Source organism: Pelmatolapia mariae, linkage group LG16_19, assembly GCF_036321145.2.
Source record: "Pelmatolapia mariae isolate MD_Pm_ZW linkage group LG16_19, Pm_UMD_F_2, whole genome shotgun sequence".
NCBI lineage: Eukaryota > Metazoa > Chordata > Actinopteri > Cichliformes > Cichlidae > Pelmatolapia > Pelmatolapia mariae.
Window position 1 is genome coordinate 43,992,810 of NC_086241.1, and position 144,179 is coordinate 44,136,988.

At 40.1% G+C, this 144,179-nt stretch overlaps 1 protein-coding gene across 2 annotated transcripts; it reads right to left on the reverse strand.

The window, feature by feature from the left end:
* Positions 1–8,648: 8,648 nt before the first annotated feature.
* Positions 8,649–58,826, reverse strand: LOC134645149 (protein jagged-2-like). Of its 2 annotated transcripts, XM_063498471.1 has the most exons (26): positions 58,513–58,826; positions 57,237–57,560; positions 40,969–41,026; positions 34,010–34,264; positions 33,182–33,242; positions 27,639–27,769; positions 26,728–26,847; positions 26,488–26,601; positions 26,235–26,348; positions 24,162–24,275; positions 22,831–22,877; positions 22,091–22,264; positions 21,841–21,991; positions 21,565–21,729; positions 21,176–21,289; positions 20,542–20,655; positions 20,338–20,451; positions 20,123–20,239; positions 19,879–19,906; positions 19,003–19,088; positions 18,289–18,402; positions 17,515–17,630; positions 17,148–17,408; positions 16,042–16,173; positions 12,312–12,471; positions 8,649–11,988 (listed from the first exon to the last, which is right to left on the reverse strand). In XM_063498471.1, the coding sequence occupies exons 1-26, from the start codon at positions 58,582–58,584 to the stop codon at positions 11,483–11,485; spliced, it is 3,762 nt and encodes a 1,253-aa protein (XP_063354541.1). In that variant the 5' UTR covers positions 58,585–58,826; the 3' UTR covers positions 8,649–11,482. The 2 variants fall into 2 exon arrangements, with proteins under 2 accessions (XP_063354541.1, XP_063354542.1); XM_063498472.1 differs by lacking the exon at positions 24,162–24,275.
* Positions 58,827–144,179: the final 85,353 nt, after the last annotated feature.

Here is a 144,179-nt window from a genome sequence, read left to right on the forward strand (position 1 = left end):
ACAATAATAAACTAACACTTTTTTTTACGGAGTCAGATTCAGTTATTCAGTTCCAACCTTTCATATGTTGTATTTGTTGAAAATACAACAGATTTGAAAATATCTTTGGTACTGTTATGTTTCTCTTACACACTTGATCACTTTGTTAGGTATTCCAGTTCAACTGCTCGTCAACTTAAATACCTAATCAGCCAATCAGATGGCAGCAACTCATTGTGTTTTCACATGTAAACAGGGCATCAGAATGGGCAATTAAAGTGATTTAAGTGGCTTTGTTGGTGCCAGACGAGCTAGTCTGAGTATCTGAGAAATTATTATGACCAAATGTTTTGTTGATGCTACAGGTGAGAGGAGAATAGGAAGACTGCTTTGAGCTGACTAAGATGTACAGAAGAGCATCTCTGAACGTGCAATAAGTCAAACCTTAAGGCAGATGAGCGACAGCAGCAGAAGACCACACTGGGTGTCACTCGTGTAAGTTAAGAATAGATTTTGGGGCATCTTAGTACCAACTGAGCGTCATTTCAACACAAGACCACCTACCTGAGCATTGCTGTAGACCATGTGATCATAAAGGCATGACCAATATTTATGACCATCTGTTTATCACCACAGTTTACCCTGTGGTTAAAGAAGGCTGGAAGAGTGTTCCTGCACCCTGAGTTAATGAGTAATTAGATCTGACAAGCAGGTTAATGCATATTACTGTTGAGTGGGTTCATTTTTCATTTGCTACATCCTAGCTAGTGATGATATGTGATGTATTTTTGGTGAAGATGGAAATCTAACTAAGAGCATTCATAGACAGAATGATGTCTGTGAATGCTGTGCACCAAATATCACCAAACACACAAACTGTTTCTACATAATGCGTCTACTAGCAATTGTACGGTTGTTGTATTTTCCAGGGATGGATAAAAAAAAAATGCAGCATTTTCAAAGGTAAGGACAGCTCAGAAGTTACAGTCTATAAACTGGAAATGTTCTAATTTTTATTAGAGTTCACAAAAGAAGTTATTATGTGACTTCAGAAATTACTCTATGCATTTCTTTATCCCATGCTTGATTACACCCGATTTTAGGGTCCCAGCACTTGCAAAATCGTCTCACCATGTGATGGTTGCTTCCAGCAGGATTACTGGCAGAGTCACAAAGCTCAAATCATCTCAAACTGTCCTCAAAGATAAAACAGAGTTTAACCTTGTACTAGGAAGGTATACTCAATAAAGTGCCCAATGGGTGTTATTTTACTGATTGCAGCGTGTTGAAAGTTTTCTTAGGATACAAGGTTGTTGGAAGGTTTTAGGTGCAGGATTTTTGGGAGCTAGAGAAGAAAACAAAAGCACACTGACAATGGTGCGCGACAGTTTGTTTTTGTGAATTTAATGCAGAGTGTTCTTTTTTGTGTAGTTCATTGTTTAAATTCTATTTCTGTGATAACATCCCAGTGAACAAAGATCAGGAAATTATACTCACCAAAGTTCCTTTTAAATTGTGTCACCTTTAAAAATATTAAATGTTTGATGTTGAGAAAAACTTTCTTTGCTTGGAACTATTTGGAATTATTTGACTTCTGACACTTTCACTTATTTCTGATATCACAATGATGCCAGGTAAGTCTTCCTGAAAAACTGAGGCACAGTCACAGGCGTGTATAAAAGGTGAACAATGGATGCAAGTTGATTTACTAGAAAACGCCTCAGATGACTCAAACATCCGCCTAAGTTTTTTCTAAACTGAAGGAAAAAAAGACTAGAAAAAAAGCATAATCATCAAGCTAATATTGCAGAAAGTGAAAGTAAATAATAACATTTCTTTTGATTTGTGTGCAGCATCCAGACTGACCAGACATTTTGAACCACTTCAAACGGTCAAACTACGCATCCATGCACCCTTAACAGCATCCAGGAAACCAACTGGCCGACCTGCAACACAGTTTATCAATCATTACACATTGCACGCATCATTCTTTTCAGCCGCTTATCTGCCACATTGAGTCATCCTTCTAGGTACAGAGGATGATAAATTTTCAGTTAAGCATAAAGCAACGTCTTGATGTTATCACCATAGAAACGATTTTGAGTTGGTAGTTTAAATTATCCAGGATGACAAGCATCAAATGGTCCGTGAATCCACGACACATCTCCCATCAGTTAGAGTTCTTCAAGCATGACAGGGACAAACTTGGAAGAGTTGGTTAGTTAGCCATCCTGGTTACAACATGGCTATTTAAGTTGTTGTTATGTTAAAAAGAATAGAAAAGGAGGTTAATTATGTTTACTTGCACTTTGTATGTAGGTACATATTTCTAAACAGTACTCTATATATGAGACATGCTTCTATTGTTCAGTGTGTTGGAAAATTTCTTATTTTTTATACTTACTAAATAGACTGTCAAGCCTACTGTACCCAGTCTTGGATTGTATGTAAGCAATTTGTGTTTCCCTTAAACATGACTAAAACAATATAATTTTCTTTTTTATTTTGTCAAAAACTGATGGAAAGCAACTTTGGATCTTTGATTTTCTTAATACCTAAATGTCTGCCTGCCTGTTGGGCTTTGTCTTATTGTAAAATGTGTTATTGCACAAAAGGAAGCTTGTGGATTTTGATATATTTGCTACCCCCCCAAAAACCCATCTCCATTGAGACGGTGTCAGCTCCCAAACAGACAAAAAACAAACTAAAAACCAGCAATAAACAACTTAAACATAAAAAATCACAAAGAAAGAACAATACAGTATCCACATCTGAACCAAAGAGTAAAACAGTGAAATGTGGATTATTAAATATTAGGTCTCTCTCCTCCAAGTCTCTGTTAGTACATGACTTAATAATTGATCAACAAATCGATTTACTCTGCCTTACAGAAACCTGGTTGCAGCCGGATGACTATGTTAGTTTAAATGAATCAACACCCCCGAGTCATTCTAACTACCAGAAATCTCGAAGCACAGGCCGAGGGGGCGGTGTGGCAGCAATTTTTCACACCAGTCTATTAATTAACGAAAGACCAAGACAGACTTTTAATTCATGTGAAAGCCTGATGCTTAGCCTTGTCCACCCCAGCTGTAAAACTCAGAAACCAGTCTTACTTGTTATCATCTTTCGTCCACCTGGGCCTTACACAGAGTTTCTGTCTGATTTCTCAGACTTTTTATTTGATTTAGTGCTCAGCTCAGATAAAATAATTATTGTGAGTGATTTTAACATCCATGTAGATGCTAAAAATGACAGCCTCAACATGGCATTTAATCTGTTATTAGACTCAATTGGCTTCTCTCAAAATGTAAAAGAATCCACCCACCACTTTAATCACACTCTAGATCTTGTTTTAACATATGGCATAGAAACTGAACATTTAACAGTGTTTCCTGAAAACCCTCTGATGTCTGATCATTTCCTGATAACATTTACATTTACAATAAATGATTACACAGCAGTGGGGAGTAGACTTTATCACAGTAGATGTCTTTCTGAAAGTACTGTAACTAAGTTTAAGAATATAATCCACCCACTGTTATCATCTTCAATGCCCTGTACCAACATAGAGCAGAGCAGCTACCTGAACGCTACTCCAACAGAGGTCGATTATCTTGTTAATAATTTTACCTCCTCACTACGTACGACTCTGGATACTGTAGCTCCTGTGAAAACTAAGGTCTCAAATCAGAAGTACCTGACTCCATGGTATAATTCTCAAACACGTAGCCTAAAGCAGATAACTCGTATGCTGGAGAGTAAATGGCGTGTCACAAATTTAGAGGATCATCATTTAGTCTGGAGAAATAGTTTGCTGCTTTATAAGAAAGCCCTCCGCAAAGCCAGAACATCTTACTATTCATCACTGATTGAAGAAAATAAGAACAACCCCAGGTTTCTCTTCAGCACTGTAGCCAGGCTGACAAAAAGTCAGGGCTCTTTTGAGCCAACCATCCCTTTAACGCTAACTAGTAATGACTTCATGAATTTCTTCACAAATAAAATTCTTATCATTAGAGAAAAAATTACCAATAATCATCCCACAGATGTAATATCGTCTACAGCTACTTTTAGTACCATTGATGTTAAGTTAGACTCTTTTTCTCCAATTGATCTTTCTGAGTTAACTTCAATAATTACTTCCTCCAAACCATCAACGTGTCTTTTAGACCCCATTCCTACAAAACTGCTCAAAGAAGTCCTGCCATTAATTAATTCTTCGATCTTAAATATGATCAACCTATCTCTAACAATCGGCTATGTACCACAGGCCTTCAAGGTGGCTGTAGTTAAACCTTTACTCAAAAAGCCATCTCTTGACCCAGCAGTCATAGCTAATTATAGGCCAATCTCCAACCTTCCTTTCATATCAAAAATCCTTGAAAGAGTAGTTGTCAAACAGCTAACAGATCATCTGCAGAGGAATGGCTTATTTGAAGAGTTTCAGTCAGGTTTCAGAGCTCATCACAGCACAGAAACAGCTTTAGTGAAGGTTACAAATGATCTTCTTATGGCCTCTGACAGTGGACTCATCTCTGTGCTTGTCCTGCTAGACCTTAGTGCAGCGTTCGATACTGTTGACCATAATATCCTATTAGAGCGATTAGAACATGCTGTAGGTATTAAAGGTACTGCACTGCAGTGGTTTGTATCATATCTATCTAATAGACTCCAATTTGTACATGTAAATGGAGAGTCCTCTTCACACACTAAGGTCAATTATGGTGTTCCACAGGGTTCGGTGCTAGGACCAATTCTATTTACATTATACATGCTTCCCCTAGGCAGCATCATTAGAAGACATAGCATAAATTTTCACTGCTATGCAGATGACACGCAGCTCTATCTATCCATGAAGCCAGGTAACACACACCAATTAGTTAAACTGCAGGAATGTCTTAAAGACATAAAGACCTGGATGGCCGCTAACTTTCTGCTTCTTAATTCAGATAAAACTGAGGTTATTGTACTCGGCCCTGAAAATCTTAGAAATATGGTATCTAACCAGATTCTTACTCTGGATGGCATTACTTTGGCCTCCAGTAATGCTGTGAGGAACCTTGGAGTCATTTTTGACCAGGACATGTCCTTCAACGCACATATTAAACAAATATGTAAGACCGCTTTCTTCCATTTGCGCAACATCTCTAAAATTAGAAATATCCTGTCTCTTAGTGACGCTGAAAAACTAGTTCATGCATTTATTACTTCCAGGCTGGACTACTGTAATTCATTATTATCAGGAAGTCCTAAAAACTCCCTGAAAAGCCTTCAGCTGATCCAAAATGCTGCAGCAAGAGTACTGACAGGGACTAGAAAGAGAGACCATATTTCTCCTGTTTTGGCTTCCCTTCATTGGCTTCCTGTTAAATCCAGAATTGAATTCAAAATCCTGCTCCTCACATACAAGGTCTTAAATAATCAGGCCCCATCTTATTTTAATGACCTTGTAGTACCATATCACCCTATTAGAGCACTTCGCTCTCGCACTGCAGGCCTGCTTGTTGTTCCTAAAGTATTTAAAAGTAGAATGGGAGGGAGAGCCTTCAGTTTTCAGGCCCCTCTTCTGTGGAACCAGCTTCCAGTTTGGATTCGGGAGACAGACACTATCTCTACTTTCAAGATTAGGCTTAAAACTTTCCTTTTTGCTAAAGCATATAGTTAGGGCTGGACCAGGTGACCCTGAATCCTCCCTTAGTTATGCTGCAATAGACGTAGGCTGCCGGGGATTCCCATGATGCATTGAGTTTTTCCTTTCCAGTCACCTTTCTCACTCAGTATGTGTTAATAGACCTCTCTGCATCAAATCATATCTGTTATTAACCTCTGGCTCTCTTCCACAGCACGTCTTTCATCCTGTTTTCCTTCTCTCACCCCAACCGGTCGCAGCAGATGGCCGCCCCTCCCTGAGCCTGGTTCTGCCGGAGGTTTCTTCCTGTTAAAAGGGAGTTTTTCCTTCCCACTGTCGCCAAAGTGCTTGCTCACAGGGGGTCATATGATTGTTGGGTTTTTCTCTGTACCTATGAAGCGCCTTGAGGCGACTTTTGTTGTAATTTGGCGCTATATAAATAAAATTGAATTGAATTCAATTGAATGCTGTACAGTGTAGCGAGGAATGCTCAGACCTCTACATTGGAGAGACCAAACAGCCACTTCATAAACGCATGGCACAACATAGAAGAGCCACCTCGGCAGGACAAGACTCAGCGGTTCATCTGCATCTAAAGGACAAAGGTCACTCCTTTGAGGATTGACATTTTGGACAGAGAAGACAGATGGTTTGAAAGAGGAGTGAAAGAAGCCATCTATGCCCACTGTGAGCGACCATCTTTGAACAGAGGCGGTGGCTTACGACACCAACTGTCTGCCATCTATAATCCAGTTCTGAGATCCCTTCCCAGACGCCTTAATGCCCACTCACATCCTGGGCCATCTGACCTCAGGAAATCGCATGATAGGGTGGGGCTAGGTTTCACAATGAGCTCACCCGAAACCTTGGCTGACCTACACCCGTTTTCACACCTTGGCTCCTGTGATTAGGTAGTGGATCATTAGGGGGTCCATTGTCCCTCTTGGGGGGACCCTCTCATAGGGCTTAAATCTGGGACTCTCCACCGTTTGACCCTAGAACTGAAGAAGCTTCTCGGATGAGAGGTGAAAACAACTTAAAGAAGTCCAGACGTTTTTCTTTCCAAGCTCCTTAGACGACATATTTGGAGCTGTTCATGTTTTCCCTCTTAACTTTTTGCCTCCATATGTGCTTAAAAAGCTGAGCTAAAAACAAAACACATCACAAGTAGATGTTCTTGACTTCCTTGTAGACAGTTATTTAGCTCTTTTCACCCCTGGAGGGACATAAGGCACTTCCACTTGTATCTTTTCTGAGATCATTTGAGATCCATGAGGAATCCATTGTGGAAGGTGTTGATCTTGTTCATTAGGAAGGACATTGCTGTTATAAAGTGAGACCTTAGTTCTTAAGCTTTATTGCTCTGACTTTCTAGATGGGCTGGAGTTACAGATGCTTTGCGTGGCTTCCCAAGCCTTGGACTTCTTTATCACCAGATGGAATTTGCTGATGCCATTAAATTACTGATTCCCAATGTGGACAATGTGATTTTAACAGGCCTCTTAGGTAAATCTTAGGTCAAGTTTGTCTGAGGATTATGTGTATTACTGGCAGCTCCTGTAAATGGTTCAATAATTATACCAATCCTCTCTTTTCTCATGCAGCTGGGCTCTCACTGTGATATTCAGCTCTGATACAAGGAGTTTAATTCTGTTTACATGCTACATTGTGGGACGACACCAGTTGCTAATGCTATCACTTGTTCCTGCTGTTTGTACTGTGCCGTCATTTTTCATTCTTCCATTGTGCTCCACTCCAAGCAGGTCAGCAAATGTGCGCTGAACGTGCATGTGACCTGAAAGCTATGCCATCCAGGATTCCAGACACATTTCCCATTCTTCCCAAAACAACTGATGGGTTAATGAACACATAGCATAGCACATAACGTCCCACTAAGCATTAAGGATATCCAACACAGCTGCTGGAAGGCTTTCATGCAGAGCGGGCTACTGTTAATCATTTCCCACCATGTCATTAAAGGGGCAGATGTAGTCATGCAAAGGACTTATCTTATTGGCTTGGCGCTAAATGAAGCGGGAGCTGGATGCTGGGCGATTGTCTCCATGGCTAAAGAAATGTTTTGGGTGTCAAGCTACATACAAAAATAAGATAGGATAGAAAATATTGCAGAAAAAATGTACTTTTTTCTTCTTCTTTTTTAGAAATGTAGAAAGTAAAAAAGGTAAAACAACTCATATTGTGAATTCCTGAAATTTAAACCTATTTTGTAACCCTTTACAAATGAAACATAAGCAAAAATTCAGTTTATGGAACAAACTTCATTTAGGAGAGTTTAATCACACTCCCTGTAAACATTTTGCAAAGCTAATACTGACCCAATATAGCAGTTCTGTGTAACCTAAAGTGGACAGACTTTTAGTTTGAAAAGGAAGGAAGTGTCAGCTGATTGACACTTCCTTGATTACAGCGCCTTTTCTCAAAACTAGTGAAAATTAGGTTAGCACCAAAAACATGCAGTAGGTTTAAATTTAGGTCTGCAAATGAAAAACTGCAAACTGTAAAATACAATTGCTGAATGAAAATTGAAGTTCCAGTGACAATTTGAGTCAAGGAGGGAATGAAGTTCTAGAATGGAAAGTGACATTCTAAAATAAAAAAAAATGTAGAAGTTCTAATTTGGAAAAAATGTAAAAAAAAAAAAAAAAGGTTTTAAAAAAGGGGGAAAAAAAGGTAATTGTGTGGGATTTAAAATTGAATGAATATAACTTTACTGGAAAGTGACGCTCGAGAATTGAGGTTGGAATTTTTAAGTAGGAAGTAAAATTCTAGAATACAAATGTAAAATGTTCCCTTTCAAAGTGTTGATTTGAACTAAATGGAACCTGGAATTTTACAATGAATACATAGGAACACTTTACAACTTTAGGATGAATTCGAAGGTCTAGAATGAACAAGTTACAGAATGGAAGGTGAATGAAAGCTTCAAGAGTACCTTAGTGAAGGGTCCAGTTATAAGGGCATTTGCAGTAGCCAATGACAGCTTTTTAACAAATGACAACACAAAACAGACTTTGGTATAAAATACTTTAATAAATAATAGTATTGTTCTAAGAACAAACAAAAAAAATTCCACTAACAAACCAAGACTTTTACCAAATATTGTACAAAATAATTACAATGTTCTGCACATTCAGCCCTCCGTGTGGGGCTAACAGAAAGTAAAAATTTACTGAGAGAAAAATTATTTGGGTTTTCTATGAATGCATCTGCATTAACAAAAAATATTGAAAAAAAATCATCATATTCATCTGCAAACAGTGACGATAACTGACCCCCAACCCCCTCCTGCAACTGCTGTGGAGGTAACACTAAACATTTCTCTTCCTGTGTGTTCTTAGTGCAGAAACAGACTGGACAACATCCACAACAGTCAAACAACATCAACAGTAATACAACTTGTTCCCTTCATTAGACCAGAGCAGATACACACAGGGAGAGGCGGTACTTAAACAGAAAAAACATTAGGATACAGACACATCTATTGCAAGCAGGTTCCCATTCACACAACACACTGTCTGTGATGAGGTTTCAGTGTCTTGCTAAACAGCACTTCCCCTGGGTGGATGATTACCGTGGAGTTGTTTGAAGCTAACACCATGCTGCTCTGTGCAGCATCTCTGCTGTCAGCAGACTGTAGAACTATAAATTTGTAACTCACGTACTAAGAGGCTAATGTGAGACTGGCAGCGGGGCTTTTAAGTTGTTTGGACCCTGTGTCCTCTACATACTGAAAATAGAAATCAGATGCATCAGTGCTGATTAAAGATTCACCAAAGTTTTCCTTTTTGCCATTTGGTGTCCAATAATCTCGTAAGCAGCATGTGGCAGAGCACCTCAGAACGTCAGTCAAAAACTTTGCATTTTTAACTGTCGTCATATTTATTTTCTTAACTTGAAATTATATTTCCATTCTGCCAGACATGAACAGAAACCACCCAAAATGAACCGCAAAAACAGTTATCTGAATCATTTATAGCATACAGCGCTTCGCCTTTGCTTTTGACAAGACAAATATCAAAATTCTTCAATTTGCCTGCCTGCTGTGATGCCAAAATGATGATTGTCAAATGTCAGTACATGCATTTCTGTAGGGAGTATGACATTAATGAATTAAGAAGTGCTTTCGGGAACAGCTTTACTCATTTTTTAGTGATGATACTGAGGAAAACCTGAACAAAGAAACCTAGATCTGGATCTACTCGGATTGTTTCAAATGTAAAAGAACAATGTGGATTAGAAGGTAGAGATCAGCAGTTATGAGTGAGTCATTAAGTGATAAATGACAATGGTGTGTTACAGCAAGTCCAATGTGGAGAAAATGACAGAAAATAACATAATTTAGCAAAAATCCAACAGAAAGCTGAGCAAATACATAAATTAGAACCTATCTGGATACAAAATGGCATAAAATCAAAATAACATCAGTCATATTAATATATTTTTTGGAGGACTGGCTTTATACTTACACTGTGATAATGAAATTCAGGGACCGAAGTTTAAAAAATCAAATGGACCCCCCCCCCCCAAAAAAAAAAAATACACTAAGAATTGAATTTGTAGAATAATAAAAGGTGACTATTGCAAATGCTCATAAAGTTTCACTCTGGAGGTCTCCAGTGAGATGAAAATGACTGTTAATGATGGAGTTCCTGTAGCTGTAGCACTGATGACCCAGCTGATCCTCACAGCCTGTTCCAATGACTGGCAGGTCTGGGATCAGCTCTCTAACAAATAATTCTAAACATAAAGACAAACAATCAACACTTAATTTCTCTTTAAACAAGTTTTCATGACTCAGTGGGACCACGGGCACTGAAAAATCTGTCTAAAACCTGTCGTAGTGTCAACAGACACTGATAAACGGAATGACATAATTAAAAAAAAAAGAAAGAAACAACCACAAAACAATCTTATTCTTTTGAATAACTATGATACAAAGCATCACTTAAGTTATTAAACTCAAATATACACAGCCATTTTTTATATTTACATATGTACAACGCAAAGAAGAAAACAGCATTTACTGCGATCGAGTTGTTGTTAGGACTTCTTTCCCTTTTTTTGTATTTAAAATCTGCGTACAGTCTACAAGAGGAAGGAAAGAAGTAAAAATAGGAGCTGAAGGCACTTTTCTACCAAAGCAATATGCTGAAAAATAATCATGCAGACTTGCAGGAAGTAGTGCCAATTATTTTCAAATGATATATAAACCTTTAAGATGTTTATGACTGTAAACAAACAAACAAAAAAAAAATCATGCCAGGCATTATACAGTGGTTACTTTGTGCCAACTTTCAAAGAACTTAAATATATATATAAAACTTGTTTTTAGTATTTTTTTTCTTTAAATAAAAACACATGATTTGAAGACAGTGTAGAAAAGGCCCACAGGTGTGGGCTAAGGCAGACAGGAAACAAATGCACCACGCCACGCAGTAGAAACGGCGTTAACAGCTGCCAGCCAATGACGTTCAGTTAAATCTCCAAAGTTTCAAAGAAACAAACGTGAGCGTTAGTTTTTTTCTAGTGAAGCAAAAAAAAAAAAAAGAAACGTGTGTAAACAGAAAATCTAGAAATGTGAAAAGAAAATTCTTGATTTCAACAGTGTAACAATCCAGAAATCCCGAAGCAGTGATGTTTAATTTTCATGCCTCTTTTTTTTTTTTTTTTATAGTAACATCTGTGCTGCAGAAGAAGAATTTAAATAAGGCGAGGCAAATAAAAAATATAAAATTAAAGCATCTGTAATCTTCACTTTTGGTGCTTTTAAGAGTTGAAAAGTCAGTGACATTGAAGACATCGCAGTTTCTTCCTTTTACTCAGAAGGTCCCTCCTCTTCCTGTGTGGGGTTCACACGTAGTGATCTTTAATGTCCTCGCTGAGTTTGGCGGCGTTCAGGTTTTTACACCGGTTGTCTTTGGGGCTGTACGCTGTCCGGTGCGGCACCTTCAGCGGACCGCTGCGCGTTGTACAAATCATCCCTCCCTTACCCATCATTCCCCTGTCCTGTGTTATGGTGCACTTCTGAGGCGGACACTTGTCTCCCATGCCCAACGCCCTTTCCTCGTCTTCCGCCTGATCCCCCTCGTGCTCCCCGTCCTCCTCACCCTCGGCCCCATCGCACGTCCTGTCAGAGGGGCCCATCAGTTTCTTGCATTCGTACTGAACGTCTTTGTCGCGGTTATCCTTGAGAGCGTTGCTTCGCAGCGGCTCCAGCTGGTTGTTGACTGTTGTTTCCTCAGATCGGGCCGCTCTCTCGCGCTCTTTCTTTCTCTTGCGGGTCCACCAAACGCAAACAACGATGCAGAAGATCCAGAGAACGCTGAAGACCACACACAAAACTGGGACCAGATAACCTGAAGATGAATGTTTAATGGGATATTAGGAGATCATTGCATTTAAAGATGTTACAAAGATATATCATACCATCGGCAAAATTAAGAAAAAAGCATGTACCTATTGTTTTGTACAGAAAATAATAACTAAATTTGACTAAATTTGGAACCGCTTGAGTTTTTTCTTGCAGATCAGAGGCCAGAGAGTGATTTTGTAACATCAGTGTGATTCGTGATTGCGCAACACAATTTTAAGTGATAAATTGAACAAAAATGCTGGCTGTAGCAAATACGACAAAAATACGGTAGACTAATTCTCACAGAGGAACCGATGTGTAACTCACCAACAGTAGGGCACTCCACCACCACCTTCACTTTGACCTCAACCACTGCCAGAATGATGGTGCTGTTCTGGCGTTTGGACAGCGCACTGGTGATAGCGCTGGCCACCTTCTGGATCTGTCCACAGTCGCCGTCTTTCGATCCTCCATCCTGCTCAAAAGACTGCAAAGAGGAAGAACAGGAACCATAAGATTTATTTCTCTTTTGAATTCAAAATAACTTGTTTCGCCATTTAGATTTGAATATGTGGTGGGTATAGCTCGGGCCTGGAGTAGAGACAGTTTAGGGTTTTCATAGCTGATTGCAGGAATTAATGGTTTCATTCAATTATGGTCCTGGAAGACACTTGCTTTTGTATAATCCTGGATTACATGAGAACATCTCATTGCATTCATTTTTGGTTAAAATCACATCATTTCTGTGCCTCTTCTGAAAGGTTCATCGTGTCACGTTTAGTTTTCTACTGCCAGAAAGTCTGATTCTCACAAACCAAACCCAGAAGATAAGCAAAACCAGAACCATCGTGACAAGAATAACAGAGAGAGTTCCAATCAGATCATGATCCCTGCACACACTAAAATATGTAATGCACATCTTCTTAAACATCTGACAGTTGCTTTTCATTACAGGGGACACAAATACTCCCTCAAACCTTTCAGTGCTCTTTGAATAGAGCTTTTCAGCGATGTAAAGAAAAGCTGATTTGTAGGTAAAAGGAAAAAAATTTGCAAAACACAGATTCCCTCAGTGCAGCGGAGAAAGAAAAGAAGTCCCATTCGCCAAATGGTCAAAGTCTCGCTCGAGGCCATGTAAGAAGACAAAAAAGAAGAAGAAGAAGAAAAAACACATTCATCCGTCAGAATAAAAGAGATTCTCCTCCCAACATCTGGCAGGCTGTGAACCCACCCCCCCGCTGAGGGTGGAGTTAATTGCCTAATAAGGTGCTGATGGTGAGAACAGAGAGGTGGAGTTGGGGATGCAGGGCTGTTGTTGGGGGATTAGCTGTGTGCTGTGTAGTTCAATTAGGACAAACAATAGAAAAGAGGCCAGCTGTGCTCCCTGCTCGCCTGGGGACAAACACTCCTTTTTTCTTCTCCTGAGGAAATCAGCAGCTCATTCACACACCCAACTTCCAGACTGACTGACAGATCACATTGCAGAGATACTGAGCTCAGTGCACAACGTGCATGCTGTAGACTCTGCACGGAGATCTTTTGGAGTTGTTCATTTTCTCTATATATTGTTTACTGTGTGTGGAGGTTCGAGATAACTGATGAGGTTGATGAATTAAATCTAAAGTGTTTTTCCTCTGTCCCATGTCTGCTTAATAACACCTAGATACTATTGAAGCATTTATTTATTTATTTATTTACCATATTTTGTTCCAGTTTTGATTACATTTTTTTCCAGCATATTTTTTGTTGGTGCGTCAGCAACATGTGCTCAATTCTAGAACAATCACTGTTCTAGTGTTTAAGTTCCTCTTGTGCCAGAAAGCGGCTATCCTGAAGCAGGAGCTAAAACATCCCAACGCTGGAGTTCTAAGAACTTAGTCGTAGTTTTGGGCATGTAGACAGGGCTCCCTCCAAGAGCTGTAAGAAAAATCAGTCCACATCCTCTTACACTATTTCTACCTAGCGGGAAAGGTAATCCTCAGCAAAAAAAAGCTCAAACAGGAGGAAATAATTAATTTTTTCTTTTGCAATTATTTGGGACTATCTTCAGCAGTGGATGAAAACACATTTAGTGTTTAGTTCATTAGTGTTGATTTGTGTTTATCCAACCCCAGCTGGTCACGACAGACGGCTGCCCCCTCTGGAGTCCGGTTCTGCTAAAGGTTTCTTCCTGTTAAAAGGGAGTTTTTCCTTCCTACTGTCACCAAGTGCTCGCTCAAAGGGGGTTGTTTGATTATTGCAGTTTTCTCTGGGGTTATTTAGAGTCTTTACCTTACAATACAAAGTGCCTTGTAGTTATATAAATATATGTATACCATATATATATGGTATATAAATAAAACTCAACTAAATCGAATGCATGGCTACAAAGACAGAGGAAATTCCACCAGCGCAGAGAAACATTAGCAGTCCTCCAAAAAGCCAACAGCATCGAGCCAAACGTTCGTGATGCTATCAGCAGACAGAATGCTGACTGGTAGAAACGTTGGCTTGGACAGTAATGGGAACAACAGTGGAATTCCCCATGAAGAGGAAGAAGCACAAAAAATCGTTAAAATTAAAAACGGTTTCCAATACTCCACTACAAAAATTTCTTATGTATGATGACTGTTTTTTCCATGCCAAGCGCTAAAGCAAAGGACCAACACAGCATGAACATAAACAAGTGTTTCCCACCTTACTAGTTTTTCCATATCTGTATATAAATTCAACACTGCCACACCTACAACAAGCGGACATCAGTCTGCAAAGTTCTGTGCAGCACCCATGGACAACTCTGTGATGAGCATGCCTGATGAAACAAATCGAAGTAGACACTTTCAAATATCTGGCCACAACTTCTTGAACATCCCTCAGTTTTCCTTAAAAAACATTTGAAGAGGCCACAACATGTTCGAGGGGACACAAACCAAGGCAAACCAAGCGTGCCTCACTCGTCCCCACATGCATTGTGAAACACAGGCATCGCACTTCTTTCTCCGCTCAGGTTAAAGCCTGCGCTCAGATCATAAAGATTTCACTCTCACTTGAAACTGAGCGGTGACATATCACTGCAACACAAGTCCGCAACAAGTGGGAGTGGAGCTTTTTATTTTTTTTCCTCCTTCTTTTTATGAAAGCCTTGTTGAGGAGTTTGGGTGGATGTCAGGCTCACCACTCCTTTTCCTGTATCTGTCGCTCAAAACAGGCCTGCAAACATCAGAGGAACAAAAACTAATCCCCTCCATTAAGAGCTTAGATGTGACTGATTCCCTCAAGTCTGGGTGGCCGAGAGTGAGAAATACAGAAACTAAAACAAAGAGGGGGGAAACAATAAAGGAGGGCGAATAAAAGCAAGCAAGGGAGACAGATGGGATCAGACAGATTGTGCAGATATTAAAGGAGAAGATAAAGAAGACGGGGAAGGAAAAGATGCAGAGGAAGAAGAAGAAATACGCAGAAGGAGAGCAGGATTGGCAAGTTCCCAAAAGTAAAGCTAAATTTTAACCAGATGTTGTTAAAAGCATCAAATACTTCTTTCTTTCCTCTCTCTGTTTTCTAAAACAAGGACGAAATAAACCAAAAATAGAAAAAAGATCTGATTTTATTGTCCTCTACTGGAAACAATTTGCAGTGGTGGATTATGTGCGATTCAATAAAGTGGAAGAAGAAAAAAAGGGACAAGTGAGGAGGAGAGACTGGGAGTTCGTTTAAGCAGGATCAAAGATCAGAGAGGCATCTCCACAGAATCATGGTAGTGGACATAATGGGGGATGAATTATTTGCATAAAGATACATATTTCAAACTGAAGAAGCTTCTCGGATGAGCGGTGAAACATCTTCAAGCAACATAAAGAAGTCCAGACGCTTTTCTTTCCAAGCTCCTTAGACTATGATGACCTGTATGACTGAGAACCTTCACAGACTTTCTAAACGTTTCTTTCTTCCTTTTCCTGTCTTGGGATCATCCTAAAACTTCTCACCAATGCTCTTTGCTTTTTCAAATATAAAGGCACAAGTCAGCCTTATATTGTGGGACAAGTGCACACAAGTGCATGTGTGTGTGTGAAATAATTACCAAAGCGACCTCCACGGCATCACTGGTGGAGTAGGACTGGTCACAGAGGATGAGCAATGCCCGCTCCTCAGCAAGCGTCCGAGTCACGGGGAGATACCTCAGCTCCGAGCAGATGTTCTCCACTGTGGTTCCCTGCGGCACACGGACAACACGGGTGAACAAATTCCTCTCATTCCTTTTAAGTCTTTCTTACATGGATTCAATCCGAAAGCATCCCCCAGCAGGGGGAAAACCTTGCCTCATCAGCACTTTGTCAGAGGAGCAGATTTGTTCCCATTCAGACATGCCCGACAGGCACATTAAATGACCCAGACAGCCTCCAGGTGCTGAAGTGATGTGACCATTAAGAATAGAGCATTCGTGTAAAAGTCATACTATCTTTATTTGTATGTTTTCACATGTTCTGGAAGATTTCCAAATCTGAAGAAACGTTCAACCTAACTACAAAAACCTCCGAACATTACTGTCTGAATCAAGCAGTTATGGGATAAGACACACTATCAAACATCAGACTGTCAGCAGAGGAAATAAAAACATGCAGCGGGGCAACAGAACAGACAGTCTGCTCTTTCGCGTGTGTGGCTCCAGATTCAAAGAAACGGGACATTTAAAATAACTGTTTATGATCTTTTTCCCACCCTGTATTGTTAGCATTTGATAATTCCTGCCATTATCAAATGTCAACAATTCCCGGCGGGAGGACAATCATTTCCAGTGTTTTGTTATGACATTGCACATCACCAGGCTTGAAAGATAGTGTTTGATGGTTGGGTAAATGCTTTAGCCTGAGCTCAAACTTTTCCCCTCCCCCTGCTAAGACTCAAAGATTCTGGTCAGTACAGAGCTGATCCAGCACCTGTCCCTTTGTAAAAGTGTCCTCTATATTAAAAGCCATGTGTTAATATTAATAAAGTCTTGAAATGTATGGAGAATACATTAAGAATCACGTTTATGTGAACTGTGCCTGCAATGTAAAACCACAGATTTTTATTCAGTGCCACTAAAGCATAAGACATAAAAGGCTTTTGTAGCTGGACCCACAGACCAAGCTTAAAAAAATTCAGAAGACAACGATTCAAGTTCCTACTTCTGTATGATTTACTCACCTGTGGCACTTTGTCCTTTTTAAAGATGAGTGTGATGTGAGCACAGTTGTTATCCAGATAGCCGCTGTTGGGTTCGCACTGGGTGTGCAGAGGTGTGGGGGGGTCTGGCGTTGAGCACACCCCCCACTGATGACAGGGTGGCGAGAAGCAGGTGAGGAACTGGTGCTCCACACACTCGTGACCTCCGGGGCAGGACGGAAGGTTTGCTTCGGGAGGTGGAAGAGCCTTCGGGAGGATGCAGAGCTTACGGCCACATCTCACCTAGAGGAATTCAGCGTTCAGAGAGAGGGTCCACACCAAACGCTCAGTTAGCTAATACCGAGCTAGCTTAGATTTAGCAATTACAATTCATTCTCGTATTCCTAACCTTGGAACAGTGAACATTCCCGTTGACACACTGGCATGTGTTACATTCCTCCTCCCAGCGGCTGCCGTGAGGAAACTGTAGGTCAGTGTGACGGCATGGCTTCCCAAGTCCGATGACTGGAGATAAGAAAGAATTAAAGCAACCATTGAAGTTGTCAAATGTAATCTTAAATGTAAGTTATAATCCTTAAGCTGCTGGAGTTCACTGTAGTCACATGAAAGCCATAGAGCTGCCCTAGGTAGACATATTATTCTCTCTCCTTTTCTTGTGTCATATACAGTACCTACTATCAGAGTAGTGAATGCTTACATTAAAAATGGTGAAAGTTCAAAATAATGATGTCAGTGTATGCTGATGTAGTCCTGCAAGGCAAAAGCTCACTCCATTTCAGATACTTTTTCTATTCGTAGCTCTGCTTGATGTCATAGACAGAGGATATTGCAAATATGGTCGTCTTAGCCCCTCCTGCTTTTAAGACCTTGTGTTTACTGGGGACAGCCAATCAGAAGAAAGGGAGCTTAAATAGAGGGCCAAGGGATCTACGTATAGGCTTCAGACCCAAAGGGCACACAAAGGGTGCTAAATAAAGACAAACGTTTGTGAAAAATGAATGAACAGCTACTCTGATAAAAGGTCCAAGCAAAGAAATATTGGAAATGAGCATAATAGGTCTTCTTTAATAAAATGATTCAAATCTGGTTGTTAACAAAAATATGGTTTACGTCTAAACCATCATCTTATGAACCTCTATAAACAGCTATTTATTGCACTTACAGTCTTGGCAGCGAGGTCCAGCATGTCCTGGAGGACAGAGACAGCGGTAGCCATTGATCTCGTCCATGCAGGTTGAACCTTCAGCACAAGGAGACGACTGACACTCATCAATGTCTGAAAGAGAAAACCACAGGCAGCGTGCAGAGAATTATTAAACTTCTAATGCCCACCATAGACCAGTCTAGACAAGTCCCGGTGACTCACTGTAATAACTATGAGTGCTTTATTTAAAAAGCAAGCATTGTAGGCATTGTTAGAAGAAACTTTTCAGATTATAGCGCACAGAAAGTTGAAAACCACAACCTAAAAACATTAAGAACTAAAAAATATTTTTAAGTACAGAGATTTCTTTCAGTGTTGCATTTCTCTTTTGAGTGTTTCTCTTCTTTTTTTAAAAAAAAAACCGTCTCAATGACCGATGAACTGGTTTGGTTTTAAACTCTTTAAAAGAATAACGCTTTGGTTCAGCAGGGGCTTTTTCTGAAGAGCTCTCTCCCAGAAGGGCCACGGGAGAGCGCACAGACCTGTCTGACAAACTTCAGCTCTGACCTCGCTCGGTGCAGAGGGGAGAGGTTAAGACGGTCTTCCTGAAAGGCTTCCTAATCTGTCGCCCTGAAACAATCGGCTCACGCTCCCTCGCTGCGGCCTTTCACCCCTGAACCCCCGCCCATCTGACCCCAGCCTCATGCCCCCTTCCAGTTCCCAGGGACTCACTGATGCGGCAGTCCGGTCCAGCGAATCCTGGAGCACACTCGCAGCGAAACCAGTTCACACCATCCACGCAGATGCCACCGTTGTAGCTACAAAGGAGACAGACCCAAACAAGTCAATCAAAAGTGGATTTAACCTTGAAACAAATATTCAGTTTTTGATGTTAACAAAAGCTCTCTGAATTTTTTTTGTACTTGGTAAGTAAATATTCTAATTTGACCCATATAACCCCGCCCACACACACAAAAGTGATAAGAAAATGTACACATAGGTGGAAAATGGGTGAACGGGTAGATATGTGTAGCTTAGTAGTCCTGATTTATCCCACGCTCTGCTCTGTGAGTCTGCAGAGCCTCTGAGGCGCAGCAGGATGAAGCTGATCCCAGATCAATGTCCAGGCTTCATATGTAAATCTGCCCAGGCCACATACCGAGCCCCCCAAACACCCCTCAACACCTTCACTCCTTACAATGTTTCCCAGGTCGAGGTCGGTGAATGGTCAGAGGGGTGACACTTCACACTCTCCTGCACTTCTCCCCCTCCTCATCCACCGCCTTCTCCAAAAAACCAAAACCACCACTAATCCACCTATCAGTCATTGAAGGGGAGGGCAAGGGGGAGGGAAGGCTTTTGTCCAGGGTAGCCTCTCTGATGTAGAGAATCCCAAGATCTCAACATGTTTGTGTACTCCTCATTTTTTCAATAAATTGCAAAAAACAAAAAAATAATAAAATGTGTTGTTTTGTGTAGCCAACCAACCAACAACCTCAAACTCATTAACAAAAACACATCACATACAGATTTCCTTAGATACTGATATATTGTAGCACCAATACATTTTTGAAAATCATTAGAGGGCAAAATATTTCCATATCTTACCAGGGATGAGGATTGCAGTCATCAACATCTGCAAGAGGAAAGACATAATTAACTTTAAAACTTGAAACCTGTCATAATCCATATCATCCATAATCCATAGGTGAGAATGAGTGAGTTGTATAAATGTATAACAAGCATATGTAACTGATTTTATCCTGATGCTATAACAGTATATAGATATACGTTTTTTTTAAACACACAGTATCTGCATGTATCATGGTTAGTAAGAGAAAACTTTGCATACTCTGTGAACATGTGGGTCCTTCCCAGCCGTCTTTGCATATACAAGTGTAGGCGTCTCCCCCTCCGACACATGTCCCTCCATTTTCGCAAGGACCTGAATCACAGGTGCTGTTCTTGGCTAAAAAAACAAATAAAACACAGTAAAAAAAATTTATATAAATCATTAATGTAACTCTGTGTTTTTGCAGTGAAACAAAAGTGAGGCTGGTGTCTGACCTGTGTTGCAGGTGCTGCCACCCCAGCCTGAGTGACAGCTGCACAGGAAGGAGTCTCCGTGGTCATAACACGTTCCCCCGTTACTGCAGGTAGTGGAGTCACACTGGCTCTCGCCTACACCGAGATGGCATGGGGAAAAGATTTTAAGCTTTTGACGCAATGTAAAGTGTCTATTTAATGAGTTGGCTCACATGTTGAACTTACGTGAGTGGCAGGTCTTTCCTTTCCAGTTGTCTACACAGTTGCAGTAGAAGTCATTAAGCAGATCGACACATTGGCCTCCATTCTGACAGGGGTTCCTGCTGCACTCGTTTACGTCTGAAAAAGAGTCAGACAGCAACTCAGTGCACTCGTTTTAGCTACTGATTACCATCCTAACGTATCCGTTTGATAATAGTTTGGTTCAACTCTTCAGCAAAAACTCAAGCTTCTCTAGTCCCAGGCATAGTCTTGGCAGAGATTATAGTATTTTGCACTCAAAACTGTCAATGTTTATTTCACCAATAAATTACTTCTGTCTAAACCCTTTTCCTTTCAAATATAATATAGACTGTCATCTGCAAATGTGCGCACTGTCTGTAAGCACATAGCCACAAAATAGATTTTGAGTCTGTCAGCTGGCTTGATTGTTACATTTTACACCTGTATTTATCTCAAATCTTCTAGTCCTCCGCGAGATCCTCAAACTGCTCGTCATTCCTCTTGTGTCTCCCATGGCTGTGACTCATAATCTGCATGACTCAGCCAGGCTCTCCTTTACAGCTTGTACTGTTGAGCTACTGATCACACCGACACTGAGAAAAATCCACTCCTCTGCCACACACCTACACACACTCACCAACATCACAGAGGCTGCCCTCCCAGCCGTCTGGGCAGAAACACTTAAAGGAGTTGATCTCATCGATGCAAGTGCCTCCGTTCTTGCACGGAGATGATGCACAGTCATTAATGTCTGCAGGCAAAGAGAGAAGAGTCCTTTTAATACCCCGTTAATTTTCAAGCAAAGATCAAAACTGTTGATTTGTGTCTTTTACATTTTGTTTATTGAGATTCTTTCTTCCTTCTGCTGTAGACCAAACTAAGTAGACCAAACTAAGACAGTCATGATTACTGAAGTGAGAGTTTGAATTACCGTAAGAATTATGTGGTTCCCAGTGATGGTAACTGATGATAAATATAGTCAGTGTGTGTGTGTGTGGGGGGGGAGGGCAGCTAATAATGACTCACTCTCATGGCAGTAGGTGCCAGTGAATCCCGGATCACAGGAGCAGCTGAAGTTCCCAGCCGGCAGGCTGATGCAGCGGCCACGCGGTCCACACACATTGGATGAGATGTTCCACACCCTCTTTTTAGTGTCGTTAGTTGTGACGGCAACAGTGCAACTATCAATCACTTGGGGTAACGAAATGAAAAAGAGATGATCAGCAAGGGGAGAGCCTTGGAATTATTTGTCACAATTTTCTGATGAGTACATTTTTTAAAAATGTGAAGATGCTGGGTTACCTTCACATTGGTTGGTCTTGCAGTGGTCTTTGAGCTCTGAACAGGTTTTGCCCTCATAGTCATCCGGACAGCTGCAGTAGAAGTCACCGGTCAGGCTGTGGCACTGAGCCTTGTTCTGACACGGGTTTGGGCTACAGGGGTTGTTCTGCAACTTCAGGAAGAAAAACAGAAAATGCATTTGTGAAATAGAACTACAGCAAAAACATCAAACTGTCTCCTGCATATTATATAAGTTGGATTTAGTCCTTACCTCACACGTTGTTCCAGTGAAGCCCTGTGGGCATTCACACATGAAGCCGTGCAGCAGGGTGTGGCAGCGCCCGCCGTTCTTACATGGACTGCTACTGCACCAGTTCCTCTGAACCTCGCAGTGCCGACCCCCAAAACCTGGCTGGCAGACACACTGGTAGCCTCTAGCCAACTCCTGGTATAAAGATAAGAAGTCATCAAAGTGTCTGCTGACACATTTTATTTATAGAGGATAATTAAACTGTCACTTTTATCCAGATGTTAAAACTTTCACCATGACAACTGCTGTGACATTTGGAAAGGGTAAGTTTCACATCACAAATAGTGACTGATTTCAGTTTATAAGGAAAAAACTGTAGTTCAGTAAGAAACAGCCCAACACCTTCTTTAGCTAATACATGTAAAACTAACCAGCAGGCTGATGCAGATTACTTGACTAACTTGATCAATGCCATACATGGCATTTTCTTTCATTCTTGATTTATCTGAAACAGGCTTCTTAGGCCAAACCCAAGTCCATATTTGAGGTTTTGTTGTTTATTTGTGTAACAAAACACAAAAACTCATTCAGTCATTGAACGTTGATAACCTTTCAAAGTTATAATAGCCTTAAGCTTATTCTTTTATGTTTTGACAGGTACTTGGATGATTGACAATAAGCATGTTACTTCTCCGTTACTGTCATCACATCAAAAATAAAATCAATAAAGACCTCATTATGTTTGAACTAAAAAGTCTCACCTTGCAGGTCCCACCGTTCTGACACTGTCCATGACAGCTGTTCATATCTGTTGAATAATCAATCACAAGAAAAATGTCAGATCTGAAACCGACTTTGACAAAATGGGCAGAACAGTGTTCAGTGACTTAACGTGCAGCTGCTACAGGAAAGTGGTCGATGAAACCAAAGCAAAGTTTTCCATGCCTGGAAGAATTGCAGATTCAGAGGTGCAGATGAGCTGTGAGAATGTGCAACGAAATTTAACTTGCAGAGGGAAAAAAGCTAACCCTAAAGAGTTTAAGCAATTTAAGAAAAGTTTGATAGTTTGGGAAAACATTGTAGTTTTAGAAGAGTGAGCCAGTGTGTAGCAGGTACACAGCCATAAGGGAGGTATATAAGAGATAGAATACAGCTTCCTTGGCCGGCATGCTTCTCTTCCACCGCCATCTGCAAATCTCTGGATTTCTCAGTAGATGTTTTTCTTTTTTATTTTTGTGCTTTCTAAGAAGATAAACTCTTCTTGACTTTTATGTGTGCAATGTAAAATATACATATGAATTATTAAGGACTATACTGGACAGCAACTCATTTTGTTGCTAGCACAGCACAGCTGTGTCACCAAAGCATAATGAAATTCTAGTCAAAATGTTTTGGTCACAAATTATGAACATGTACTTTCTACTGTTAGAAAAAGTAATATTTTAAGGTGAAGTTTTGATTGTTTGGCCAATATTTTTTAAATTTACTACTGAGCTTAGAGATTGGACTGTTGACCAAAATTAAAGCTCAAAGATAAATGTATTCTTTAATATATCCTTAATAAACTTGATTAATTTAATCAATTTGCCAAAGAAAAAAATTTGGTGGAATTTTTTTTGCTAAAAATACGCAAAAACAGGTTAAAACTCTCACTAGCTAATTGGTAACTATCATGCTTTTAAAGCCCCGTGTGACTTTTTTCTGCATATTTTTTTTTCTTTATTTCGGGAAAAGAAATAACTGCAGTAAATACTATGTTCAGATATAAAAAGATGTTACCTATTATATCAGAATTTACTAGAATTTTGCTAGCAATTTTGATATCGATAGATATTAATAGCATTATTGCTATGCTGTCAGTGCTTCTAGAAAGCATCTAGAAAGACAATTTTTCTTGAAAAATTGGTTATTATTTTTGAAATAGGAATTACATGATGTAGATTTTCATGAGAAACCGTCTATCAGAACAAACACTGATTTACTGCTACAGTGGAAAAGAAGCTGGCTGGACAGAGGCCCCTGTTTCACCTCCGTTTTCTACAGGTAGCTGGAAAGAGGCTAAAGACTAATGATCTGCTGGACTGATACTAACTGATGTCACAGTTCTGGCCCACCCATCCATGAAAGCAGGCACAGTGATATCCACCAATCAAGTTTTTGCAAGCGTAAGCATTGAGGCACGGCTTCCCCGCGCACTCATTTACATCTGAAAAATGGAGATGAGAGACACAGAGAAAATGAATTAAAGCCAAGAACCTGCTCAGAAAGCCCGTCACCAAGCACAGCCTCCCGTCACACAGCCCACTGAAATGAAGGCCAAAGATCGAAGGTCTTTCCCAAACTTCCCTTTTAGCAACAACTTATGTGAATTGTTTTTTTTTTTGTTTTTTTTTTCATTTCATTTATGGGCTATAAACGCAGACTTCAGGAACAAAAAATGCTCCATGGTAACTCAAAGTGCTGCGAATTATCCTGCAATATTTGACTCATGGTAACTCTTTCCAACACCTTGATTTATGGTTGTCATCCGCACTGGGCATATGCTGTTTGTAGACCTGTTTGGAGCTGTCTCCGAAACCAATTTTGGTGCTTTGATGGTTATTGGAAACACTTCAGTAGCGCCCTACCACAGCGTAAGTTTAATTTAATTCCTGTATTGCTCACAGCTTTCTGCACTTATTATATATATATATGACACATCGAGTTACTTTTTGCACAGTGTGCAGTCATTTGCACAACCCACTCATTTTTGTCATCTGTTGTCTTGTGTCTGTATCGTTCTATTCTGTCTGGTGTTGCACTGTCTTTGTTTTGTGTTTTTGCCATTTTTGCACACTTGCACTTTATGGAGTCCTGTGTTGATTGTCTGTTATATGTCATATGTAGCACTATGGTCTTGGAGGAACATGGTCTCGTTTCACTGTGAACTGTACCACCGCACATAGTTGGAATCACAATAAAGCCACTTGATTTATTTAAATAAATGAACACTGAAATAAATGTAATGTGTACTAGGTAATATTTAATCAGACCACTTTAAATGATCCCAAATGCTCTGGGTTGTTTTCAAACATGAAATTGCCAGCACATTTACAGCGTAAAGTTCATGTCTGGATGGGTGTTTACTTTTCCACTGGTTTCCATTGCCTCCCCCTACTCCTGCCATTTTGTCCTCATCCCCACCCCTAGGGGTTAATGTCTCTCTTTTGCATTCCCTGAGGGCCAACCTGCAGCATTCCAAGTGGTCAGTTTCAGAGGCAGCGCTCGCCGCTCCCACCGTGCCGCCTTGCCCACTATAAACCAACACACAGTGCATTAATACTACTCCCAGGAGGTAAGCGGCACCTGTTAGCCTGCTGAAACTAAACACCCCAAACCCCTTCCCAAAACCCGAGCCTCCCCCCGATCTAAAGCACCCGTTCACTTCATCTCCCTCTCCCACAGGTACCACCCTGCTCCCTGAAAGGGGAAGCACTCTGAGAATAACAGGACTCGTAACACAAGCCGCTGGATTTCGGTTGCTCCCTGTGTATGTTTACAGGTTATAAAGTGTTTCCTGGCTGAAGCCGGAGGGTGTGAGGGCTCCGCTATGCTGGGGCGTTGCCTCACCGTAGCGTATATACTCCACTGTTACGGCCAGTCTGGAGCCAAAGATAACCCCCCAGTGGAGTAGATTTGGTCCCAAGGATAGCAGTTGCCAGGCGGGGGGTTATTTTTAGCTTTACTCAAGTCACCTGGCTCAAATTGCAGACGATGCTCGGAGAGCGTCTCCGCTGGGCATGCGCATGCACAGACAGACACACGCATGAAATTAGTGGGCCTCTTGCAGTTATACTGCTGGTTAAACGATGTGGCAGGATAAACAAACAACTAGATATGCTGTAACTCTGCGCGCAAGTGTGGATGCATGGAATTCACCATAGGTGCCACACACATTGGCATCACCACATATCATCTAGCATGCAGTGGTTTTTCAAATTAGGATTTTAAAATTAAAATTATATAATATTATGAAGCTTCTACCTGAAAGACACCTAATTTAATTTGAAAAACACATCAATTTATGATGTTGAGCAGTCATAAAAAAAAAAGAGCTGCTCAAATGAGTGTATGATTCTCTTTGTTTAGACCACATCATTCATTAGATGGAGACAGACAGACATACCTATCTGGCAGGTCTTGCCTGTCCACTGTGGAGGACAGAGGCATTCGAAGCCATTCTCCATGTCGATGCATGTCCCACCCTGAGCACAGGGGCTGGAGGCACATTCATCAGTGTCTGAAATATAAGACGTATGTTAAAGCTACTATCACAGCCACAGTACTTTAGTGTGGTACAGAAAACTATAGTTATATGCATCCATCTAAGTAATATTTGCCATACCTGGGAAATACCTAGACAGTTTAGCACCTCTCACCTTTAGCACAGGTTGGCCCAGTCCAGCCAGCAGGACAGTGACACTCAAACCCCGTAGGGACTTCGTGGCACGTCCCTCCGTTGGCACAAGGGTTAGACACACAGGCATGCTCCGCTAAAAAAAAAGTCAAATGTCTAATTAGATTTTTATGTTTCTTTGGAGCTTTGTCCCAAATGTACTGTGGCCCAAAGCAAAGGTCTTTGAACCTAAATTTTTGGTGCATTGTATTTAGACACTGACCGATTTCGCAGTTCTTGCCAGAGTAGCCATCCGGACAGGCGCAGTGGTATTCGTCTGGTTCCGTGTTCATACACGTTCCTCCATTCTTACAGGGCCGGTTGGTCCCACAGTAGTTCAGATCTGCACAGAGACAGAACAGTAAAGTGTGTGTGTGAAGTGATATTTCTGGGAGAAGCTATCTGATAGATAACTAGCAGCAAAATTGTTACGTACGAAAGCCTCCCTGACCAAAAAATAATAATTAAATACTTTGAGGTGTCATTATTCTGCATCTCTGTGCTCTTTAACTTCCAAAACACATCAGCCACCATCACTTTTTTCCTACAAAATGATGAATTTATTCCATTTCTATCTCACTACCCTGCATCCTGAACAGTCTCACCATGAGGCCAAGATGAATCCAACAACAAAGGATCACAGTCCTACAGGAGCAACAGGTTTTCTTTATTTCCAAGACGTTGGACAACTGAAATGGCACCTATTATGTCTGCTCACATTGTTGTCACAGTTATATTTTCTTTGATCACTACAACCCAAAGACATTTTTTATTTACTGACTAATTTTTAAGATCACAGCTTAAATAAGCCTCGAGCATCTATTTAAGCAGTTGCTCCCTCTGCAAGCCACTTGTCAACCCACCTCCAACCCAGCTCCTCCATTTCACGCTATTCATGTTGTTTCTGACTTAATTAATTCCATTCAGGTTATATGCTGCTGCCCTCCCCATAAAACAGAGGTATACTGCCACATGTCAATTAGCGCACACAGAATAAGAATCCTGTGTTGAGTAACATGGTCACGTCAGAGCTAGCGTCTGTAATAAATAACCGTAAGGATTGTTTGTCTTGGAAATTCTGGCTATGTTAAAGATGGATATCTTAGATCTTAGAAAACATATTTAACTTCTGACCTTTATCACATAGCAGGCCTCCCCAGTTCTTCTCACAGTTGCACTGCCAGGGCTGCTTGCAGGTACCATGAACACAGCCTGGGTATGGCAAGCACTCCTCACACAACGGACCCTGCCAGCCGTAGTTACACCTGCAACACAGAGAAAAGAAATGTCCTTATTTTTATTACCAAATACTTTTGCTGTTGATACAGACAGCACACCTGGGCGGCTGTTTTTGCCTCCTCGCTTCTTTCTTTTCCTCAATCAGGAGCAATATAAACCCGAAAACTGGGTACAGACAGTTAAGCTCCTGAGGACTGAAATACTTGTGCCATTACTAATAAATAAAAAGCACACAGAGAAGAGGGAGTACAGTGGGTGAGTGTATTTATTAGCAAAATAAGTGCCTCTTATTTCACACGCACAATAAGAATGTGTTCTTAATAGCACAACCAGCTCGAGGGAGCATCAGGCACACAGACACGCTTAAAAATGCGAGGGGAAAGGGTGGGGGGTGGGAGGATTTAGCCTTGAGAAAGAGTGATAGTTACGTATTGATAACAATAAAGTCATTTAATACTTCTACGATGTCGGGAAACACAGAGGAGCACTTGATGTCATGCCATCGTGCCAGTGGGACATGGCTGGTGAACACGAGGGATCCTGCCAGGTGCCAAAAAAAGGGCAATTTATGGAGTTCAGAGAGGGAAGAATTCTGCATACATGAAGGGTCAGCAAGTACAAACATCACTGTACTTGACTCAGCCACACATTACCACTGTGACACTGCAGCTGAACGCCACAACAGAACAAAGCATCTTCATCGAGGTGAGTGACATGTTTGCTGCCACTCCTAATCTTAGAACATGCAGAGCCAGGGGACATTCCTGAGTGTGTTGTGTGTGTGGGTCTGCAAATATCCCATCATGCTTACTTTCATGTGCACATTCATTCACATTTCCTACAAAGTTTCAGGTCAATTATTTAAAACTAGCTTATGTCTTACTGCTGTAGCACTTATATATGAAATGTGACTTCACTGCTAATATAAAAGTCCAAAAGTCACGCGAAACAAGTGACATATAATGTCTCATCAGAAGTCTTCAAATTGTTCATTTTGCCCACATATTTGTCCAAAACTCCCAAGTATTAAGTATTAGCAAAAAAACTGCACTTTTATTAGAGTTAAAGCCTTCCTTGGTGTATAATACTACTTATATCATCAGAGGCAATACTGTAATCTACAAAATACTGTCGATAAAGGAGAAAAGTGACCTTCTAAGAGCCCGCCCATTTTGTTTGTTTTGTGCATTTCTTCACACAGACGTCATGCATGCCGTGTCTCCTCTCTGCCCTCTTCCTGTGCCGTGAGCGTGGCTTGAGGGCAAACTTGGAACGGGTGTTTTTTTTTTTTTTTGTGGAACGAGGCTTAGTCGTCTCGAAGCAGAGGCCGGCACAGGGTTAGCTAATCTGTTGGTATATGGTAGCGCTCTGTTATTCCAAGGCCAGCGGTAACCTTGCCCCACCTGTCCTGTCATTTCTCCGTTGGGGCTATTTTGGGGCCCGCAAAACCCACCTCCCCACCCAACCAGCCCTCCTCTCCTTCGACTCTCACGAACACTTCAAAATGGAAGCTGACCAAAAGACCAAAAGGCAGCGAAATGGGTCTCTGTAGCCTGCTGTGATGTGCTGTAATACTCTGGGTCAATGACAGATGGGACAGCACTCAAAAATAAATGTGACTGGGTCCTGGCGTCCAGGAAAACTATCAGAAACCAAAAGAATAAAGCCTATTTGACCCAGGATCACATTTATTATGGTAGCTAATTTCAAATTTTGCTCTAACGGTCTTTAAACTCAATTCATGCAAAACGCTAACAACATATTTTCTGTAGCTGGTGACCTTTCCTATTAAATGAGCTTGGAATTCCTGTATGGGGTATCAGGCAAACAGAGTCACACTTAAAACAAAGAAAGAAATGGAACAGTGACCAAGTTCTGATTACATCAAAACATGCACAGACAGTTTGGTCTCATGCACAACTTGCAAGTTGAAATGTTTTTAACTGTATGCATGAGTGCAATTTTCATCTGATTTCGCTCTGTATTTGCAATTCACTTATGCATATGTGTGTGTTTGTGTGTCTGGGAGACAGTGCTATGTATTGTTTACTACTGTATGCAGTGTTGTCCGGCTCTGCGGTTGGCAGTAGTGCCCTGCACACTGTCAGCGGTGGCAGAGCGGACAGCCTGTCTGGCTGCAGTGTGGGAGAGCAGGGAAATGGTTTCGGGCAGCCACAGGCCAAGGGTGGCATTACCCACAAGCACCGTCACTGGGCTGCTGCTGTCCCATCAATGGAGGGGGCCGTGGGGGCCAAGCCAGGGCCTAAAATATCCCTCCTTTACCACAAAACCCCACGCCCCGCCGCTGCCCCTCAGACAAACCACACCCTGAAGACGGGACGGTGGGCCGAGGTAGAGGGGGCTGTGTGTGTGTGAGTGTCTGTGTGTGGGACCGCTGAATTATTTACAGGCAAGTCTCGCGCCCAAATCCAGCAGACGGACTTAGCCTGCTGTTGCCTAGCTACATGTTTAGTAGTGTCACATGAGGGAGCGTAGGTTGTGAATGCGCTGTGTGTAAGAAACAAGATACCAAACACACATTTTTAGTTTCCTTCTGCCAGGCTGAGATGCTTTTTTTTCCCCCCTGTTTCTTTCTCTTTTCTCGTCCCTCCAAATCACATTCGCTCTAACTTGTTCGGTATGCGTTCGCCCTGACACGGTTTTCTATTTGAATCATATTAATACAAGCCCGTTTGTTTTGCGAGATCGCATTACGTGTGATTTTTATGGAGCTTTCAATCAATTTGCACCTGACACCACAGGCTGAGCCACACTGTAACGTTTGACAGGCACATATTTGCGGCTTAGGTGGCTGTCTTCTGAATAAACGGATCCTCCGTGTACGTTATTAGATTTACGTGTTTTGTAAACGGTGAAATTAGATTTTTAATTAAAGGGCCTGTATCATCCACAATTTTTATTGCATCAAAATAAAGTGGAAGTGGCTGGATCCATTTAAGACTTTTCCACTGACTCCATTGAAAGGGGGCTAATTATGTTTTACCTCAAGTAATGAAGGCAGTGTATACGCAAGTGATCCCCATGAGCCAAAAGGTCATGAGAAGACTTCAGACTGCTCTAAACGTGAAGTTTTATACAGTTTTTTTTCTCTTGGACCTGTATGATGTCAAAGACAGGGGATATCCTTAGTAGGTTAGTCTCACAGGAGCCCCACTCACCTGCTATTATCCAGTAAGAAAGTTTGCTTAAAGAGAAGGCATAGTTAGCTAAAATACCTTGTTTTTTACCTTGTCTTGAAGGTGGATTAACTTAAATTAAAGATCGATTAAGGCTAAAGTACGAAGTTGGTGTGATAGACAAGGGACTGTTTGTTTTTCTTCCGAATAAATTGTGACATAGATCAGCATTTCAACCTTAACATTAATATATAATACAAATAAATCCTTCTAATGCAGTTCATTTCATAATTTATTTCATATCAGTTTTTCTGTGCTCAAGAGTGTTACGTTTATTGTCAGGTGTGTCTGTTTTAGTTTTATTCTCACACAGTTAGGCTTAGAGTTTTGTTATGTGTTCGTATTAATGTGAACTATCCCCCAACTCTCTCTTTCTCTTTTGCTTCTTCTCTTTCTCAGCGCTGCGCGTATGTGTGCTCCTGACGGCGACGAAGCTCCAAATCACATGTTGAGGCACATTCCAGGGTGTTGCTTTCTCTTGCAATCCTCTGGCCATTTTCAATGAGAAATGTCAGCCTCATCAAACCTAATCAAACCTGCCACAGTGTAAAACCCTAGCCTCCCTCCCTCCCTTCTGTCAACGCTGCTCTCCTGATGTTTCCAAATACTTGGCACTATGTGTGTGTGTGTTTGTGTGTGTGTAGTTTGGCTTTTTAAAGCTTGTGTTCCACTCTGTCTAAATGTACAGTTCAGTTCCAAATGTAATCAAATCTAAATATCTCTCTGCTGCCATCTCTGCTGTTCACATAGCTGTAAACGCTTCATCAGCCTTTTTTAAATGCTTGTTGCTTTAAGCAACAACACTGTAGCTAGTGTAGAAGTACTGGTCTAATACTTTTCATGAACACACGGGAGCCATGAAATACAATTTTTTTGGAGCAGTAGCATCTCTGATTTGTTGTATTTGGTATCTCATAGAACGTTCACCCAATGAATTATCAAGGCTAAATTACTCAGGTAAAGTACAGCCAATCGCTAGCTGCCAATCGCTAGACAACAGTGTGTGTTCTCCAACTGGTTTAAAAATGTTTGGTAGTTGGAGAACATGAAATTGGTCACATATATATATACAACCTCCTTGTGATTGGTTTGGTCAGTAGCAGGTTGTCACGTAAACCGTACATGAAAAGCGGTCTCCTCAAGGTAAAAATTCAACCCACAACTTTTTTAACTTGTGGTCAGCCAAATCTTTTACTTTGAAGATGATCATTGTTCACTTCCTTTTTTTATGACATTGAGGTATGTAGACAAATCGACATCTTTCAAGAAACTGACGTGCGACTGCGTCTGTTAGTGACCAGCAATCTGCCCACAAGAACCACTCAGAGAATACATTTTTTTTCTCCTAGTGACTCAAGATTGTCAGGGGGTCGATGACATGTCTCTTAGCCTGTGTCAACCAAAGCATAATGAAGGTTATTTGTAGTGAGGTAAGTTCTCTTGGTTTTGACACGTAAAATGTCATTTAAGTAATTGGTATTTCTTATTTCATGTACTTTGTGTTGTTTGTATAAATGGACTTCATTACCTTATTATATATTTATATTCGAGGTACTCATAGACTATGTATTGACCTATAATTTGAGTTACCATTAGCAACCAGTGACATTGCCCTCAGTGCCCCGTGTCTTTATTCCCGCTTGCTGTCTGTAGCTTTGTGCGCGGAATCTACACTTCCTAACATAAGAGTGCCAGCCATAACAAGATCCAGGATAGGAAGAGGTGATGTGGGCTCCAGACACTGGAAGAGGGTGGTGGAGGGAAGGGACTGCGGGGAGGTACGGTGCCTCTCTGTTGCTGGAGAAGGATGAGGAAGGAAACATGGAAGAACCCCCCCCCCAAAAAAAACAAAACAAAAAAAACCCAGGCTGCTTTCTCTCTTTCTGTGTGCGGGCAAGAGCAGGCCAGCTTTAGAACAGGAAGCAGAACAATAGCTTCTGGATCAGAGTGGAGCTGGGGGATGGAGGTGGAGGAATGGGGGGCAATGCATCAGATTGGGATGGGGGAGTTAAGAGTGATGCGGGGTTAGGCTGCTTGGTATGTTATTAACAACCCCCTCACCCACTCACCACTCTGTTGTGTCAGGACTGTTATTCTCATTAAGTCCCTATGTGTTGGAGGTGGAGGTGGTGGTGGTGGTGATGGGGTTTCCATCCAAACAAGAACATATTTTCCATCACTTGACAACAATGCTGTAAGAGAAACAAAGAGGTGCATAAAAAAAAACTAGAGGTGACTTACTTGCATTCTCCTGGCACACTACAAATCCCGTGGATGGGGCTGCAGCCTTGTTTGCAGATGGCTTTTGAGAAGGAAAAGAGAAAACGACATGTATGGATTTGTCCAAAAATTGTGAAAAACTCTTGTATTTAAAAGCATAATAACGCTAACATAAAGCATTTGAATTCTTTTGAGCTTTCAGTCATTGAAATGTCCTTCCCTAGCCCTCCTTGCTCGTGAAAATGCAGAGAAACTTTGCTGTTGTGACAATAGATGGATGAACTGTCAAGAGAGCTGAAGGTGCCTTCAGCAATGGCAGGAATTTCCAGACATTCTTCACATTCTTGCAAAGTGACATTTGACACGAATTTCCGTGAACTTCTGAATTTCATCCAAAAAGAGCAATAAGGAAGGAAAAACTGAGGATCCACGTGATCACAGTAAGTTTGGATGAGGACTGTTTATTTGTACCTGGCTGCTTTTGGCTTTCCAAAAGTGATAAGTAATTAAAAAAAACATTTAAAAACAAAAAAACAAAATAACCAACAAGAAAAGTGGAAAAGGATGCCAATGAGAGCTTCTGAATGACAGTTTTGATTCATTTTGATTCATTGCACATAAACCAGTACTCCCCCATAAAAAGTGCTGCGATTTCACTATGAAATAGTGAGAAATAGATACATTATTAACTGGTTATGACACTGAAGATTTAAGGTTTAGATTGCATTATTTAGTTAATTATTAGTTAAGGATTAATTATTTTTATTTATTAACGCACCTTCTTATTAACATTATTACATGGTAGATTGTGTTGCTGTTTGCAGTTTGACTAATATATATTTTTCCTACCTTTGTTGCAGTCAGGCCCTGTCCAGCCCTCCATACATTCTTGGTTTCCAGTTTGGTCGCACACATAATGGCCGAAGTAGTCATTGCGTGGACGGCATACTTTATTGCATTTGGTGCCATAGTAGTTTTCGTCACAGCGCACACGGATGGTGTAGCCAATACTAGCAATCAAAGTTTTATATTCCATCGGTTGTTTCTCCTCTCCAGGGTTAATCATTCCTCTGTGGATGCTGCGCACTATCAGTAGCTCATCATCTGGACAAAGCAAAAACAGATGATACAGAAACAGATGTTAAAAAAATGCTGTGACAAATTATGCTTGTTCTTTACTCAGTGGACAATTTTTCCTTTTAACTAAAAAAACCCTGCAGCTCATGGAAACAACGTCAGTCGATTTTCACAAGCTTATCTCTCCCAGCTTTTCAGGTCAATATAGCTGGTTGCCAACTGCATAGAAATGGAAGATTCACAAAACTGAATGATGAATTCTTGATGCCCCAGTGCAGAGCCCTGTGGTACTCCGTGACTAACTTTATTGTTGCTAAACTGACTAAAATCAAGTAGCGTCATTAGTGCTGTTTATATGTTAAAATGTGCACTAATTCCTTACAGATTATCTTTGCTACAGTCACAACTTGTACTGTGAAAAAATCCAAAGCCTGTCAACTGGTGATGCAGTTCAAATTTTGCCTCAAATGGTATACGTGGACAGACTTCCTTTCGTAGTCTAGGAAAAGTTGAAGTAGTGATTCATTTTCACGTATACAGAAAAAGAACAAAAAATACAGAAATGCTCAAAAGATCTGATGTTTTGGGTCATTTAGAATGCAAAGTCTGAAAAACAAAACTTCTGAATGGCACTGCGTAGAACAGTGCTGATGCCAGTAATGAGATTTAACCGTACTGAACTTGCTGTTTTGATGAGACAATCCAAAAGGCTTTCAAGATTGCCTGTCGCTAATACACATCAGAGAGAAGGTGTAACCTCTGGTCAAGCTTCACTCTGTTCTATCAAGAATGTGGTAAAAGAAAAAAAAAAGTTGAGGAAAAAGAGTGAAAGAATCGGAAAATTAAGCAAGCACAAGCGAGGTCTGCAAGGGCTTGATAACCGAAATGCTTTTTCAGTTTTCCTGCTTGGTGAAATGCTTTTCAGGCCCCCTCCTCTCCTGCCACCCACTTTCAGGATATCCAGCTCGACTTCATCGGAGCCAGGCCGGAAATAATAAGAGACGGGGAACAGGCAAGGAAGGGCGACATAGGAAAGGCCCTTTAGCTCGTTCTCAAGGAACAGAAGCACCACGACCCAGCAGGCTTCTCTGCATTCTCTTGCTTTTAGAGAGTGACAAGGTGGAGATGGACTGGAAGACTCGTTTTTCTCTCCTGGGTCATAAGCTAAATGCTGACAATGCTGTTAATGATATGTTTCCATTATAACTTGGGTTGCCTTTAGTTTAGCAAAACTTTTCCTTCCAAAATGCAAATTATCTATGCAAAAAAAAAAAAAAGCCCCAGAGATAGGACTACACCTTAACGTTTGATTCAGATTTTCATTCAGTAAGTAAGCATTGAGTTTTCCTTTTTGGAATAGGGATGCGGTTGGCTTTTTTTTTTATACATGTTTCGAGATCTATATAGTCATCTAAGCTGTCTCAGCTCAAGTGTCAGACACTCTTTAAACTCACGCTCAGTTCACGTCATTGTTGCTAGCTTAGAATGTAACGTATTTTTTTTTAAGTTGTGATGAGTCATGGGTAGATCTGAGCTGAGAAACCCAGGAGACTGGCCATAGTCACATGAAATGTCAGTCGCAGGGTTAGTCCCACCCTGTCTATTTTAGCCTATATGTGACATTATTTACAAAAAGGAACATTGTGTTGCAATAAATAAGCTCTGAGACTAAAGACTGAGACCATAAACTCATCAGGGGAGTGTTTACTCAGGTCACACATCGAGTGAGCAGTGGGGTAATTTTCTCATAGTTTTAACTTACAATCAGAGGCAGCAAAGGTGACACCCCCTGCTGGCCTTTAAAAGTAATGCACATTTAAAGCATTCCCATACTGACTTTAGATTACAGCAGGAAGGCATGTCCACCTTTACATTACTGGATTTAGCCACTTTTCACACCCCTTTAGTCATGGCAGAAGAATGAGACTGTGAAGTTATTTTTTTTTAAATAACTTTTTAAAAAATATTTATGGTCAATCGTTATGGTAATATAATATCTTAAATATATTTGTGAATGACATTTACCCTACAATAGCACAACTTCCTAAGTTAGACAGTGTAGAAAAATGACTGAAAAGCTAAAAGACCTAGAATCCATTTTCACACTGTCCTGATTTACTGAGGCTCACTGTGAGTTAACACACTGCCACAGATTTCAGTCCCACACCCACCACCTGAAACACCCAGGCACTCACTCACTGCTGTTCATCTCCAGCAATTAGATATAAAAATATAGACCAATCATGAGCTCCCTCTGTAGTGGAGGAGACACACTAAGAGGGGCCGTTGTTACTAGGGAGAGCAGGCGAGGGAAGGCCATTTAAAAACCAGCTTATATAAACAACGAGGGGCTTCAGATCCGAGCAGCTGATCATGTCAAGAGCAGCACGATTGTCTTTGCTTTCAAAGAGAGGAATTAATTTTAAAAATGTAGAGTGATGGCTTTGTCCAACAGTTTCAGTTGTCAGGCAATGTGCGACACAGTTCATGGGACAGGAGAGCTTTAAGAGGGGCTGGGGGTCTTTGAACTTTGACCTCTTTCTCTACCTGACATTTAGCATTTTGCAGAAGCTGTTGTTACTGTTTTTTGTTTGAGTCTGCAAAATCTACACCTGTTTCCTCACAATTTCTCCAAACCAATTGTCTGAACAAGACACGGGGTTGTGACTACAGCTGAGCTGATAACAAAAATCAGAATCAGAAAAGTTCTGCAACATCTGTCCCAACTTTTCTTTCTTGCTTAAAGACACCAACAAACAGAACACCGAGAATGAATGCCGGCAGAGTGACGTGACTCTTACATTCTCCAGTGAAACCATGAGCTAACTGGTTGGCAAGGAGTTACTTTGCTTTGTGAACCATCTTCCTCCAGGTGTACCACCTAACTTTTACAGCCATTTGTCATCTCCCTACCTTCTTAAGGCAACTGTAATAAACCTGTTTTTTTCCCATAAATATTAATGGAGCAGTCCTCTCGTCGGAGGATTTGTTGTGACCTGCTTGGCACTACAGACAGATCTGAGTTAAATGGCAAATTAAAGGGCAAAAAATGCACTAAATCAACTCCTTTCTTTGATTGCCAAAACTTTATCATAAATTATTCGATGACAGTTAATAGTTTGGCACAACTCAACAAAAGACTCACTGATATTTCCCATCAGTGAAGAAGCAAATCATCCATTTTTGAAAGTTGAAATCATCACTATACGTGCAGAGGCCTCTGCAGGTTTCCATTACATCCAAGATTTAAAGGGGAACCTCAAAAAACCACCGTCATCTCCATTCCAGACGTGCAGCTGGCTGATATATTTTTAATACTTTTAGGACCAAAGCTGAGCTTATCTCTACAGAATGCTACCAGTGTTTTAGCATCATTCATACTACCTTCCTGAAACATAAACAACCTCTGCGAGGCCTTCTTTTTCCTGAGGCCTCTGCAACCTGCTGCCCAGGCCTGTTCATGCATACACTGAAACGCAGGGGAGGAAACTCCCCTCGTATGCTTTCAGAATATTTACCAGAAGTTCAGAGGAAAAATCGACACATCGAGACAGGTCACACTTTAATGTTGTTGTTTAAGTGCTGAGCTGGTGATAAAGTGTTAGATATTTTGAGAAAAGAGCAATACTTCTCTAATTACTCTGAATTAAACAAAGGTAAGCCATGTTAATTATCCCATGACAGTGAGTAATGACAGTGGACTTATCATCGAAGACTCTGTACGAAAGCAACCAGGGTTTGTGGTTTGAATTTGTATTTTTTCTGATCATCAGTCTAAAAATAATCAATTCATAATGATATAAATAGCAGAAAATAATAAAGTAATTGACTATGCTTGCTGTTTAATAAACTGTAAAATAAAAGTAAGAAAAAAATGTATAATAATAAAAGCTTTTATAAGATTTTAGACTATTTACAAAAATTCCACAGACCAAATCTGAAAAAGAACCAGTAGATTAATTAATAAAACCACTGTTTATTACACAATGGCCACTACAGACTGAAGTCTGGCCACCTCTCTGGCCAACCCGCACGACTAGGGCTGGCTGTGGCTCAGGAGGTTGTCCACTCATTGGAAGGGTGACCTCAGTTCCTGTACTTAAACTTAGCAGTTTGTTGAGGCTGGAAATGAAGAGGGACAGCCTAAATCATGCTCAGATTTCACCACCCCAGCAGATCCCTAACCATACTCCAAGGACGATGCAACTGCTTTACACATGAAAAAAAAAAATACAGTACAGAGTAAACAGGGTTTGGGTTGGAAGATATTCAAAGCATTCATTTCTGGGCTCCTGGGCAAAGCTCAACTTGATTGGGACATCCCTACGTAGATTCCTATTCTTGTGCACGCCTGGGCACATGAGAACTTTCTCCTTCTCTATAATTATGCTACACTATCAGTAATGTTTGCTCCACCTCCACCTGCTCCACTCTCACACACACACACAGCAGGATGCTGCAGGTTCGGGCCTGCTCTCTGACGTGCGTCGCGAAAATGTAGGAAATCCCAAAACGGAGGCAGAAAAGACAAGCGAAAGTAGGCAGATACACCGAGAAGTCAACACTTAATCCCCAAACAGCTTTGGAAATACACTTGTGGTGGCTTCTCATTATATCATTAAATATCTATTTTTAGTTTGTCCAGTTTGACCTATAATTAAACCCAAACTGTAAGCTTTCTCTCTTGACAGGACCCTCGACTGCTGACAGACTAACTGACAGATTCAGGACTGAAACCTGTGATCATGCAATGAGACTCAGACCAACTCTGCAAGACAAGACATGGCGGTCGACACATCGGCACCTCCTGAATGCCTGCCTGCCTGTCACTACCTTAGAATACACGCCTCCCCTCCTGGGATAAGTAAAGCACCCCCCTCCTGCCGCTGCACCATCACATCTAGCAAGCTAAAAAGTACTCGAATCACCGTCCACGCTGAGCCATAGCAGCCTGTCACAGTGATAACAAAGTGGCGTGCGGTAGCCAGACAGCTGCCAGGATGCTAATTAGGAGGTAGCGAAAAGTGGGGGTGGGGGTCTGCAATTAATGGCTTAACGAGGCAATGCTCTCACAGGCTTAATATAGAGGAGAGGCATAAACAGCCTGGGTGACCCCGAGAAGGGTAGAGTAACACAGTTTGTGTGTATGTGTGTGGTTGATCATAGCAGTCATCTTCATTTACATTAATGTGAAAAGGTCATTTTACCTTCAAAATTAGATGCAAACAAAGCCAAAGCTGTTTGGGGATCTTCACATTATGGACGAGCACCTCCTCTCTTTTAAAGCTATGCATCCATATCCATATGCTAGTATTGCATCCCATTAAGTTTACATCTTCTCTGGCCCGAGGTTTGCTCACTTTCTTCCTTTTCTGCGTTTATGTCTGATCTGCACTTACTGGCTCACCGACCTGCTAAGTGTTTACTGTCATTACTGTCTGCACGGCCATTCATGTCTCATCTGATGGCTGTGTGACCTGATTCGTCTTGAGCTTTTTTTCCTCCCCACTATCACTAAGTGTTTGTTTGTCTGGTTAACATTGTAAACTCTTGGCTTTACTATGGGAAAACCTATAAATGCTTCCATCATGAGTTAACATAAAGTTATTGTATTGAGTAAGGAGCTGTTCCTGTGGCATAAAAACATAAAGTATGTAGCTAACAAAATGCAGTCTGGATACGGGCATAAGGCTGACAACACCCAGAAAATAGGGAAAGGAGTGATGTTACTCAGGCCTCCCTTCAGCTACACTCCTGATCTCATATAAATAAAATTGGACTGAGTTGAATTTCAGCTAAATGGTTCACTCAAGGAGTTTTCTCCTCACTGCGTCTGTTCCTGCACGCGTGCAACAAAAATGAAGCTAAAGCCACTGAATCAAGGGTTCTCAAGATTTAATAATGAACTTCAAATTTAGAGTGACACATCATCTTTAATTGTTCTAATGCATCTGTTTGTGTGATGGTGGTTTATGTTAGGAACAGCCATTTTTTTGTAAGGTTTATAAGCATTTTATTGCATTTTTTCTTTATTCCTTGACACCAGCTGTGAATATTAAGAAGATTTTTATAGCTCGAACAAGAAGCTGAAAAATGAGTAAGAAAAGCTCCCTTGTGGATGGATGAAATGTACAGCAGCGAATTCTTTCCTTGTTGCAGAAAATGCTCCCCAGAGCCGTCATCGGCCCACATGCCACACCTTGAGAACCCTGGCGCTAAATGAGCCGGGTCCTGAATCAACTCCGCAAAAATAAAGCCAACAACGCTAACGAAGCGTTGTCTCCTAACGTAGATTGCATCCTTCAATTAACCTTTCTTCCTCACTATGGTGCTGGAAAACAAAGCCAAACAGAACTAAGACCAGAAGAGCGTGTGTAAACAGGATACAGCTGTGCACCAAAGAAATCTGGTGCTGGCAGGCAGGCCGGTTAGAAGCTTCACAAGTAGATTTGATCTTTCCAGTTCACACTGTCTGTGCTGATGTCTTGACAATGTTGAGTGGGTTTATCATAAATGAACTGTGCATTTATGCATTTATGCCCCTTGAACCATCCAAACAAAAAGAAGTCAGCTGATAATAATTTTAGAGGATCCATTTATTTTCTTGATTATTTAAAATTTAAAAAAGTCTAAATCCATTGCTTTCTTAGCAGGTGAGGATCAGTGTCACTCTCTCATCATTGCTAAGATAGATGGAAACGATGGAAAGAACACTGAAAGGTGGACCTTACCATTGCTGTGTGTGCCGTTGTCCCTGTCCCACGCCTCCACTATCACAGTGAACGCTCGCTGAAACACAGAGAGGAGGAGAGACAGAGGTCATCACGGGGTGCACTAATACGGAAACATCACAATCAACTTTTCTGCTCAAACTCGTGCCCAGTTCCTGATGTAGACATGGCACACGACAGTGAGTTTACACAGAAACCCAGATACGAACAGACACGGAAGACTGCTTTCAGAAACTGGCACACACACACATATTTGGCACAGAAGGTGAGAAGCGGTGGGAAAATTTGTTTTGTTCCCACACTGCTGTCACTGATTAGCTTCCATGTAACCAGGGCTAGTTAAAAAGGGCAGCAACCTGATCATTCAAAAAAGAAAGCATTCACCTGGAAATTAGCAACATACAGTTTCCATATGATCATTTCAAGTTCAGTCAGATAGACATTCTCCTAATTACATTCTTTATATTTTTCTCTCTTTTTTTCCGGATTCTCTGGAAGGTCAGCACCCCCAGAGCTGGCAGGTTTTTGATGACTTGCCAAAAGGCGGTTAAATGGACTATATTGATCTCCAATGGGGAAATATAATTTTCTTGCCTTCTCCACTGAAATCCCCCACAGGAAACTGTGTCCCAACTTGTTTCAAATGTCTAGGAACACATACATCAATCAGGCATAACATTATGAGTACTGACAGGTGAAGTGAATAACACTGATCATCATGGCACCTATAGTGGTTGATGTGTTAGAAGTGGGAAAAACCGGCAAGCCTAGGGTTTTCAGTCTGACGAGGGCCAAATTCCAAAGGCTAGATGATTGCTCCAAAACTGTAGCTCTTGTGGTGTGTTCCTGGTCCGCAGTGGTTAGTATTTATCACAAGTGGTCCAAAGAAGGAACAGTGGTGACCAAGAGTCTTTGATGCATGTGGTCTACGTATAATCTAAGTATTGAGCTACTTAGATTATACACCCCCGCTAGAGTACTAAGATCATCTTCCCAGTCACTTTTGGTAAAGAAGAGATCCCGGCTGAAGACTAGAGGTGATTGAGTGTTTGCCTTGGATCTATGGAGTAACCTCCCCATCACTATGCGCGAGTCTGATTCCATTTAATCCTTCAAATCGCACCTATTTAGCCTCACCTTTTCTACCAGTTAATGATTGTTTGTTAGTTAGTTTAATGCTTATTTCTATCTTCAGTCTATTCTTAACTACTTTTAATCATTTTTTAAATTCCTGACTGTTTTATCCTTTACATATATTGTTCTTTTATGCTTTTATATGCATTTCTTTTACTTTTGTGTTTTTAATGCCATTTAACATGCTAGCATGTTGGTACTTTGCCATAGACTTCATCGTCCCTGTTACTTCATCTTACCCTCTTGTATGTTAAGCACTGTGGTTAAGCACCACTGGTTTTTAAATGTGCTATATAAATAAAGTTTGTTGTTGTTGTTGTTGTTGTTGTAACAGATGAGCTGCTGTAGCAGCTAATACTGCTTCTGATAGAAAGGTGTCAGAATGCACAGTTTGTTGTACATGGGGCTGCATAGCTGCAGACCAGTCAGGATACCTAAACTGACCCTTGTCCACCATCTGGACCACAGAGCAATGGAAGAAGGTGGCCTGGTTACTTTGACACATACAACCTCCCTAAGCACTGGTGCAGACCATGTACATCCTTTAATGGGAACTGTATTCCCTGATGGCTGTGGTCTCTTTCAGCAGGATAATGCGTCCAAAGCAAAGATGGTTGAGGAATGGTTTGAGGGGCACAACAATGAGTTTGAGGTGCTGACTTGGACTCCAAGTTTCCCAGATCTCAGTCAAATTGAGCGTCTGTGGGATGTGCTGAACAAATAGGTCCAATCTGTGGAGGCCCCACCTCACAACTTAGAGGACTTAAAGGATTTGTTGGTAACATCTTGCTGCCAGATACCACAGCACACCTTAAGGAGTCTAGTGGAGTCCATGTCCAATGGGTCACGGGTGTTTTGGCAGCAAAAGGGGGACAAACACAATATTAGGCAGGCAGTCATAATGTTATGCCTGATGGATGCATACTACTCTATTACTCTATCTATCTGTTGTTTGGGTTTGCATGTTCAGGATGGTTACTATGCCTTTCTTTGGATTGTCTGTCATCCACAGAAATGAGGATTAAATTTGGATTTCTGTGTTAAATAATACCAGATACAGTAAATGTCACAATCTGCTGAGTGCTAAACTGCAGGTTTATGTGTATACTGCGTGTGAAAGCCCAGCATGCCTGCACACTATGCCCTACTTTCCTGAAGAGATGGACTCCACCGTCCCACAGCAACAAACTCAAACTGTGGATTGTTTCAGGTGCAGGGCTATTTTCCCCCCCTCTCCCTTTTTTTTCACGGGCATCAGCAAACAAACCGAGATGGAGCTCGCTGTCTGTCATCTGCATGGGGCCAAGCAAGCAGCTGTGAGTTCCCATGACCTAAGTCTGACTCAGAGTGACTGAAGGCTGCAGGGAAGATTGCAAGGGAGGTTACAAAGTGGCGCTAGGAGAGATTAAAGACAAAGCGCATAAGACATGGGGTGAGGTAGAGCGCTCAGGTGCTCGGTGGTGCTTTAAACGTAATTGTGTGGTGTGAAGCTCTTTGGGTGGGTAGCTGAGAAAAGTCGCGGGTGAGACAAAAACACAAGTCAGATATTGCTCTTAGCGCTTGTTAGCACGTGTTTTTAAAATTTGTTTTTATTTTAGGGTGTGTTCATAACATGCCGGTTGGCGCCAAGGCAAAAACAAGTCCAGAATCGAATGCTTCATGGCAAATAGAGTGTGACTAAACGATTAATGACGTACTTGAAAACGGATCAAAAATTCATGTTCAGTTTTGTGGATAAGTTGTTTCTGCTCAACTAGTGCACTAGACGAGTGTCACTGTTTCTTTAGTCTTATGGAGCTCTATTCGAGTAAAGTCTGTCGACTAATTAGAAGGAAGAAACAAAAAAATTGTAGTGAATTGGCATTATATAAGGAGAACTGTTTTTTTATCATTCTAGAAATGAAATGTGACTATATATTTTTTAAAAATTACGCTTTTCCCCCCCTTTTTTCTTCACCCATTACATTTTTTAAGTAATCACCCCAGCACAAGGTAGACATTTTTATCTTTTTACCCTACACATCACGAACTGATTAACATAAAAACTGTTGTGCCTGATGTTAAAATCCTGGGTACATGAAAGGTAAAGCTCCTGTCTTTACCTCCCATCTCTTTACCTCTCATCTTAATTCAATGAATGCGCCTACTTTACCAATCCTAAATCTGAAAGTCGGAGCGATCTCAGGCATGCCTGCCAAATTAGTAACGCAGTCAAATGTGGGAAAGTGGAAATGACATTAAACAAAGAGGCTTCGTAGCCGCAAGGTGTCTACGTAATGTCACAGAACTTCCAGAGAGAGCCAGAGGCATTCACAGGAGCATTTTCTTACAGGCTCTTTTCTACACTCCCTCTGTGAGTGTAGGCATGTGTTACAGCATCACCACAAGGGACAGAAAGCCGCCATAGTTTTCCCAACTTTTATTTTGTAATGCAACTATTACTACAATCATTTGGTCGAGGATGAGCTATTCTACCCTGCGAGATAAAGACTGCAGCAGTAATATAAGCAGTCACAGTGTGAATGGATGAATGAGACATGTTGTATAGAGAATCTATGCGTAACCATCGCCTCTCTGGGCTCAAATATTAGAAAACAAGAAGGATTGTAAAAGAGGTAAGGTTTCAACACCAGCGCAATTTTATTTTTACAATTTATTTTAACAAGACTAAATGTTGAGAAAAGATATTCAGCCATCGGTTTTTCAATGCTGAAGTGTTTGCTAGCACATAATCTTATAATTGCTCAGAGTTGTTCCAGTTCTAATAATCCCCAAACTATGGCATCATTCTGAGGACAATCTGAGCACAAAGTGTCCAGATCATACCAGCTTCTTCTTCTTCGGTTCTTTAGATGACACAGTAGTGATCTATGAGCGTGGTGAGAAGCCATAATTCTACTCTGAGTGAACACAAGTGGACATTATCATAATCAATTTTCCCCTTGTAATCAATTTTAAATGTCACAGCCACTGACTTCCAGACAGATGGGGCTTTCTCCGAACCTCAGAGCACCTTGACATGAGTGTATGTGTGTTTCTGTATAAGAGTGTCTGTCATAGACTAAAGCAGGAGGCTATGTGTGTCACCGAAGGCCAGGAGCTTAAAGATCAAAGTGTCACGTCCCTGCAGTCTGCAGCGAGACAACCTTATCTGTGTGTGTCTGTGTCTGTGCGTGTGTGAGAGAGAGACATGAGGCTTGGGAGGGGAGGAAGGGAGTGTAAGGGTGCGTTGGGAGACACTTGACACCTCCTAACCAATTTACAGGAGTCAGAGGGATTTGAGTTTTCATTAGGAGAGGAGAAACCAGCCCACTCCTCACCGCCTTCACCTGTTCAATGAATAAATTACTGCCTCTCCACAGCAGGAACAGCCGCCAGCGGCACACAACTCTGCTGAGAATAAACTGTACAGTCTGGAGCTGCTCGACACGCTGCAAATTATGTGTATCATACACACTAACAAGCTTTCTTCCATTGAACTGCAGCCACTAGAAAACTTAGAGTTCTCGCTTGGATAATCAGAGTCACCCTGATTTTATTTCTCAGTTCACAGAAGGGAATTATGACTTTTTATAAAACTGATTCAGGGAGTAAACTGAAAAAAATATGCAGTCTACAACAGCGCAGTCTCAATTTGAGTCTTTTGGAGAACCCTCTGAACGCACTCAGCAGTGTGTGTAATATTGTTGGAACAAATTAAACTGCACTCCAAGTCATAAGAGAAGCTATTGTTCAGATGAAGTGGTGCCAGTACTATAAAACTAAGGCCAGAAGATCACTCACTGTTAAGAACTCCTAATACTACTAGAGTAGGTTTGCATTATTCACAGTAATAATCAAATAAGCCGTATTTTTCTCACTGCGTATGTCTGAAACAAGATGTTTTAGCTCCCTTCTCCTTTTTTTAAGCCAACTTTTTTCTGATTGGCAGCTACTTGAAAAAAAAATACTTGAGCAAAAGGTGGGTGTGGCAACAAAACCTCTGATCACCATAATAGGGCGTTCCCCTCTCACTGACATCATAAAGAGCCACGAGTAGAAAAACTATCCAAAACAGAACATTTGGGGCAGGATGAAACCTGTAAGGTGAGGTAAATCCATAAAACTTATACATATGCACATACTGGTTCGTTTGCTGTATTGGTTTCTGTGCTTTATGTCAGGTTCTGAGTGTAATTTCATATAGTTAGAGTATATAGAGTATATTTTAGCTTACATAAATGCAGCATAATTAAAAATGAATGTTACCACCTTGTCTTGTCTCCATCCCCTCACGCCCCTCCCTGAGCCTGGTTCGTCCAGAGGTCTCTTCCTGTTAAAAGGAAGTTTTTCCTTCCCACAGTCACCAATTGCTCGCTCAAAGGGGGCCACCTGATTGATGGGGTTTCTCTGTATTATTACCTGTAAAGTCCCATGAGGTGACTGTTGTAGTGATTTGGCACTAAATAAATAAAATAGAGTAGAACAACTGAACTGAAGGATGCATTTTTATTCAGGAATACCTCAGGGGATTCGTTTGGAGGCAGCAAACTGAACAGCTGAAACTAACAATTACAACTAACGACCATTTTGGCTCCAGTGGGCACCTCTAACAATCATTTAATTTACTTCCACTTAAATTTTGGAAATCCTTATAAAGGATTAGCAAGAAGAAAGAACCCTTCAGAAGAACTCAGCAGCTAAAAACAAATGTCAAAAGCCTCCATGTGGGAACAGTCAAAGAAACTAAAAGCAGAGTGCAGTAATGTAAAAGTAATACCACAAGGATGTTGCATAAAAGATGTGCAACAAAAATTTTTAAAAAACTTCCACACTCACAGGTGGAGTATAATCACGAGGAATGTTCTTTTAACTGAAACTCACAACAGCCAGAATTGTTCACGGCAAAAGGAGTAAAAAAAATCCAGAGACCCAATTAACAACTTTTCTGGAGTTGTGATCTGAGGAAGAAGAAAAAAAATAAAAGCAGCAGCAACACCTGTCACGTCACACCTGTTAGTCTATTGACATGAATAAAACATGTTGCTTCCGGCAGAGAGGGGCTCGGATGGTTAATTTAGCACGTTATTAACAGAACGAGCCCAGCACCCCTCCACCCACTACCACCTCTTCTCTCTAAGGAGGCCTCAATGTGCCAACCCTCCCCGAGGAGGCCTCGTTCAGACAGCAAATCTAATCAAAGCTAATCTAATCAGGTCTTTATACTGGAGCTGCAGAATGGTGAAATGACCCAATTCACTTTTCCCACACCAAACGCGTGAAAAGCTATTTCTGTCGCTCCAGGTCACGCCGCCTCCTCCGGCAACAGAGAGGAATTCTGTGAATTTGCCTTTCATACTGAATCAATAGCACGTATGTCTGAGGGAGAAAAGACCACCTTAAATCCATTAGTTAGTCCTAAGTGATATAACTAAGAAAGAATTGTGACTTTCTCTAATCATACCTCTACAGTAAGGTTATACGATGCTTCTCCAAATTTCCACCGAACGCTGAAAGTCAGAGCATGTACAGAGATAAAAATCTGAGTTTTTATTACCACCTCATCAAACCGTCAGAAGCTGCCGCTGGCTGCACTTACTCAGCCACTGTGTATGTACATCTGTGTATCACAACCACAAGTGGGGGACTGATGTTTTCTCATGTTTTACTGCATTATCTGGGAGTACTAGCACAATCGCTCGTCTCTTAACTTGTGATCTTGGAGGAGCACAATAGGTACCTGTGCATCCGAGTCTGGATGCAGTCTGAAGAGTGAGTATGAGTGAAATTTCAATTGTGCATATTCTCCAAACTTTGCACTGATTTATTGTAAGGAGTGTGCCTGTGATTAGCTCAAATGCTTGGCTGAAGCTACTGATTTGATTTGTAAACACAGTGAAGTGCTGGAAAAGACCAGAGAGAGAGAGCCAAATTCAGACCAACCATGACCGTAAAAGTCCACAGTGGCTCACTGAACAAATCCACTGGGTTCACTTATTTTTTTATTTATTACATCCTACTGATTTCAGAAGTGAGCTGAAGCGATGTTTCACAGTGGAACTGAAATATAAGTGTGTAGGTACTGTGGTGGGTTCCTTGGGTAATGTGCAGTTCTAGATGTGTAAGTGGCAGCAGGCTATTTTCAGAGGAAAGCTAAGCTAACACGTCGAAGACAAACAAGAACAGCTTGAGAAAAGTTGAATTTTATACAAATATTGGAATATCAGATACAGAGAGAAAAGAAACGGCACACATGTATCCATACAGCGTGAAGAAAAGCTGGAAAGATGAGTTTACTTTGCTGATGGACAGAAGATTTGTTAATTATATGATGACTCCTTAATCACATTTAATGATGCCAAATGTTTGTATGCTCTAGCTTCTCCAACATGAGGTCTCGCAGCTTGTTGTTAGGTGACAAATCTGAAACAAAGGCTGAAATCTCAACACAAACGTCCACCATACAGAATCATAATTCATGATGTCCAGTGGCCATGTGCAGCAGTTAATACCCAGTTAAACGATGCTAGTCTGGCGAAAGATATAATGTTCAAAGACTGTTCAGGAAACTGAACTGGAACTGCAGCACGGATAAAAGTCGTCCAAAGACATAGACCAAAAAATCCAGGTGTGCACAAAAACAGCCAGTGATGCAGTCAAGAACAATATTTATTATCGTAACTTTGCTGTCTGCAATATCTCTCAAAACTATGTCAGAACAACTGAACTGATTCTAATGTAAAAACTGCAAATAAACAATACACTATTTCCCCTTAAATCATAGTCACAGCAAACCTCTTGGCTATGAGGGGGAAACTCCCGACTCAGCACAGGCACACACACCTGGGGCTGCGACCCGGCCAGTTAGCCAGCCAATTTCAACTGACCTGATATCCGCATGGTGTTTATGACCCAATTGTGATCAAGCAGCCTGTGGCAAGAACAATAATTTTTTCAGTTCTTTTTACTTTCTTTATCAGCCCTCTAAAGATAAGCTGACATATGATATAAATCCTAGCTTTGTAAGTCTGAGTTATTCCCTTTCTGTTTACACAAGACACGCAACTGGAAAACGGTATCTTACTGTTGAGATACCTGCAACTCGTTTTTTCATGTTCTAACATTTACATACTAAACCACAAACTGATTTAACAAAGAATTCACTGATCTTTTTTCATTTCCTTTAATCTCCACCTGCAGTTTGTAAGTTGGAAATTGCCGAGACTTACAGTAATACCTCTGATACGTACAGTAGGATTAATAATAATGAGGACTAGAAGTGAAAGAAGTGATAATGAGCAGTATGGAGGTGCTACCCTGACTTCATCCTAGAGTCCAAAGACACATTTGCTGAATATATATTTATGAACAGCATATTCAGCACTTCCAGAGGCTCTAAGATCCACTGCTGACAATTTGCCCAACACAGCTGTCCTCCTAGATCTCTGTTTCGCCTTCCCTCCACTTGTCTTGTTAACTCAATATCCGGGGACAATAGCTGAGGTATAAAGTCATTGTTCCTGCTGAAAGGTGCGGTGACAAAGAGGTTAAAGCAGGCCTCATTTCCACAGCTCCACTGGGAAAGTGATATTCACGCCGTGGGAAAACCCTGACCGACTCCTTCAATAGTGGCCCACCTTAGCACAGATGTGACAAATAAACGGTCCACCTGCCCTTTGCTGCAAACACAAGTAATGTTTTTTTAGCATGTGGACAAGGCGGGGGCAGTTAGGTAATGTTAGGTCTGAATGCTGTTTTAAATTAACTTCTTTAATGGTAGATAAACTTTGAGTAGTGTGAGAGCATGCTGGGTCTAGAGTTGTACATTTATGCCAACATAGGATTAATTTTAGTGCAATTAAAAAGAACTAAACTCTCAAAGAGAAGTTTTAAAGTGTTCTAATGGGCATCTATAGTTTCAAGATTTCTCAAGCAAACTACACTGATGATGACAAGCTTGTGGAGCTGCTAAAAGCTACAGGACAAGTGGATGAGTGGAGCTTCAACTCTATCAATAAAAAGTGACAAGAAACAAGAGAAGCAAATAAAAAATACCTCAAAAGTCAAAGAAGGATGAAAAAGAAGGTAGAATAAATAGGGCCCTTAATCCATCATTTCTCTCATTTCTCACTCACATACTGATGCTTGCTCGTGCTTCATTATGTGGCCAACTGGCTAAAACTTTAGCGTAAACTTCTAACGCCCAGCTAAGTCTGATAGAGTACAATAGGAGTAGAAATGTCACATTTCTTTACAACGTCATTTTTAAGTTGCCTTACAATGTAAGACAAAGACGTCACAGGCACTTTTTACAGATTCAATCTGGGACTTTAAGTTAAACACAACACATTTAAATGTCTGTTAATCTTATAAGCATACCAGGTTAATAACATTTGCTTTGTTTGATCAGCTTTAAATGACTAATATCAGACATGACAACCCAAGCAGTAACAAAATCAGAAATAATCTTAAAGAGCTAACTAAGCATCTTATATCAGCCCAACCTTACACTTTGATCCTTTACATGGAAAAAGAGAAAGGTAGATTAAGTTTAGTTGCATTATAGCACTTCAGAGAGTATTTCACGGGTTTCTCCATGAAGGGGAGGTTGGGCAATAGAGATTATTGGCAGAGATTTGGGTCCCACATGAGTTGAGAAACCCTGCTGAACCTTCACCCAATCCCTCTGGAGAGGCCAGTTACAACAGGCTGCACAGTATCCAAGTTTCAGGAGGATACAGAGGACGAAGAGGGACTTGTAGTAAGATGTGTAAAGGCCCATTTCTATGAGTTTCTCTCCAGTTTTATTACTTCAGCCAAATGACGAGTAAGGGTAAGGTCAGGGTTTGTTCATGCTGTATATCTTTGCAGTGGTTTACTTGAACTCTAGTGTGTTTATTCCTTTCGTTCGCTTCATTTTTCCACAAGAAGAATGACAGTCGTGTCAGGAAGTCTAACTCCTACTTCATGTGCTCTTTACTGGAGTAAACTCTAGAAAAGAAGACCTACCAACAAGTGTGTCACTCTAGTGTAAGTATAAACTACAAAATCCGGCAAACAAGTAAAAATCCTTATAAGATGAGGATTAAGATTTGATTATGCTTGTTGAATTGCTGACCTTGTGCATGAAGAATTCCAAAACTTCTCTCCGTGTCACTTTAGTTCATCAGCTGGTTCACAGCGTGAACCTAAATGAGCCAAATACAAAAATAAAATAATACCAATGCAATGATCTTTTCCCAGTCTGTTTTTGGACAAAGAAAAAGCAAACCTCAGGTGAACGCTGAACTCTGAAAACAAAACAAACTAACCAAAGCCAAAAACCTTTTAACTAACAAAATATGTAGTTAGAGGGTGTTCTCCTGGTAGGTACCCTGTGAGAGAAAGAGGGAGATGGATAAAATAAACATGGGATTGATGGGAGATTTTGGGAGGTAAATAAATAGTGGAACAAAGGAAGGTTTGGCCATCACACAAAATCGCTTTCTCTTTTCCATCCCGCCTTATGTCCTCTTCATCCCATCATAATGTCTCTCCCTGTACCCACATCTAACTGCGCTCTATTAGCCCTGTCAGCAAAACTGGAGAGTCGAGTGGGAAATTAAGCTGCTCTGTGTGTATATGCCTCTAACATGTTGTTTTCATCACCCCTGCTCACCTCAGTGTTCATAATCCATATACTACTTCATGTCTGCCTCACCAAAACACACACGTTATGAATTTAACACAGTTAGAGTGCTGGAAAGTCACTTATATGACCGTGCCACCGAGCACCAAATCACAACATCAGTCACCTCAAGGCATCAAGGCACTTTATATTGTCAGCTATACTAATGCAGACAAACCTCAACAATCAAACAACCCCCTTTGAGCAAGCACATGGTGACAGTGGGAAGGAAAAACTGCATTTTAACAGGAAGAAAATCTCTGGCAGAACCAGGCTAAGAGAGGGAGTGGCCATCTGCTGCAACCGGTCAAGGATGAAGGGAGAAAGAAAAGACAGAAGACACTGTAATGCAATAGTATTAAGCTGCTGTGTTATTTATGGTGTGAAATGTCAATTACAAACCATGTACAGCATTCTGTTTAGTTGTATCATGACTAAATTCTATTCACGTTTTGCTTTAGAAAGCAGGAAGCTAAAAAAAATTTGTATTTACTTTAAAAAGTTTGAATTAATGATGTAAACCCATTTATATCACCACAGCCTAATAAGTGCAGGAACACAAATCTGCCCCCGCAGACACACAAGTCACACATAAAATCAAATCCATCCACAGCATGTGCATCAATCAGCTGACCAGGCAGAGCAGCTAACAACACATTTCCATGCCTCTGACCAGAAACAGGTCATCTGACATCAAACCAGCGTGGGAAAGATGAGCAGATCCACTGTGAGTGCAGTTAACATCACGTAACAGAGCCTCACCATGATCACGCTGCAGGCTTTTAGGCTTATTAAACACAAACTAAGAGAAGCAGCAGGCTGGAGACCACAGACTATCATTTCTATTTTGTGAGCGGCTGTGTTTTCTGAAATCTGCATCCATGACTAAAAGCTTGCTTGTTTTCTAAAACTGCTTACTAGCACTCTGGTGGACACAGCCAATAAAGCTGGTTCAAACTGTTGCATGCAAGTAACTAATTATGCAGGATGTTGTTCAAAAGCATTTTAATCCAGGAAATGAGCAACCAGTCGTAACTCTAAATACTTCATCTTTTTTGTAGTTCCTGTGTAGTTTCAAAACACTCTCGCCACCAAAAACCAGTTATTTACATCAGCCTGCGCCAAACTAAACAACTGCATAATCATTACATTCAACATAGATGTACCTCCCATATTCTTTAAAAATTATATACATATGATGATCACTCAGAAATACAATCAAACTTTATTTAAAAAGCAGACACTAGCTTTCTAAATTCCTTCTCAGTCCTGTAAACTGTGTTAACATGAGATGCAAGGAGAATACTTCAGTAAGCTGACACCAGAATTCTGGCTATGTGACCACACTTGCCCACCTGTAACACCAGGTAGTCAGCTTCATGTGCTTTTGCATCATGTGTCTTTTCATTCAGCTTCCCTAACCAGACCAACCCTACACCTCTGTCCCTTTGGGCTTCACATCCTCCTAACCTCTACCCAAACCTAATCAACCATAAAAGTATCAGCAAACAGGAAAGAGCTCCCTGATGGAAGAGACAGAGACTGCGCCAAGGACGCACTCGGCAAATGAGCCAAACGAGCCTACCGCTGGCAGTGACAGCATCGAGGACACAACCGAGGAAGGCAGCAACTCGCTGTCATCCAACATTACACTTTGTGATTGCTCACTGATACTCCTCCGAGAGACGTGATCTTACACGCCGCGTGCTGTAATCATAGCCTGCTTTCCTAATGCAATTCGCTAAAACATTTATCCGAGGAGGAGGGGGAGCAGGAGGTCTCTGAACAACAGCTGTTCCACCTCTGTCCCTTAGCTCCACCAGACTGAGGGAGGGGAGGGGGTATTCTGGCAAAAGATGGGGCAGGCGGGAGGGGGGGAAAAAGCGGGCTATGAAACTGAAGGAGTACTCACCCTAGATCCCTGATTTACTCACAGAGGGGTGAGAGAAGGACAGCAGCTCTAAAAATACCCCCATAAGGAGAGAGGGAGAAGGAGATGGAGGGCCGGGGGAAGGTTTGGGTACGAGTGGAGCGGCAGAGAAGGAATAAGAGAAGAAGTAAATGTTTGTTTTTGCTTCAGTCACTATAAAAAAACAACTAAAAGAAAGCAACATCTTAAAAGACCGCATCCTAAAAATACACCTCCCTTGTGGCAAAACCTCAGAATTTTGAAAGGGCCGTTCTTCCCTTCTACCTCCCTTTGCCCCATCATCACTCCTTCCTTCATTCTATCGACCAATCCCCCCCCCCTCTCTTCTCTAATGAAAGAACATGTCATTGAAGGCCCCAAAAGCCAGAGGGGTTAAAATGAAGGAGAAATGATTGGCAAAGGAAGAGAGGGCAGAACAATGTCCTTTTTTTGCAGCTAATTTATGTCAGGACCAGTGGCCCAGATACAGAGGTCAGCCAATGGAGTCTACTATAGCAGCACCACAGGCTACAGGCCACGGCCTCATACATGTCTTCATCCTTTTGACAACAAATTTTACGCGCATACAACACATATTTGGGATCTTAAACAGAGTTTTCCTCGAAAATAAAACTAATCCCAGGTGAGAAAAGACTATAACTACATTAATATGTCTTAGAAATAGAGTTTTCATCACTTTGCAAAAACTGACTGAAGAAGGCAGGACAGTAGCTCCATGAAATTGAAGCTGCAAAAAGGTTTACCAATATCAATACCAACCCTGGTATTGGTATCGGATCAATACTTTGTTTCTCTCCTCTGAGTTCACTATTGTGTTACCATACCTCAAACATGCACTATAAAGAATGTCTGAACCCTTTTGTGTTGACTGTCATGTCTATTTTATTCATAGCATTTTGCTATAATCATTCAGTTTATTCTCCTCACCGGTTGAGTCATTTCCATCACTTCTAAGTGTCCAACAAGATTTGGGAAACAAGGCCAAAGTTTACACAGTAATCATTCAGGTGTTCCTGATCTGGAGGTTTGAGATGACTGAAGTTGTGGTGCACGTGCTGTAACTGTCTTTAACCAGGAATCTGAATATTTATAACTTTCAAGCTGAAAGAAACAGTTGCTTAGAGTCGTTATGATCTGTGATATCACAAACGGTTACAGGCAATGGCCTCTCTTTTTCTTTTTAGCTGCTTTTCTCTCCTGATATTATTTTAAATGATGTCTGTCTGTGGATTTTACAGTGTTGCCGGGTAGAAAGAAGACACTCAAAGACATCATTTTTGATTCCAGGCATCTTTTCTTTCTTTTTTTCAATTATCTGATAGTTACATTACATGATTAATCAATTACTCCCAAATAATCAACATGATGACACTGTACATATGAAACCAGCTCACTCAACACTGTTAACTTTATGGAGCACTGCTTTAAAAATGTGAAATGCTATTTATTTATAACTATTTGTTTTACAAGCCTTCAACTGCTGCGACTTTGACATCCTCATCAGAAGAAGCTGCTGAATGCTGATACCCTCCTTCTTTATGCTGCTCTCTCTCTCTCTCTCTCTCTCTCTCTCACACACACACACACACACACACACACACACACACACACACACACACAAACACACCTCTATCTGCTGTCTGTCAGATAGCAGAAAACAGCAACCCCACACATGACGAGTGAAACAATGACCCAATAATGGGTAGAGCGTGAACCTGAGAGGCGGCGAGGTAAAGGCATCCCCCAGCCCCGATTGACCGGAGGATGTTCACTTGTTTGAGTAGAAGGTGACACTGATATCCACCGCCTGTGTCACACACAACTTAGTGGTAACCGAATCTGCCTGCAAGGCCCCAACTTACTACTTCCATCTTCCCCTCTGCTGACAGCTGACCATGGGGACTGATGAATGGGAAGGTCTTGCTGCCAACCCAAGCACACAAAGAACCCGATATGTACATTTTGACATGAACAGATGCACGGGGAGTCATCCCCCCCCCCCCCCCACCCCCCTATCATTCCTGAAAGTAATTTCATGTTTTTATTTTTTCTTGCAAAATATTATTTTTGAATTCTGCCAAACACCCACCACATGATCCTAAAAGTTCAAAACTATGCATTAACTTCAATCTTTTAAAAATCAAAAAGATTAGGTATACTGTTGTACACTGACAAACTGCAACAGTAATCTGCTGACAGATGAAACGGATAGCGCTGACCGTTTTGTTACAATGAAATGTTCTGCTGGAAATTCTTGGGTCTTGCTAATTCGTGTGGATGCCACCCACCGAAAAAGCAGCTCCATCCTGTAGGACAGTGCACCCGGCCACACCTCAAAAACTCCTCAGAACAACCAAAGAAAGTTCAAATCAAACACAGTCTACAGATCCCATTTCCCACTGGAATAAGTCCAGTGGCAGAAAACAGCATCCTTTAATTTTTCTAACTGTGCTAAATCATAAAATAGTTAGGAATTGGGAATGTAGATAAATGTTTGCTCAATCATTAAAAGAATTATCACTTTCCCTTCCTTGGCTAATTGATTACTGGACTAATCACCTCCATTAATATCCTGTGATTAATCCCTGCCTTCATGCTCTGATGATCAACTTTAACCTTGATCCTCTTCTCCAGTTTGTCTCACAGTGACTGATGACTCTTGTTTGGACAGCTCACTCAGCTGTTTTGTGGGAACAAAACCTGTAAACTCCACCAAAACATCATTTCAAACAGTAAACCTCCCTGATACAGATCTGTGGGTGTAACAGCAGGTTTTTTTTTAACAAAGCTCTGATTGCCAGCTCTGATCCACTTTCCCACGCTGTGCCTCCAAATAAGGAGCAGGGGCAGGTTTTGATTGGCTCTCCATTCTGTTTGGATTAGATAATAAGTTACCTGCCACTTCTTAATCAGCACTGAAAATCCTTACATAACCCCCCCCCCCCCCCTCCCGCCGCCCGTTCCTTTCATTTAAACACACAAGCCACACAAACACCAGCTTCTTTGGTATCTCATCGAACTGAGACACCACTCCACCACTATGCGTAAAAGTCTTGCGTCCTGCGCTCACCAGGTGGTTTTGGCTTTATCAGAAGCACGCGGACATTTCCTGCAAAGTTCCCAGAGAAGAGCGTGATCTACCCCGTGACTTGACTGAATCACTGATGATGTGAAGATTCCAAAAGTTGCCAAAACTTCGGATAGAATGAGTGGCAAGCAGAGATTCAGACAAGGAGCGACTTGTTGCAGAGAACTGTGCCAAACTGTGGCGCGCTGCACTTTGCGTGAGCCAGGGTTTAGCCTCAAGACGTGACAACATCCAATTTTACATTTATAATTTATTTTTGGCAAATAAAATGACATATTAGTAAACTTGTGTCCACCTGCGCGTCCTAAATGGACATTTCAACGAACATAATTGGGTCAAAGTGTTTTACGCGTTCTTTTAAGAGAAATCGGAATGTTACAGCGAAAAATCAAACCAAAACAAAACAAAAATTTAAAAAGCGCAATTATCACATAAAAGTGGCAAATCTCCATCAAGCAAGGTCCACTTACCGGCCACGCGAACTGGAAGGGAATCTTGATCTTCCCGACGTCGTTGTTCCGGTTCTGTCCCGTTTTCTGTCCGCCTTTTAACTGAAAAGTATTCCCACCGATAACCTGTGTAGTTTCCGTGCCGTAGGTGCACGGTCCATTAGTCGTGACCTCCGTTTGGTATTCCTTTAAGCACACTCTTAAGTAGGTGTCACACTCGTCCTCGCCGCAGTGGCCTTCCGCCGCGCTCTTCTCGTCGTCGCAACAATCGCCGTTGTTTAGCAGACCTTTGGGGTTTTCCACCGAAATCAACTGCAGCTCGAAGTAACCGGTGGCCCGAGACACCTGAGGGGAACAAGGCGGTGTGAAAAAAAAATGCCTAAGATGGTAGCAGCATCTCTCTGTAACAGGTAATTAAAATAATAATAATAGCAATTTAAACCTTACATTTAGTCCGTTTATTATTTCTATCAGTGATTCATGCAGGTATACAAAGTGTTGCATGACCCTCGGTTAAATAACCATCGCCGCCCTTACGAGAAATGTCACTGATTCGGGAAAAGCTCTCCACAAAACTGCACGCGGACATTCCAGGTGAAAACAAGCGGATGTGGGGAGAAAACACGACCTGGGCTCATGTGTTTGCAGCGCACAGTCACTCTGCACAGACGCTACTGTACATTTTTGGCACGGTTCAGCTTCGGGACCTAGCACTCCCAGTTTAGCTCACTCTGCAGATCAGTCTGCAGTCCTGCTTTACAAACACATCCACCTTGAAAACCCATCCAGTCTGAGTTAAAAGTCAAAATCACCTAAAGTGAAAAGACAAGCAAACCATTAAAAGATTTAGAGGCGCTTGCTGCTGATAACAGCAGTAGAGGGATTCTCTGTGCAGGTGAGGGTGCACTGCTAACATGTGAAGACACTTAACGATCTTTTTTTTTTCTTAGAGTAACCTAACTTTCAAGAGCGGGCGCGCATTAACGCACTCGGTGCGGATAGCAGTCATTCAGCGCCTGGATGAGAACAAATTTGCGGATGTCTGCTGTTACACGCGCAATTATGACACAGCAGAGAATTTTGACAAATCTAATTTGTCTCCCGAAATTCCAGAACACGTGATTCAGGAGGCAATTCAATTAAGAATGGAATTTATTCTGAGCCCCCCACAAGAAACCCCCCCAAAACAAGCAAACATACACAAAAAAACCCAACAACAGCATTAATAATAATAATCAGAACTTCAGAGCAACAAAATCATCATTTGCCTCGGAGCTGAAAGACATAAAGTTCTCACCTCGGCCCGCAGCGTCAGGAGAAGACACACTAAGAGGAAGAAGCGCTGCAGTTTCCCCAGATTAGTCCACATGTCTTCGGCTGCTCGGTGTTGGTTACCATTAGGGAAAAGCGAAAATATGGATGTCTCAATGAGTCAAAAAATAATAATGAATGAGGCAAAAAAGCAGAATCCTCTTCCTCCTTCTATCCAATACATGCACGGCTGCTGCTCCTCCCCGGGATGCCCGCGGCTCTGGAGGAGGAAAAGCGCACTGGTGCTGCTGCTGTTTGGTCCACGGACTCACAACAAGACGCACAAACTCCAATTCCCTCCGCCGCTCGACGCACTGAGCAGCAGGGACTAGAAGCAGCGTGCGTCTCTCTGCCCAAAGCCGGAGCTCTCTTTGACGGCCAGCCCAGCGGACCAATCGCAGCCTCCTTAGCGTGGAACGTCGGAGTAGAGAGCCAATGAAGAGAGGGGCGGGAAAAAGGGAGGACAGCTGATAGATTTATTATTGACGTTTTCTCACACTTTACCTCGAATTGGGCATTTTTAAGGCTCTTAGCAAAAAATCAAATCAAATCAAACAAAATTCAGTTTAGTTAACAAAACAAAAGTTTCTCTGTATGTTTCTCTATATGAAATTGTCACGATAAAAATGTGACAGAAAAAATGTACAGAGAAACTTTTGCTTTTATTCCTATAATTCACATGCTGTAAACGATAGTCATAAATAATCACTGAGGCATGCAGAGCGCAGTTCATGCTGTTTGCGCCACGAGCTGCTCCTCACTGACTTGCACCCTGAGGAAACAGGGCTGTTAGCGCCCTCTACTGACTCCCGAGACTGATGCACTGTAAATTTACGTTGTTACACCTTTGTTGTCTTATATTTTCTGACGTGCTGCATGAGTGCCTACACTAAATGACTCCTGCGCTGGAGTCAATGCATGTCAGGCTAAAAGCAACTCCTTAAGCAGCATAAAGAGTTTAATGTGTAAGATGAAAGAGCATCCCACCTACTGTTTGTGTCATTTTCTGCATCCACAGTTTCACACTGTCCCATCTCATATTTTTTTAAACTAATTCTACAGAAATGTCTTTATTGTTATCTTGGTGCTGCACATCTCCATTATCTGTGCACACTGTATGCTGAGAATATTAAAACCGACAATTTTTTGCACCTCATCGGTCCCTACTGTTTACCTGCTAGGGAACTTTTCTTCTTTGTTCCATTTGGGGTTTCTTTTATGCTTCTGGACCTGCCACTATATATATATATATATATATATATATATATATATATATATATATATATATATATATATATGTATAGAGAGAGAGAGAGAGAGAGAGAGATAGAGATAGATTTAAATGGTTTAAAGTTCTAGAGATGAATCCATGCAAGAATGGCTTGAAAACCCCAATCACCAGACGACCTCCTAAGAGCAAGCACTTGGTGACAGTGGGAAGGAAAAACTCCCTTTTAACAGGAAGAAACCTCCAGCAGATCCAGGCTCAGGGAGGGGCAGCCATCTGCTGTAACCAAAACACAAACAAACAACCACAAACAATAAAAGATAGATTGATGACATGCATTAAAAACACAAATAGAAACAGAAAACACAAAGATTCCGGTTTATATAAAGGGAGTAAATGCCTGGTAACCACAGTCTACAACAGCAACAGGCCTGAGAATTTACACATCAGGCTGAGCTCTTTCATACACCTGAAAGGGTGGAGAATCACTGGGGCCATACACACATGACTGGATTGCTGATGATGTAATATATTTGGAAATCGTACCATGTTGCTAAATCAAAATGATGGCACTTTCTCTGGAACTGACAGAAATTTCGAAATTTGGAAAAACCATAAAAGACACCTGCAAGCCTCTCAGCACAATGGTGCTATGTACAGCCAGAGCCTGGAGCCTCTTCTTAAATCTACTTATTTTGATAGCGTGGACTAATGGGGGAATATACCTCCATGCTTTCACACAATATCACAGTCCCAAACAATGTCTTCTGTCTGCCAGACAAGAAGAACACATAAAGTGAAATGAAATGTATTATGATGAAAGATGAGGGTGGTGAATGGACCCGTAAAGCCCTCAGTGTTCAACAAGACAAGTGTTACCTCATTTTGTACCAACAACCAAACAACATAAAGGAATATTTCAGTAGTAATTACTATGAATTTATCTCAAAACCTTTAGACTTTAGACAAAAATAAAATGTTTATCTTTATGGAAAACATTATCTGTCCCTGAGACTTATATTTATTGCTGCTTCTCAGCTGTCTAAACCTTCAATAGACATCCATCCATCTTCTTGCCTCCAAATGCAGATTTTTTTTTCTTTTGTCAGTAATTCTAAGCAAAAGCAGCTCATATATGTAGTTTTAGAAATGGTTTTATAGGACATTTCAGAAAATAGGACCAAACAACCATTGGGGATATTGTCAAGTTAGTGGATTTGTTGTTTGCTGACAATTTGTTAGATATAGCTATATTTCCATCTGCACCTAGTGGTCCAAAGAATGGCCAGTATTACCATTGCTTCTGTAAACTAAGGCAAGTTCTTTTTTTTGTTTTTTTTAAAGTAATTATTTAAATTGGTTTAGAGGAATTGTTCATTATTGATTTTCTTCTTACCCCATGAATTGTTCTTTTCTGAGAAATATAAGGTCAATTTTGGCATGTCAGGTGATTTCCTGTCTGGAAGGCTTCATTTAACAATTTCAGGTCTTTGGGCATGTGCAAAAACCTTGTTAATCTGTTACTTCCAGCATGCAGAGAAGATTTCCTGCTGCTTCCATAATTGACCCAGTGGGTTTCATTCGGACAAACAGTGTGAATCTGCATTGTCTCAGACAGAAGTCTGCGGCAGAGTGTAATAAGACAGCTGTTTCTCCTTACACAGATCTTCCTGCTTCAGACTGAGCTCATGCAGATAGTAAATCAGTCCTGAAGGCTGGTCAGTCAGTTGCAGGATAGAGTCCAACAGGTGGCCACTGACACTCTGCAGCAGATGTTTCCTCCCAGGGAGGCAGGTGCAAGCACACACACACACACACACACACACACACACACACACACACACACACACACACACACACACACACACACACACACACACACACACACACATCGACATTTGTGCAAACTTGTGCATGTATGACTCATTGATATGCCTGCGCACAAATAGAGACGTCTTTTGTTCATCTCTTTACAACATCAGCGGCAATGAGGAAATTCCTAGGAAATATTTAAAATGCAGTTTCAAGGCTGATTAGTTACTGACATTACAATTGGACATTTATTCTGTGTCATATTGCAACAATGTATTGTACTTGCATCTGGATAGCCATTTTCTAGTCTTACTAACCAATGGAAGTTCTTCATACTACAAGTATTCTGGACACTTCAAACACCAATTTCTAATCACTAATTAACCTACTAATTTCTTCCTGTACCTAAAGTACCTGGAAGAAACCTGTGCAGACACAGGGAGAACATGGAAATTCCTGGAAACTATTCAACAGTGAGTGTGGTGCAATGGATATAGCTGTATGACATGTTAGTATTTCCATTTTCTGTATTTGTTTCATCTCCCTCCATCAGTTTTAATAACTGCTCAGTATTGAAATGCTACAAATTTATTCCACTGACTGGCTTTGTGGTTCAGATATTGACTGTATTTTTTTAGTGAGCTGGTAATCAGGGAATCCATCAGCTGTTCTGTTAACTAAAGATCCATTCAAGCAGGAAGAAATTAGCAGCGATATGACAACGACAGACCAAAGAAGGTCTCAAAAGTTCAGTAACTTGTAGCAAGAACACAAGATAAAAAAGTATGAAGCTCAGAATTAAACTTTTCAAATTAAACTTTAAAGCATTACCAATAAAAGCAAAGGAAACCTCTAATACTGACACTAGACGTGTCGAGGGTTACCTACGCAACCAGAACCACTAGCAACAAAGCAATCCAAGCAAATCATTAGATACGGACATGAAGACTGGGCTTTAACCTCAAACACATTTCTGGTTTCAGGTGTTGCCAACTGATATTCAGTCCAAGTCTTCCAGCTGAAAGCCAAGCCATCGTTAGACAATAGATGGTGGTTTAGAGATTGCATTTCAGTAATCCATGGGACTGTTTACCTGGATGCCACCCAGGCTGGATTGGTCATGACTGGTCAATACAGTTCTGACAATAAGAGGATGCAAAGACAAACAAAACATCTAATGCCAAAACTATTCTCCTGTGCAAAATGTAAATGGACTGGTTCTTGTATAGCAAACTTGCCTCATTGCTTTGTGTCTAACATTCACAAGCATTCAGACTCCGATGCATTGGAGAGCAACATGGGGTTGGCATGCACACTGGTCTGCTCTACCACCTGAGCCACAGCCAGCCCTGTATTCTCAGTTTTCTGTTCTTACTCTTCTATTACTATTCTTTTTTATTCTTACCTGATAGAAGAAGAAGAAGAAGGCACTTGTTGTTATCTTCTCCTGCCTTAGCCAGTGTCCTTCAAGGTTTAATGTGTTGTACATTCACAGACGATCAAAACCATAAATAATGACTAGATGATCACTGGCTCCAAACACAAGTGTAAAGTTATGTGAGATATTTGAGCACTTCCTTTCTCATTTGTGTTGCAGGTCATTGAAGGACTCTTCCTGGCGAGCTATGTTTTCTGGTGTGGTGTAGACACTTGCTAGACAAGGATGTTTCTGGTACCTCTGTTGCTGTTTGAAAGGCAACACGCTTTAGGTGGTGAGCTCTCAGATAGGGATGGCTACTTTTTACCAAACTCTGAATACTTCCACACACAGCTTGTTACATTTTTTTGTAAAACAATTGTGTCTCATTTGAAAAATCCTTTGATTTATGCTTTTAACTTAGTTTTAAAATTCGTTTTGATTGTCCGATTCATAAAACATGCCGTACATTCATAGCTTTGCTAAAAACATTTGTTAGCTTAGTAGTCATTGACAAAAATATTTTTTTTTGCTTTTATGATTTTCTTGAGCAAAAAAACACAATTCCCTTACCTGGAAGTCATTTTCAGTGCCTTCTAATAATGGAAAAACAGCTTTGGGTTCTACATTCTTGAAAATGTGTTATGATAGGGTCTATCTTACAATATAAAGTGCCTTGAGGCAACTGGCGCTTGGCTCTATATAAATAAAATTGAATTGAATTGAACTGAAAATCTGCTACATTTATTTGGTGAACCCTGTTGCATTGTTTATACAGCTCATGCAGAGCTCACCACAGGCTTGCCAAAATGCAAAACCCTATACAATGAGAAGGATTACGTGTTACAGTACCTCAAGTCCAGAATGATTAGAGATAAGATCACATGTCAGCAGTTTATAAAACTGATCTTAAGTTTGTTTTATAAATGAGATTACTGATCAGCATCACTCTACTCGGTAATGCCCTCTGTGCTTTTATTTATTTATTAGCTTAGCTTACTACAATTTTATATTGACAACAGGGCAAGTTGGACTAGATTAACTGTACATTTTTGAAAACATATCTTAAATTTCAAAATTCTAAAGTTGGAACACGAGTGGCAGCCAAAGGTGGTCAAACTATATATTTTTTTTAAAACACATACGAATATGAAGCGACTGAAGATGACACAACTGAAATGCGTATGCTCTTTTTGTCTACCTTTAATGGAAAGGTACCAGTTTTAGTTACAATTTTTAAAAAGCTGATTCAGTTTTTGTATTTAGGAGTCACATGTTTGAAGGGAAAAAAATTCAGCTGGAGATAAAGACTCGTCTCACATTGCTGGGGCCTCTAATGCAAAGCAAAGACTAAACATGAGCCCTGCTGAAATCTGTACAAACCTATCTGATATGACCTGTTGTGTAGATATGACTCTGCTTTAACAAGCACCGTACCAAATCAAACAATATTCAGAGATTCAACTCTTGGGGACAAAAAATGTTTAAAATAGTTTGGATGGATGGATGTAAAATGTAAATTAAAAAAAAAAACGAATGAAAAATGAGGTTATTATGAATTTAATGGCATCAACATGTTTAGAAAAAGTTGAAACAGGCTCATGTTTACCACTGTGTAGCATCCCCTCTTTTTTTAATAACAATCCATAAATATCTGGGAGCTGAAAAGACCACAAGCTGGATTTTTGGAAGAGGAATGTTGTCTTATTGTTGTCTGATACAGGATTCTTGCGTGGTTCTGAGTTCTGAGTCTTCTCTGTGTTGTTTTTTCAAACATGTAGGTACCTCAGCATTGATGGTGCCCTTCCAGATGTCCAAGATGCCATAGATGCACCCTAGGTCATACAGACTTTAGGACTGAGTCCAGAGGACATTGTGTCCGTTTGTCCATAAACAATTTCACATTTCGATTTGTCTGACCACAGAACAGTTTCCCCCTTTTCCTCAGTCCATTCTAAACAAGCCTTACATTTGTGTTTCTGGATAATCTTTACATACAGCTTCTTCATTGTACAGCAACTGTTCACAAACGATGATTTTGTGAAAGGTTCCTGAGCTCGTGCAGTGATTTCCATGAAAGAATCATGTCTGTTTTTAATGCAGTGCTGTGATGACATATAAAGGCCAAAGATTCTGGGCATTAAATGTTGATTTTTGACCTTTCTCCCTTGTGAACAGAGATTTCTCTAGATTTTCTGAATTTTGTAATGTAATGTATGTGAATGTAAAGCAGACGATGAAATATTGACAGTCGTCACAATTTTATGTTGACAAACATTTTTCTGAAATTGCTCCACAGTTTGTTGACAGTTCTCTGCAGACTGGTGAAGCACTCCACATTTTATTTCTGAGAAACTCTGCTTCTGTAAAATGATCTCTTTATAAGCAACCATGTTACTGATCTGATACCAGTTCACCTAATTAGTGGCAAAACGGTTCTCCGGTAGTTTCCTTTAAAAATGACCTTAAGATCATACATTTAAGCTTTAAAAAGAAAAGGTCAGCTTCTGAGTTTAAAATATGTTTAGGTTCACCGTGTTGTTTATGTCATGTCAGCTATTATATTTATATGTAATGCACTATTTTACAAGTTTAGATCTGCAGGTGTGTCTCTGATTCTCACACATTCCTTCACATTAATCACACCTAGTGATTAAAGTAATCATTCCTCTGATTACTGTATTTTGCGATCTGAGTGGACATGAAGTACTATTATCCCTCTGTCATTGTTAGAAGCCCTGAGTCAGCTCTGCAGGTGAGTGTGGTGCAGCATGTACCTACGTGCAAAGGAGTCAGTGATTTTAACTCCTTTTCATTTTGTACTGCTTCATTTAGAGGTTCACATCATCTTCTGTCCTAATATATACATACATACCACGCAGTTTAACAAGTCTACCACTTTTAGGTAGACTTGTTAAACTGCTCATTAATGCAAACATTTGATCAACCAATCAGAAGACAGCAGCTCAGTGCATTAGACCCAAGTTCAAAGTAAGTATCAGAATGGGGGAGAGAGGTGAGAACGTAACTCTGAATGTGGCATGATTGTTGGTGCCATATGGGCTGATCTCTAGTGTTTATAGAGAATGGTCTGAAAAGGAGAAAACATCCAGTGAGGGCATTTCTCTGGATGAAAATACCTTGTTGATCTCAGAGGTCGGACAAGAATGGCCTGACGGCTTCAACCTGATAGGAAGGTGACAATAACTCACATAACCTGTCATTATAACCCAGGGATACAGAATAACACATCAAACCATAAAGGACGTGGGATAAACCAGGAGAAGACCACACTGGGTACCAATCCTGTCAACTAAGAACAGGAAAGTGAGGCTACAATTTAAAATTAGAGAGAATTTGGCAAAAACATGTAACCAAAATTTCTGATGAATGTACCAACCCAGTATTAGCAAGGACTATGTAATAAAGTGTCTGGCAAGTGTATATACTGTTGATTTGATAAATGAATACTAAACATAATATGTACCAACAAAATAACAAAATGGTTTTAATGTAATTGTGAATAAATGGGACCCACAGAGTTTACCGTTGCCAAAAACATCACATTACATCCATTGTGGTAATTATATGATGGGTTTTTGTGTGTGTGTTTTTTCTCCAAAACTTTGTGGAAATATTCAAAGTTCTGGACATTTCTTATCATATCATCACAAATACTCATCAAACTGAAAGAGCAAATGTTGGAAGACGTCTTGTTTTCAAGAAAAAACCAAAACACAATCTAATCTGGAGCCTGATATCATTCTGGATCGAGGGTCTCAGTTCATGCATGGTGTAGATGGAATTTTCAGCCTTGGTATGCAGTCTCAGACTGCTCCAGTTTTAAACAGCTGCTGGGAGTAATTGCTTTTTAGCAGAACCTCTTCCTACTATCCCCACTATCCCTAGTCACTTCCACATAACCAGTTACTGTCTACTGCTTTAGATGGACCACGGATTAAAGATAAAAGCAAAGTAAACTGTGTTGATTATGTTTTTCAGTATTCACAGTATTCACCACTAACGTGCAAATGTTTAGCTCAGTGGGTGAGCTATTTCCTATACGCAGAGAGGAGTGGCCTGGGTCTGAGTCCTACACTCCGTCCTTTGCTCTGAGCTTCATGGGGTAGGTGGGGTGACTGTAGCTCATGAGGTAGAGCAGGACATCTACTATTAGGAAGGTGCGCGGTTTGATTGGAAGGGATACTAACCCAGTGTTGCTCTCCAATGCATCCATTGGAGTGTAAATGTGTGTAAAACTTTGATGTTGTATAAAGTGATTTGAGTGCTCAGTTAGAATAGAAAAGCTATACATAAGAACCAGTCCATTTACCATCTATCTTCACTGCTCCATTATCAAATAAAGGCAAAAAATGCCCAAACAATAACTACTTACTAGTATAACTAATATGTCTAATAGTGTTTTGTTTTTTGTTTTTTACAGCAAAAGGACTCCTTGTTCAAACCTTTTGATCAGCCGGGACCTTTCCGTGTGGAGCTGTTCTCCTTGTGCCTGTGTAGGTTTCTTCTTGGCACTAAAGTCCAAAGATACGCAAGTTAGGTTAGCTGGTGATTCCAAATAGGCCGTGGGCATGGAAGTAAGAATTTCTGATTGTCTGCCTTTCTGTAGTCACCTAATGCCAATTGGGATAAGAGCCACTATGCTGCAATCATATGAGTAGTTTAGAAAATGGGTGGATGGAGGGACATGATTGGAAGAGCTGGGATCAATAAGGAGGAGGGAAAATATGTGTGGAGTAATGAGCACTACCAGTGACACAAAGAAAAAGAGAGAATAAAAAAGTCAGCAGAAACTATCAGGAAAGCTATCAGCCTCCTGGTTTCAGATGGCTAATGCTAACATGGTCCTACCTAGATAAAAGAGCACTGAGAAGGCAATTATTTTTACTAAAAGAAACCAGGCCTGCTCTAAACCACATCCCAACCACAAGCAGCAGAGTTTGTCTAAATGTGTCTGATAAGGCGATGGTGTCAAGGCGCATGCTATTGGAACTTATCGCAAAGGCAAAAACAATACGAAGAGACGACTGTGAGAAGCTGTTTTGTAAGATATACATGCGCCCTTTAGTCTGCCTAGTACACACAGTCTCACAGCCACTCAATTTCTACTAGTGCTAGCCAAGCTGACAAACTGTATTGTAACAAGTGTAGCGCACTTACTTTAAGGCAATCATCAACGATGCTCACGTCATCTTCTAGAGTTACTCACTCTTTATTGCAACGTTATGCACGACCCTGTTTGTTGTTCTACGTAACTGAAAGTACCAAAGCGCTGCTGGTACTACTGCAACAGTGCACAGTGTCAACAACAGCTGGACTGGTGGCAGCAAGTGCACACGCTCCAAACAGGTCAGCTGAGGTACAGATAAACAAAATCACACTAATGGTTGTGTATGCAGGTAGACAATTGTATGATACTATATCTTATCAAAGCAGCTCAAAGGCGAGCTTCTGACTCAGTACACAGAAGTCAAGGTGAGAGAGCGATGTGAGTCACTTGTTGACTTTAGAATAGCAACAGGTCTAGAAATGGGGCTGAGAACTATGACATAAATGAATGTTTCAGTGAAAAAAAATAAAGGCTTTTTTTAAACTTGTGAGCACAAGAGAAGAACGCACAGACCTCCCTTTGCCAAGCTATAAATCTCACTTCTTCATTTATTTGTTATGTTGCGAAACGTCAGCTGGCACAAGTCTCAGAAACATACAATGTACATTCAACAAGCTCTGCTGATGAGTCACTCACACCAGTGAAATTTTATCTCTTTTGTCCAGGCATTCTTTTTCTTTCCCAGTCTGTCTTTTCAATCCTCATATATATTTTCTTCTTCTGTGTCTTTGCGAGCCTTCCATTTCACGTTCTTCTTCTTCTCTCTTTTTTTTTTTCAATACGACCGCCAGGCTACTGTTTTTTCAGGGACCGTGTTGAAAATCAAAGACTAATGTGTTTTTCAGGAAGGACTATACCCAGAAAACACAATCGCTTTCACCTTCACCCGCAGCCTCAGCACACAATGTCGAATACAACTGCACACAAACAGGCCGAGGGCTGAGAGAGCTGCCATGGAAACGTTTACAAGTCCCATCCTGAAGAATGCAAACAGAACTGAGTGGAGCTCTTATCTGACAAAAGAGTAAACTTTAGACAGTCTTGTTGCTGCTTGCCTGTGCTGTGTTTCGACTACAATACGGCACACTGGAGGATCATTTTCTCCGACTGGAGGACTGATGCAGGTTTTTTCAATCCTCATAACCCAGCAACATATAAAAAATGCATTTGTGTTTACAGGCGGCTTGTGAGATGGGGAATTTCACTCACACACTCAGCGCCTTGTTTAAAGGCTTGTGAACTTCGCGATGATTATTGTTTAGGGAGTTCTGTGTGTAACTGATTCACCCTCAAGTTCCCAGCAGGGATTCTAATTTGTGATGCTTATTCCCAAAGCAGCGACTATCCCCGTGACAGATCGCTGCTGTCATCGCAGGGACGGGCTGAACCTCAAAGGGTCAAACAGAAGCTGTAAGATGTTTGGAGAGACAGAGTTCATATGTCACCAGTTCCCAGGTTATGCAAGGGAAGTTATCAGGCAGCATGAGAAGAGCATGTCATACTTAGATGTGGATCCAGTCCAGCTGATTGTTGTCAGCCTTGGTGGGAAAACACAAACAAACACACATGAAGGGTGTGTGTGTGTGTGTGTGTGTGTGTGTGTGCTGATGCAGATCTCAGCAAACCTGAGTTACCTGATGAAAACCATCGAACCCACAGTCCTCGTCTGAAAACAAATAAATAATTAAACCAATTACAGTCGGCTTCAGGTGACAGTGCAAAAATGTTCTGTATGTGTTCATCAGCACATGTCGATCCTTGGAAGTTTGAGGTTCCCACAGGAAAGATGACACTGTAAACAGGAGACAAACATACAAAGATGGTAGTTGAGAAAAACTGACAAATAAATCTTTGGTAAACAAAAAATAATGATAATTATAACTACTTCATCATCTAACATTGACTATATTCAATGTTAGTTCAGATTCTGTGATGTTTAGCAGGTGCAGCGGCTTTGCCTCGTGGAAAAAGGGCATGGTTTGTGATCAGCTAGGTATTTTCTTTAGATCTTGTGCCTCTTGTGACTCCAGTTACCTGATCAGATCTTCATATTAAATCTATTTTTATTCTAAGTTGGCCATCAGTATGTACGTATATAAGTGTAAGTTGAAGTAAAGCCCTAGTTTCAGGGGTTAAAGTAGGCTGGAACAATTACCATTCTGGTAGCATCAGTTAATGAGTTATTCAATCTGATCATTGCTTAATGCATATTAACATGACATGGTGATTCAATTTAATTCAAGTAAATGTTATTTATATAGCGTCAAGTCTTCTTAAGACCCTATAATAACAACAATAATAATACAAAGACAGCCCAAATGATCAAACAGTGCACATCTCTGCACAAGCACTCGACTCCCTTTTTACAGGAAGAAACCTCCGGAAGAAGGAGGCTCAGGGAGTGGCAGCCGCCTGCCGTGACTGGTAAACCACAAGAGGCTGGCTCCACAAACTCCAGTGTTCGAATGTTTAACTTTACATTATTAAAAAACATATTTACAGTCTAGTATAGAAAATTGTTTCAGCCCTTTCATAACTACTCTGAGCATTTTATACATAGTTACATTACATATTAAGTTGGAGGTGTGGCCACATTGACAGATGTCCCTGCCAGTCATCTGCTAGGCCTCGCCCACTACTTTATAATATTATATCTTGCTGTGCATTAGAGACCGACCAAAAACGTTGTGTTTCAGTACTGGTGAGTGAAATTCAGACATTTCATTAGTCTGTTGATTTGTACTAATTATATGTATAGTATATGTTGCACCTGTGCTGTTTGTGAATGGAGCTTGCTAATCAAGATAATTGGCATTAGCTAAGAAGCATTAACTACCAGTAAATGAGCACGCCATCCTTTCATCCATAAAGTAAAATTTCATCCTTGAAGTAACTTTCATTAATGACCCTGCCTCAACAAAGTAATTCCACTCTTTCTTTTTATTCCTGTCATGTTATGGACATGCAGATGTCCATAGCATGCTTATCTTTGCCATGCTTATCTTCAGCTAGTGTTACAAAAAAGTCAATCAAATAAAATCAATTTTATTTATATAGCACTTTTAAAAACAACAACTGTTGTTCAAAGTACTGTACAATAAAATAATCAGATAAAATTTAAAAGGAATATAAAATAAAAGATAAGAAAATAATAAGAATAAAAAAATGACAGACTCATACAGAATTAAAAGCCAAAGAGTAAAAATGTGTCTTTAAACGAGTTTTAAAAGTATCCAGTGTTGGAGAGGCCCTGATATGTAAAGGCAGTTTATTCCACAGATTCAGAGCAGTCACAGCAAAAGCCCGATCTCCTCTGTGTTTTAATCCACACCTAGGGACAACTAGAAGCATTTGGTCCGCAGACCTCAAAGATCTCGCCGGAGTATACCAATTTAAAAGATCAGAAAGATATATAGGAGCTAGTCCATGCAATGTTTTAAAAACAAGTGTCAATATCTTAAAATCAATTCGAAAAAGTGGCAGTAAACAAATTTTTTTTTGTGTGGCAGGGAATTTCTTCTGAATAGGACTTTTCCTTGGAGTCTTCCTGGACACATATCAAGCTAACTTTGCACAGTCCATTTTGATTATGAAAACAGAAGATTTTATACATGAAGATGTTTTAGTATTTGTTTGCATCTGACTGAAAGTATACACAGAAGCTAGCTGCATCCAGGCAACTGGAATTTGGCTTGAACTCAGTTAAAAATAAGACTTGTGGCATTGCAATGATTAGAAGATAATGGTCTTAATTGTTAAGTTTTGCCAAAGTCCTTCTAGAGCAGTTATTAAAAAATGATATTAAATTAAAAAAAACTCCATGTAAGGAATCGACAATCCAGAAAAAAAGAGAGAAAAAAAGCATTTCCTAATATTTCATCTAAACCTTTTTTCCCCAAAGCTAATACTCTCACCATATCTGCTTATGTGGAAATCTCCTACAAATATCATTTCAGTATTGCTCGAGTGTCATGACTCCTGCTTATTATTTCTCCAGTTGCATCTTTTATTACACAAAAAATGTTTTGTTAAAGCACGCTATTGGCTATAGTGGCAAGTCAAAAAAGCACAGAACAACAGCAATAATCACAATATTAAATTATAATTTCACTTAGCAGACAGGTGTTAAATGTGAGTGTGAATGGTTGTCTGTGTCTCTGTGTGAGCCCTGCATCCAGGGTGTACCCCGTCTCTCACCCTGTGATAGCTTGGACAGGCTCCAGCCCCCCGATGACCCTGATAAAGATAAGCAGAAGAGAATGGATGGATGGATAGATAGAAAGAAATAAAATGTCTGCATTGGCGCAGTAATGTTTGGACAAGCTCTGAAGCAGCACCGCTTGCATGCTCATTTTCAGCATTACGGTAACCTAAATCTGCTATATTTTCATAAAAGTTGTGGCCTAAATATTAAAATGACACTTGGAGGTTTATAAGACAGGGTCAAAAAAGCAGAAACACCCTTTGACCTTTGTTCCTTCTCTCACCTCAGTGCTTTAAGGACTCACACCTTCAGAGGAAAAACTGTTTGATCACCTGACGGCTCGCTGACAGGCCAAAGCCCACTCTCCACCTCTGCACATACCAACGGTGATGTCAAGCCTACAAATGCACTTATCTCTCCCTTACAAGTGAACTGTTGGAACAAGCACTCCAAATAGAGCAGTAGGCATCACGTCGTCCTTCTCTGGATACATTCCTTGTACGCATTAAACTAGGAAGATGAGTCACTTTTTGGGCTGAGCGGGCTGATTCACAACTTCCAGTTTTGCATTACTCTAAATGCTTACTCTGGTAGGAGAGTGTTTGAAAATGTGACTTCACTTTGATCTGTTTGATATTCACTGAGATACACAGAAGTTGACTTATATGGTTTGGCATACTTCAACCTTTTCCCCCTTTTCCCTTCCTTAAGAAATAATATAATCAGTGGGATTGTTCATAGATTCAACTTTCACAGGTTCAACACTGGCTTCTTTCCTTGAGCTAAATGCGCTTTTTTATGCTTTTACTTTTAGGTCAGTGTCAAGTGGCTTAACAGTCAAAAAATACTCAGGTACGACATCTGTACTGAAAATGCCCAAAAAAGAAACTAAAAAAACCTCGAGAATTATTGAGGTAGACCAAGTCTGGCTCCTTGTAAGCAAGAAATATGAAGAAATGAGGCGTGGCTCAAGAATTTTGCAGAGTATCATATGCATTTTAAACCAAAGAACTCTTAGCCTGATCAACAATAGGCTAGAAAGACATGGAAGTTTTTAGTCTTTGCCCTCTGTTTGCTGCTGCATGATGATAAAAGGAGTTGATCGTCATCGCTCCAGTGACATCAGACACACATTTTGGATTATAGCAGCTGCACCTGCTCCCACACTGATCTCAGCTCAGAGGAACTGAGTCTGACCACCAGAAAACCACCTGCTTATCTCCCACCTGTCCTGTCTGTGTAGGTGTGTGCTTGTGTGCGACAGGAGGCAGAGACAGGCATGTGCTGATGGGAGTTGTGGTCTTGTGTTTGTGTGAAGGTATGCTGGAGGATGTGTGAACATTTTTATGCATGTTAGAGGAGGACTGTATGTGCAAATGAGTGTCTTCTGGGGTGTGTTTGCGGTCAATTCAAGACTAAATATTTGTGGTTTTCAGGAGAGCTATCAGAGTTCTGCAGAATGATGCTATTCCCTGGAAAAACCACAAAAAACCCGCAAAGACACATGCCTTGGAGCACATGGAGATTCCTGCATCCGTACTCTGTTGGATTCTGATTTCAAACTTTAATATCTCAAACCACACCAGTAAAAAACATACGGCTATAAATTCTGTTGTCTATTGAACCACAGATGTGACGAGCAACTCCTGTAATGCTGTCAGAAATGTAATTTAACCAGAGGTATGAAAGCGCAAACTGAGGCAGTGTCAAGTTCTTTTAAGTTTTTGAGATGATGATCTTTACATACCTTCTGGATAACATAAGCAGCATATGCAAGCAAACCAATGGCAACAAAAAAAAGAGGACTACAAGTATAAGCAGTGTAGTTTCCATCAAACGGTAGCTGAGCTCGCTCAAAAAAGTAGAACCACAACTCCTTGGTTCTTGTGATGATAAGACAGTAAGTCCACTTAGTGGAATTTTGTAACCATTAAAAGTGATTGTTGAACAGTCGAATAGCTTCAGAAACTTAATCACCCTAACAACGTGGGATTTTTTCCTAAGAACAGTCCTTTGGAGGACCCTCAACTGGATGTTCATTTAGGGAAATGGATGTGTGGATGAGTTTTAATTTAGTTCTAGCTAAACTCTCTACAGAGGTGCAGGAAAACACAGCTACTTGAAGTAGCTGTGTTTGAAAAACAACCATTAGGGCAGAGAACTATTCTCAGCTTTGAGGCAAGCAACTGAGACTAGGATTAAAGACTTCCTTGCAAGGCTTGCTGCCACAGACCTTGACTCAGATAAGCTGGACTAAAGTTTATATACATCAACTCAAAGGAAACAAATTCGATATTATGCAACTTTTTCTTCACTTTAAGACACAAAGTACATTCAATTACATTTTTTTATATAGTGCCAATTCAGTGGCCTCAAGGCACTTTATCTTGTAAGGTAAAGGCCATAAAATGTTAGAAAGAAACCCCAAGAATCATATAAGCTCTTGGCGACAGTGGGAAGGAAAAACTACCTTTTAATAGGAAGCCTCCAGCAGAATATTAAAAAAGCATGCATAATGGGGGCTATAAATCGCTCTTTATAAGATTGTCATTAATATGATCTTTTTTTTCATTATGTTTTATATAGTCCAACCACTATAGGTTTTAAACTGGTGGTCTCTCTCCTTGCTGCATGCTGGTAGAGCACTAAAGCACTGACCTCAACACTAAAATCTCTCAGCGAGGCCAGAACTGCAAAACAGGTTTCTGTCATCTTACACAGCAGTATATGGGTCCCAGTTCCCACACCCAGCTCCATGTAAACATCTCATTAGACTCTGAAGGGTGGAAAGCCCTCAGCCATAAAAGAAAAGAACAAACCAGGAGTATCGTACCCTCCCCACAGACAGTGTCAATTAGACCCCTGTTTAAGAATGGGTGACTGGAGGTGCTGCAGGTCCTGTGAAGCTACACAAATTTATACCTTTCAAAGATCAAGAAGCTTTCTGAACTGCAAACGGTTATCTCAGTATGAGAAAATCTTAGTTGCTTAACAAATGGAAAGAGTTTGTGACTTGATATAGCTGATGACTGTGCTATATCATTGTTTGTTACTGCTTAGTAAAGAATAATAATTTCAAAAAAGCCAAGATAACATACAAAAAAGAAAAAGTATTGCTGCTATAAATAGGTTTGCCAGGACACACACAATTCATGTTAAAACCAGCAAACTGCAGCTACTCTAAAAGCAAGTGTATCTGTCTCTTTATGAAGGAAATATTTTTTATTTTCCTCAGTTTTTCCTTAATGTTGAGCTTTTACAATTGTCCTGAAATAAGACTCAAGGACTTAGAATGGTAATATGGCAATGTGTGCTAAACATCTTTGCCATATTTCAAGGCATCTTAATTCACTCTGCACATCCAAATCTGTGCTAACATTAGGACTGTCAATAACCGAGCAACCCACTGCACTCATACTGCCACGGCTTCACTTAAATCAGCACTGGAAAATTCCTGTGCTTTCATGACAGTTTGCCCAATATTTGATGTTTTGTCCTGTGTAGAGATTCACAGTAGAGATTCAGCTGGCAATAGAATAAAGTTGTGGAGGTCAGCATGAATGATAGGATTCATATTTTTGCATCCAAGATGTCACTGTGTATCTGTGTCACAAGTACATTAAAGCTACACCAAGAAAAGTCTATTAAGGAGGGAGCATAAGACAGAGGGTAATTCAATGGTCAGTGGTAACTTTGTTGTCCAGCCCGAGTTTTATCAGTAGCATCAACAAAGTGCAATGTGCAATGGTGATGGCAACAATGCTTAAGGTTTAATATTATTAAGCATGACAATAGCAGCAGGTATACCTTATGTCTCTTTGTCTTCACTGCAGGCACTTTATACCTAGAATATGACGGAAGCAGCCGAAAATCTCTAAAGAGAGGATAGTCTGAACATAACCTGACAGAGGTTGCCTTCCTCAGCACCTGCCTGTTGTAAAAGTGAGTCGTCCTTGAAATCTTAGCAGCCACTTTACCAAGTCTGGTCTTATTTATCAAAGACAGATCACCGTACCGAGCAATGGCACAAAAGATTAGAACAGATTCAATTGGGATGGACTTCTACGTTGGAGTAATAATGGAAGGGCAACTTAGAGCCAGATTTATTAAATAGGCCACAAATAGCATGTGAGCGCAATCCCCAAAGCACTCATAGGTGTGGTTAGTTTTACAGGTGATGTGTTGCGCTGTTTTTCTTAACGCAGTTCATTTCAATATCAAGAGCAAAAATGACGACATGTTTTAAATATCATGTGTTTAATTTCAGCACAATAAGTGTGTCACAAACGATAGAATATCAGTTTCCTTTTAACATTCACCGTCATCATGCTCTGCTGGAGCATCACGCCATTAATGTTCCTGTTGTTAAGTTTTTCCTCCAGTGGCTCCTGTTAGATGACACGTGTATCACCCTGTATCGCACCCATATCTGAGGTGTCTGCATGTTATCTACACACGGCCTTTGTTTTTTTCATCTGATGGCTGTCTGCTGCGGCAGTAGATAGTGGTAGAAAAAAAACACTTTCTCTATATGTTATTCACTCAGCGCTATGCAGGATGGGTGTGAAAGAACACATCACATTTGCTGATGAAAAGATGTAGCTCAGCTTTGAGTAACCTCGCAGGTTAAGGAGTCTTTCAGGAGAGGTTTTAGTGTTTTTGTGATTTTCTAAACTCACATATACAGACATTCTTCCAATAACACATTGATAGATGGAGGCTAGTGGATAGAATTGTTAGTTTTGGTGTTTTTTTTTCTTTTCAACTAGGCTTTTATCAACTGTATTCCATTCAAATCTAATTACTGCTTACTGTGCTTTGTTTTAAAAGGTAAGACTTTCATAGTAAGAGTGTTCAACTTTGACTGTTCAAACTGTCCACAGACAGGAGATTTTTCACTATGTAAACATAGTGTTGCCATAAATCAGACAACACTGACATTCAAAGTCCTAATGCAACGCTATCTTCAATCTGCATTGCATGCCGAGTTACTGCACTTCCCATCTGAACTGCCTGCTGTCATGCAACAGCAGAAGCACCAACATGCCTAATAAAGGCAGGTTTCCTGACCTGAAGAATGCCATTTGGTCTAAACATGTTAGTCTTTTTTTTCCCTTCTACTTAGGGCTTGCACTGGTCTATATTTTGCTTTGATTACTTTTTTTTTTCTTTTTTACTTTGCACAACATCCTTAGTGGGAGGTAAGCTGGGATGCGGGAGAGGCTTCACTCTCACCGCCATCACCACAGCCCCTACCAGGAGCAACAAGTGTGTGCATGACTGCATATTTGTGGAGGTGGGCATGTTTGCCTTAGCTCACGCGAATATTTATGGTTAAGTACAGTAGGTGATACCCCACACTGGCTCAATTTACAGGAAACAAGAAGAAAGGCTCTTTTATAACACCAGAAGAAGGCATTAATCCTTTCTCATCATTGGATAGACAGTATTGGCTGCATTATCTTTGAGGGGATCACTTTCCTTTTTCTTTCTTTTCTCAGCAGAAATAAGAGGGGTTAAGAAACGTGGCGCCCTGCTGCCTGATGGGGAGTTCAGTGAGTGCCAACTTCAGTTCATTCAGTTCCCCTGAAATGTTATTTTAGAAATGAGCGAATGCTCATATCTAAATTATGATTCATTACATTGACTGTCGGCTCAGGCTGCATTCAAGTGACAGCACAGACGAAAAAATACATATTGTTTGAGAGCAACGCTGCTGTATACGTCTGCATTTACAGTCTAGTGCTAAATGACTAAGGTGTCCTTTCAAGGCGAAACACACCATTGTTCCACTAACAATCCACAATCTGACGCAGGAAGTGATACACAGGACACAAATACAATGACCAGCGCGGCTGCAAGTTGGCGACAACAGAACGGCGGCTCCACAGCACAGTGGGAAAATGTTGCTGTGTGCTCTCTTGAGCCCTTAAGTGAGCAAATACAATATAGATGTAGAAATAAGCGAGTACTCCGACTCATTTACTGTACGTCAACCTCGCAGCTCTTACTGTCAGAAAAGTAAAGATAAAAAGTTATGCACACACACATAATTTCTATTTTGAATTGTGGCTTGTCATGCTACAGCTACAAGTAACAGTGCAGCTAATTAGAGAAGTCTTCTTACAATAATTCAGTGCCAAAAATGATTTAAGGCTCTACTGATAAACATCTTAGGTACAGGAAAAAAAAAAACCTAGAACAAGACAAGCTTTGGAGCTGATCCCAGCACGGACCACTTCTCCTCAAAACATTTTCTCACTGTACAACCTTCCTCACAAACTCATTCCATGTCCTCACAGCTTTTTATTTCTTTTTATGGTATTTTATTGTTATTTATAAGGAGAGGAGGAAGAATTGGTTCACAGTTCAGGAACTTCTGAATACTCTATTATTTTAATGCAATCTGGTAAAATTGTAAGGATATTTTAAGGCTTTAAGATTGTTTCTATGGATACAAACATTATCATTTAAGAAGTGCATATTATTAAACAACAAGTTTAACCCCCCCGGTCAATATGGCCACCAAATACATCTACCTCAGAGTTAATCTCTGGATTCCACTTTTAATCCTGTTAAACTGAAATTACCTGCTATTCAGCCACAATTCACCACATACATGAAGTAGTTTTTATTGATTAGGACTCACAGTAGTTAAACATAAAATTAATACATTCATTTATATCAGGGGAGAGCGAGGGTTCATGATCAGATCATGATGATGATTTTCAAGCGGCCAACTGTGGGGAGTATTATTTTAGTATTTTTGAGTCAGGAGAATTGTTGCTCAGGACTGTCACAGGGTTTCAACTTTTTACACTTGTTTATTATCAAGTGTTTTCTGTGTGTTTTCGAGGAACTTTGCTCTTATATTTTTTCATTTTTGTTTGAGATTTTGATTTAATTTTGCACTGTAGTGTTTTCATTTTCTGTTGTTTTCCTATATAGCATTTAATTTCTAGTACTGCTTTTGGAGTTTGTTTAGTCTTCTCAGTGTGTCTGTTAGAGCAGCCATGTTTAGTATTAATTTTCACACTAATGTTCATTTGTCCATTGTTCCTTTTTCATTCTGTTAACTAGTTTCCCCTCATGTCTTGTTTTGAGTTATGCTTCCTCATCCGTCCTTCCCCTTAATCTTTGTCATAGTTTTGCCAGTTACTCTGTTTGGATTTTGTTTGCTTCTGTTTTGGATTTGTTTCTTGGTTTTTTGCTAGATGGCCTTTCATTGCCATCAGACTGCATTTGTAGCCTTCTCTTCACTATCCATACAAACTGCACTTTGTGATACTCTGATACGTTGTTACACATCACATTAGTGACTTGTGAAATCTCCAAGTAAGTGCAAACCCCCCCCCCCCCCCCCCCCCCCAAAAAAAAACATTTATGCGAATGCATAGCAGCTTGGCTTATTAGCTAGCTACGTAGCAAGTATGGATAAATAGTGGAGGTGGCAAGAGTAGACCCACTGTTCACTATAAAAGTATTAGTATTAGTATTAAAGTCGATTTGTGTGAGTGAATCTAATCAGAATCATCAGCTTAAATTTACATTGTTGTGCTATCTTTTATATTTATATTGTTGTGCTAACAATGACCATGAACACCACAGCTGCTCTGCACCAGTCCCACATAAGACATTACAGAAAAACACTGCAAACAAGCCAGTGTAGCCTACACTAAAACGCCTATTTTCTTCATGCAACTTTTCAGTAACACAGGATTAGTATACTTCAATTTATTTTTTACATGTTGCACAATATAAAACATACATTTAGCAACACACCATTTATAGATCTTATATCTTGGAAAAAAATAAATTAAAAAAAACCTCTAAACTACCAGTTCTCAATCCCATCTAATTTTATTTATAGACCACAAAAAACACAAGTCTGACAAAATGTCATTGAGCTGTCCTTACCTTTCACAATAAAACCTCTTCTTCCTCCCCCATCCTGTCTCACTTACATCCATCCATCTCTGAGAGAAGGTAATCTTTAGCTAGCAGACACATTGTGTGATAAACTGCATCATTTCTGTGTTCGCTGATATTTATTGAGCTGTTAGAAATTTTGAATTTGAAATTTTATGTGATTTTAGAATATTACCTATACTTGCAAGTTCAAACACAATAATGAAGTATTTATACCTCCTAATTCTACACACTTATTACAAGGGAGTTCTAACATTTTCTCCCTGTCCCTTTTTAGGATGTCCCTTTTGAAGAATATTAACCAAGCTAATGTTTAGAATACCCTATTACCGTCGTTCCCAAAGTATGGGCTGGGGGTCTCTGGTGGGCCCTGAATATGCTGCATGTGTACTTTTTCAGTTTGAAATTATGTCCAGTTACATAAATTCATTGATTTATATGAACGGTGAATTAAAACAGGTAATAGAAGGTGGTTAGTTTGTGATATTCTCATTACCTTCACCTAAATTTACTGCTCTTATATTGACCTTTCTGTCCCAGTGGCAGGTGGGTCACACATACGCCTTAAGCTTTGCATATGACTGTGTAGTATTAGCAATTATGTTAATGTTTTTTGAATAAACTCTTCATGGAAATACATCACTTTCTTTGTTTTGATTTTTATTACAGTGAGGATTTAGGATTGGACTCCATGGGATTTTTATGGCTTTTAAGTGAGCCTCTCTTGACTATGGGAACGGCTGCACTATCAGAATACCTTTGCTAGTAATTATAGGACAACCTATAGTTAGGGAGTCCTAGCTGTTTTTTAGTATTAAATAAAATCCTGCATAAAACTGTACAAATAGTAGCATTGGGACTATATGGATCAAATAGATGAGAACAATCTGAAGTTTGAGAACTAGTGTACTCTAATGTAGTGAGGCGTAGGAGAGCATGGAATGAAGTTACACACCAATTTATAACTTATGTCTTATTTTGGTACTTTAACCTCCTAGGGCCTGCCGTCCACATATGTGGACATCACATTTTTGGTTATTTTGACCAAAATACTCAATTTTGCTCTACATGGGCTGATATCCACTTACGAGGACATTATACTGCTACTGTTCTATCAAAATTTTAAATGAATATCCTCATTTGTGTCTCATATTTGTCTTAAAAACAAAAATAAGGTAAAAAAAAAAAATCTGGAAATTCTTTGTTTTTACATTCATCGGGCCCCAATATGCCCAAATATCAAAGAGAAATTAGAAATGCATGTCGTGGAAGAGTTCGGGCCTTAGGAGGTTAAGTTATTGTGAACAAAAACATACTTTTACTTTTTTACATACATTTTACTCCTTTCCGTTTAACCCTCCAAGTCAAAGTGATAAATAGGTGGATGGTTGGACGATCAGAGGGCAGTGGCAGATATGGCTTTGAGGCTTTGGAGTCAAACCAAGCATCACTGGGTTAAAAACATGAGCCCAGCCGAGAGCACTCAGACTGACCTTCCTTTTCTGTTCCTCTCTTACCACACACCCTCTGTTCTCTGTTTACTGTCAACACAGATAAGAAGCCTTTTGCAATTGTGATTTTGTTTATTTGTCTTTTTTCCTTTGTGTCTTTTCTCCTTTGGAGCTCCAGGGTAGACGCAGCACTTTTTGTTGGCACTTTGTTGGAGGATTTTTTGATCTAATCACTGTGAAACGTAATGCCGCAGGTACTCTCATAGCGGTGTGCTTTTCTCAAAATACACTTAAGGGGAGGGCACACGCTCTTGAGATGAACAAACTCAAATATCTTTGTTCCTACAGGGAGCACTGCTACTCCTATGTCTTTGGAGAAATCCAAAATATCTGTCAAATTTGCAATTTCAATATGAGCTTTTTGCTTAATTTTTTTTCAAGGAAGTGCAGGTTCTTGTTAATAATACTTCCCAAGCACAGAGCTGACATGACCTTGACACCACTGATTACGCTGAAACAAAAAAGAAAAGAGTGAGGAAGGCAATCTGATAGGAATGCCACTGGAATTCCCCGGAATCACCCCCTTCCCCTCCTTCCACTTTCCCCAATCGCTGTTCCCAAATCCATAAGGAGTTTTAACATGCAGTACAATAGACAAGGAGAGCTATTCTGCGACCATAATGCAAGGAAATGTTAGCTCACTGCAAAAAATGTCTGGACTACAGAGGCCCCCGGTCCTGGAAACAATCAGCAAGGAAGCCGAGGCAGGTGCCCACCTCCTGTGAAAATATCCTACCGCGACATGAAGAGGGAAGGGCTGGGCGTGTCGCTGTTGACAACAGCAGCAGCAGCAGCAGCAGCAGAGCAATTAAACTATAAAATCAACTGCTCTGCACCACAAATCACTGTAGTGAATACCACAAAACACAGGCACTCACATGAAAAAACATAATGCATGCATGCACAAGAATACTGTTTACACTTAGAGCAGGAATGCAGTCCCAGTTATCGTGGTCTAGGTCTCAGATACTTGCTGTCCTACACGTGCAGCATATGCAATGCGTGTATGACATTAAATGTATGTATACAGCCCTGATTCACAACTTGGGTTTTTATTTAGATTGCTCTGACCAAATCAAAACTAATACATAGATCGTGCAAAAGAACAGAATTGGTTAAAACAGCTCAACAGGGCAACACACAGTTCAGACAGTAAAACTGATTAAAGTTAATTTGAAAAGAAAACAAGCAGTAAAATTATGCAAGTGCAAATCTGACAGATTCCTGGCAGTTAACAGCTCTTTACAGTGTGTGTAGTAAAATAATAAAATATCTTCCTGTCATCAAAATTCTCCAAAAGTACAGCAGTAGTTTGGGATCATTTGGATGTGTTGTCACACGTATCTGTTAATAAGTGTTCATCTTAGTTTCTTTCTTTGTCTTAAACAATGAATATGGAACTTGCAAAGGAGACAAAGAACAAATAAATATTGCAACCTCTTCTTGTATAGTATGAAGTGTGGAGCATAGGTGCCAAAATTTCATAACAGCATACTGTTATATTTTATGCTCAGATGTGATGGATAAAACAACCTACATCCTCCTGCCATAGTGTGCATGTTAAAAACACAGTGTACACCAGTGTATTAGTAATTACACCACCTAGTAAAAACCCTCCTCTCCTCTCAGTCCTTTCCTTACCTGATGCACTCTAGGAATCAAGACATTCTTCAGCATGTTGTACAGAGACTGACTTCCAGGTCACAGGCAGGAAGATGTAGAAGAGAAAAGGAGGAAGTACAAATGATCATGCTGCCTGTTGTGTAAGCTTTTAATAATTACAGTAAAACATTTGTAAGGTAAAATCCCAGAGGGAAATTGTTGTCATAGCAGCAAATATACAACAAACAACAAGCACTCATATAAAATGAGTGTAGAAACAGAGTTATGATAGACAGATATTAAGATAAATAGATAAATATAGAGATATAGGTATAAATATGAATATACATATATATAAATATACAAGGACAAAAATGTGTGCAAATACGTCGTGGTGTACAAAACTAACAGGGTGCATTGAGGTGTGATTAATTCTGTTCCACATGTGTGGATCTGACCCAAGTGGATGAATTAAGGAGTCTGATAGCAGTGGGAAGAAACGAACTCCTGTAATGTTCCCTCAGACAGCGAGGTTGAAGGAACCTGTTGCTGAAACTGCTCTTCAGATTGTCCAGTGTGTTATGGAGGGAGTGGGAGTCATTGCCTATGACTGCCAGCAGTCTTACCAGCAATCGGGAGGGAACTCAGATCCCTTGGGAAAGGGCATCTGGGATAAAGAAAATCTAGCAGAAAAATTATGTGGAGCTCTCTGTTACAGTGACCCCATATGGGTAAGCGATTATCTGAAAAAAGCAGTGTGTTTTGACACCAAATTCTCACTCATTCATTCTTTAGTTCAATTATATTCTATTCATAATGCACCAAATCAAAATAGTCACCGCTTTATATTGTTAGGTAAAGACTCAAACATTTGAGTAAATTTGAAGAAATGAAGAAATTCTCATTAAGGCATTCCAAAGATGTTACTTTCACGCAAATGGGACATACAAGTGAGTAATAATGGGTTCACTACATGAAATGCTTGCAGTATAGAGAGAGAGGGAAAAAAATAAAAAAATAATATCTATATCTATATCTATATATCTATATCTATATATATATATATATATATATATAGATATATGCGCAGTGGTAAAAAGTTTAACGTGCCAAATTGTGTGTAAATGATTCTCAAATGGCACTTTTATAGTCCCCTAAAGCTCCAACCGCACTTCAAAGTGCAACATACACACATTACACTTACTCTGTGAAACATAATGCGTGATGATGATCTAGGCTCCAAACATTTTGCGTAACTCAATAGATTACACAGACATTAGAAGCACAAAGTACAGTATTTTCTTTTTGTGTCCTGGCTTTTTCTTGACATAATGAATGGCTCAGCATCCCATGAGAGACGGCTGCGATCAAAACGCTGCGGCCTCCCAGAGGTCGTCCTTTAATGTCTTTGTGCACACGCGGATCTGATACCCTCCCTCCTTTAAATTAGATCCCGCTACATCCATTAGTCACAGAAGCCTCTTAATATGTCTCTTCAGAGGGAGGGGACCGCCATATATAAAGTATATACCACCCTATTGTGACTCTGAATCCCTATTAGGTTGTAATAATAGGAGGGCATACCGCTAGTCTGGGCACAAAATATTGAAGACCTGAATAACTGTTTCTTCTCACACATCTTTAATATGATAATATGAGTATGGTTTATCTTTTAAGCATGTTTCGAGCAGCACTTTGACATGAATATGTACAGAAAAAGTAGCATAAAGACAGCAAAACAGATCATGAGACAAATGTTAAACATGATCCATGTGTTAACAGGCCTCTCTGCATTGAATAATTATTTGTTATTAATCTCTGGCTCTCTTCCACAGCATGTCTTTTGTCCTGTCTTCCTTCTCTCACCCTAACCAGTTGCAGCAGATGGCCGCCCCTCCCTGAGCCTGGTTCTGCTGGAGGTTTCTTCCTGTTAAAAGGGAGTTTTTCCTTTCTGCTGTCACCAAAGTGCTCATAGGGAGTCATAGGATTGTATGAGGGGCCGTACAAGCCAAAATACATTCTTTCACTCTCACACACATACATTCTTCTTTCACACACATATATTTTCACTCTCACATACATATATTCTTCTGTCAGACACACGTATTGTCACTCTCACATACATATATTCTTCTTTCACATACATATACTTTCACTCTCACATAGTTTTATTTTAATTTTTATATTTAGATATTTTTATTCTCATGTTTACACATATTGTGCTCTCTTATACATGTATTTTAATGTACATATTTACAAATTTTCACTCTAACATACATGCATTTTCATTTATGCATTCCTACATTTTGCTCTCATTTACATGCATTCAATATGCATTTAATCTCACAAATAATATATGTATGTAAGAAGAGAATGCATACATGTCTGAAGAAAATATATGTATGCAAGAGAATAATGTATGTGAATGAAAGAGTATAGTGGAAACGGAAGGAGTTTAATGGAAACGGAAGGCTGGGTGTCTGTACCGCTGTGATTGGCTGAGAACCACGCGTGGGTCACTTTCAAGTGTCTGACAGCATGGAGGGGGGAGAAGAATCTCGAGTTCTTCAGCAAGCTATCGGGGTGTTAAGAAATATTTTATCATCTCCTGAAATGGTCACATCGTTGTCCTCGTCACTTGATCGAGATGGGACGGGCTCAACTGCACCCAGTGTTACCCACAGCACGGTGGAAAGTGAGATGAGGGAACTTTTTAGACCAGCTAACACCCGGGTAGCTTCAACGAGCCAAGTAGCTACACGGAGTTCGACTGTAGTGGGGCAGTCTTTTATGGCGTTATTTTTGTGCCACTATTCTGAGCGCACGTAAAAAAAAAAAAGTTTGCAGGTGCAAGCCTTGCATTTTGAGGAGACATTTATTTTGAGCGAAGAAAAGCTGAATTTGAGTGAACAAAATTCATTGCTGCGTGCAAAAAATGTATTTCAGTGTTTGCTATTATCCATACACACACACAATAGCAGCCCCTCTCGCTCAGTTTTTGTATAAACAATGAAAGGTGGTGGATTAGCCAATTGGTCATGATCAACTCTGGGCTGGACCAATTACAATACATCCGTATTGAGAGGAAAAGGAACGCGATTAGTCCTGGACTTCAACTAGAATGAAAAAAAGACAAAGCTGGAGTTATTCTGTCTTTACGTTGCACATCTGTCTTCTCCCCTCATTCTCTCCCCTCCCTCTCCTGTTGCTACTTCAATCATGAAACCGATCAGTGATCAGCTGATCGTCTCTCTTGTTTGTTTATCTCCCACTTTGCGCCAGAAACAGGAAACCAGCGGATGTTGCGCTAAACAACAACAGCACGTTCAAGCTTGATCAGCTGTTGTTAGAATTTATTTAAAACGTTAGAGCACTTATGCAAATATGTGATGTCTTGATGAATCAAGCAGATATTAGAAGTTTACACAGCACCATTCTCGCATGAAAATATCTTAAAAGTTTATTTTGTGACCCAGAAAGAGTAATATTTCAAACTCCGCCGCTCTGTGTTCCTCTGCCACTGCCTCATTTGAGTTTTGGACGAAATGGATTCTGGGATATTGCATTTCGTCATTTCGAGCTGATTGGAGACCAGAACAGCCAATCATATATTTTTGCATCCAAGTCTGTGATTGGCTGGTTTTGTGGCACAAATATAACAGTGTACACAAAGAGTTGAGCGCGCACGGGCAGAAATGTTGAGAGCGCGAGCAACACATTGCGAGCGAGCGCAAATGCAAAAACTGAGCGAGAGGGGCTGCTATTGTGTGTGTGTGTGTATGGATAATAGCAAACACTGAAATACATTTTTTGCACGCAGCAATGAATTTTGTTCACTCAAATTCAGGTTTTTTTCGCTCAAAATAAATGTCTCCTCAAAATGCAACGCTTGCACCTGCAAACTTTTTTTTTTACGTGCGCTCAGAATAGTGGCACAAAAATAACGCCATAAAAGACTGCCCCACTCCAGTCGAACTCCGTGTAGCTACTTGGCTCGTTGAAGCTACCCGGGTGTTAGCTGGTCTAAAAAGTTCCCTCATCTCACTTTCCACCGTGCTGTGGGTAACACTGGGTGCAGTTGAGCCCGTCCCATCTCGATCAAGTGACGAGGACAACGATGTGACCATTTCAGGAGATGATAAAATATTTCTTAACACCCCGATAGCTTGCTGAAGAACTCGAGTTTCTTCTCCCCCCTCCATGCTGTCAGACACTTGAAAGTGACCCACGCGTGGTTCTCAGCCAATCACAGCGGTACAGACACCCAGCCTTCCGTTTCCACTATACTCTTTCATTCACATACATTATTCTCTTGCATACATATATTTTCTTCAGACATGTATGCATTCTCTTCTTACATACATATATTATTTGTGAGATTAAATGCATATTGAATGCATGTAAATGAGAGCAAAATGTAGGAATGCATAAATGAAAATGCATGTATGTTAGAGTGAAAATTTGTAAATATGTACATTAAAATACATGTATAAGAGAGCACAATATTGCAGTGTGTGTGTTAAATATGTGTAATCATGAGAATAAAAATATCTAAATATAAAAATTAAAATAAAACTGTGAGAGTGAAAGTATATGTATGTGAAAGAAGAATATATGTATGTGAGAGTGAAAGAATGAATTTTGGCTTGTACGGCCCCTCATAGGATTGTTGGGTTTTGTCTGTGTGTATTATTGTAGGGTCTACCTTACAATATAAAGCGCCTTGAGGCGACTGTTGTTGTGATTTGCCACTATATAAATAAAATTGAATTGAATTGAATCCATGGTCAATAACCAGCCCCGTCTCCTCGCAAGGGTCTGGTTAATGCTGTTTTGCCAAAGCAGCTGGCATGGTTGATTTACACACTTGGTGTCCTTTGGCAGCGGAGCTTAACACACCAGGTTTTGGCATCAGTGACATGGATCTATGTTTTTTCTTTCCCTGAAGGACTGTTATCTCTCAGCAGGTATCATCGCAGTGGCTGGTGCGTTAAGGGATTTACATCAGAGAACACCTTGAGCATAAAAGCTGGTGGATGCATCAGTTTTATAGTTTTATACCACAGGAAAAGAACGTATTGCAAAAACACTGATCAGATTTTGGTTGATTACACTGGCCCTCAGTTAGCACGAGTGCACCTAACTTTAAAATAACCCTGAGAAAGCAAACAGTAGTAGCCAGAGTTTAATTGCTGTGTTGATTTCCCAAAAAGGCTTGACAACAGTGAGTGAAATTATTGTTTAATATCTGTGCGCTGGTTGCTCTGAAGTCACAAATGATCTGTTCATGTTTATATGCATAAAACATTGAACAGTTAATTAATTGAAATGCAGGAAGGAGCGAAGAAATCGACTTTGTATCTATTAGCATACTGTCAACCTAGTACATTTTATTTATGGATGTATTATCCTTATCATTATGCTGTTGTTGCATCACATATTACATATTAACAGCCTTGTGTAGTTACCTTTTATTATAAAGTGTATGGCCATCTATAAAGTAGGCCTGGAGTATAGAGCCACACTTTAGATTTATCATATTACTACACAGTATGCTAAACACTAGGTCCAAATGTGAGACAACTGGGTCCACATTTTGTCAGAACAAACCCACGATAAGCTCATCTTGGCTAAACTAAATGGGTTTCTCATCCTAAGGAACCTGTTTAGTTCCATCTTTTATCATTTTTATCATATCACTCCGGATTTCCCATTTACCTCATAAGCAGCTGGATTCTCAGTCACATACACAGTGGTTCTCTAACTTTTTCTGGCAAGCCGCACTTGATAAACAGCATGATAAGCATTCCCACCCAACACCAGTTTTATCAATAAATAACATCACAATAGTGTTGGCAAACCTCTTTAATGCCCACCCCACAGTTTGAGAACGCCTGGGTTAGGGAATACAGTATGTGCTTCATTACAGTTGGTTTGGATAAATCTCTGTCATAACTATTAGCCTATAAGTTCACAGCTACTAGAGTGTATTAGCTGCGATGAGCAACAGATGATTGACCCCCACATGACATCATGCTAACTACTAGCTACAATGACTGCTGGCTATTATCCAAATCTCTTCGGCTGTCTTCTACGTTGTGCAGTCTGCAGAGCTGATTTGTTGAAGTTAGCGTGCATTAGACAGTGGCAAATGGTTCAAGCAACTGCCTAGCATTAAAATAGTTTTGAATCTACTTCTGCTTTTCCAGAAAGTATCCAAGATTGACTTCCTTAGTGATTCAGTTGCAGGTCCTAGATTATTTCCCCAGTATTGTTACTCTCTCTTTCATTCACTCCTTTTCAAACAAGAACCCCACAAAAAAGATGAAAGACTCACTTCTGCTCACAAAAAGAAAGAAATCTCACAGCTGAAGGTCAAAAAGCCAAACACCGTGTGACTACATATGTTCATGGGTGTGTATATGTGTTTATCACTGGCCAGGATCTCAGGAGGGAGCAGTGGCATTGTTAATACACGGTCATTTTGTGTTGCACTGAGTGACAGGCGAACTGGAAATGTACGTTCCTGGCTTTCTTAGGAAAGTGCCAGTGGGCTGCGCTCGGGGGAGTTTAACTTAAGGAAATGACACTTTCTCCTGCAAGATCTCAATCTGGCGAGTGCACTGCCAGCCACAACAATGCATGTTGAAAATGAGAGGGGGCAGCGTTATCCTCCCATCGGCCGGCCCGGTTCCGAGCCGACGGAGTGGTCCGGCTGGTGTGCCTGATAAGCACTTGCCATAAGACTGTGACAAGGAGAAGGGAGCTCAGCGGTACAAACTGTTCTGGTTAACACCCTGAGTGAGCCTGCGTAATGTCATCAAAATTGTCTAGAGATGAAATGACCAACAGTTGTGTGTGCAGTGTTTTGGGGAGGCAGAGGAGATTAGAAATATATCCAGTATAACCAGGAAGATAACAGGAGGGAAGAGATAAGAAAGGCAGGAGGAGAAGATGAGCTATTCCTATTACAACAGCCACAAATACTTCAACATGCCACAGCAATTACACATTTAAACCTATTAAAGATTCACTGTCTTTGTTTTCACTCTAAAACCAAATAAAGGCTCTATATTTTTTACCCCCACCTGAAAATTGCCATACGGGGAAAAAGGCAACTGTGACGTGGAACATGGTTTACTTTTCTCTGTCAGGACTGCACTGCAAAGGCAACAGACAACAGATGCAAATTCTTCACGATGTCAAAGACTGTACACGTTGAAAGAAGAAACTGCACTTCTCATCTGAATCAAGGATCCTGATGCCAAAGATGAGGCTGACACATCACAATATTTCTAGGATTTTCTTTTCTTTTTTTGAGAATTTATTTCTCTTCTGCTTGGTAAATTTTTATGCAATAGTTTTTAGCCTGAAACTGTTTTGTGGTTTAATGAAAAATGTGGAACAGATCCAGATCTTTTCCCCACCCAGTGTCATCTCTACTGTCATGGAACGGAAAGTCAACGTTGGTTTCTGATTGGATTGTTAATTGCCTGTAGAGTGTTTTGATGGAAACAGTACTGGAAACTACTTTTTTGATGAGCTGTCATCAGGTAGAAGCACAACACGGCAAAAGTTTGTTGTCTGCAAGAATTTTCACGCACTATATGTGAATATATCTTCCAGGTGTGAAAAGTAAAGATGATGCCGAGACGGCACAAAAACTGCAATCTTAATGCAGGTTTCATAACCACCAGAGTGAGTCTTGTGTGGTGATTGTGTGTTTAACTGTATGGGCTTTACTCACTCTTCTCAGGTCATACTGAACAATATATCAATTCTGTTTTTTTCACTATTAGTCATTCTTACAGTCCAAAAGGAGGACTTGCCATGATATACTCATTGGCTATCAACTTGTGACTGACAAGTGAGCATATGGCTTCATATCCTGATCAACCACTTGCTCATCACATCTGGTTTCAAAAAGCCCAGATGGTGACAGCAAATAGGAATTCAAAAACCAGTGGATGACATCACGGTGGCTATGTTCATATTTTATGCAGCTCATTTGGAACAGGGTTAAAACCAGTGCCATGAAAGCATGGCAGAATGAACCATTTATGGTGGGGGTCCATCTGACAACATCTGAACATGGGTTATGAAAAGCTGTAAAGTAAAAATGAATAGACAGCAGTAAAAAACAAGTGATAGCTTTAAAGAACACAATTATTAAAACCCTATTTGCAAGGATCATCTATCTTAAAGTGCAAATCTTTTGCATCACTAACTTCTGTCATGTGATATACCTAAAAAAACACATGAAACGGGAAGATTGCCTCTTGTTGATCTTAAAATCACTTATTATACAACTGGGTTCCATTAGCATCTGGATGCAGCCTGTGTCAGGGTGGTAGTAGAAGTATTAGACAGCCATGCAGCACCGCTATTACCATCCCAAATCCTAATTACAGAGGCCAACAGTGGGACACAGAGACAAGCAGACAGGCATGAACATGAACTTCTCCAACAGTTGGGCCCCATGATAGACACACATACCTTTAACTGGGCCTCAGTCACTGCAGTTACTCAGCCACCCTGTCAGTTACTGAACATTTTATGGTTTGTTTGAGCCCTTGGAATTGCTACAAGGGTGCGGTTCACCACATTAGAGAATACAATGAGCAGCGAAACGTTCAATCACAGGAAAATATTGTTTCACTTCATTCAGCTTACCTTCCTGTGAGTGACAGCTTGCCTCACAGACTGTAAATTCCCACCCATCTGGTACCCTGCTTCAACACTTCAAGAAGAATTATCTTCAGCTGCTCGGAAAATCACATCACTCACAGTCAGTTCAGTCTCTGTGCAAAGCAGGGATAAAATACACGTTCTGAGTTTGTCACACGACAGAAAAGTGCGTTTCCAGTCACAGCTGCATTTTGATATTAACTGCCAAAACAGAAAACAAAGTAATCTAAGATTTTCTTAACTGAACAATGCAGGTTCAGGGAAGAACTCACAACATGCACCATTTTCCTCACTTTGCTGCTGTTTCTCTAGTACAGCCAGTTTATAACCCAATTTTAAAAATAGGTTAGTTATTTTAATGTTACATGCAGTAATTCCTCCTTAGAAACATACGGATACACAACTCCTGTAGACCAGTTTCACAGCTGTACTCACAACTGCACAGCTTTCATTCTTGTTTTGACGGACAGATACTTCTGACAGTGCACCTAAGGCATCTGGAGGTAGCATAGCAACACATCTGTACAAGAGATTTTTGCCACTTCACTCTACTCCACTAGGTATTCCTTGCCTCTTCCATCAATAGTCCAGTAAACGATCTTGTAGCTTCTCGTTCAGATTCAGCTCAATTTTCAAGTAGACCCAATCTGTCCCTCCATGTTAGCATTAGCAGATGCTAACATGTCAGGTTTGTGCCTTTAGTGTTTTTTACTTTGCTTGCATTTATTTGCAGTGGTCATTAGTCATGGCTTGGTCAGATTTTCGACACATTTAATGTGTCACATTCCCAGAAGTTCCACCTTTCGGGAACGGACTGGCAGTGATGTTGACATTTTTGTGCAATGCTATTTTGAATGGACCCAAAAGTACTTTTATGCAGAAACAGAAAGTGTAAAAGAAGATGAAGAAGAAGAAAATATGGATGTAGATCCTTACCTGTATTTGGCCCAGTGCATACTATGATAAGCTCCAGTTCAATGTTCCAGTTACTTATTCATTGTTAAACTCACAGAAAATTCATTGAGAGCAATTTTGAAGAATTTGAATGATTAATTATTTAGAACTGGAATTAATGGTAATAATAACAAAGGAATATGTTTACAAAGTTGTTATTTCTTTCATAATTTACAATCTCTGGGTTTAAGACCAAATATGATTCAAATATTTACAATAACAGTAAATCACGAGAAACAAAAATTATGGGATAAATGGATAAACCAGGCAGGGAAAGATAAACAAACCTGGTGAGTCAAAGTAATAACTAATAAACTAGCAATAAATGGAATGTGTCTCTGTGTGTACTTATGCTTTACATGTCTCACATGAGCCGTAGAGACCGGACACAGATCATCGGCTTCTGACAAGCATTTCAAACCCCTCCTGCCCTCTCCACCGTGTGGCCTCGCCGATAATGGGAACCTGATCGGTGGCAGCACAGAGCGGGTGGTGGTGGAGGTGGTGTTGAGGGGGGGTTATGTGGTCCGTCTTTTGTGAGAAACTCTTCAAAGCGCTGGCCCTCCTATTTGTCCAGTGGAGCTCTTTGTAACGGTATCCTCCACTGTCATTTTGCCCCTTTTATTTTTAGGCAGAGCTATTATTGCTCCTATACCCCTCACATACCCCTGGGCTTTGTGTGCAGAGACAGGGTCAGGTTTTAACTTTTTCCCCCCCATGTTCGACTGTCTTCCCCCCCCCCTCCTCCGCATGTTGTTCGTAAAGAGTAATGGATAGCAGCGGCCAGCGAGCGCTCTTCTAATTCCAGGTCTCGCTGGAAACACGGCAGCATCTGCTTGGTGCACGGCTCGACTCGTTATTGGACCAAAGTCATGAGATCTCCGTTTGACTGCCCCTGACAGAATGGTAAAAATAGCATCCTTTCAAAGTCACCTGGCATCTGGTTTAACAGAAAAATCAGAGTTAAAGAATAATAAAAAATGAAAAAGCTGGTTTATAAAGTACAAAGTTTTCAGTTGCAGTTTCCAGACTAGACTTAGGAATGGGGGAGGTCGAGCTTTCTCACCTAGCCTCGACCCCCGCACCGTGTTAGACTGGCCCCCACCTTAGTCATTATTAAAGTATTCCTTAAAACTAATTTTTATTCCTTGGCTTTCAACCCAAAGTGAGAGCTTTGATATTTAGGCTGTTGTATTACCACTTTTATATTTCTTTAGATATACTTATTGATGTGTGTGTGTGTATCATGTATCTGCTATTTAACTGTGTAACCTTTTGTTTGATTTGCAGCACTTTGGTCAGCTTTGTCATTTAAATGTGCCTTATAATTAAATTAGGATTGGATGTTCTTGTAAAAATTATTTACAAATATAAATCCATTTAGTTTCCACACCACCAAATTAAGTTTTTCCCCAAAAGAAGATCCACATTAAAAGGTTATTTTCTTACTATTTGGTTTACAGTAATACATTAGAAGCAACCACTATGGGCAGAAATCTGTGCCATCAGAAACTGAATTTGAATAAGTTAAATTTGAATCTGAATTGTAACTTGAATAAATGCTTTTGAAAACTGAATTTGAATTAGTCTAATTTGAAATTGAATTTATGGTTTGAAAATGATCATCACTAAATTGAAATTGAATTTTATATATTGAAAATGAATTCATTTGCTTTGAAACTACATTTTATCCTTTAAAAATTCAGCTCTCGAATAATTTCAGTTTCACTCTCACCATTCAGTTTCAGTTCTACAATTCAATTTCAGTTCCAAAATTCAGTTTTTTGGAACTTACTTCCGGTTCCGGTTCAAGCGCAGATTAATAGAACTACGTTTTACCAGCGGACTGAAAGTGTTACTGACGGGAATCTACAGCGTCTTGAGCTCAATTAAGACTTCAGAAGTCATTCGTCATGTCGAATGACCAGCGGATAAACTCTCAGGTTGGTAATAAATGTATTACATGTATAAGAACAAGCGTCACGTTAACAATTGATAGCCGTACACTAACTTTTATGCTTATTGTAGCTGTTAGCTAAAAACGCTAATTTAGCCTAGTTTGCCCTGGATTCAGCTTTGACAAACAAATATGATCGACTGTTTCTAGTAGAATTCCACAGTTGTCATCTTGTACCCTCTCAGAGCCCTGTATGCTTGCAGAGACCCCTACAGTAGGGAAACATGCAAAACGGTGTCCAAACCTTTGTATTTTAGCTTTATTTATGTCTCACACAGCATCCCAACTCTTTAGCTAACTTAATAACTTTAGCTAAAGTGAATAGTTAGTCTAATTCATTAGTGCAGCATCATTTTCAAACCATAAATTCAATTTCAAATTAGACTAATTCAAATTCAGTTTTCAAAAGCATTTATTCAAGTTACAATTCAGATTCAAATTTAACTTATTCAAATTCAGTTTCTGATGGCACAGATTTCTGCCCATACACCCCCCCCCCCCCCCCCCCCCCCCCAAAAAAAAAAACAAGTTCTGTCCTTCTTTTTAGGGACATAACACATTTTTAAGAGCTCCAATCTCATATTTAAGCAAAATAAATGTAAATTCCTGTTTTTAGGTGACAGACTTATTTACACGAAGATGAAATAACTTAAAGCATATTTTAAAAACTTTGCAGTTTAGTTTAGGTTTAGATTTTGCATTTGAAAATGATTCCAGTGTATATCATAGTCACTCTTGAAGTCTGGTCTAAGTGCAACAGAAGGGAAACAGGTGGGACATTTATAGTAAAGGGATGACAGTGTTTTCTGGGACACGGTGACAGATGCTGCATAATAGACAGAGGCCTTCAGTCCCTGCCTGCTGCCTGTTTGTCTGTTTGCCAGCCCGTTTGTGACCCTGAGGTGTAGCAGTGCGTGCCGCCCCCTTCCCAACGTCACCCTGTTCCCCTGTAATATCTGACATGAGTAAATGAATAATAGATCAGAGGCTTTAGCTGTGCTGTAACTTTACCCGATACTCCAGGACAGGAGGCAGGCCAGAGGCTTCAGCCAACAGAGGACACGTGACCACAGCAGAATAGCCATTCAGTGTGACCGTTGATGAGTAAAAGCTGTATTATTACCACCGCTCAAACACCATGTGGTTGATATAAATGCTTAACTGGCTGCTGTCTACAAGTGCTTCAGTGTGCACTCAGCTGCCCTGGGGCACACAGCTGTGCAGAGTGATTGATCTGTGTTATCTACAGACTGTTCAGAGTCTTCATCTATGGCTTTAGACTGCATGTGAGGTCACTGTGCCATGTAAACTGTGTTTTAATTAATTACTGTGAACTTTCTGTAATGGTACTGTGCAAAATGATGGGCATAACCACAAAGACTTAATTAAATGAATTCAAAATTTTAAAGTCTCAGCATTAGTTTTTGGACCACTGCATGTTGGTTTATTTGCTGGACTATCAGTGCTAATGTTAGCAAGCGTGGTTAGCAAGCTGCACTTATGAACTGTACAGGTGCAAAGCAGAGACAAACACATCTGCTAATTAGTGTTCGGTAACACGACTAGAATTTCATTTCTTGGTCCACTTGAGCAACCAGGCCTAGCAAGTAAGCTGTGGCCCAGCACATAGCTAGTGACTACAGCTGCCAGCGTTGGCACACCTGTCAATCAGATATGGCTTACCCTTAACTTCAAGAGTTCCTAAAATAATAAAAAATTCTAATAAGTACATGAATAAAAAAAACCCCACCCATATACAGTAGCTATCAAAGGGGAAACATTTCCCAACATACCCAATTTCCTTCAGGGTCAACCTTCAGGATCAATAAAGTTTTATTGAATTGAATTGATTTCATAGGGTCCAAAATAATTTTTTCTGTACAAGGCTGCAAACATGCTTTTTGAAGCTGTTAAACTGGGATTCTGTAGATATGGATAGAAGTCAGCCCCATGTGGCTACTTCAGGAACTGCAGATTCCATTTTAATTTATTTTTCAACCCTGAAGCGGTCACTAGCCTTAAATTTACTTTTGTCTCTCTTTTTTTTCTGCATCAGTCAACCAGCGAAACTATAGCTGTTTTGCGTACTAAGGCTGGGAACTAATATGGGATTTTGAGAGTTAGCATCATTGTCAAATTACTTGCGAACAACCAGAAATGTAATGCAAACATTTATTCAAAAATAATACCATTGAACAATCACTCTGCTATTTAGATAGTTGGCTATAGTGACTTTTCATAAACTGTCTATATATGTCGATACTGCTAATAAAGGGTGACCATTGTGACAACTTGTTTATCTGTTGTGTCTCAACCAGACATATAGTCTGCAGATTCAGCATGCAGATAAACACCTAGAGGTGCAATCAATTTCAGTTGTTTCTTGATGTTACGTGCGTGTGTTGTTGGTTTGTTTGTTTCTTAATGTGTGTATGCTAATTCATCTGTGCAGGGGCTCGGCTGTGATTGGTGGACGGAAGGCACGGCCTGATGTAACTGGCTCCGGCTGTGGACGTAATCCATAAAGGACGATTGAAGAGTCGCGAAAGGGGTGTGTGTGTGAGAACTTCCCGTGCACTTGCCGCAGGTCCAGCTGGAGCGGCCACAGTTATAGCTACCTAGTTAAATTCGGCCGTGTGTGTGAAGTGCGGAGCAAGTAAGGGTGAGCTGCCAATTATTTTGGGAAGCCTAGTTTTCTCCTGTGTTGTTAGACCAGGGAGGTCAGCCTGTGTCATTTCTTTGTTTATTTTCTGGAAGAGGTAAAAGGGGAACCGAAGCCTAGGTTGGGTTTTGTTTGTTGTGTTGGCCTTAGCTCACCCTGAAATCATACACTCCCACTACCGTTGTATTGAGCGCCATTGCTGTGAATAAATTATTCTTAAAAGTCCGATGCTGTGGCTGTGTCTGTTTGGGCATGGGAAGTCGCGGGACATCCCGCTCTTGTTACGGTCATTCCAAGCTGGGTCGTAACACTTGATCAAGGATGAATGTTTCATCAAGACCCACATCAATAGCCCCCCAATAGCACAGATTACTGTGTAATGATGTGTTTTAAACTTTTTATGCTCAAAGCTTGTAAAGTCAAGCTAAAACTGAGGGTTCATACACAGTATAAAAACTTCAGTAAGGATCTGAGCTGTCACTGCGAAAGAATCATTCAAAAAACAAAAAATATCAGTTCAAACTCTAGAAAAGGTATTTCTCATGCTCACCAAGCAGGAGAACTGAGAAGTATCATCAATAAATTCAAAGAGAGCCACACAGTACAGAAGAAGCCCTGCAGAAGTAGGATGTGAAAGATTTCAAAGACTCTGTGATGAAAACTAAAGCCCCCAGAACAGCTGCCAAGACATGAGTAAGTGACTTAACCAAGTCGGGAATTGTAATCCCAAAGTAGACAAACACTAGAACCCTGCACAGGGATGACTGTGAGGTTAAAGACCAAGAAAAACTCCACTTCTGCAGAAGAGAAACCTTCAAGTTAGACTGAAATATGCTAAGGATGACCTGGAGAAAGATTATGCACACTTGAAGCACGTCCTTTGGTCAGATGAGACTCAACTAGAGCGCTTTGCTACAGAGATGCCGCTTATGTTTAGAGAAAGAAGGGAGAGGCGAACCCAAAGAACAGCATCCCCACGGTGAAACACGGTGGTGGGAGTATTATGCAGTGTGTCTGAAAATAGGAATTTCATCAAGGTGGAAGGAATCATACAGGAAGCAGAATATGTGAAAATTTTGTCTTGCTTTGTTTAACAGAACTTCAGAAATACTTTAAAAAGATGATGCAATTTTCCTATAGGGGCTGATACTTCTGTCCTCATCTATATGTATGAGGTTTACCTTTGATGGAAAAATACGCATAATCTATTTGGAATGAAAGCAAAGAAACACAAAGAAACGGACATGATTCATTTTAAAAGGATCTCAACTGTAAGACAGGAAGCAAACATCTTCGAGCTAGAAGGGCATTGCACTATTAGGGATGAAACAACAGAAGCAATTTCAATGTGCCAGGATGAATGGAAAACAATACAATGAGTCAGCCCGCAGCTGCTTGAAAAAAGGTTCACTTTTCACTTTGGGCAGAAAAATATCAACTCAGTTCCTGCTTTTCTTCCACTTTAAGAAAATAAGCTTAGGAAATATGAAATCCTTAAGCACTCAGTAGATATCTGCTAGAACTGCAATTAATCTGATTTGCTTTTATTTGATCGGATTTTAAGCAGAAACCAAACTTTCTCACTCCACTAAAACTAAGCAGAAAAGTGAGTTCATGTAAACAGTTAGCTGTGATGCTCATTCATGTTGGAGGTGTAATGTAGTTTAACACAAGACGGCATCGCAGATGAATAACTGCAATTAGACCAACAACCCCCAAACTATCTTCATATATTTTTGGCCAGATCATCTACCTAAATATTGCAAATTACAATCTTTTTTCCCAATTAGGAGATGTATTCATAAACCTGCTTCATATATTGTCCCTTCATTTGCAAAGCGTGGGAGAAAAATTTAGATTTTTAAAGGGGACATGAAATGCTACACATATAAAGGGAGGGGTTGGAGCTGTCTGTTGGAGCTCAACCAGAGCCCAATCCCAATTTAATACTCACTGATAGTTCGTGGCAACCAGAGCCCAATGCCCACTTTATAGCCAATAATGGCAGACCTACATCTAATATGAGAGCTGAGATCACTGCACTGAGATTCTAACTGGAGGAGTATCAGCAAGTGCAAAAAATAATTCACTACAAAATGGTAGCTGCAAATCACAAAGCTGCCAAGTGCAAAATGCATGATTGGCTTCGCCTGCAGTTAAAGTGCTGCAGAGAAAATGCAGAAAACGCTCTTCTTGAGCTCCATGAACAACTGGAAGAGGCTCACAGAAACAGACCTGAGTTCAAGCTCCTGTGGAAGACGGCAACACACCGCTGTGGAGCTGAGTGTGGAGGCTTCAAAACAAACTACAGATGCTCCACACACAGACTCTCATAGAGCTGAAACAACTAGAGAAGCTGAGTTGGAGATCTAATGTAAGAAGCAGCATGAGGAGATCGAACAACTCCACGAGCAGCTCCTCAAAATGAAAATAAATCTAGAAGTGGAAGTGGCAAAACACAAAGAACAAGAACAAAGTTCTCTGTGAGTTCAAAACCAAACTCTGCACCAGTGAGGCCCTTTGTCAAAAAAGGATTTGAGGGCGCAAAACTTAAAACAAGAACTGGAAAAGACCGAAGCTTCCTACCTGGAAATCGTAGAGAAGAAAAACCGTGAGAACACGAGCATCAAAAACAAACTCCAGCAAACCGACGAAGAGAAGATCGTACTGCAGCAGAGAGCAATCTCTGCAAGAGACAAACCAGATAGTTCTCAGACCCAAAATGAAACAATACAACAGTCAAGTCAAGAAAAAGAGTCCAACATTATCAAACCAGATAATTCTCAGGCCCAAAAAAGACACTCCATGGAAATCTGCAAGAAAAACATGAAAAGGAGACCAGCGTTAACAGAGGCCCAAAATGAAAACATGACAGAGGAAAAGCCCTAAAAGAAAAAGATGCACACCTGGGTGCTTAAACTATTCACTTAACTGACTTCACCTGTCTCCTATAAAAGTTATATACAACTAAGTATTATTAGTAAATAATTTAAAACCAGAGAGTAACGAGAGAGTTACTCCCAGTGCCTAAACATCTATTTTAGCGAATGTTTCCTTTAATATTTAGTCATATATACATTTATCCTCGCCCCCCAACCACAAATTGGAATATTAGAAAAAGATAACATGAGTAAACACAAAATGCAGTTTCTCAATGACAGTGTTTATTGTTTAGAGGGAAAAAAAATTGAAACCTATATTATATATACTGTAACTATGTTTCTTATGATAAAGATCGGAAATCTCATCAGCACGTCTGCAGGGAAGGTAGGTCAAGGTGTGCTAAGAGGAGACTGTAACGTGGAGATTTTTTGTGTACGGTAAGAAACTGTTATGTTTGTGTTGTGATACGCATGCAGCAACCTGTGATGTTGTAAACTTTTTGGTTGTGTTGAGAAAAAGGAATATTTTATTGCATAAAATAGATCTGATTACATCCTGCGAACATCTGCTTTGCCAGTTGATTGCACTGCTCGGTACACCCGGCCTGGTGAGGAAAGTGTTGGACTCCAGCTGCTAAAGAGACAGACAGTGAAAGTGGACAGCATGTCCTCGATTTCTTAACATTAAACTCATCGTTACAGCCTGGGGCAGCATAAAAGTAATCCCAATCAATTGATTTTTAGTTTTAGTGTCCTTATTTTTCTCTAATTCATTTGGTCGCTTGTTAGCATAAACTAATGTAAGTCTATTAGTCGCAACCAACAAATCAACCACATGACATCATGGTCCGTACTGACAAAAGATGGCGCTAAACATGTTTTTAAAACTTTTAAAAGCACTTACTTCTTAAATCCAGCTTCACAGACAAAGTTACGTCGATGTCAGTTTTTGAGAGCCCGGCTTAATGTTGTAAATTAGCCGTTAAAGTGTAGCGTTTCATGTCCCCTTTAAATAACAAAGGCAGTTTGAGACCTCCATAGCTAAGACTGGTTTGCAGTGTAAACCGAACCATCCTGTAGCTGTACCATTGTATTTCTGCCTTAGCACCTTATATTAACTGCTTTGTAAAATATTCAGGCAAATAAGTACTGAGAAAAATCAATGTGCACTAGCTAAAACAAGCTAACGTGGGCTAAAAATGGTTTTAATGAACAACATACGGTAATGTAATTTAATAGTAATTTTTTTTTTAATTATTGAATATTGGACTTTGAGAAGATAAAAGGTAAATGTAGGCAAAAATTCAAGGTGACACAAGGAGCTTTATTCAGAAGCTGCACTCTGGGGAGAAACATTAGCCGGCGTTGAGTTGAATAATAAAAGTCAATAACACCAGAGCCCAATCAACACAGTTCATCTGATTCACACACTGACCAGAGAATAATGCAGTACGCTTGGATATTCATGCAACAAATGCATGCCGGACACACACACAAACACACGCCTCCCTCTCCGGAGAGGATCGGGTTTCCTTCTGTGTCCAGTAGCTTATTAAACATTAAGCTCAGCAGCTTCCCTACAGAAGGGGGAAAAAGGCCTCCCCCACCTCCCTCGAACTAACCTTCCCTCTCTCATTACAGCTGTTGAGGTATGAAACAACAGGAGCATGGCCACAACAATAGAGCCAGAGGCCAAGAGCCAGTCTTTAGATTGACTCTAGCATTCGCCCAGCGACAGCAGGTAGGCCTGAGTGGGTGACAATAACTGTTTCAACACAATAACGGAAATTCAGCTTTTCATGTGGTAACAAATAGTCTGAGGTGAATATTATACTGGACACTTGCTCATTATCAACAATGCTCTCATGCCTTTGCATAGATACAAAGATCAGTAACAGGTGGATATTCAAAATGTAACTAAATTACACTGTTAACCAATTTTGTCTAACCTCTTTAACCCCAACTGTCAGACAGAAATCAAATAATGAAAGAAGATGCGATTCCAAGAACCGACAGTTTCACTCAGGGGTCATTTTGGGAAAGGAATGAATATAAAGTCAATTGTGGAAAATTGTTAAAGAAACTAAGCATGTAAGAGAAATGTTTCTTATCCTCAGTGGATTACTGTCCTCACTCTGAGCAGAGGGGATTTCTCAGCTTCCCAGGTGTTGTGCGGACACTCCCTCAAGTGTGTATGATAGTTTGACATCTGACACCTGACAACAGGAAAGCTGTGTGTGTGATAGAGAGAGAGAGTGGACTCACACAGGCTTAACGCAGAAGTCAAACAGTAATGAGTTACATGTGACCTGAAAAACCTTTATTTAGACAACATTGCCCCCTGCTGGAAGCACCACAAATCACTAAAACTGCATACTAATTCTATTATGGTTACTTTTTAATAAGAAAAGAAAAATAATAAAATTTTCATCTCGTCTAGTTTAAAAAAATATATATTTTCAATTAATTTTACTAGGAGTCAGGGTAAAGTTAGGAATGCAGTTCATATAAAGATGAGGTCATGGTGGATGAACCTATTAAACACACAACTTTCACCTGTTGGTGTTTGTGTCACAAAACACAACAGAAGTATTTTTGTTGGATACATGTATCTACAGTATTACATGAATCATGTGATTAAAACAACCTTGCACCTTTTTCTCCCTCACAACACCGATGAGTCCTCCATTTCCTTAAGCGTATCAAAGTGCGGTCCTTTACATATTTTGGTTCCTGTCATAAACCGCAGTTGTTCCAACACATTAATGTCTCTCCAGAAACATTTCTGTTGTATTTTGTGAGATTTTGTTTTTTCTCCTTCAGTTTTGTGTGCTTTTGCAGCGTTTTCCTATTTGCTTGGTGTTTTCTACAGCTGTGGTGTGCTTGATGTTTCACGGCCACTCTAGAAAACAGCCACAAGCATGAGTTTAGGTGAACTTTTTTCATTAAAATCAGCCCTTCCTCTCTCTTTTTCCCTATTTGCTCTGTCTTTTAATCAAGTATAATAACAACTCATATCTAACACATGTGAAAAGTGCAATAAATCAAGTTGGATTGTGACAGGAAAGTGACAAAAGGGTTTAATATTTAATAAAAACAAAGATTAACAGATTAATTTTAGTGCTATGTTTTTTTTTCTTTTATTGCCAGAAACAAACAAGCCACAAATTTAATACCTACAGCGATTTTAAAGGAAATAAAAGACATTCTAAGAACTTACCCTCCTTGACATTTTCTCCACTTTCAAACATAAAGAGTATCGAGAATGCAGATGATTTATCTCATTTTTATGTTACTCATTGGAAGAGGAGGGAATGTAGAAATTAGTGTATTAAAGCTGCCTATCAGAACCTTTACCTCCAATGTCTTGACCGTCATGTGACTCTGATCTTCCTCCTCACATCATCTACTTCCAAGAAACTTCTTCCTCTCCCTTCTCGGCAACTTCTGACAAGCTATCAAAGACCCCCGTGATTTCTTCGATTTCCTGTCTTTTCACAGAAGCGCTCCCTCAGTTAGGGCAGGTATTGATAATGCATTAGCAGTATGCAGACAGAGTGGCAGACATGTCAGTGATTTAATTAGCAGTCATATTGAATTAGTCTGACTGAAGGGGAGAAATGACCCCATAAAGGGTCTCCTCATCGCATCCTCTGGAATCTGCCATAGAGCTGCATTATCGACAGGGCAACAACCGTCCACCTGTCTTTGCAATTACTGCGTAGAAACTTGATCAGTGTTTAATATTTAAAAGTATCCACAAATGGAAATGACTCACAACATTTGTTCATAGTAGCAGTTCAGAGTATCTGCATGGTCCGCATACAGGCTGACATCTAGTGGAGTTTAGAATGTCTACAATACGCAGTAGCACATGTAAACTTTTCCAGACCAAGACGTTTTGTGCCCCAACAAACTGCAACATATTTTGCTATATTTACTGTTCTTTTACCTTTGCTGAAAAAAACATACTGCCCATGTATTGTGTTGCTTATAAAGAAAACAGGTCAAGGTTTAGATTGATGTTACCTCCTCACCACATCTAAACGCCCCAGCGTCAACTTAGCCACCACTTAATTTCAAGCATATTGATTTAAGCTAACACCACACACACATACACACCTAAAATGACCATAACGAGCCATATAAATCATGTATGAGGAGGAAAATGCTCTATCAGAGGTGCCTAAGTGGCCCTGATATTTATACACCGAGAAGGGAGGAGGGAGCGAGGGGTGGCTGATGAATTGATGGCGCAAGAGAAGACGAGGGAGCACTTCAAGAAAGAAAGGGAGAAAAAAGAGTAATAAAAACTAAAACTTGTGGAAATTTGTAAGGGCAAAGCTGCATAAAGAAAAACAGTTTAGGAGTAAGAAAGAAAAAAAGTGCCATCCAGAAGACAAAGATAAAAGTGTGAGAGGAAGAGATAGATGGAAAGCATACGACTGACTCCTTGGGTTCAATTTAAGCAAAGAAACATGAATATTTAATTCTCAGTGACGAATATGCAGTGTTGTCCTTTCACCACTGGATGGCACTGTATGATTATCATTGTGCCTTTAGGTTTGTCCTTGTTTCACCTCACAAAAAACACAGTTGAACATTCATCAGTAGTGGATTAGATTTCAGTTTTGTTGATATCACACAATAAAGGTTTTCTGTTTATCAGTTAATTAAAGCAAAAACGCTTAAAAAGTAACAATTAACTTTGACTTGAGTGTACATGCTAATGGTTCGGGACTGATTGTATAACAAAAGGAACAAAACCCTGATAATCTGTTTCTGTTTATTTGAATGTTTCGGCGATAAGATATGTATTAAAATGACTTTTCTCAAAGTCAAAAGGCTCATTAACATAAATTTCTGCGTTGTGATCAGAAACCTCCTGCATCATCATGTAAAAGGACAACTTTTACATTATTTTATTCATTCTGGGATCAACAGATAGATTAAAAAGCCCTTTTATGCAAATGTTTCATTCAGCTGACTTGACACCTGCTGCAGGTTCTTCTGCTGCCGCTGATTTTACTGCCAATACTGCTGCTGTTGCTTTATCCTCTTACTATTAATTTCTTTATGGCCCTTAGCAAGTTTTCACAAAACCAATCAACTGCTTAAATTAGCAGATCCGGGTGGTTCGCTTTAGATCTTTGAAAGTAAAATGTGATTATTCAGGACTGAAGCAATAATAAATCCTTAAACATCCTACTTCCTTTACTTCCAAGATTTCAAAAAAGGGACTATATTTGGTTTATTAACATAATGATTGAGTCCGTTTTAGGTGGCAGTACCAGGTCAGCATTAACTATTGTGTTTTAATGTATTCATTTTCACAATGAATTCACTATTAGGCTGCAAAACTTGAACACACTGTTCCCATTTTGTGTGAATGCTTTGTGAAAATCTGAAACATGTAAAGATAAGATAAGAAGCCTGCTGCTTGACAAACAAGTGCTTCCGGTGTGCATGCATTCATCAGTGCATTCTTTTTAAACATTTAAGATAACAAAGCCTCCTGTCATAAATAAAAATGTGAATTTATAGTTAGAAATAAATGTGTCACTATCAATATCCTGTGTGTCTCGGTGGACCTAATATTTCATTTAATAAAAGCTCTGTGGGCTTCCTTTAACCCTGAAACAGAGATTACAGTTAACATTAATATTCTGGTTTTTTGCCTCTGAAATTTGAAAACATAATGTACCCTGTGGAGTGGGCTGTTTGTCACTGCTTGGTAATTATGAGACCACTGTGCTTTCATTTAAACATAAAAATATTAAACCTGTGAAATCAACATTTCCATGGTAACAAAACATAAAATGTGTTAATAGTTGGACCCAAAGTGATCTTTTAATTACAGACCAACATTATGATTAAATAATATCAGTGCAGAATTGACTCCTGGCCTGTCGGAGGGCACTCAGTCAGAAACATCCTGGCCTCATAATGAGGAAATAAGCGATTCTTGTCTCCATTGTTGTCGCCTCAAAGAGGTGAGATTGATTCTTGCTTCGTTTTACGGGATACAAAAAAACCCTTTAATGTATCCTTTCACACTCCTTCCTCCCTCCTCCTCCATCTTCAACAGAGCACCTCACTCCTCACTCTCATGTTCCAGGTTAACTCAATTACACCGAATAATCGGCTCCTCCCTGGCCACTCACTGCCCAGGCTATTTCCCTAATATAAAGAAAAGGAATCTCATTGTGCAAGAGTGTAGCCTGTTATGTTTCCAGTGAACTGAAGATTTACAGCTCGAGGACTGAGAGCCACTTCAAAAGCTGTTTTAAAGTGGTTCAGAGGTCCACTTTTGCTTATTGCCCCGTGTGTACTGTTTTACCCTAAATAGTAACTTTAAGTGGAAATTCCTCAAAATGACCACTTGAGGCTGGGCCCAAAAGTGAGTCAGTAAACTTCCATGTTAAAAACACCCAACTTCACAACAAAATAAACATGTTCACAAAGTGGCACAAAAGACAGTTTTGTAATATTTAGCTAAATGTACCTATTCTTTATATCAGTTACACAGAGTGTGACTTTTTTTAGACAAGATCTTTTTAACTTGTAAAAGTACACAACTGTATTTTAATACAACAATCTGTTATCTCATAAAGCTTGTTCTGTGGTTAAAACGTACACAGATCAGATATAACATTTTAAGCGCTGATGGGTGAAGTGAATAACACGGATTATCTCTTCAGCATGGCACCTGTTAGTGGGTGGGATATATCAGAGAGCAAGGGAACCTCAGAATTGATGTTAGACGCAGGAAAAGTGGGTGTGAGAAATAGAGGTGTAAGGATTTGAGGGAAGATGAGGGCCAAATTATGATGACGACTGGGTCAGAGCATCTCCAAAACTGTGGGGTGCTCCTGGCCTTTGTTTAGTATCTATCAAAAGTGGCCCAAGGAAGGAGCAGTGCTGAACAAATGACAGGGTCTATGGGCACCAAGGCTCATTGATTCACGTGGGGAGTGAAGGCTGATCCAACAGAAGAGCTAATGCAGCTCAAATTGGCCTGGTCTAATGAATCAGCGTTCTTTTACATAATGTAGATAACCGGCTGCGTGTGTGTTGTGTACCTGGGGAACACCTGGCATCATGATGCATTATGAGAAGTGCATCATGATGCCAGGTAGCTTGATCGGTGTATGAAGCAGGCGAGCTGGTGGAGGCAGTGTGACTCTTTGGGCAATGTTCTACTGGGAAACCCTGGGTCCTGCCATCCATGTGGATGTTACTTTGACATGTTATGACCTATTTAAGTGTTGTTGCAGACCATGTGGCCTCTTTTGGCAGGGTAATGTGCTCTGCCACAAAGCAAAAATGGTTCAGGAATGGTTCCAGGAGCACAAAAACGAGTTTGAGGTGTTGATTTGCCCTCCAAAATTCCCTAGATCTCAGTCCAGTCTAGACAAACAATACTGATCCATGGAGGCCACAACTTACAAGATTTAAAGGATCTGTCGCTAACATCTTGGTTTGGTGCCAGATACCACAGCACACCACAAAGGTCTAGTGTAGTCCATGCCTCGAAGTTTCAGGGCTGTTTCAGAAGCAAAAGGGGACAACACAATATTAGGCAGGTAGTCATAATGTCATGCCTGATTGATGTAAGTAAATCTGTGCTCTAGTTTTCATCTGATACATTTTTTTTTTTTTATGGAACTGACTTAGCACTAATTAGGAAGCACTCCATCTGGTTGTCTTAATGTGGTCACTCCTGGACGAAGAAAAAACACTGTGGTCATGAAGCTAAAGTTGAAGAAATGTTGGTTCTTACTTCCAGGCAACACCTGTTTGATTTGTCATAGATTATCCACTGTGTGCTCTTCCTGACAGAACCCTCACTTTAATCCAGCACTAGGCGTACATTAGCTTGTAACCATCACAGGATCAGTTTGTGTGTCTGCTAAGAATCAAACCAGGAGTCTTTCACATGTAAAGCACACACATTAGCCACTCCACCAAACTGCCACACAAGGCAGGTTAGAGCAATCTGATACAACATCTATGTGATCAGGGTTCTAACATCGGCAGCTCTCTGATGCAGCAGCACAGCAAAGTTTACTGAAACATTATTTCAGCAGCAATCATCTGAACAGTTTCTTTGCTTCTGTGAGGGAAATTCCATCAGATTGAAAGAAAGAAAACAGCAAACTAACCATTTTAGCACTCACCTAGCAGTCTCTAAAATTGGCTGAGCATAATGAGAGAGCAGAATGTCCTCTCTTATGTTGTTAGCATAATCTGCCCACGACACCACAAGACTATCTCTGCTTCCTCCTCCGCCTCCCCAGTAATGCTGGAGAGCGCTGTGAAGTGGATGAAAGATGAAATATTCATCTTCCTGAATTTATGATAGAGAACAGTGGATGGGGGCGGATGGGTAATGTTGGTAAGAGTGAAAAAGAGGAAGCTGAAGGGTGTCTAAAGAACTGAGAAACATTAGACCAAGATGTCATGTGAAGTGAGGAGTGAAAGTAAACAGAGAAAAGCACAAAGTTCTCCTTTACATTCTTACTGCCAAACTCTTCATTTGAAATCTCAAGTGTAACAAACGACAGAAACTACCAAGTAAAAAGAGATCAAACTTTTCTTTCTTTTAAAACAAACATTTTTCAAGAATGTCCTTGAACGAAAAAGGACCTTTTTCACAGTAAATCTTTGCTTCTACACATAATGATACCAGAAATGGTGAGGAAATGTGAATACAAATAAGACTAAAGGAGAGTCAGAACCTTTAAACTTAAATTATTGAACACTGGTGACCTGTCCAGGGTGTACCCTCCCTCTCGCCCTGTGGCAACTAGGATAGGCTCTGTGCGCCCCACAACCCTGATAAAGATAAGGAGGAGAGAATGGATGGATGGACTAAAGTCTTAGCATTAGTGCCATCTCCACTTTGGCTTTTGAAGTCAGAAGTGACCACATTTGAAAAAATAGGAGTCTTAACTTGTCAGTCTGTATAGACACAGTAGAGGTGGGTGGATTGATCCAAATATCAATAGTATTGATACCAGTGCTGATATTGATATGGGATCGATGCTAGCAGGATAGGATCAGTAATTTGTTTCTATCCTCTAACTTGTGTCACTTTTTTTAATGAAAAAAATATACCTCAAGCATAGACTATGAGAAATGTATAGCCTATATCACATTTAAACAACAGAAGTTGACACAAGTGTTGTGGAGACAGGCACATTTACATTCCAGGTCTCCAAAAAACTGCTTTGAGTACTTAGAACAGAGAAGCGCTATATAAGAATGAATCCGTTTAGCATTTACTCACTAAAAGTGGAGCATAGATTTCTTAAACTGACTGTTCAAGAAGTTCAAGTAACTACTCAGAAAGCTGTACTATTGTTAAACAGAAACAACAACAAAACACATGCTTTTTTGAAGGTACAGTTCAGCTATTTAAACTAGCTGAGGTGATGACTTAGAGAAAGCCAGCAGCTCCAACTGCCTGTGTCGACACCCATGTGATACTCGTTTAAAAGCCCCTGGGCCATGAGAGCAAAAGGTGTCATCATTTTCGTTTGTTGTGCTGTGCTTTGTCCTGCAGGTGCTGATCAGAGGCTAATTAACTGTATGAGCTACACCTGGCGCTGTGTGCTCGGCTATAAAAGCTCTGTCATCTCTGCAGCCTCTGATGCTGCAAGGGGAGGATCGCTTCCGTGGCATCCTGAGCCTCTTTTCTTTTGTACTTGTAATATACTTCCGCCTATCAAAACAATTTTTTTACACTCCTGACCTGTTGATAAATACGTCTTCTGGTAAGTTACTTGTGTTATCACGGGGCTCTATGAGGACTGACTCACTTTTGGAGTCAGCCTCAAGGAGTCATTAGAGGAACTGCAGTTTCTGGCATCTCAATATTGCCCCAGAAGTTGTTACTTGGCACAAAGCCAAACCATTTAAAAAAAAAAAAAAAAATTTAACTGTCCCAATAAAACAACCCCCCCAAGACATGACAGTAAGGTCTTGATTGCTTATGAATTACAAAAAGAAAATCTGGAACAGCATCTGCTGGAGTACAGATTATTTAAATTACCTGCATATTCATAGAAGTTACTCGTCATTTGTCAGGGTTAGACTGTGGCAGCACAAATTCATGCTTTTAAAAAACTGCGAGCTGAGCTGTTTCACATTTAGCGACATTTTTAGAAAAAGAGAGGGATTCTGATGCTGATAAAGCATCGAGTTCATACTGTAACCCTGTGGACGGCAGGCAGGGGCGGAGTTCTGCTCATGAGGCAAAGGGGAAGACAAAGGAGAGACAGAGAACAGCACCTGATCCCCATTAATCGTGCCCGCTGTGTAGATTTCTCTTGGTTTGTGTCAGCAGGAGCAGCAGAGTGGAAAGAAAGGACACAGCGAGGGAGTGTTTGAGTCCAAGTCATGACATGAAGAGTATTACACTGACCAGAGTTAACAAAGGAACACCGAATGGGTGCTCTGTCTCACCGAGAGGTTCTAAAAATAACCCACCTGGTAAAGTCACTATTTGATGACTGAGTTACACTTTAACAGTTTATCATCATCTCAAATAGTAGCTAACTTAAATTTAAGGCATTCACATTAACTTTGTCCGTATAAAAGTAGAGAAAAGTTGGTCCAAAAAGGTCCAAAATGTAAAATTTATTTAGAGTAAAAGGAGTTTTCCTTGTTGCTATTAAATTATTTTTGGTATTCTGATTAACTTACTGTATGTTCACACCAACAACAGACAGACTGTAGGAAATAAATCCTTAAGTCTCTGTATTACGCTGTGCTGCAAAAAGGGGGTAAAGGTTAGAACGAGGTGGTTCTGCCACACTTTTATATATGTATGCATGTGTGATGTATTTATTCCAAAGTGCATACCTATGAACTGATTCAGGAGTGTAGTTGCTCATTACAGCCGCTCATAGATTCACAGCATTTATATGGGATCCATCCAGAACAGCCAAAGTCATGTACTGCTGACCACTGAGCAGATGCACTGTAGCAGCAGGAGGCTAAGCACCTTGCTCAAGGGCACCTTGGTTCTGCTGAAATCAACCTTCATATCCAGTGAACTATCAGACCAATTAAAATCTAATTTCCTCAGACTTATTTGGGTGGAACACACAAAAGTTGGAGTTTTGGAAAACAAAAGGTTTTGATTTTGGATTCATTAACTGTTATCTGTGACCTTGTCCTACCACTGCAGTGCAGTAACACCAAAAACAACACCTGAAGAAATGAACTGCAACATCAGATATGTTTTAAAAGATATAATAGATAAAAGATTAAAGTCTTGGGATTAAAGTTTTTCATCAGTATTCCAGAAAGCTGGCACACGACTTCTCTAGCTTCATAAAAAATCAAAAAGAAAATGTTTAGAGGCTGACAGGAGAACAAGCACTATTTCATGGTTTTGAAAGTTATGTTCATACTTTGTTATAATTAGGGTATCAGGCGTATAATTAAAACTGATAAAAGGATGGGAAGCTAATGTGTGTTTTGAGCTTCTTTTTTTTTTTTTTTTTTAAAAAAACAACACTTTATGTGACTAATGGCATAATTACAGTAAATTGAATTTTTACCATATTTTATTTGGAATGACGATACAATTAAATTTACTTACAAAAAGTTAATGGTAGGTACTAGAATAAGGAGGTAACATGAGGTTTTTACAGGAAATAAAGACATAATTATACTGTAAATAATTTTAAGTGGCATGTAAGTAATTTACAGTAATGTGTAAATCATTTTACATACTGCATGAGTAATTCTAAATAATTTCACAACTTCACGAATTTGACAAAAAAAGAAGTTAAATTTAGTTAAATTTACTTAAGTAAATTTAAGTAGTAAGTAATAAGTGTGTAATTTCTTGGTAATTTATAAGAAGGGATTTAGAAATTAAGTAATTTTAAGTACTGTGTAAATAATTTGAAGTACTACACAATTTCTTGATCATCTTGGAAAAACAAACAATATTTCCCCATTTTACATTGTAAATAAGCTGTACTTTTTGGGGCATTGGCCAAATGATGGACTGGATAAATCTTGCCTAAAACATGACTTAGTATTAAAAGTATTAGTATTAAAAGTTACTTACAGTAGAATTCTTTTTTTGTTTCCTGTAAAAACTGATGTGGTACTCCCTTCTAGTGTACTTCCATAAATTATTTGTAGGTAAACATTACATTTTCATTTTAAATAAAATATGTTGAAATTTAATTTAATTACAGGGGAATTATGACTTGAGTCGCAGGCCATATTATACTGTTACCTTTTTTAACAGTTTTTATTGATGGATTAAAAAGATTATTAGATTCTGGTTTTGTATTTCTGAAATGGGCCCTCTTTGTTATCTAGATTGCAGCCTACAGCATTAGGCTGAGGATGGTAGGATGTTTGTAGTATTGCATACATGTAGATACATCCTCAGTTTTAAGAACACACATGCTTATTCCTTTATTAAGATGAAGGATACAGAAGACTTTAATGTTCAAAAACTACAGCAAAAGGCAACAATGCTTCAAAATGGAGTGGGTCTTTGATTCCACCAGTAGCTGATGGAGAAAAGGCAATACATACACTTCAACCATAGTAAAGAAAGCAAAGTGTTTAAAGTTCACTTTTATATGCAAGAGAATAAAACTGCTAAAGAAGACATTTACCCTTGTAAATGCAGTCGGATAACATTTTGTTTCGATCATTTATTAAAATTTTAGTACAACACAAAGTGATATTCAGGTACTCAGACATAAAGAGAAACCTCCTCCTGTCAGATGAATGAGAATAATAAATGTAAATTATATTATAATGCAGATGGTGCCCTCTGTGGGTCCCTCCCTCTGCCTCAACCCCCTCATGCTCCCACGCGCCTTGCCTTCTGGGTCACCACTACAACACGGGTCACCAGCAATTGATTTGCTCCGCGTCCCTACCACATGGATCATCCATTCATCACTTCACGTGTTGAAGGCTGACGTCTGGCAAAAATCAATTCATCAGCAACAAAAAAAAGACCATTTGCTGCGACTTGCACACACTTCTAGGTTTGTAGTAGAGCGCTGTTGTCTCACTGCATGGGAGCCTGCTTTAAAGCTATTGCTAGGCTATAAGCTCACTTACACATCAACCATCAGGCTGTCAGAGACAATCATGAAAGACAGCAGTGGATGAAGGCTGGCGCAGCTACGTGGCTGGAAGGCGGGGGGTGTTTTGACAGATACAGCTGATGTCCTGAAAATGACACCATTCATCTAAAAGCTCAACACAGTGACGCTGCACTTGGGAATTTTCTGGTGCGATTAAGGGATCTATCCCTTGTTTAATAGAATAATTACCTCAGTGTGTGTACTTATTAATATTACATCCTTTTAAGCTTAATAATGTAATGAACCGTGAAAGTAATTGACATCTTATATTGTCCTAATTAAATGAATGCAATAAATCTGTCCCCTTGGTACACCAAGTGTTTAAATCCCCATTGTTGAACCACTGTAAACAGATGCAGAATATGCATCATATTCATACACTGTGTAAATTAAATTAATCAAGGGTCAAAGGATTGTATTAGAAAGGCTGATTTTATTGTAACTTTAGTGTTACATGGAAAGGTCAACCTTCTCAAATTAAGTGGAAATGAAGCCAAATTGAAACTTTTAAAGAGCAACTCAATACTTATTTGTATAGGCTTGCTTTTAACTATTATTTCTATTATATATATGATATTATTTTTTGTATTTTAATACTTGCACTGAAATTTAATGTTTGAAGCACTTTGAGACGCTTATCTAGAAAGGCGCTTATATAAATACGTTTTACTTACTTACTGACTTATCTTACACTCAAATCTCAGCAACAGCCAAATCAAACAGTGACTGTTGGTCTGCTCCTTCTTGTTCAGTGGTATATCCCAGCTCCTGCAATCAAATATCAATGATTCTAATACTCTGTTGACAGAAAATTATGTATAGATAATTTACGAAACAGGCTTTTTTTCTTCAAAAAACTAAAATTAAATGTGTTGGAGTAAAATAACTCAATAAAATATAGACAAACATAATCTAAATAAATAAGAAAAGCAAACTTGAGCCAATCTACCGGCCTGAGTAGCATCTTCCATTTGTATCAGTGAAAGGCCAGTGGCACTTCCAAGGTCTTCCAGTTATTACACTGCTCAACATATACAGACACTCATCTGATCTTTGCTTTCATCTCAGTGTCACTCCAAATCACTACCAAACAGTCTGCACCGGTGCAAAATCCTCTTTTGACATTAAAAAACAACTGTCAGGATTTACTAAAGAGACAAATTATACGACTGAAAGGCGTGGAGTATTCCTTATTGCACATGTGTATGTATGTGTTTACCTTCTGGGGTGCAAAATTTTGAGAGGTCAAAAAATGATACAAATGCCATTTAAGATGCAACACAGACTTACTGTAAATTGCGCTAATTTAAAATAAGAAAAGCTGTTAGTTTGCATCTGATGTTGCTGCGATATGTTCTGCCAGGAGCATTCATGTACTAGGAATGCCAGCAGGAGATGTTGTTAGGGTAAGCATGTTAATTTGACATGGACAGACTGCACAAAGCTGCAGTGTCAAAGTTAGTCTCTGTCCTGGGCACACTTCACACAATAATGGTCCTCAATATTACCAATATTTGGAGCACAGCAGAACTTAACATGGAGTGGTATAGAGGAGGAGAATACCAATACAGGGCACTTGTTTTTTACAGATAGCCAAGTTCCCTTTTACAGTAAGCTCATGCATTTGCAGTGTTTAACACAATGACAACTCTGGAAGTCTTTTTGTTTCTCAGCACAACCTTTGCTCTCTAGTATTATAACTGTTACTATACCTGTCTACATATACAGACTAAAACTCCTTCCTCACTTTCCTTCTCCTTCCATTCCCCATCTCCCCATTTTTCCTAAATGATCCTTTCTCTTCGGTCATCTCTTCCAACCTCACCCCGTTCTCGCTCCCATTCACCCTGTATCTTTCATCCTCCTTCCCTCACAATTGAAATGAAGATTATTCTTCATCATCACAAATCAATAAAAATCAGTAAATATTTCTGCTTGTGTCTGCCTCTATGATGGTATACATTGTGGTTGTTGGATGCTGTGTTACGATTTGAAAAGGACTAAGGCTCTCAAGACTATTATTGGTGTTTGTTACAAGAATAAATTTACAGGATAAAATTTGTTAAATGCTTTAAATGTAATATATCCTTAATGAGTCATGTGTGTGAGTGGAATAAATTTCATCTTCCTCATTATACAGAGATCCTTCAGTCTCAAAATGTGGTCATTTGTTTTATGTGCATTCACAAAAAAAATGGCTTATTAGCACAAATCATTTCTTTTTTTTATTTAGTAGTCATGAAATAAGTAGCCTCTAACTGTCTTTGTAGGCTCTGGTTTTGTAACTCATTCATATCTACACCCTAACACTTACATCACTTACATCGGGCATCTGTGCTCTTGGAGAAGACAAAAGGGCAAACTGTCGACCCAGTGGGGACTTATCTGAACATGCTTGTTACCCCAAAACCTTTTTAAAAAAAGAGACTTGGGATAAAACAGACAGAGGAAGGATTAATGAGGTTTAAGAGCTAAAGCAGGTTCAGAAGGGAGAAGAAAAATGGGTAAAACCTATGACTCGAGTAACATTAATCAATTAAAAAAAGCCTTTGTGCCAAACTTATGTAATTATCACTGTCGTATTCTCTCTCTCTTTCCATCTACATACATATATACAGTCCCGATCAAAAGTTTAAGACCACTTGAGAAATGGCAAAAAAATAATATTTTGCATGGTTGGATCTTAACAAGGTTCCAAGTAGAGCTTCAACATGCAACAAGAAGAAATGGGAGTGAGACAAAACATTTTATTGAGCATGCAATTTATTGAAAACAACGCTTAAACCGTAACAGGCTGTTTTACAGCTGATCAAAACTTTAGGACCACATGCCTTTAAAACAGCGGTCACCAACCTCCGGGCCACGGACCGGTCCGTGAGTGGTTAGGAACCGGGTCGCGAGAGTTGAGGCTCGGGTGTGAAATTTATGGTCTTCAGGGTTTTTATCGTCAACTCTGTTTCCCTGGGTCTTTTCCCATGTTGTAGTTGTGTGTCTTATTTTGAAAGAAATATTTACAAGTTACCATAGTGACCATAGAGCATTAAGGGGCAGAGAGGAGGACGTTACTCTCAATGTTGTTGACGCATTTCAGGAGGACACTGCTAATAAAGTTACACAATTACACAGTGAATCCGCGTTTATTATTATATTTACAAAATACCACAGTTTTTGTCTTCGTCGTATCATTTTATTTTGTTGTATTTGTCCACGACACCTTAAAGGCCGCTCTGTGAAAATATTGTCTGAAATTAAACCGGTCCATGCCGCAAAAGAGGTTGGGGACCGCTGGTTTAAAAGGCCAAAATCTGTGCAAAAATGTGGATTCATTGTCATTTTCTGTCACACTGTCATGACGTTCTGACGGCAACAAAGTAAGTGGGGATTTTTTTTTAATCCCAGCATATCAGGCTTCATATCAGGATGCCACAACAGGTCTGGCGATCTCATCTATACATTGTTGGTGATGGCTTCAGTAATGGTCATGGTGGAAAGTTAACTTGGCATATTCAGCTAGCTTTCTAGTTCCTCTACTTTTTCAGCCACACCAAAAGCTTCAAGGCAGCTATTTTCTTTCCCCCTACACTTCTAAATTTCATGGTCTAGCTGCTCATACAAGACAACAACTTTTCAAGAATTCTGTCACCAAAAGTCTAGGCCTGTTGACCCAGTTCTCTCTAGAACCCTGCTACCTTGGATCTGTGACTGCAAATGTTTCTGTCTGTCCTCAAGTTATGGCTTACTTTCTCTGTGACAATGGTGACAGTTGCTTCATGCTCAACAATTCTCCTGCCTCCATCTAGAGAAATTGCACCACATTCATGTTTAGATGCACCATAAATTCTAGCATACAGAAGGAGCACAGGGAATTCTGGAATACAGACAGTTATTGAAAACAGACAAAACAAAAATGCCAACAATAAAATAAGACAGAGGAGCAATGTGTGAAGCAGTTCTTCAGTACGGGCAAACCAGAAACGCAAACAGATGAGGGCAAGGAAAGAAAAAAACATTACCCCAGTTCTTTAACGCCCTGTTGAAAGACTATAAAATGCACACCCTGATTAACATCCAGACACACACATGCCAACGCACACGACAGCCAACACTGGAGGGGTGCGAGACACAACAGCTGTCCTTTTTTGAGAGGAACCACAATGGAGAAGCTCTGCAGGGTGGAGGAGACGGCACCTGCCTCTGTGAGCACCCTCCACCCCTCCCCTCTCCATCCTCACCCATAGGACACGGCTGAGAGATGAAGGCAAGAGGCAGTAAGGGTGAAGGCGTTCGTGCCTCCAGTCGGGAGTTGTCTATTCACCCCATTCAGCTGCCTCATCTGCATACTGTTTGACTTGCTGCTTCTAATTTGGGTGCCTTCCCCTTTGAAGGCAGATGTATGTAAACAATGTCTCTTTTCATCTCAACGAGGATTAGAAGATGACGGATTCTAGGTCATTAACCCCCAGAGGACTGACGGCTAACAAAGGCAAACCTGCCGGGGGGCATAATCACCCACAACAGTTGAGACTGACTGTCCAAAGTGTGTTGAATAATTCAGGGAATTGTTCAGCCAGCAAATGAACACAGCTAGTGAGAGCCTTGACTGATCAGTGAAAACCCGAGGCCTTTTTCAAAATATAGAGGTTTATTTCTTTATCAATATTAATAAATATGTACTGAGGTGAGAATGAACGTTCTCATACCATAATGATCTTAAGACATATGTTTATGTTCATAAAGCGTGTCTCATGTGATGTGATAGAACCACTGATCAGCCTTCAGTCATATGCAAGAGTTCAGACACAAACCTTGCCTTAAGAATATAAGAGTCCTGAAAACTGGGAATAGAGATCCACCAATTCCCCAAATAATTTCAGCAAAATCAACTTATTTTTCAAGTTTTAGCAGGTGTTTATATATAACCTTGTTCTTCTAGCACTGATTTCAGCTCACATACTGACTAAAAACCTTGAAACACAGGCCCTCAAAAAGATATTAAAACAAATCTTTCAGGTCATTCTGTGAGCAGTTTCCTTATTGGACTTGAAGCGATGTCCTTTAACCATGACTGAGGAACCACAGCTGCTCTACGTACATTTGAGTGCAGCCTTTTACTTTACGTGCTCATGTTATTTACAAAATATGAACACAGTTAATACTCTTAGCAGCCCATGAAATAACTGGTCCTTGGTTACTGCGAAATGTGACACTGTGATGATATAAATTAATGCAAAGATAGAAATCACAACACAGCTGTTTATGAATTACAGTTTTTTCTGAATGCTTAAACCCTAACTGTGATTCTTATAGCACAATTTCTAAAACTATTAATACTTATAGCAAAACCACTCACTGAGTTTACAAAGGTAAAAGCACAAACACTTCTTTGCACTCAGTTTGCCATTTTGTAACACACACTTTGCAAAACTGTAGGTACAATCCACTGCACAGCACTCTTTTTGCGGAACTGTAAACACAACTCACTGCTTTACACTCAATTTCCAAATGATCAACACACTCCTAGCAAAACTATACACATTTATGGCTATTATTTACACTATTTTGCCAACTGTCTGGCACACTGTCACATGTGAAAACTGTTTTAGATAATTAGTTCACTTTGCAATCAGCCTAAGCACTATAAATAAGCTACAGGTAAGCTGTCCATGTGGAGTACAATGGAGGGAGCAGGAAGAGTGAGAAGAGTGAGAATTAGAGGAGGCCGAGGAAGAGGATGTGGAGGTGAAGAAGTAGGACGAAGAGGACGGCAAGGACAAGGAGGTGAAGTTAGAGGAAGAGGACAAGGAGGAGCAAGAGGAGGATGAGGAGGGGGAGGAGGAAGGGTAAGAAGAGTAAGATATAGAATTACTGATGACATCAGAGCTACAATAGTGGACCATGTAATCAACCATGGAATGACCCTGAGGGAAGCTGGCCAACGGGTTCAGCCTAACTTGAGCCGCTACACTGTAGCAAGCACCATAAGGACATTTCGAAATGAGAATCAGTTAGTACAGTCACTTTGCACTAAGACTTGTAGCACTGCCGTATGCTAATGAGGAACACAACAATACCATAGATGTAACAATAGTGAAATTGTTACTTTACAGAATTGCTAGACGACCAGATGCTGGGGGCAGAGGAAGCATGTTCACTGCAGACCAAGAAACCCATATAGTCAATATGGTGATTGCAAATAATTCCATAAGGCTACGCGAAATTCAGCAGCGCATAATTGAGGATGACACCCACCTTCCAAAACATACAAAATGTGAGCATTTCTGTATTAGGTTGTGTACTTGCTTGCAACAGAATCCGAATGAAACAAATCTACAGAGTACCTTTGGAAAGAAACAGTGAACGTGTAAAACAGCTGTGATACGACTATGTGCAGGTAAGCTATAGTATCATCGGTACTGAATCTGGAAGTGCATACTGTAGTGCTGTGCATGTGCCTGCTGTGCTGCATTTGTTTTGTCTTGTCTAGAGAGTGATGGAGCTAGAGGCAGATGCCATGGGTCATGAGGCTGGTTTTCACCTCGCTAAGACAAGGAGACGTGGCAGGAACATTATTGGACACCGTGCCATAATCAATGTCCCAGGACAACATGGTGGTAACATAACTATGTGTGCAGCTATAAGTCAAAATGGTGTTGTTCACCATCATGCAACCCTGGGCCCATATAACACTGCACACATTATTACATTCCTGGACACCTTACATGGCATGCTCACTAATGTTCAGAGACCAGAGCAGACCAGATACGTCATCATATGGAACAATGTTAGTTTCCATTGGGCTGCTTTGGTCTGCAACTGGTTCACAGATCACCCACTCTTCACTGTACTCAACCTCCCCCCATACTCTCCATTCTTGAATCCAATTGAAGAGTTCTTCTCTGCCTGGTGCTGGAAGGTCTATGACCATCATCCCCATCAACGCATAGCCCTTTTACAGGCAATGGAGGAGGCATGTGGGGATATTGACCAGGCATCATGTCAGGCCTGGATACACCATTCCAGAAGATATTTTCCCCGGTGCCTTGGACTAGAGGACATTGCATGTGATGTAGACGAAATTTTGTGGCCAGAGAGACGACACGATGTAGACTGATTTCTTTTTTTTTTTCCTCAGTGAAAATACTATTTTGTTTTGACTTGGAAATAAACACTTGTGTGTTTTGATGTGTGTGAATAAACACCAGTACTTGAAGTTTGGATCCCACTATGTTTACAGACCTATGGCAAAAGTATGAGCTCAAACTGACATAGCCTACATTGTGCACAGAGAAACCAAAAGCCAGATGTGTTTTTTATTCATACGATCAGTGTGTAGTTGGTGCATTGTGTGCTTATTAATGTGATGGCTTGTGTTAACCTTTTGATACGAAAATACCATTTTTACAAAGGTTTGGAGAGTTAAGCAAAAGTTATTAGCTTTTGCAACAAAACTACAAAGTTTTGTTGATTTGGTGAAGAGTTTTCTTATTTGTGTGTAGAGTTTTGCAAAAATAGCCAATAGTTACAAAAAATGTGCTTAAGCCATCAGAAAAAACTGTAATGACATCTATGTGTTCATCTATTATTCATTAACCATAACCACCTATCCTTTAGAGTGTCACGAACAAACCCTTTAGTATTAAGTGTTTACGTCCCTCCTCAAAAATAACGTTGTTACTAATGACAGGTGGCTCCTACACTTCCATGCTCAGGGTTACCATTTTTTTTTCTTTCATTCTGCATTTTATAGTTTGGTTTTGTTTGTTTTTATACATTGGATCAGAATCTAACACCACTGGTCAAGATGCTATCTTGTCTGTATATCAGAAAGATTACAAAGACTACCAGGCCTATTTGCAGAGAAACCTAAGAGAGAGGTAGAGCGTGGACAAAGGAAGAAAGGAAAAGAAGGTCTGACTTGTTTAAAAAATGGAGATACATAGAGTAGGGTTGTTGCTGATTTACATTATTGTCTTGATGATCTGTGCTCTCCAAGTGGCCTTTTGGTTGTAATATACATACAGGAATTTATGCAGCTGTAATCACAGTGTGCATTAAAGAAATATACGATGTAATAATTACTGTTCAAAATTAAGTAAAGTAAAAGTAGCGCAGTAACCAAACTAAACTAATCAGACTATTATGTCATTACTTTTGTTGCATGTGGTTACAATGTGTTTTCACTCTTGGATAAATTTGCAAGAATTTCAAGCCAGCCTTTTTTACTTTGTCATCACACAGGGTATGTAGTATTTTGTGTGTGTAGTATTTTGTGTGTAGTATTTTGAAGTAAGAAATGACTTTAAACATTTGTGAATAAGATTGTAACATGACAAAATGTGGAATAAATGAAGCACTGTACATACTGTCTGGATCTATGGTAAAATAGAAGAACGTAATTGTTCTTTTATCCAGCAAATGTTTGCTTTCTGTTATAATTACTGTATTTCCTGACATAGGAAGTTTGGAAAAAATGTTTTTCACATTTCAATCTCACAAACCTACTTTCACCCAGATTTAGTTTGTTAGGATCTGGTTTTTAATTTGCTGTCAGCTCAGTGTTAGAACTTAAAAACTAGCAGATCTTGTTTGTGTCCCTAATAGAAATTTGAAAGTGTGTGGAACTGTAACTTAAAGTTTAACACTTCCCGGGTAGTTATATGACAAAGCATTCTCACGTCATGATTTGGAATAGCAAAAATAAACAAGTAGCATAATAAATTACTTTCTTCAGGGAGTAAATAAGAAACATAATGCAAGCAGTAAAATACAATGATAAAAACAAGAACACTATCAGCATCTAGAATATTCACATATTGTTTTTATGACAGTGTCTCCTTTATAAATATTCATGGTAAATTACAGCTGACCTAACAGGAAATACCGAAGTGCAATGAATGTTTTTTCAACTTTTCCAGACAATAAAACATTAATGACTGTGAACCACGGTATGTACAGTATTTTGTTTTTGGGGGAGATTATTTGCCTTGCGGCAATGCCACAACATGAGAATTTATAGTTCACTAATGAGTACATCACTACATAACACACTCGCACCCATCCCACATCAGCACTTGACTTACGCTGTAACCCTAGTTGTTGCCCCGCAGCAATGTTGAGTATATTCACAGGCAACATGTGCAAGCGGGTATTTCTTATATAGTATTTATGACTACTCTGCTATGTGAGATGAATACCTTCACACATGTGAGAGAGATGAGAGACAGGAGCCTATATGTTTCATTGCAACAAGAATCCCTGCAGTCAGAATTGGTTAATGTTTTTATGTTAATGGAAATAATGAAAGCTTTAACAAAAATGGCTGTTATTTATGTAGCACAGGTCTTGGTGCTACTATAAGCTGGACATGAATCTCTGGGCTTCACTTTGTCACAGATTCTGTTCATAGTTTGTATGGACAGAATTTCCAGGCGTAGCCCGATGGTGGAAGGTTTCCACTTTGATGGCCTCAGAACAGAGCTGGAAAGTAACTCTGTTCTCTGTAACCTTTGTTATTGCACTCAAGTTAAATTTTCAGGTATCTAAACTTTAATTGAGTAGTTATTTTTCTAGCACTTTTTTAGTTTTACCCTCTACATTCTACTTCTTATATTTTCAAAACATACTTGTTACTTTTGGTTTAACGCCTTTGAGGAGTTATTATCTCACATTACACGGGCATTCAAACATCAAACTGATTTGAGCCTAAGCAGTAAGACATGAAAGGCAATCCTGTTCATTTATTAATTACCAGGAGACGTCACATTAAAAGAGAGGTGAAAACCATGTGCCATAGTCAGGGTTTAAGGTGTTCTTGGCACAACACCCAACCAAAAGTTGGGATACTTCAGGATCTAGCTAGCCCTACAGAAGACGAGTGAGTATATAGGGAATAATATGTTGTGGCGAGTAATTTGAAATGCAACATTTCTGTCAGCTTAATAGACATCAGCAAACACACAAACTGTTTGTGTGCAGTTTGTTGCACAGTGTGTTGCTAGCTAAAGGTTCAGCTGCTGTATTTCACAGGGAGAAGAAAGAAAGAGGGCTAACTCACTCAGTGATGGAGAAAGATGAAGACCGGGCAGGAGAGGAAGAATAGAGGTTCAATTTAAAGGTAAGGACTGCACAGTAGTGCTTGATAAACTCAAAATATAAAGCTTACATGTAAGTCTTCATATTTTTAAATCAGATACTGGGTCTGTACATGTGACATTATGCTTTTTTTTCATATTGTTAAACATGCTGCAAAACAAATTGACGTTGACTAACTGCATTATTGAACGGTTGCATCAAAATCCTCTGCAGGTTAGTGCAGGCTAAACAGGTTAGTTTGCTGAGCTTTGATGGATTGAAAGTAAAGAGTAGTGTGGGACTGGTGCACAGTGGCTGTGGTGCTCATGGTCAGAGTTAGGTTACATCAGGTGTAGCAGAGATTAATGGGATTTTTAGCTGATGATGCTGAGATTCTTTCACTGAATTTCACCTTTATACCAACTTTATACCATCTAGTATAAAGACAGCATTTACTGTCAGTGTAGAGCCAGGACAACTTATGAAACATCATGTTACATCTTACTGAATTCAGATGTGTAAATCTATAAAGAGCAGTAAACCCCAGAGCATCTGATCACAGCCTGTAGAAAATCTACTGGAGCTCTCAATAGAAATTATTTTGACTTATTTTTCTTTTGCCCATGCTAAGCCATTACTACAAATATTAGGGTTCCCCCATCCGGTGAATCCCATTTTAACCCCCGACTGTACACATTTTCCTATCTAGAGGCAATTTAACTCTCTAGAATGTAGGCAACAGAAAATAGAGGGTTTTTTTTCTTCTTTTTCTCTGCTCATGTTCTACTTAAATTAGACCAAAGTAAAGTTTGTATGGTAAAGTTTGTGCATGGTTCATACTTGATATGGATGCTTTAAAGCAGGGGTCCCCAATCCCAGTCCACGAGGGCCGGTGTCCCTGCAGGTTTTAGATCTCACCCTGGGTCAACACACCTGATTCACATAATTAGTTCATTACCAGGCCTCTGGAGAACTTCAAGACATGTTGAGAAGGTAATTTATCCATTTAAATCAGCTTTGATGGATCAAGGACACATCTAAAACCTGCAGGGACACCGGCCCTCATGGACTGGGATTGGGGACCCCTGCTTTAAAGTATCCTCAAAAACAAAGCTTTTCAGGTGGTTACAAAAATATCAGCAATTTCATTTCCTGTCCATTTTCTGTTATGCAAATGTTTTTTGGTGCTGTTGCTAAATAAAATTATTTAGGTATTTGATCCCTTTACTACTTTGTTCCCATTTCTCTCCCATAGGTTGAGCTAAAGAGCACTGCATGCCAGTGCTATTGACAGTGAACTGTCAAATTTAGATTTTTGCCCGAGACAAACATGTATGCAACCCATATTTACAACTGCTTACCCAAGTTCAACTAATCAACTGGCCAATGAGATTGTTGAGACACAAGTTTGGATCCACTGACCCAAACAGGAAGCTGAAGAAGCAGAAAGTCTTCACTCCTTAATGGGGTGGTCTTTAGAGTGTGTATGTTGTGTGTGCGTGCAGTTCATCTGGGTTAATTGATCTGGTGTGCAGGGGTCATGGGGCAATACAAACACACATTTACCAGCGTGTACAGACATCTGCAGCCTGAAGTCTGCCTTCTGCTCTGTGTGTGACTGTGTCCTTGCATGTGAACACATGCATGTATGAAAGCGTGTTTGGGCATGTTTGTATGCGTGCTTATGTTACACTTGTTTGATAATATACATCTGTTTTCACTGTCACATTATTGAGTTATAGCAAAAGAAAATCACCCAGTTTAAAAGTTTAGGTTGATGAGTTGGTTTAAACATGCATATATGTGAAGACATTGCAAACCCATAATAGCCTATGGACTGATATCTATATGATACAGTATGGATTTTCTGCAAAACTTTAAAGGATGATGCATCACTCCCAAGGACCTTACCCCAGAACCTATTTTCTGCTTCCCTACAGCAGCAGCAGTTCTAGCTATGTCAGCAACACCAGCTAACATCAGCCAAAGGAAAGCTCCAAGCACAACAAACTCTACAGTGGGCCAAAATGAAAAATTGTTGTGGCTTCGGATATTTTCATATTCATATATTTTCACATTGTATTGTTAACAGTTGAGTAGGTGATAAATTCAGGAAACAACCTGTGCACCGCAATCCCAGTGGCACACTCTGTACTCACAGGAGTATCCCAGATCCACTCAACGTGTCTACATATGTCTGAATCTTTAGTTGCCTTAGAGATGGATCTACTGAGCCTGTGCTGACAGGTCAGATTTAGGACTGAATACTGACTCTCTGAACCCGAAGAGACTGCCTGCCACAACTTTGAAGAATCAGTCAGACAAACTTTAGTTGTGCAGAAAGTTCAGTACAAAGAATGTGCTGTGCAACACACAGGAACATTAAAACACAAACGATCGGGTTTGATCAAGCGTTAAAGCTGCCAAGCACCTGCTCTTCTCATGAAGCACACAGACCGGGGGAATTCCACTGACTGCTGTGATCCATGACTGATTTCAGGGGTTAAACCCATGAGTGACAAAGAGGTTAAAGAGGCTTTCTGTGCTTTGATGCGATGCAGAGACAGATTGCAAAGGTTATCAAACCTGTAGAGTTCAAACACCACAGAAGAAGGAACTTGGAATGTGCAGTTTTAGAAATCCTCCTGCGGTTTTAAATTTACACCTGCTTATTTTTTAACTTAACTTCCTTATTTGTCCTCTCAGGATGCAGCTTTTAAAACATCACAGTCAGTGAAAGATCAGCTTCTGATGTCTCACTGCATACAGACATCAGAAGCTGTGCAATTGAAGAGGTGAGGAATTACGTACATTTTTAGCAATAAGAAAAACATGCATCAGGAGGTTCCGATTAATCTGGACTAATATGTAAAACGATTATGCAAATCTTTTTGAAAACACTTTCAGTAAAACAGCATGCTTTACCTGGTAAATCCAGGGATTTATTTAGAAAGGCAAATTTCTTCTTTTTACCGGCCACTGAAGAGGTTTATTACAAGAACCTGAAACCTGTAGCAGCCACTGTCATCAACCATGACAAAGACATAATCAAATATACTGAGCAGAGTGGGTGATGCCTGGAAATGAATAACAAAATGAAAACGGGACTTTGATTATCAAAAAACTCCCGGAAAACATTATGAGCCAAACTCCATTTTTACCACCACTGAGTCATGAACTTTTCTGCAAACAGGCTCCACACAGTTTGAATGATGTCTTATGTGCAGTTGCATATATAGCCATCCTGATTATGATTCTAAAAAGAAAAAAAAAAACACACCATATGTGACTGAGCAAAGTTCCCTAAGCTCTTCCAGTGTACACATCTCCTGTTCCCTTCGGCCCCAAAACTTTGAGGTACTTTGAGGGCAAATTTCTCTGAGGCATCACAATCAGCCTGGAGGAGAGAGCTGGGGAGGTGATGAATAAAAAATACGGTGGGAGTAGTAAAGCACTTTGTATTTTAAGCACTTGACTGACTCTTTTCAGCCTAGGCAGGTAAGGAATTCAGAGAGTTGCTCCAGGGCATTTTTTGGGGGGGTAGGGAGTAAAGAAAGCTGCTGATGGACACAAAAGAACTAAATGTAATAGATCATTTTTATAGTTAATTTAAAGATTGCATCTTTGTTTTAGCATGATCAGATATGTCTGGGGTTTATGTACCACTGCATATTTGTGATGTGCTCCCACTAATCGCGGTTTATATGTACAATGCACAGCATGATTGTCCCCTAACTCCTCTGTGCTCGTTCTGGGTTTACTCTATTGTTCCATCTTTCTTTCATCCCTAACTCAAAGTCCCTGGCACGTGCTCTCATGCACAACCATTTTTATATATTTTCAGCTTAATCATTAAGTGGACTCCATGTCCATACAGAATTATGTCTTAAAATCCAGAAATTTTGGAAAGATGTCATCAAATGTCTATTTGAAGTGTTTAAGGTAAAAATCCATTTAAAAGGTAAACTCTGTGTACTTGGAATATACCCAAAGGAATTTAAGCAACTGGAAAAACAAACTAAATTACTGGTCTATGGGCTACTTCAAGCCAGAAGAGCCATTGCACTATGTTGGAGGAGTATGGATGCTGCCTCTATGAGACTCTGGAAGAAGGAAATTGCAGACTCTCTAGGCCTGGAAAGACTAACATATATTGCCAAGGGCAAACAATGGGACTTTGTGAATATGTGGAAGCCATATATGGATATTTTAGGGAGTGGAGGTGAAGGATGTTTATGAGAAAGAAGGAAAACAAGAAGGGAAGGAGGGGAGAATCTTGTTTATCCTAATTCCTTGTATTTTTGTAATACTGTGTAAACTATGCTCATTTCCACATTTGAATATGATGTAGGCAGGTTTGATGTATGGATGGGTGTGTGAATTTGAGGGTGTTCAAATATTTGTTTGTATTGTACAACAGAAAATTTCAATAAAAATATATGGAAAAAAGGGAAAAAATAAGTGGACTCCTTGTCCTCTTGCATGCCATATAGAATTATTGATTGACTTAACACAGTGATTTTTCTTTTTGTTGAGCTTAAAGAAGTTCCGTGTAGGTTTACAAGTAGTGCCGAACAGTAGCAGGTAAACTCAACAAACTCTCAAGAGTAGGAAGCTTTTCCATTACCATTTAAGTTTGAGATGTCTTAGAAATTGTCAGTATAGACAGAACAAGCTTTCTAACATAATCTTCCCATTACTGTCATCTTTAATCTCTTTTTGTTCCACAAGCACGTGAAGTCTGGATGCTGTTACTAATCCATGATGGTTAAAACAATTTCATCTCCAACCTGGTCCAGTTTTATGCTACACAATAAAACATTTCCCCAGGTCGACGTCAACGTTCTCTGATTTTATTAAAAGTGCGAATCGAGTGCGGAAAAACACAGAAATGGACGCGTTTTCAATATCGCTCAGCCTTTTCCAATTCCACTTTAGGTCGACATGCATTATTAAGAGCTGCATCTCTGTGAAAGTACCAGCGCTGTGTCGAATGAATAAATTGTGATGGCAAATAGGATGTGAGTGAGAACTGGGTCAGAACGACTCGGTACAATATGACTCAGCATTATCGCACATCTCTCCATTTCCTTACCCCCCCACCACCACCACCACCGCTAAGCTCCCAGTGCCATACAAACACACTCAGTCCATTAAAACTTCCAAAGCTTCCATTTCCTACATTTAGATGCTCAGCGTGTAGCAGCCTCGCTCTCACCCTGCTGCAGCATGCAAACTGATCTGCTGTGAGGAGGGAGGAAAAAAGCTACAGTCGATATTCATTTTCAATAAATCAAACTTTTCTTTGTTCCTACATTTCTCTCCTACTCAGGCATAAAATTACATTCTCTTCGCTAACATGCTGTCACCATTTCAAACCTCTTTACAGTATTATAAGTGCCTTTATTTTCAGCGCAGCGAGATGGGATTCCTTGCAGTGTTAATGCAAAACTGAATGCTACCCAGGGAGGCGACAGCCACACAGGACATTGCTCTTTTTAGATCGGTTTCGATGGTTTGGATGTAGTGGACGCACTTCCCACATTCGCATTTTAGACTTTTCTAGAGGCCCCTGATTGCTCTCCAGTTCTAAACGGTGCCACGCACTCAGTCACTGTCAACAGCCTCAGTTTCACAAGCGGAGCTGCTTCACAGCAGCAGGCAAAAATAGACCTCGAAGTGGCTGCTATCGGGGTGAAGTCTTTGACGAGATAATAAATGTCTGCTGGAGGAGATGATAAATGTCTCAGTGCTTTCTCCGTTCCCCCCAAGAGGACATCATGTGCCCACATCCTGTCATTTCAGGAGAGGCTCCAAGCTCATTCGCTTCTTCTTCCTCTTCTTCGTGAGAGAGAGAGAGCAGAGCAATCACTATTTTTATTGTCTGAGCAAAAAAAACAGGCAACACTTCCATGATGGCTTGTTCTGACTAAACTGCTTGCTGACTGTGTGCTAGATGTAAGGGGCAGCATGACCTCTAGAGGTCACATTAAGTCTTTCCAAAATGCATCAGTAAGAGCTCTTATGTAATAAAAATAATGATGGCTCCCATTTCAACCACTTATCCACACATGTACACTATCAATCGCAGTGACACTGTCCAGCCTCTGGACAAGTGTATAATATATGCTGCTTAAAAACAAGTCGTTGTGACAACAAAAAAACTTTACTCTTATTACATTTGCTCCCAGTTATTATTACAGGTGCAGTTACAATGCCTTTTAAAGCAGTTTCGTGGCATCATTATTTAGACCACAGGGCTTGTTCAGAAATGGTCAGAGCTTTAAGGTGTGGACTTGGCATCAAAGTCCCTCATTAGTCAGATGGACTTTTAAGGCTCTGCTGCTAATGTCTTGTTTGTTGATAACAAACAACACCTTCAAAAATCTTGTGGAGCCTCTGAGTCACCAAATCAGCACAAGACAAGACACACTGACTCATAATTGGACAGATACTATATTATGAATATGGCTGGAAGTTAAACTTTGTGCATGTCAAAAGTACTGAAGTATTGACTTGTAACACTGTGATGCTTGTATATCACCATATGCAATTAATCTGGCAACATTATCATTTCCTTGTTTATTCCGTCAATTCATGTCTCGTGCTTGGAGACACCTGATAGAAACAAAAAGTCCATTATGTAATGTATGTAATGCTTTTAAATTAGGACTTGGTAACGTTATTACTGCCCAGTGTTGTCATTACTCAAAAAAGGGTAATGTGTTACATATTACTCATTACCTTTCTTTAACCCTTTCATGCATACTGGTAACTACATTGGACAGCTATTCAAAGGTTGTTTTCTTGTATTTGTGTCAGTGTTGATGGTATATTTGCACATAAACCAATACACTGGACACTGATGTGTCACTCCATACCCCGCCACCCACTGGTCGTTTAATGTTACTATAGATGTACGACGTGTTTCACTGTAATTATTGTTATTTAAACCTGTCATGCATGAATTATGACAACCTCTTTAGTATTTTATTCATCTTTTATGCCTAAAGATAAAAATACTTAAGTATAGTTCATGCATGAAAGGGTTAAAGTAATGCAAAATGTTGCTTAATTACTCGCCTGGGAAAGTAATTTGTTACAGTACTCATTACATTACTTTCTCGTTACTCTGTAAAATGGCGTAAAACATATGTTGTCATAGTTACCAGTTAACAATATTACCCCGAGGCTACAGTTCCACACATCAACACAAATGCCTGTCCTAATGAGGAGACACATACAATCTTTCTTTTAGTTTTTCTAAGCAGAAAACGGACAATCCAAAGCAAAGCTGGAAACCAGCCCAAAGAGACTGCAAAGCGATCGCCACACTGATTAGACACATGAACTGGTAGAAATGGAGGATAGAAGCCTGACTGCTCATCACTGCCTTTGTTACTTGTTAAAGTTCAGGTTCTGGCTGCTGATCTGGGGTCAGTGTGCACTCAGCTTTAAAATCAGCCTTTCCACTTTTGACTAGCTTCTAACCTTCACACACAATCGCCAAAACTCGGGGTGGAGTATCTTGCCCATGCAGATTGGAGACTGGAGACTGGAGCCTTCCGGTTAGAAGATGACCTGCTCTATCTCCTAAGCTACAGCCACCCTGTTAGCATGGGTTCATCACTATGGGGGCATTTATATCACACACTCTTGTCTGTTCTTATAATGAAAACTCCTTATCTATAAGACTGAGGTGTGCAAATGTTCTCTGACCTTCTGCTCTGACCACAATGAGGTGGTCAGACAAGTTAGAGGAGTTCTCAAATCCTTGTCTGAACACTTGCCTCTGTCTGTACGTGCCAGTATTTCAGCACTGACTGCGAGAGTGTGTGCACATAGATTCAGGAATGCAAAGAGCAAGCATGTGGTCACAATAATCAGATCTTTTTGGTTTTTTCTCCCTGTTTTTTAAAAGAGGGTCTGGCTTTGCATAGCGTCCTTTTGTTGGTTTCTAATAATGCCTGCAATCTGGACAACAAAATAAAAGGAGGAGCGGGGGTAGGGATGGCATGGGGGGTTGGGGGTGCGTGATTTTGTTTTGGGGAGGAAGACGGAGGCGGATGTGGCACTGACTATGAATCGCTTTAATTGCTTTTCTTGGCTGAGTGGGAGTAACTGATTGACTTCTGTGGTATGAAGAGGACAGACTTGCTGCCACAAGACTGTGCATTCATGCACGTGTGCACATGTGTGCAACTTATTCCAGTGCTTCTGCAATATTTGGAGATTAGCTTTTGTCTCCTTGCATTTACAGCATATGCATGTAGGGCTGCATGAACATCAGTGTGTGTATTTGTGTGTGTTTATGTGAGTGTAGGAAGTCTGTCAGCTGTGTGTGTGTTTGTCAGAAGCATCTGCTAAGGCACGGGCCAGATGGAGTGTGTATGAGGATTTGGTGTGGAGGCACGGGCTCAATTCTTCCGCCTCCTCCTTCTATTCTGCCTTCTGCTCTGTTGCTCCAATAAAGAGGAGGCCCAGCCGGGGGCCCGACAGATGTGTCAGTTTAACATCGGAGGCCCCTGAAGGAGACAAAAGGAGGCAGGAGACAGCAAAGTGACCGTGCAACTGGCCTGACTGACCTCTGAATTTAGCTATAGATAAACATGCTTCATATGTAGACAGGGATCTGCAACAGTGACTTGAATTTACATAACTGAAACACTCCGCTAATTCGCTTGTTGCTCCTTTTGAACCAAGCAGAGTGGTGCAGAATGTCATCCCAGTGGAAATGAAGAGGTTCCGTGTGTTAAAGATTCAAACCTATCAATAAAGATGCATTAAAGATACATGTGGTTTAATGTGAATATACCAAATTACATATTGCAAAATACATTAATATTTAATACAACTGCCATTTTGGTTAATTGAGCTTTAAAGCCCTCTGCCCCGTTAGTCATTCTAAAAAAGAACAATGCATAATTTTATTCTAAATTGTTGTGCAGATCCATTTTTCAAACTGTGAATGGAAATTGTCCTTCCAATATAATGCTTTACCCCTGTATCATATAGCATATCTTTTGCATAATTACTTTTCAAAAATGTATGGAACAACCAGCTGATAAGAAATCTGAGAGAAAGAAGTTGTTGGTTCAAAACAAGGGTCAAAACAAAGAGGTCTATAACAGCATGTAAACTAGATTTAATCTACATGCAACAGCCTTAATAGTGCATTAATCATGTCAGGTTAAGCTGACAATGATATTAAATATGACATTCCAAACAGTGTGTAGATTCTTTGCACAAGACAAGTCAGCTCATATTTAGCTAGCATCTGTACTAGTATTTGCTAGAGTTCAGGACTCACATAGCAGCTATGATACAAAAAGATTAGAAAGCATAATTAAATAACTAATAAAACGCCAGGTTACTGTCAAGGGTGATGTAAGCTAAGTCGAGCAGCAAACATCACGGCTTTCCTGAGACTAAAGCAAGAATGGAATTGCAATCTCAGAGATTTTAATATAAAGTTTTTAAATTTCTATAAATGTTGGATCAATATTTACTCAGGGTTTGTCACAAGTCTGTGGTGGCAAACTGAGCCAAATGCAGACACTCAAGGCAGGGACAGGGTTTAAGATTAAAAAAGAAAAAAAGAAGGAGCAGGAGTTCAAAACCAGAGAACAAGAATCTAAAACCAAACACTGTTCAGGAGGTCGGTAGAAAGACCACGGGCAGAAACGATGCACTCCAGGGGGCTCCCACAAGCAACATAGTTCAGGTGGCCGACCACATGGAAAGTGGCGGCGACGGAGCAGTTCAGGGGCCGACATCTTGGAAAATGGCGGCGGCCCAGGCAAAGCAGATCCAGAGGCCAAGCAGGATGTGTGGACGCACTGACCTCTGGCGGAGATGGAGCTGGACCAGGCGACAGCATGGCAGCCACAGGCGGTCGAGCTGGTGGTTGAGCTGGTGGCGGCATAGAAGCCGGAGGTGGTGGAGCTGCAGGCGTCGGCGTGGAGGCAGCGGATGGATAGACGGACTCACCAGAGCCCCCAGCGGAGACAGGCAGCGGCGTGGACTCTCTCGTGGTGGACTCTCCTGAGCCTCCAGAAACACTGACAGACAGAGGAAACAGCTCAGAGGTAACCACAGGTAACACAGCAGTCTCAGAGCTGACAAAAGCAGAAAAACAGTCCACACTAAACTTCAGGTGCAACATTAACAGTCTGTGAATGGGCGACCCAAGGAACAGAAAATGCAGCTTTAGGAAGCTGGAAAATGTACAGTTCAGTTTCTTTAGGATCCAGTTTGGGTTCAACAAAAACCTCAGTGTCCTCAGATTTAACCTTAAGATCAAAGTTCTCAGTCAAGGAGAAATGGTCTCTAAATGCCCTGCTGTGAGGTTATCAGTCTTGATTTTTGATCCGAGAGGAGCACAAGGAAAGCATTCATTTTCACTCACCGTGGTGGGCACACCGTAACCCGAGGCTTGGAAAGCTGGTTTCGGAAGCTCCGTTTCTTCTGAGAGGAGGGAGGCAGCGGACCGGGCTGCTAATCCTCCGGTGGGCCCAGGAGGTTAGCAGCCAAGGCTGGAGGGTGAAGGTGGAGTGTGGTGAGGAGGAAATCCAATACCAAGGGGTGCAGCGACTCCAGTAGAGCTTGGAATGACAAGTTGTGACTAAGAATCTTAGCACAAAAAACCAAAGCAGCTAACATTACTATGTTTGTGGGTTAGTTGCTAGTCTCAAATCTCCTACTCCTGCGTGTATATATACAGTGGATATTTCTAAATTTTGTTTGTAAAGATATGAAGTGGAACGTCCAATTTTCCCCGATCCTTGCAGTTATAAGCAGATCTATTATGCGGAAAGCTTTGCTCAGGAACTCAATGCCTTAATTACAGCATTTTCATTAGTTTGTGTTTAATTTAATATGATTAACCTTTTAAAAAGGTATAATGTCTCATATGGAGGGAAATGTATTTATTGTTGTCTTGTTTTCTTTGGTTCTTGATGATTGTAAATGATTGTGATTCCCTACTCTAGCTATACACTATTTTGTTGATTGCAATCATAGAACAAATCCCATTTTAGCCACTGGGGACACACATTATACAGCATCTCATAGATGCTCTCATTATGAGTATTATTTTCAGGGTTTATTACGTTTTATATTTCAGTGCTTATTACCTTTCGAGTCTCGGCTGGCCGATCTACTCGTCTATTATCTGCTGTTGTGATGACTGCATTTTCCTTCAGGGATCAATAAAATAAAACATATCTGATTTTATATTATTTTGTTTCACAGAAGGAGGAACCCCAATGCCAAAGAGTTTACAGCTAACAAGTCGTCTCATGATGCTTTTCAACGCTATGACTCCAAAAAACAAATCTAATGTTGATTTATTCCTCTGTGAAGTGCATATTTCTACTTGTTTGTGCATTCCACCATATTATACTCCCCAGTATTATACAAGACATACAAATGTAATGAAACATCTGCTTTTGCAAGTGCTGTGTGTTTTTTCATTAAGTCAGATTTCACAATTAATGTTTTGACGGATTGCATCCGTGATCCCTTTCATGTCCCCTGCACACGTGTGCAGAAGTTATTTTTCAGAGGTAAAAATGCAAGTTAGTGCGCAGCTATGCAGCAAGTTACAAGGGCTCCTAGTGAAGGTGAGAGTGAATGAAGAAGCATTTTTCTTATAACCACTGGCACAAAATCCCTCTTTTACCTCCTTGTTCTGCATATTAACCTCCAAATGAAACTTGTACCCATGTACGCAGTTACACAACCAGTCAACAACCATTTAGCAAAAAAAAAAATTATTGTTGCTGGCGGTCCACTGCCATAAACTTGTCAAGCACAAAAAACTTGGATTAAGTATATTTGACCTAGTATAGAAATGTGTGACAAAAGAACCCAAGGCACACAGCGTTGTTAGTCCAGTGATCTTTTATTTTCAATTGGGGCAGCTTCACAGCAATCCTGATCGGCTCTCTCTTTAGGTCACGGCATCCTACTGAAATAGGGAAGGCAAGACCAGGTGATGTAGAACACCTGTGTGGGTCAGCCTCCTCTGACACCACACCCTGAACCCACCACTCCACCCCTCCCCTGCAACTGTGCCACAAAATGTCTTGTTATGAATTAAGGGCTCGGTTTTGGTGGGGTAGAAGCTCATTATTAAAGAGCCTGAAAATAACTGCAAATCTAAAGGACTTGGTTCTATATTAGTGTCAGTTGTAATGGGTTTACTCACTTTTTAAGACCCCTCAAACAATAATACCCAATCATAATGTCTTAAAATGTTATAATGTATTCATTCATTTATGAATGATTCACCTATAATCACATTATCAGTTAGTAGAAACTGTCAGTTTAAGGGGGAAAAAGCCACAGTAATCATTACATGTTACAGGCTAAAAGGTTTAGCTTCAAAGTTCAGTGTCAGTGACAGTGAACCTCCGGAAACAAACTGGGCTTAAAAAAATATAAAACTGCTCAATTCTGGGGACCAGAGTTGTTACAGGGTTGTTAAGAAGTAAAGTATTAGATGTTACTAGTTACTTTTCTTAAAAGTAATGCAGTATGTTATTTAATTACCTACCAGAGAAGGTAATTCATTACACTTTGTGTAGCATTGATTTTACATTACTCAATTATCAGTTAACAGCATAAACTTTAGGCTACAGTCCCACATGCAAACACAAACCCATCTCAGAATGAGGACACAAGATCTTTCTTTTAGTGTTTAAGTGTTTTGAACACAAAACCAGCAACAGAAAGAAAAGTTTAAAACTTCAAAGAGACTTCAAAATGATCGCCATAGCGATTCTACTGTAGAATCATTTCACAGGTAGAAATGGAGGCTACAGTGCTACAAGTTTGCCTTTATTACCTGCTAAAGATCATGCTGTTCCCCTTCATCGTCAACCTTCATCATCACTCTGACTTTGGCTAGCTTTGTGTTAGCATGTTGTCTGTGTAGATGCTTGCAAAGAGCCTATGTTGTTTTTGGACTATAAGGCAGCTGTTTCTGCTGCATGCAGTTTGCACTTTACCATCATGCTCATGTCCTTTCATACAATAAAAACATATGTAACATGCAAATCTCCACTCTTCAAATTGTAGTCCACTCCACCCTTTTCCCCCTCATGCACAGAAAAACTAACATTAGCTGATTGTAGCACAACTGCGCAGGAAGAAAAGGGCACGTTTGATGTTTTTTTCTATCTCTTTAGCCTTTATGCAGATCTCTAGAGAACAACATAACTGTAACTGTAACTGTAATGAGATTACTGAAGTACACTAGAGTAAAGCCTTACGTTAGTAAAGCATTACTGCAAAATGTAATTTCATTACAGTAACGTGTCACGCCTTACACCCATCACTGAGGCGGACCCTTGGTTATGTTTCCTCCCAGAAGCCTGTTTGCTGTGACATCTTTTACTAAAGTTGATCCATGACCCAATTGCCTCAGCCACAAATTTTAGCTGCTACGCATAAACAGAAACATCAAACTGTAAAATGTATTTCACTGATAATTTGATCAATCTGATATGCTGCCAACGCCAAATTCAACAAGCATTTTCAAGCAATTCCATCTTGGAATAGAATGTGCATACTGAAACGTGGACAGAAAGCTGAACTGATTTGATTAGATGAGCATGTGCGACCCACCAACATCACCACTGCAACATGATATGGTTTCAAATACCCAACCTACAGCGGCAGCTCTGGTGAATGTTAGAGAGAATTAGCTCCCAGTGATTTAGCCTGAGAGCATCTGTTTGTAGATGGGAGGTTGACCTGTGTGTGTGTGTGTGTGTGTGTGTGTGTGTGTGTGTGTGTGTGTGTGTGTGTGTGTGTGTGCGCGCGCGCGTGCGTGCGTGCGTGCGTGCGTGCGTGCGTGTGTGTGTGTGTGCGTAGTCTAATTACATGTACTGCTGTGTATGTGACATTTTGCATGCATGGCCGTGTGTGGGGGACTCATGCTGTGCTTACTGTAACCTTTGTTTACCATAAGCACAGGAGACAGATGCTGTAGGCTGTGACTCTGATGTGGGTTGCTCTGTTTAGCTTCACACAGTGGGGGACACAATAGGACACTGAGGACATCCCTTTCAATTAAACAGAAAACTTTAACTGTTCTATGTGTGTGTGTGTCCTCTTGTCCTTCAGTGGTTGTGGGAAGCAGTTTATGATTTATATCTTTGAAGAAATAACATTTATGTTTGTTTTAGTTCTCATAATCAAGGTCATTTTGGCTGCTGTGTTGGTCGCTTGTTTGCCTACACATGTAAACATGGCAGCACATCTAGTGAGTTGCTGGAGAAGGCTTAATTTTGATAGTCAGCGATTGTATTTACTCACGTTATAAAGCTGTACATCACTGAAAACTGTATTTTTAAGCACGCTGCAGAACATCGTTAATCTTGTGAACTCATGAGCTAATGTATTTATTTTACCATTTAGTGTGTTGCTGTTTATTTCTAAAGTCACAGCTGCAAATTTGAGATCTGAATCTTTAAACTGGATACATTTGAACATTAAACTTTACTTATTGTGCTTTGTTATGACACTGTCCCATGAAAATCATTATAGTTTGTTTTCAAATCAAAGTGAAATAAATTTTATTGACTGGATATTTCTTGTGATAAATATCCAAAGTTTAGATATAGACTGGTGTATTTTCTAATCTGTGTTCTATCAGCTGACTGAAAAATTTGTTCTCCGCTGTATTATCAAGTACACTGCTCAAAGAATTAAAGGAACATTTTTAATCATAGTATAAAATCAAATCAAATAAATCTGTGGGATATGATCTGGTCAGTTAAGTAGCAGAGGGGGGTTTAATTGGTTTCAGTTGCTTTGGTTTTAATGAAATTAACAACAGGTGCACTAGAGGGACAACAATGAGACAAACCCCAAAAGTGAAATGGTTTTTACAGCTGGAGGCCACTGATATTTTTCCTTGCTCATCTTTTCTCACTGCTTCTACAATAGTTTTGAATTTGGCCAGGGTCAGTGTCACTACTGGTAGCACGAGGTGATATCTTGAGGTTGCATGTTCAGTCCAAATGTCTTGATGCATTCTCAACCATCCAGGTAAGTAAATCCCCAAAAGTTGATTCTGTTCATCTGGACGTAGCGTTTTCAGTGGGAGAAACGTTTGGTCACTCATCCAAGTAACTTCTACGTTTCTCCCACTGAAAACGCTACGTCCAGATGAACAGAATCAACTTTTGGGTGTTCAGTCCAAATACTCGAGGTAGGCACATCAATACATGCCATTGCCAGAAGGTTTGCTGTGTCTCCCAGTCCCAACACAGTCTCAATAGCATAGTGGAGATTGCAAGAGACAGGCAGTTATTCTAGGAAAGCTTGGCAGGGCCACAGAAGGCCAGTATCTGCTCCTTCGTACAAGGAGGAACAGGATGAGCACTGTCAAAGCTACAAAATGACCTCCAGTGGGCATCTAGTGGGAAAATCTTTGACAAAACAATCAGGAACTGACATGAGGGTAACCAGAGGGTTCTACATCCTGTTAGTGGGCTCTGTCCTCACTGCCCAGCACTGTGGAGTCCATCTGGCATTTGCCATAGAATACCAGAATCTGCAGGTCCACCACTGGCGCCCTGTGCTTTCACAGATAAGAGCAGATTCGCCGTGAGCATATATGACAGGCATGAAGGGTGTGGAGAAGCTGTGGAGAACGTTGTGCTGCCTTTAACATCTTACACTCTGAGTTGGGAGTCAGTGATGGTCTGCAGAGGCATATCCACGGAGGGATGCATGGGTCGCTACAGGCTAGGCAACCCTGACTGCCATTAGGTATCTGGATCTAATCCTTGGACCCTGGTGCAGTGGGTCTTGGGTTCCTCCTGGTGCACAGCAATACCCAGTGTCATGTGGCAATAGTATGCAGGCAGTTCCTGGAGGATGAAGGAATTTTTGACCATTGACTGGCCCAATGCTCACCTGACCTAATGTATAACCAATAGAAACCCCCTGGGTCATTTTTTCACTTTGATTTTTGGGGCGGTTTTTGAATTCAGCTCTCTGTACATTGATAATTTTCATTTCCATCAAATGACGTGGCATCCTTTCGTTCTTAATATATCACCAAGTCCATATCAGTATAGATATAGATAGTATAGACAGTATAGATATCACACATGATTTTTTTTCTTATTAAGCTCTTGAGTGTTTTCAAAATTTTCCTTTCATTTTCTAGCAGTGTAAATATATGTAAACTCCAGTGATAATGCAGAGTTTTGTGCTGCTGCAATTTTAAGACATGGCTTCATTCTTCTTCTATTAGTAGGAAAGTTTCATGCATTAAAATAGCAGATAATCTATAGCGCGCCTAAACTGAAACTACAGGAATCAGAGAAAAATGTGTCATTTAAAGCAAAACAATCAATATAAACCTTCTGTGGACAAAGTTGTGTTCAACATTAGTCACTATGGTAAATGGCCTGTATTTGTATAGCGCTTTACTAGTCCCTAAGGACCCCAAAGTGCTTTACACATCCAGTCATCCACCCATTCACACACAGGTGATGGCAAGCTACATTGTAGCCACAGCCACCCTGGGGCGCACTGACAGAGGCGAGGCTGCCGGACACTGGCGCCACCGGGCCCTCTGACCACCACCAGTAGGCAACAGGTGAAGTGTATTGCCCAAGGACACAACGACCGAGACTGTCCAAGCCGGGGCTCGAACCGGCAACCTTCCGATTATAAGGCGAACTCCCAACTCTTGAGCCACCTGCTTAGATCACTATTGTGATCTAAACCCCCATAGTAGGAGAGAGCCACTACTATGACTAAACTACGACTTTTAAGCTCAACATACTTCACTAACTTGTTAATCTCCCACTGTAATAATAATACTTCTGGCCGGGTAAATGCAAGAAATGATGCGTCTATGTTTTCACTATAGCAAATGAACTGTGTGCTAATAACAAAATTAATTTGCATTATTATTATAGTATTCTGAGATATCTGGGGGACCTGATGTGTTACTGGTCTGTGTAATAGCCGAATAGATTTATTTCTAAGTAGTTTGAGAAGACCACAATGCTAAAATGAATTAAAATTAAGTCTGAGTGAAACCTCGTCTTTTAAGGGTCTGACTCAAATGTGGTGACATACACCAAACATGGAAGGTTTGATGTTATTTTAGCAAATTGTATTTCTTTCTTTGGTTTCAAAATAAACAGTGCAATGACAGTTTTCTGCCAATCACAATAAAGTACTGAGTAAACGCTGCAATTGCGAGAACTATAATCTCCCTAATTTTTAGTTGGAAAGCATTGCTATATATCTTGTGGTAGCATCTATAATCACATCCACTCTCAAAGGAGTTTTGCTTTGCCGCTCTCTGATGTGTCCTGACCATTAAAAGCTCTGTTTATTCTTGTGGATGGGAAGCAGAGTAGGGCCCAAAGTCCTCTGTGTGCCATTCTGTGCGTGTTAGTGCTTTTACAAGTCCCAGTCGCTTGTCATTTGCTGACATCTTAGCGCTCTTCTCTGCTGTGAGCCTAATCACAGAGCTGCTCGGGTAATTATCTTGCAAGCAAGGATAGAGACCAGCTAGCACAGGCAGAATATTTTCCATTCATTCCTCTCTGATGACTGTGTCTTCAAACATCTTTTAACTCTTTTTCATTTTCCCCTCTTGCTCCACTGATGAGGCAGCTACTGAAGTGATTGTGTCATGTCTGAAGGTTGACGAGGTTGTGTAGGTGCATGTGTGTGTAACCCAGATGGAAACACCTTTGTGGTCGGGCCGCACCGTGAGTCAACATGAGATAAGGTGGAGATGTCTTAGAGAGAGTTGTCACTCTGACAGGAAAATAAACACAGACTGACTCGTTTGCACTCTGAGCCCATCTGCACACACACACACACACACACACACACACACACACACACACACACACACACAAAGGTGCAGATATACAGTCATACACTCCCTCATCCATACTTATGACTCAAACAAGGACTGACTTTCGTGCTGTTACTCCCTTTTTATCAGCCTCACGTACACACACAGACATTCAAAAGCTAGGATAGTCTGAAGGCTGTAAAATGAGGTTTAAAGTGATTCAGCCTAATTTTTCTCCCGTTTGACTTTTTTTCTGTCTCAAATCAAGGTCAATCGACACGAATCCAAGTCAACTTCAGAAAATATCATTATTTAAACCTTTCCTCTGCACTGAGAGGCTGTATAAGTTATTAAAATGGACATTGTTGCCATGAGCATGGCTGGCTGTGGACCATAAGGAGATGGTCCAGTATTCCTGGATTGCTGTGTTTTTTTTCTGTGGCATTCACTTTTCTAGAGCTTCAGTTAAGCACTTTTAAGGCAAGCAGAAAATTACCAGTGACTCTGGCTCATTACAAGGAATTTAAGAATTATCTGATATCCAGATTTGCTTAAGCAGATGAATTTTTGCAGCAGTTTTCACCTCTCACTTTGGCTCCAAGAAGCTTTATTGTACTTCAAAATTGTCCTAAATGTTTCTGTTTCATAGAGCTTAATGTTTTTAAGTCTCAACACACAGTGAAGCTGTTACTACTTGAATTAGGAGGTAGAGGTTTTTGTTTGGTTTAAGTTTTAACAAACTTTGCCATGTCAAAGTTAGAAATGAATTCCAGTCAAGTCTCAAACCATTTCAGGACAACTCAAGAAATTGTGCAAGTAAGAGATGTTCGAGACAGTGTGCAAGTAAACAAAAGAACCTACAAGTAAAGCTTGAAGGTTTTCTGTTACACAAAGACAAGTTTTATTCTAGTTCAATGAACTAAAAAAAACTGTGGTAGTTCTAGAAGTCTAACAAACTAACCTAGGAGCAAAAGTGCATTTCAAGATAAATGCTCCAGGAAAGGGATTTCTCCAAAGGATTACGGTAGGTCAAAAACTCCACAGGGAGCTATTTATAGAGATGAATCATGTTTCAAGTCTGATTAAATCAAAGCTACTTTCAGAAAAATACTTCAAAGCATCCAAGATCAGTCCAAGTTAAATCATAAGTATTTCATAAGCAATTTTTAAAGCACTTAGGACAAAGTAAAGGCTGAAACCAAAGTTAACTGAGGCAAGTAAATTAGCATTAGCAAAGGTGTCAAAGTAAGTGAATCGCGAACTTGTGAGTCAAATTAAGTTGGTATAAGAAAAGGTTTCTGTATATAATCTATACAAGTCCATGTTAAGTTTAAGTTGTTTCGAGAAAATTATTGTGTGAATTTAAGTCACAAATGAACAAATCTGAGTTGAATGTGAAGGAAAAGATGATCATAGTGTTTAGGAGTCAGTTCTCAAGTCAAAGTTCAATCACTTATTCTACAAGGCCTTCAAGACAGATTCAGGACAAAGAACTCAGAAACAGTTGCCAACAGTTAATAACTTGTCAGTTATTAATAATGGCAATAAAAAATGAATTGTAACACAGCATTTGAGCATTTTCCTGAATTAAGACTTAGGCAGGCATGCCTAATATAAGCCAAGGTCCATTATCCAGCTGAAAGAGACCACAGCCTTCAGGGAATACCGTTTATATGACAGGGTGTACATGGTCTGCAACAATACTTAGGTAGGTGGTACATGTCGTATGGGGGAAAAAAAGGTGTGGGTTAGATAACAATAACGACTGTTTTAAATATTCTAATTTGGATTCATAACAATAGATATAAGCAGACAGAGTTGGAAGTATCTGGACAATTTGAACATACATATTCATTTGATTTTTGGAGCCAATCTCAAGTGGGCATAAAAGGAACTGCAGTTTTAAGCCATTTGGAAAAACATGTCACTCTGGATACAGAGAAAATGAAGATTTCTAACATGTTAAACACTATAAAAATGCGAATTTGAAAAGAGTTTTGGTACCTAAACACTAGACAGCAAAAGAAAATAAAACTATATTTCATACTAGAGCTATAACTCTTTTAAACTGGAAACTCTCTAACAATGCTAACAGTTAGAACACCCCCATTATGAGGCGAAGCTTTGAGGTGGAGAATCTATATGAACGCCATTACTTTTCAAATTACTCGAGTTTCTCAAGTAATCATTTCAGACCAATTTCTCATATTTGCGTATCTGCACCTGTTGTGCTTTCTAATACTTTCCATGTTTCCAAGCTTATATGAGACTAGAAAGGTTTCATATAATTTAGCATCGTTGCTCCAATGCAGCAGTTTGAGACTGAGACGCAGGGCAGACGGGAGCTCTGATTGCGTTATTGCTTGCTCTTCTATAACCATACCTTACTTCCCACTTTCCACTGCTGGAGTACATATGAGCTCAGATTGACTACAGCCATGTCCTGCTTCTACTGCACATTCACAACAGCTGCAGGCTTCATATATGCACACTTGATATGATAAAATAAATAATTTGATCTGACCACAACCTGCAAAATCACCATTGGTGCAATAAAGACTCCCAACATGGAACCAGGAAGATTTACCTGGATTAGGAATGAGCTGTAATAGTATTAA

Excerpts from the sequence above, each read along its gene's own strand:
- LOC134645149 (XM_063498471.1), bottom strand. The coding sequence starts at position 58,584 with ATGTGGACTAATCTGGGGAAACTGCAGCGCTTCTTCCTCTTAGTGTGT. Across the intron at positions 21,992-22,090 it reads TCACTGGAACAACGTGTGAG|TTGCAGAACAACCCCTGTAG; the intron begins GTAAGGACTAAA and ends TTCTTCCTGAAG. Across the intron at positions 17,409-17,514 it reads GGAATGTTCACTGTTCCAAG|GTGAGATGTGGCCGTAAGCT; the intron begins GTTAGGAATACG and ends GAATTCCTCTAG.